The 144,179-nt window shown below is 39.3% G+C and overlaps 1 protein-coding gene across 1 annotated transcript; it reads left to right on the forward strand.

Annotated features, from left to right (window-relative positions):
* Nucleotides 1-35,339: 35,339 nt before the first annotated feature.
* On the forward strand, nt 35,340-114,635 carry LOC134474492 (zinc finger protein 709-like). Its single transcript, XM_063242664.1, has 3 exons — nt 35,340-35,346; nt 108,730-109,836; nt 114,619-114,635. The coding sequence occupies exons 1-3, from the start codon at nt 35,340-35,342 to the stop codon at nt 114,633-114,635; spliced, it is 1,131 nt and encodes a 376-aa protein (XP_063098734.1).
* The last annotated feature ends 29,544 nt before the right edge of the window (nt 114,636-144,179 follow it).

Here is a 144,179-nt window from a genome sequence, read left to right on the forward strand (position 1 = left end):
GGTGAGTTAATGTGGCAAACATTTAACTGAACATGTTTCTGTATGTTTGGTAGGAATATTAGCCAACAGAGTGTTTTCATTTATATTATTTTTAACACATTATTATCTGGCTTCATTCTCAGAATTATTTTGTCACATAAAAGAAGTTGGTGGTGGTTTATCCTTCAAATTGATTGAAGAATCGAAAAACAATCAGTATTTATTCTTTATTTTATATTGAATAAAATTCACCAGTGCACTTATTGTATCCCAGCTTTGTTGTTGTTATTAAGCAGCTGTGATTTTTACACATTGCCTGTGCTCCTTATTGCTCTGTTCATCAGACTATTTCCTTCTGATGCATGTGGTTTGGGGACATCAATGGACACCACATATCCATTAAGGGTCACATCTCATTTTACTTACGGATGCTACCATTTACTTTTGTATCTTCAAGCTATCTCTATAATATATAATTTTGTGAGTAACTCCTTTCAGTTACTCAGATTTAATACACATTCTTGCAGGATGTGGTTACTGCTGGAGGAAACTGGGCCTGGTGAGTGCCTGGTCTCTTATTTAAGACTTCATACCCTGACCTGCCTGCAGTGTCCCCATCTCCTGACCTGCTCCCTGTAAACACCTGTCCTGCTCCATAGCTACGGTGAGTCCACACGTGGCAGTTCAGATCTGCACCTGGGTGGAAAACATTCAGTCAGGTTGGGCTCTGTAACAGACTGACCTTCTCATACAGAGCTCCCCTGAGTGAGATAGGGGGCCTCAGGCATGTAGGAAGGAGCTCTGGAACCATTCCAGCAGTCTGCTGTCCAGCATGCAGTATGTGATGCTTTCCTTAGAACTCACTGATGGATGAGGCAGCCTGGACTCGGCCTTTTTTAGCCATGGTTTGTGCTATGTGCTATAGTATCCTGCACCTCTGACTGGACCATCTCTCTGACTTCAGATCTCCACATAGATCTGAGCAGACTCAGTCTTCCTCTACCAGGCTCTAACTTTATGCTGAGGCTTCAAGTGTAAAATCTGCGATCCTCAAGTTCATCTTATAAACATTTAACCTGGAAATTTCACTTCTAGGGGTCATTATAAAAATCACATTGACAGACACCGTATTCTCTTCTTAATCAGTTAAGGTGTGGACTGTTAGAAACCATGAATGTTCCACAGCACAGCTGCTGAGTTAATTATAAGTTACAGCCAATGAAAATGCTGAAAGAAGGCCATATCCCTGATCTTTCCTAAGATGGAAGAGAGCTTGTGTCCTGGCTCTCTCTCCACCCAGCAGTGAAGAGACACAGGCCTGTACAGCAGGTGAGGACAGGAGAGAGGAGCTGGTCAATGGCAGACCTGTCATCTTGGGAGGGATGCCTTTGTGGTTTTTCCATTTTATTTTCCACTGCATTATTCATAGTGCTCCATTCAGTATTACTGCTGTTCAATTCACTTAAGAATAAATAGTTGGTATTTTCTTGAATAGATGAGTGGAAATGGATGACTTAGTATTCTTTTATATGTAATGTAGGAAACACATATAGAACAACATTCAAGCTTCACTTTATAGTTACATAAAATATGGAGTCTTTTTATTCAGAAAGGCAACACATCATTCATGACTAACTTTTAAACCCCCAACAAATAAAGCCATGGAATCCTGCTGTGGTGGATGTCCTGCCCTCCCTACCTCAGATGTCACTGTGTTTATCTGTGTCTGGTAGAGGACACCCAGAATCTTCTTCAGAGTTTCTTTTTCCAGCAAGGAGGACTTGAATCTTCCTGTGCTCAGGCCAAGCAGGGAGTGTGCAGCATGCAGAGGAGCCAGCACCTCCTGCCTTACACCCATTTCCACCACCCCATCCATGCTGCAGCCCTGCAGGCCCTATAAGGCAGAGCCACCAGGGTGCAGCATAGACTCTGCCACCTCAGCCCCAGGGGCCTCAACTCCTGGGTCCTGGCCTCAGCCTCCATTAGGCTCCAGGCTCTGCCATGGATTGGACATTCTTAGTGGGCCAGACACACCATCAGTGCCTTGGGGCAAAGTCCATTTTCCACAGTGAGCCTTCCATTCTGCAAATTTTGATCCTTTCCTTTCTAAATGAGACTGAGGCATTGGCGACAAAACCCCACACATTGGCATTACTTTTTGTTTTGTTTTCTTTTCTTCTTCTTCTTCTTCTTCTTCTTCTTCTTCTTCTTCTTCTTCTTCCTCTTCCTCTTGCTCTTTGTCTTCATCTTTTTCTTCTTCCTGGTTTCTTTGATGCTTTAAATACATATTTAGTGGTGCATTTTGCCAAAAAAAAACTTTCCTTGTCTTTTCACACCCAAGTTAACTGAAGTTTTTAAAGATTTCTGCTGCAGTTCACACCCTATGTATTTGAACACTCAGAATCCATTCTGCAGCTTAGTAGAATGAGGGAAGCAAAGCAGAAAGTGAACTTGGGGATGTGACTGTGCCTTCTAACACTCCTACTCATCTCTTTTTTTCCTCAAAAATATGCGCTTCACAAGGAGCTGAGTCTGGCACAGACAAAATGAGTTTCCTGCATTTATATCAGACAATCTCATTTCCTCTCAAGCACATTGTATCAGGTTTCTTATGGCCAAATTTGAAGAACTATTTCCAGTACATGAGAGACTGCCACTGGTCCTGATATCATGATGGAACTTTTTGTAAACACATAGTCTGATCTATACACTGGGACAGAAGCTAAAAGAGGCAGAGATGGTTGGCACAGATAGAAACACCTCAAATTTGTCAACGAACAGCAGCAACAAGCAGGAACCAATTTGCTGAGCTTTCACAATTGGGTGATGGAATCACGTGGTGGATTTTGCCCTGGGTTTACTGAGGCAGTTCAGTAAATCTAGGTTGCTGCCTCGATCCCCCTTCCTTCAGTGCAATACAAACAGAAAGTCATGTGCATGCATCATTTATTTGCAATTTTTCTATTGCAGTTACAAAACCTGTATTCGTGAGAGTCCACATCTCTGCCATAGCAGACCCACCCATGGGCATTACCACCATGTCTTGTAAAGGATCAGTTCATTTATACAAAATGCAGAGCAATTCTCCCAACCTTGATTTTTCCAGACTTGTGCATTTTCAGTCATTTCTTGAAGGGAAGCTAAACGATTTAGCTTGAGTAAACTTCAAGTGTGTTGCTGTGCTTCTGTGTGACATCCTTGCTGCCAGACCTGATGAAGGCAATGAGTGGGATCTGCTGGAGGTTTAGCTCCAGAGGGACACACTTTGCACAGCTGTGTCAGGCGGAGCTGCCCCTCATCTGACCTGCCTCCCAGGTATCCAAATGCCCTTTCCCAGTGCTGTCACTGGCTTTGGGAGTCACTGGATTGCAGTGGAGATGCCCAGTGTACTGGTTGGCCCAGGGAAAACCTTGTCATGGCATGGGTTTGTCATCATTAGCCCTGCAGATCTGTGGCCCTGGGGACAGGGCAAGGTTCCCCTAGCTGCAGTGAACAGCATCGTCCAGATGACTCTCCTGTGCACACTGTACGCAGAGGCTAGGGAGGGTCTCAGTTTCTTCCTGCTTCAAAGAGTACTGTGAATCAAACTCTTGAAAATTTGTGCAGCATTCTGTGTGGGAGAAAACTCTATTCTTAATCCTACGAGTTCTAGGGACGGCTGTTTAGAGCTCTAATGGGAGCTGCGAGATAGGGCTGTACTCTGCCCCCCATGTCCTTCCCATTGTTGTTCAGCACCTGCCTTAAAATGTGTCACTGGATGGGGAAACAGCACATTTCAAGGATGTGTGACTGCATGAATCAGGATTAGGAGGCTCAGTGTTTTGTGTGCTTGTTGGCCATGTCTGGTAATTTACTTTGAGTTAGAAGAATTTGTCATTTCCCTCACAAAATGGACTCATGAGACCTCTTTAATACTTGCAATAAAAACCATCTATCTGACTATAGATTGTAAAGAAATGTTTCCTGTTGTGATTTTTGCATTATTGTTGTTTTTCAAATGCAATGAATCAGCCCTTTGTAGCTCCCTTTGTATCACTGAAATCATGGAAAACATTTTGCAACATGAAAAGATCAGTACATACACAATGTTCTCTACATTTTCCCTGTAGATTTTGTCTATTTGTGGTTTTCTCTTCTATCAAACAGCAATAGCATCCAGTCTCCTCCAGGATTGTTTGGCCAAACAGAATCTGATGCACTGATATGGAAAACCCAGGGTAGTAAATCACAGTGAGAGAAAGGTCAGCGGTGGGTGGGGACTAGCAGGAGAGAACAGGGGTATGGATCGGTCCAACATTGAGCAGAAAGCTGAAACTAGACAGATGTGAAGATTGTACCAATTGACAGTGTGCTTACCTGTGACTCAACAGAACATGTGAAACTAATAAAATCTTAACTTAAAATTATATTATCTTAGAATTTAATGCTTCAAAGAACTATAGATTTTAAGAGTACAAATGAAAACTGAGAGAAATAGAAGAGGTAAAGGGAAGGGGAAATGAAGGGCCAGTACTTTGCAAGACTTGAGCCCTAAGTGGAGCTGAGGACACCTGCCATGGAGCCAGTGACAGACCTGCCTTGGAATTCCACCAGACCAGGTATCTGACCTTGATTTTTAGGTTGATCCGAGAGCTGGTGAGGTCATTGGAGGTGAGGCTCGCACAAGATCTGTAAGTAGACCTTGAGCTCAATCCGGTACCAGCCTTGCCTTAGAAAAATCCCCAACTGTCCTTGCTCCTTGCAAGCCCCAAAGCCTCCCAGGGCCTGTCAGGGACAGCTTTGTGTACAATGCTCCCCAGGAAAGCTTCCTATTTTGCCTCACCCCACTCACTTCTGCATGCCTCTGTGTTGCCGGAGGTCCCAAGTCTGTCTTTCTCCCTGTAAAGTGCCCCATGTCCTCCTCAGAAACCAACAGACCCAGGCAAATTCCTTCTCACTGTAGTTCTCATTTTCAGTGAGCTAGGCTTGCGCCAACTCAGATTAGGTTGGCTGGCTGTCCCACCTTCCTCAGCAGCACCTGCCAGGTGCCAAGAAGGGATACTCTGATCCCGAGGAGGACAGGTGTAAGCAGCACTACAGGTCTGGCCTACCTCCCCAACGGCCTTCTCAGGGTATCCTGTGTGCTAAACATAATCAGCCCTCACTTGCTCACAAAGTTCCCTGGACAGTGCTGTGACCACCTGTCCTCCACTCTGCAGGAAGCCTGAAATGCAACTCCCTTTTCCACCCTTGTGGCATATTGCCTCTGTGAGAAAGAGAGTGGAGTCTGCAGTGTTACTCTTATCATGGGTGCTCAACAGGGTGCTGCTCTATAACTATCTGAAAACTGAGTGGATAGTGGGAGTGCTTCCTGCCTGCCTTCCCTCCACCTTCAGTTCATATACTGATACATCACCCCATTCTGTGTACCTTTGTGAGTCTCCCATTCCCCTATTTTATGTCCATGTGTACAGAGGCCAAGAATTAGGGACTCTCACCGTAATGTGGGTAGTACCTGGTCAGCTCTGCAGGGTGAATTTGTGGCCTTCATAATATGGAAGCAAAAGAGACCAGTGTTTGCTTCTGCTCTGGTCATTGCATCATGGTCAATGCCTGGTACATTGATGATTTAAGGCACCCAGCAGCTCCCTCCATGATGTCTGTGTGGAACTGGGTCATCTGGCATCCCCCAGAGATTCTTGTTCTGGATACCATGGAAACACATGGAATGACTGCCCAGTGTCCTTCAGAGTGAAGACAACGCTCAAACCAAGTGATGGATCCTTGGCAAGAGGCAAAGCTTTCCCACAGGAAAGGAAAAACCACAATAAATCCAGGGTCCCTGGTCTGAGCAGACCTAGTTTTAGACCCAATTCCTATTTCCCACTTCCCTTGTCAACTTAGACAAGACACAATGCCTTTCAGTTCCTTTCCAGTGTGTCCCCCTGAACTATGGCATCTGCATCCTAGGGACATCATCTGAAGTGAGAGGTGACACTTTTAAACCTTATGGGCTGGTGTCATGTGTACACAGTATATAGAATTAGAGGTGAATTCCATAAAGGGGTGGAAGGGAGGTGAACACAGTGCACACAGGCCTGGTTCCTGCTGTATGGTGGTGAAAATTACACTCTCCTCCTGAGCATGTTTCCCTGGTGGCATAATGAGGGGGCAGAAGTTCTTCAGATCAGCCATCATTATGTTCCCTAAGCATCTCAATTTCTTCTATGTATTGGTGTCGTGGCCTCACATCAGGACTTCACACAGGCTAAGCAAGCACTATGGATGTAGATGCACCCCCAAATCTACCAGCACTATGCCTACATTCACACCTGTGTGAGTCACCACACCCATGGTAAGGGTGCTCAACTGCTGACACCTCACCTTCTGATGGCCACCTCCTGAGTAGCTCATTCTTTGAGTGTGGGTCACACGTAGTGCATTTTGTACTGGTTTGCATTAGCCAGGCTGAAATTGAGCCCAGGTCCTCACACATGGTGGGCAAGTGCTGTATCTTGAGCTCTCTCCCCAGTTCCTTACTTGTTCTTAATAACACAACATGGCAGATGTAATGGGATGTGACTATCAAGGTTCACACATAAAAATGACTGTGACCAACCTCCTGCTCTCTCTCTCCTCTGTTCTTCCTTCCTTCCTCTGTTTCATTCTGTCTTCCTCTCTAAATCTCTGACTATCTCTGCATGTTCCCTGAGGAGAAGCTGACTCTTTGCAGAGAAAAAGGTTAACAGAAAGACAAGACATCAGACCTCCATCCTAACTGAGTTCCTGCCTGTTAGCAAGAGAGAGAGCCTGAGAACAGATTCTGCCACAGCAGTGTTTCCACTGAGCCTGCAGCCTGGTCAGGAGAAACTATGGTGGATCCCCCAGCAGCACCTCCTGAATGCCTGACCCATAGAACCTGAGAGAACTGAAGTTTACCTGTTGTATCTAAGTTTGCAGCCATGCAATCATCAGTGGTCACTGATGCACTATAGCAGATGTGAGGTTCTGCCCCCACCCCTGTCCCTCACCAGGCCTTCTGTTCTCGCTTCTCAACTCTTTCTTGACTAAAAAAAATTTGACTTTGAATCTCTAAATGGTTGGTACTCTATCTTTTGCCACACAGACTCAACTCTGTACAGCATTAAGGCCTGCATGTCTCAGGTTCAGGCATCAGTTCCATCTCAGTGAGGCTGTTCAGATGCCCCCATGTAGTGACCTTGACCTCTGTGTGCCCTTGCATTATTGGGATACAGCCCTGGGTCTTCTCTTCCACTACAATCTGCAGTGATTTATCCCTCTCCTCCAGCCTTCCAGCTTCTGGGTGGCCAGTGACATATTGTCCTGTTCTGTGTTGGTGCCAGCCTAGTTCAGCCCAGGAATAAGGTGAGAATTTGAGGCATGTAGATTGAATGAATCAGATCACTTTTCCTCTGAGCTACCCAGTGGGTGCCCATGGCATCACTGTGTGTTCATGTGTGTGTGTGTGTGTGTGTGTGTGTGTGTGAGTGTGCGTGCATGTATGTGTGCATGTGTGTGTATCCCTTGGGATGCCGCTTGAAATCAGTCCCATATGTTTAGGCTCAGGTCCCAGTAGCTTGAGGGCTGCTTTTCTGATGCATTTGGGAGTGGGATGGGTCCTGTGCTAGGAGGTTTTTCTCTTTTGGACTTCTCTCCCATCCTCTTCACTCTGCCCATGTCCTGTGCCTTGGGCCTGGCATTGTCCCTCTCTGGGCACTGGTTCTGAAATGTCCATTGGGAATGGAATAACACACATAGACCTTTACTGTGGAGATTCTAGCATGCTTGGGGGTGAGGCACTAGAGGGTCACATGGGGTTCTCTTCACCTGCCCACTGTCCCCATCCACACCTGCCTGTAATTTGATATCATCCCTACTAAGACCATCATCTTCGGGTTACCTCACATTGCCATTGTCACATGCAGTCCGTTGGGTAGGGCAAGGCCTGGACTTCGAACTCACCACTCACTGTCACTGATGCCTTGCCCCAAGCCTAAGACACATTATTGGCCTACTTGTTTCAATGACCATGGGAAAACTTTCTATCATCCAATGAATTCAGGACCTACACCTTAGCTCATACTGGGGCACCCACGTGCTCAGCTATTTCTTTGTGGGAATCCTAGTGGCTGCTGAATCAGTGACCTAACCTCTCCTGCTGCCCAACCCCCAGTGGCAGCACAGTGCAGCCAGGACTTGGGGGAATAACTTCAGCCTGGAGCATTTATGGCTTGGAGCATCCAATCAGCTGGCCTCTGTGAAGGCTGCAGGGTTTTAAACCATGACACAGCAGATCTGTGATTGAAGAGCACACCCCAGCCCTGAGGAGTCATGGAGAACTCTTGGGTCCCCACCATCCACCCCAGCCTGGCCATGAGCCTGGTGGATTCGAGTTTTGCTCTGGTTTTTTCTACCTGGGACTTGATTCCTGTGCTGTTTCCCAGTGCTCATTTCTCCAGCTTGTTTGCCTCCTTGACCATTATGTTTCTTTTCTTATGAACACAGCCCATTCTTAATTGGGCTGTGTTCATGTGTCTTGTTCATTGACTGAACTACTGGTTAAGAACTAAAACTTATAGGTGGTGACATGCTGAGCCAGATTTTATGTAAATTTAATCTGTCTAGAGAAGGGGACATAGGCAGCCATATTCATGACACTGCATGTAGATAAACCACAGGGGAATTCAATGGACATGCTGCTGTGACACTGCACTTTCTATACTGGGTTATAGACTTGCCTTGGAACACACAGTGCCTCACATTTTAATGGTTGTATTATAACTACAAAACTTTACTTTTGTGATTTTTTCAAGTTAAGCACTCATAAATTAAAATTAATAATATATCATTGGAAATATCTAAAGAATATACATGGGTGTGACACTCCCATGGTGTTGCTCTGTAACAAAAGGAAGTGTGTTAGCCTCTTTCATATGAAATGGATATGAAACGACCTACATGTAATTAAACATGGAGCAGTTTTGATGTGTATATATCTATAAAACCAGGAACATAATTAACAAAACAAAGAATCCTAAGAATTACAAAAAAAATCCTGTATTCTTTTTCTATGCCCTTCCAAGTGTCCATGAATACATGCATGAAAAATTGATGCAATCTGTCTGGATTTTCCCTTCTCAGACAAGGTGAGATTAAACAGTTACTTACAGCACGGTAAGGCAGAGGAGAAACATAACTGCAGTGATGCAGAAAAGGTAGGAAACGTAAATTACAAGGACATGGGATGAGTGTGGGCCAGGATCTAGTAGGAAGGAAAATAAAAGAAAATATATTTGTGTAGTGAGTTGATGAAAATATTCTGGAAGAGGACACTGGTGAAGGTTTCACAATATGGAGAATGCACTAAATCGTACCAAACTCATCAACTGAAACAAGAATAAACCCTTAAATTTCATTTACAATAATTCTATCACTCACATCCCAGAATAGAATAATAATAAATAGAATGATATGTAAATCTGGAAGAGAGGGGAATGGCAGGTGTTGGTCAAGAGCTGCCTGCAGGTAGAGGTCAAGAGATGACTCCTGCTGGGGAGCCACCAGGAGATTCAGCTCTGCAGCTGGTGGAGAAAGGAAACATGTGCCTGCTCTTGCTGTGGAGTCAGAGCTGGTGAGGGAGCTGCAGGTGGACCTGGCATGAGCTCTGCGTGTACAAATTCAGCATGCACTGGAATTGCCTCTTCAGTTGCAGGAGAAGAAAACATCACTGACTTTCCAGGGACTTCTCAGGACCAAACCTCCCACTGCCTGACAGAGGCAGCTGTGTGCATGAACACAGCCCCATTAAAGCCTCCCAGACTGCATCCCCACACTGACTGCTGAGGTGATCATCTTCCTGTGTCTCCCATCATCTGGGCACATTGCTGATTTCCTTAGCACATTCCTCCTCTCAAAGCCACAACCCACATTCCAGGGCTCCTTACCCTGTGACTTAGGCACCAGGGACTTAGGAGGCTCAAGCTGGTCCATGAGAAGCTTGGCCTGGGAAGCCACCTTGGAGCTCAGCTCCAGTGAGGAGTCAAGGACAGGAGATGCGGACCTGGAGCAAACAGGGTGATAGCAAAGGGAGAGTTCTGGCCTGTCTTCTAAACACTACCTACACAGGTTACCTTAGCAAGGGGCACATGGGTCTCTAGCCTAGCAAGTTCAGTGTCCACTCCCACCCTCTTCCAACTACAGTGTGGCAGTGTGGGCCTTGGGATCCCTGAGAGGCTGACAGAATGCGCCCTTTGAGGCAGTCTTTGCTTAGTGGTGTGACACCACTCCCTTTTTTAGGGAAGCATGACACAGATTCTCCCTGCCCTTCCCCACTGCAGGTCAGCTCAACAAAGGCAAAGACTGATATGTGCCATATCCTTCTACTCAAGGGCTCAGGGCTGGTGCTCCATGAATATCTGAGAAGTGAGGAATCATCAATGTCTTTCCTGCCTTTTGCAGTGTTTAGGTCAGGCAAAGATCTGCTGCCCAGTTCTCTTGGTCTCTGTAGAACTCCTCCTACATGGTCTGTAACTACTTCTAAGTTTGGCCTTGGACATAGAAAGACTTCCTTGAGGTGAACAATATCTGTTCTGCTGCCAATTCTGACTCTGTGGCCTTCAAAGAATGTCAAAACTCAAAAGGGCAGTGGTTGCACCTGTTCTACTTACAAGACCATGGACAATACTCAGAAAAGTGTCTTCACACAGGGTGTCTTCATGTGTATTTTGGCTTGATGACAATCACCCACTTCCAAGTGATGCCTGTGGCCCATGGACACTTTTCCATTCCTAAGAATTCCTGCCCTGAGCATACCTTGAAACCTCTAGAGTGACTCTCCAATCTCCTTTCCAAAGAACAGAACATTTTTCCCATGTGTGTAAGTCAGTGAGGTGGGTGGAAGGTCATCCTTGGGAATCAGGACAGCCTCCTTAGCAGGTCTTCATGGGGCCAAGGCCACAGCTAATCCCTTGCCATGGAGTCCCCATTTCATCCTCAGTGACCCTGCACTCTGGATCCACTCAGCACCCCACAGTTCAGTGTTGTAAACTGAGAAGGAGGTGCTTGCACAGGTGGCCAGGTCTCACGGGGCTGCTCAGGTGAGAACTTAACTTGCCTGTATCTGAACTACTCCTGGACTCAGTGTCTCTGAATGGCTGGTGGTTGAGCCTAGGGATATGTGTTCTGGGCTTCTGCTTGTCTCTGGGTGCCTCTGGGCACCTCTGTGTGCCAAGAGTCCTGGCCTGGGTTGCTGACAGCTGGGTGTTTCCAATTGAGCTTCCTGAAGCATCTGGACCAAGTGAACCATCCTCTCCATGTGTTCCCACGTGGTTCCCTGACATGGGGTCCGTATGCTTGGGCCACTAGCCCTGGGAAAGCAGCATAGCATGTTCCTTGTTCACTCGCTTGAGCCAGCCATCTATGAAGGCCAACTATCACCAGACCACAGTGCCTGGTGACCAGAGTCTTCAGAGTTCTGTTTGGACATATCACGAAGGAAGTGAGGTCATATGCTCGGGTCCACAGTTGACGCTCCCCCATTGATGCCTCCTTTCTTTTTATTGTGAGCTAATCTGTGTCCTCCTTAGAAACAGCAAGTTAAAAAGCTAGCGAAATGTGTGTATTTTTAGACTTTTCCATTCAAAAGATCCTTTCCCTTGAGGATGAGGTTCACAGTTTCTACATTTAGAGAGTTCTCAAATTTAATTTTGACTGTCTTTTCTGGACTTATGTTAGTTTCATTTCATTATCATTAAGGAGCATGGAGATGTTCCCATAATGCCCATAAAAATTTTCCTTAAAGGATATGAAATGTTTCATGTTATAACACCCGTGTGTCTAGGAAAGGAGGATTCATAGCAAGTTTTACTCATGTTTACCTCAGCCACACAATGTAGTGCTCCATACTCTGACCTCCTTTGAGGAGGGACAGCAGGTGGTGAGGGCAAGGGGAGACTTTGCAAGGCCATGGACATCTTCACCCCGTGCTGATGAGGACACGTGGGATTCCCTCCTGGGGAATTTGTGTCCTAGTCACTGTTTTCACTTCCTGTTCTCCCATCCCAAAGAGACCATGGGCTTTGTGTCCCTGCTGGGTAGTTTGCCTTTCCTAGAGGTGATGGTGCTGAGCCTGTTCACTTTCAATGCTCTTGGTTGGTCTCCTTCAAGCAGCGTCTCTGTGCTGGGCTCTCCACATACTGCTGCTTATTGGTAATGGAGCCACCACACACTCTCATGGGGCTGAACCTGCCAACTGAAACTTGTTCATGCATCTGTCACCCGTCTACTGATCCCATTTGTTCTGTTTCTTGGTTGGCCCTGGAAAGCCAGCTGCCACAGCCATTCTTATACACGGTCTTGAGTGGACATAGACTTTTATTTCAAAGAAAAAGTACTTAGATGTGAAATTGTCAGATTATATGTCTTGTGTATGATTAGCTTACAAGCTGTTAAGGTACACTTGCAAGGATTTTTTAAAATCAGAGTTAGGTGGTTGTTTTCTTTTTGGTACTGAGGATTGAACTTATGACCTCAAGTTTGCCAAGAGGGCAATTATACTACTGAACTAAATCTCCAACCCTGTTTTCTTATTTTGTTTTGCTTTGTTTTATTGCGTTTTTTTATGCTATAATATGCTATGTTATGTTACACTATGTTTAGTGTTTTTGAGGATTTTGAGTCTCCTTCAGTGCATTTTCAGTGCTTTCTGATTTCATTTTGTATAACTCACCTGATAAACTACGACATATCACATAATCTTGGGTAATTTAATTTTGGAAAAAATTTAAAAAGTAAATGAGAACCAGGTTTGGTAGTAAACACCTCTAATGCCAGAAGTTACAAGGCTGAGGCAGTAAGATTGCTGTGAGTTGACGTCAGCCTGTGCTACAATGTGATTTCAATGAAAGCCTAAACTTCATAGAAAAATCCTGTCTCAAAAATAAATAAATAAATTGAAATAAATAATACATTAAAATAGGTTTAAAAAGACACAAAAATCACCTATAAATTGACAAATCAAATCTTGATGAATTTTGCTTATATATGTACTTTAGTCAGCACACTGAGCATTAGGTTTACCATGAGGTAGACATTGATCTACTGCCAAGAATTTGAACTGTTTCAACTTTTTTTGACCTTTTAACTGAGATGAATGTAGATATGCTACTGAATATACACAGGTATGATTTGGAGAGCCTATTATAAAGAGAATTTGGTGGTTATTTTTTATATTAGTAGTAACTTTATATATGGAAGTAGGATTTGAGCAAAGGATTACTGTTTTTTGGAAAGACTTTCTTGTCTTATTTTAATGTAACTCAAGTACATATTAATAAGGTCCACATAAAAGATGGTATTGTTAAGTCTGTAAAAGAATAAAATGCAGAAGAATAATGAGAGAATAACATTGGCTACTGTATTGTGCACAAAGATTTCTTAATGATCCATATTTTCATGCGTTTGTAAAATTTGTTAATCTTTTTACAAATTTTAAGGCATGATCCCACTAAGATTGTGAGTTTCCCAGGTGAGGCTTAAACCTTTTCTTATTCAATCTCCCTCCCTCTTCCAGAGTGCTAGGATTGCAAATGTACATTATCTTGAGTTGGTAATCAGCAGTAATTTTGTGCATTCATAGAATGAAATATTTGGCTTTGATCTTTAGACATTTTGCAGAAAGAGTGGATCTAGTTAAGCTATATATCAACCTCCTAAATGGCAGTTTTTTCAAAGTAAGTAAGATTGAAAATCCCATTAACATTGTTTGTAGATTCTCTGTTTTGTAACTGTGGTCATCATGTGCTTCAGAATATCACTGCAAATGCCTTCAGCACTGGGACTGAGACTTGATGTCCTTGAAGCAGTTTCTGTTTATTTTTTTATCTCTCATGGATTTTGATGATTTTTTGAAGTCAAACCACACAAAAAGTGTGAAAGCTAATGCCACTTGGGGCACACTGCCCTCCAGAGAGCCAGGATAGTGTACAATACTGTTTTTTCTAATGTTGGACTTCCCAAGTTTTTTTGTTTTGCATTCAGTTTCTATGGATTGAATACAGAGATTTGCACTTAGCTCCTTGGCCTTCCACATTTAAAATTCTTTTAATTTTCTTCCAGGTTCTGGAGAAGTGGCTATACTGCTAAGGCTCTCCTTAAATTTGTGATATTGCTGCCTCAGCCTTCCAGACTGCTGGCATTACCAGACACTCCACCAGACCTGGTTTCATCATAGTGTTGTTAAACACTCATTGGCTGAGTATGGAATGTTGAAAATGCCTGCAATGCCTGCAGTCAGGAGGCTGAGGCAGCAGGATTCCTGGGAGATCCAGACAAGCCTGCAACACACTCTGAGTTCAGCTTAGGCCAGAGGAAAAACTTGACCAAAAACTGAAAAAGAAAAAGAAAGAAAACTAAAGGAAAGGGAAATGAATGAAAGTGGAAGGGGAGGGGGAGGGGAGGAAAGGAAAGGAAAAAGGAGAAACAAAACAAAATTCCTGGTGACTGTATGAGTTTTTCTCTACTGGGCTGGCCTTTTAAATCTGTGTCCAGTTCTTGCAATATAGGACCCTTTTGACTGTTGTCACTTTATTATATACCAGAAAACTATGTTTTTATTGCCTCTAACTTTAATGATTTTTCCATGGCTATAGGATGACTCTTTGTCCTTCCCTGTGCATTTTCACTTTGTTTTTCTATTTCTAAGAAAATGGCACTGATATTTTGACAGGAATGGCATTTAAACACCTGGTTGCTCTGGGTAGCATGTACATTATAACAACATGAATTCTTCCCATCCACCATCACAACCTGTCTTTTCTTCTCTTAGTGCCACTTCACTCATTGCTTCAATTTCTACAATTTTCCAAGAACAGGTGAGTTTGGTTTCAATTTTGCATAAGTATTAATTCTTTTGGATGAATTATGAAATGAATTGTGTTCCTTGTATTTGGGGCTGCAGTTTGTTTGAAGCACATAGATATGAATTGATTATGACATATGGATATTGTACCTTGAAACTGAAGTTATTTTTCCATTTGTTCTAAAAGTTTTTCAGTGTAGTTTTAAGTTTCTTATATGAAACGTTGTGTCCTCAGAAAACAGAGACACCTCTTAATTCTTCCTTTCTGATTTGGTAAACTTTTGGGTTCTTATTGTTGACTAAATTCTAGGACTAGGACTTCAAGTAGTGTGTTGAAAAGAGTCCAAAGCCTGGTCTTGTTCCTGACCTGAGAAGCCAATCTTGCAGCTTGTCAGCCTCTGAGCATGATGTCAGTGATGGGCTTGTCATGTCTGTTCTTTGCTGTGCTGAGATTCATTCCTCCTACACATAGTGTGTGAATGGTTCTTATCATGAAAGGATGGTGAACTTTTGAATTTCTCAATGTGATTTTTCCAAATCTCTTGAGGGTTAGCTGTGCCTCATATTGTGAATGTGGCAAGTGACACTGAATGATTTGTGCAAGTGGAACCATTCTAGCACCACTGAGGGTGAACCCAGTGTTTATTTTGGTATTTAAATTTTGCATGTGCTGGTGAATTTAGCAAATGAGCATTTAGTTGAATATTTTTGTGTATGTTCATTAAGAATATTGGCCATTAGAGTATTACCATTTTTTTTTGAGCATTATGGTCTGGCTTCATTTTCAGGGTGACTTCGTTATCTGAAAGGAACTGGTGGTGGTTCCCTTCCCTTGAAAGACATGAAAAATGATTAGTATTTATTCTTTTTCAAAATTTTATTTTGAAGATAGTAAAATACAACAGAGCAAACAGAACAAAGCACATCAAGACAATGCAGTGAAACTGGTACAGAATTTCACAGCAGGGTCCATGATAACAGTAATAAGTACCATAGTATATCTCATCTTCACAATTGGTTTCCATTCAGTTAGTTATAGTGAAATCCAAACAAACACAGAACATTTTAAAACCAGTAAAAAGATAATATTGAATAGAGCAAAACAATTAATCAGAACACAGCAAAAAATTAAAGACAACATTTGTTTTCAAACACAAGATAGAAAAAAATCCCCCATATTTTTTGTATTGCACACAGTCACCTTCCCAAGAGATGCTCAGAATTCTGCCTCTCCTTGCTAACCAAGGGTGTTCAAGTGAGATGTATGGCTCTCAGTCCATGCACCAGTAGGCTCACCAGAGATGCTGACTGGTTCTCCTCCTGGCTTGCATCAGGGGTGCCTTCCAGGAAGGCAGGAGAATTGTTTTCTTGTTCAGCTGCCTAAGTCCCAACATGGCCAGATCCAGTATTTATTCTTTACTATACACTTCATACAAGTAGGCAGGGCATTTATCATATTCTGGCATTTGTCGTTGTTATTAAGCAGTTATGATTGTTGACTCATTGCCTGTGTTTGTTAATGCTATGTGAAATGGTGTGTTTTTTTCTGAGGGTGTGGGTCAGGGATACCATGGGAGATCATGTACTGATTAATGATCATGTCACATTTTACTTAGGGATGTAGCAATTTACTTTTGTATCTTCAAACTTGCCCTACAGTATATATTTTTGTGAGTATTCTGTTAAGTTATTTAGTCTTTTAAAGCACATTGTTGCAGGTGCAGTTACTCCTGGAGGACACTGGGGAAGGGTAGGGCCAGGTCTCTTATTTCTGGCTATGTACCCTTACCTGCCTGCAGTCCCCACCTCCTGACCTGCTGCCTGTAAACACCTGTATTGCTCCATAGCTGTGGTGAATTCACATGTTGGAGTTGAGATCTCACCTGGCTGGAAGACATTCAGTCAAGGTAGGCTCTGAAACATGCTGATCTTCTTGTACAGATTTTCTGTGAGTGAGACATGGGGACTCATGACTGCAGGGATGAACTTGGACAGCTGGGCCACAACAGCCCTCTCTTTTCCTGCATGCAGTGTAGGATGTTTTCTGAGAAACTGACTGATGGATGAGGAGTCCTGGACCTGAGACTTTCTTCCCCATGGTACCATACTAGGTGCTGTGGTGTCCTCCACATCTGCATTGTCCATCTTCCTCCTACTTCGAATTTCCACAGAGATCTGAGGAGCCCTGGGCTTCCCCTTCAAGGCTCCAACTCTATGGTGAGTTTTAGTGTGAATTTTATGATCAGGAAATTCAATTTATATACATTTAACCTGGAAATTCCACTTCTATGGCCTCATTACAAAAAATGAGATTGAGAGATACCCGTGATCTCTTCTTATTCAGTTAGGAGTGTGGATAGTTAGAAACCATGAATGTACCACAGCAGAGCTTCTCAGTCAATAATACAATTATACTCAAAGAAAATGCTGAAAGAAAGCCATGTCCTAGGCCATGTCCTGGATCTTACCTGAGATGATAGAAAAGCTCATAGCCTGGCCCTCTCTCCACCGAGCAATGAAAAGACCCAGGCCTGAATAGCAGGTGAGGACAGAAGAGAGGAGCTCCTGGAGAGCAGAGCACTGAACCTGGGGGGAAGCCTTTTTGGTGTTTTTTCAATTTTTCCATTCCAATGCATTATTTATGGTGTTCTATTAAATATTCCTTTTATTCAAATAAGTTAATGTTTGAATAGGCTAATTTCTTGAATAGGTATGTGAACATTGATTTAATTTCATTATATATACTGAAAGTTATGCACAATACAGACACTTCAAATATCACTGTAAATATAAAATAAGGAGGCTTGGTATTCAGCAAGCCAACACATTGTTCACAACTAACTTCTAAAAATTACAACACATAAAGCCATGAGGATCCTGCTGTGGTGGGTGTCCCTGCCCTTCCTAACATAAAAGCCACCGTGCTGACCTGTGTCTGCTACTGCCATAGGACAACAAGAGATTTGCTTCAGTGTCTATTTTTCCAGCAAGGAAGTCTTGAATCTTGCTGCTTTCAGGCAGCACAGGGAATGTGCAGCTTGCACAGGAGCCTAGCACTGCCTGCCTTTCACACTTTTCCCCCACCTCATCCATGCTGCAGCCCTGTAGGCAAGGGAAGGCAGAGCAGACAGGATGCAGCAAAACCTCTGATTCCTCAACCCTGGGGGCCTCAGTTCCTGGGTCCTGGTCTCAGCCTCCACCAGGATTCAGGTGCTATCCTGAATTCATCAGGCTTAGTGGGCAGGGCACCAAATCTGCACCTCTGGGAATCAAGACCATGAAGACCACTTTCTTCAGTGACCCTTCTACTCTGCAAATTTTGCTCCTATCTTTGAGACTGAGGCAGTGTCACTGGAACAAAACACAATATTTTCATTACATTTCTCTTTGTTGTTATTTTTCTGGCTTCTTTGTTTATTTAAGCATATATTTAGAACTGTGTCTTGCCAAAAAACATTACTTTGTCTTTTCACTCCCCAGTTAACAGGAGTTTTTACAGATTTCTACTGTAGTTCAAACCCTCTGTGCTTGAATGCTGAGAATCCACTCTCAAGCTTGGTAGAATGAGGGAAGCAAAGCAGAAACTGAACTTGGGGACACTGCTGTGCCTTCCAGCACTTTGTACAGCAAACCCTGACTCATGCCTGTTTACCCATAACATATGGGCTTCAATACCAAGTGAATCTGCCACTGACAAATGAGTTTCCTACATTTACTTCAAACAATCTCATTTCCCCTCAACTTGCTAAGCACATGGTCTAAGGATGCTTACACCCAAACTTCAAAAATAATTTCCAGGAAACAAGAGTCTGCTATCCATCCTTTAATCATGGTGGGGTTTTAAGTAAAGACATAGTCTGATCCATATCCAGGCAAACATGACCTGAGAGGGGTGGAGATGATTTGTGCAGATAGAAACACCTTGAAATTGTCAACCAGCAGCAGCATCAAGCAGGAAGCAGAGCTCCTGACCCCTCATATTTGGGTGATGGTATTATCTGGTGTGTTTTGCCTTGGTTTCACTGAGGTTGCTCAGTAAATCTAGGTTGCTGTAGTGCAGTGCCAAAGGGAAGTCATGTCCATGTAGCATTTATTTGGAGTTATTATTTTGCAATTGTGAAACCTGCATGCATGACTTTGCACACCTCTGCCATTGCAGACTCACCCACAGGCATTATTTCCATGACTTGTAAGGGGTCAGTTTATTTACACAACATGCAGAATGCTGTTCTCAGCCTTGTATTTCTCAGACTTATGCATTTTCAAACATTTCTTCAAAAGGAAGCTAAATAATTTAGTTTGAGTAAACTTCAATTGTGTTGCCATGCTCCTGTGTGATGTCATTGCTGATAGACCTGAAAAGGAAGTGAGGTGGAACTGCTGGGGGTTCAGCTCCAGAGGGATACTCTTCTCAGGTGTGTCAGTTAGGGCTGCCCCTCATCTGACTGGCCCCTCTGGCATCCAAATGCCCTTGCTCATTGTTGTCCCTGCTGTTGGGAAGCACTGGTTTGTAGTGTAGACTCCCAGCACACTGGTTAGCCCATGAAAAAGCTTGCTGTGCTATGAGTTTTTCACCCCTAGACCTGCACCTCTATGGTCCTGGCCAGAGTTCCCTCCAACAATCATGCATGACATTCTTCAAACAGCTCTCCTGTGCATGCTCTAAGTGAAGGCTAGGGAGGGTCCCAGTTCCTTCCTGCTTCAAACAGTACTGTTAATCAAACTCTTGAAAAGAAATCTTGAAAATTTGTGTAGTATTCTCTGTTGGAGAAACCTCTCTTCTTAGTCCTGTGAGGCCAAAGATGGCTCTGATGTAGCTGTGAAGGGAGCTATGGGACAGGACTCTGCTCTATCCCCCATGTTCTCTCCAGTGCTGTTCAGCTCCTGCCTTAAAAGGTGCCATTGGATGGGGACACAACACATCTCAATAATTTGTGCCTGTGCTTATCGACTTTGGGAGGCTGAATGTTTTCTGCACCTGTTGGCCACAGGTTGTGATTTCCTTTTGAATTACAAGACTTTCTCACTTCTCTCACAAAATGAACTGGTGAGACCTCTTTTACACTGATAATTTAAACCCTGGGAAGGTGAAGCACTTTCATCACCAATCACAGCACTAAACAGTGAACCAATCACAGTTGCTAGGTTTAGGTGCCTCTGTGACTTCATGAGGCTTTGTGGGGACACCCAGATACAAACAATATCACCTTTGAAAGTAAATCCTCTGAAGATGCCCATGCTTTGGACTAGAAGATAATTCCTTGCCTTAGTCCAGGGTTTATCTTATTTTATTTTATTAATTTATTTTTTAAGACTCTCACCGTGTAGTTCAGGCTGGCCTTCAATTTCACTATGTAAATTAGTCTTACCGAGAACTTGCAACAATCCTCCTGCCTCAGCTTCCTAAGTGCCAGGAATACATGCATGTACCATCACACCCAGCTATTGTTTGTTAAGCTGTATTTATTGATTTACTTGAGACTACTCAATTTAGTTACCTTTGTTATACTTCAGTACAAAAAATGCTAATAAGTGTAATAAAATTCCAGCCCAATGTAAACAACTTAGCAATTTAGCAAGGCCCTGTCTGGGAATAAATTATGATAAAAGGACCAAGGCACTGGACTCAATCTTCAGCACAGCAAAATTAAATAAATCTATAAATAAACAGACTTTGTATAAAATAATCTATAAATAAACAATGCTGCTTAGAAATAAATCTATAAAAAACAAAATTGCTTGTCAGTCAATCTATAAGTAAATAAAGCTTTTGTGGATAGCTCAGATCAGAAGTGTTTTAAAAGCAATTTTATTTCATTATAATTTACATACAATGAACTAACAGGTTTAAATACAAAATTGGATGAAACTTGACATGGGCCCGGGATATATCTCAGTGGCAAAGTGCTCCCTGGCAAGCACAGGGTCCTGAATTTGGTTCCTGGTACCAAAAATAAACAAAACTGAAACTAACAACAAACAAAAAATCCTCTAGGAATCTTGTCATACATGAGCCCCTTGAAAATCATAACCGAAGTGGTGATGTATACGTGACCTTCATATTTTACTTATGGCTCCTTAAAATTGCTTCCCTCCATCCTAAGCAATGTGTCTGCTTTTTGTCTCTGTGAAACACTTTGTATTTTCTAGAGGTGACGGGTCTGTAACCACACAGGATGCAGAAGGTTTTTGTTTTTATTTTGGGGGGAGCTGGTAGGGTTTATTCAATCCTCATAGCCATGTTAGGTTTTCCAAGTGCTGCTCCTTGTCAGTGGCTGAGCCATCACATCCCATTGTGTGGATGAACCACAGATCCTCATGTGTCCATCAGCTGAGGCCCTTTTTGGTGTTTCCAGTTTTGAGCTCAAAAATAAATTTGCTGTAGTCATTCTTGTGTTTGTACAGCCGTAGCACTGATTTCCAAGGGGAAGATAGTCAGTGTGCAGTTGAATATTTCAGGTCTTGCTTGTTTAACACAGAAATTGTTTAACTGTATTTCAAGTAGTTGTTTCTTTTTAAACTCTTGTTCATTTATTTTTCAGTCTTTTTCAGTTAATTTTGTAAAATTTACCTAATGAAAGTTTATTTCTATTATATAAAATTCAGCATTTTTTTACTTTGGATAGAATTTTAAAGGTGGAAAAAACCCAAAATACTATATATATATATATATATATGCACATATGTAAATCACCTATAATTTTAACCTGACAAAACTTCTGCTATGTGATGATTGATTTCACTGTCAATTGATGGGCTTGAGATCTGTCCAAGGGATTAGTAAAGTATAATTCTGGGCTCATCTGTAGGGGTCATGGAGGAATGACGCTAGGTGCTCTATCTGGTCTCTGGCTTCTTCTTCCCTGGTGCTGTCCCTCTACTCTGCTTCCTGGCCACCATGGACTGCTTAGAGCACTATATAAGAATGTAAATATGAGATAGAAAACTGTAAGAATTATACAACAAAAACAGTGGTTCTCTGCTCTGCTCCACACTGACTACCACTGTTGCTGATGTCTTGAACATATACATTCTCTGACCTTGGGAGCTCACCCCAGAAAATCTTTCTTGAGTTCCCAAAGCAGGCCAACAAATGTTCACACAGTGCTCACGAACAGTCCATGTTACCTTCAGCCAATTCTTCTGCATCTTCAAGGAGATCAAGGCCCTTTTGTGTTCTCCCCATGAGTCTGCAGAAGGCATTCTAATCCTACTTTATAAATCCATTATGTGTCACACACACACACACACACACACTCTCTCTCTCTCTCTCTCTCTCTCTCTCTCACAAATTAAATCTGATCCTCTAGTGAACCCTGACACAACCTGCCTCTTAATACCTGTGCAACCTCCCATGAACAATTTCACGCCTCACTCATGTGAAAAATCCAAAGAAGAACTGTAACATTGCTGTGCAAAGTATGGGTTAGTTAACGGAGGTCTTGGTATGAGGCCCACTGGGTTAAAATTCTGTCCACACGTTTGTCATTGGAAAAGGTATTAAATGTTGGTGTCTCGGCTCACTCAGCTATGAAAATAAAAATAATTCCTAACCCCTACTCTTGTAAGAATTAACATATGTAAAGCACCTCAGGGAGGCCCTCACCTTACACCTGTAAGTGTTACATATGCTTGTTAGTGTGCTATATTAACATGTAAACATATTTTTAAGTTATGAAGACATCAGATGACGGATACCGAAAGCACTCATTTATCTTTAATAAAAGAAGGGCAACAACGCAAATAACAATGGCATCTGAGCACTTGTTATCTGGTAGGAACCATGGGAAGAGCTCTGCAGGGTTTTTGTTGGATCTTCACAACACTGCCAAGAGATGAGTATTGCCATTCAAAACAGTTTGTTTTTTTAATAGAAAAAAACCACACAATATTTCAAAGCAAAATAATACGAGAATAAGAATAGTTTAAATTGAGGCTCTCAGAAGAGCAATGTACCTAAGGTGTCAGGCCCAGGAAGATTAGAGTCCAGACATCTATAAATTCCAAGCCTCAGACTCAGTCCACTCCTCTGCTTCCTCTCACAGCAGGCCTGGGGCTCAGTCTCCCAGAAGCTCAACCTGCAGCCACACCCAGCATCAGAGAAACCCTAACCCCCACTGCCACGCCCATTGCCTCATTCTTGCCTCTTTCTTGCCTCCTGGAGGGCTCTGCACCTCCTGGGTCCCAGCTTCTGGCCCCGCCACTCACTTCTCTTGGCCCCATCCCCTGGCCGCGAGCTAAGATTACACTCCACCCAGCCCAACCTGGGCGGTCCCTAGCCACTGGCCTCTGCATCCCACTCAGTCCCGCCCCGCCCCGGCCTCCCTTCACACTGGATGCAACAGAGTGGCCATTTTGCCGCTAGCGACCCCTTCTGGAGACCTGAGCACTCTTCCTTCCTCGGCCTAGGCTGTGGCTGGCCTGGGACTGTGGTCTGGGCCAGGTAGGCGGGCAGCAGCCCGTGTTGAGTGGCGGCTCAAGCCGGTGGCCCCGATGTTAGCAGCGCAGGTGCCCTTGGTCGGGGGTCGGGGAGGCGGCGGGTGAGGCACTGGGGCGACCTAGCCTCAGGTCTTCAGGGCCCTCCTTTCCTCCCTCCTTTCTGTCGGGGTCCACCTGGCACAAGGCCCGGGATCCTTGCCCCCCCCAGGTGCTGTTGGGAGCCCAGCCCTGGTGTGGGACCTGTGGCAGGGCGGCTGGGGGGGTCTCACATGGCCTCTACTCTCAGTGAGCCTGGCCCTCCTGAGCTGCGGACATTTACCCCAATAGGATGATTTTATTCCACTTGGAGCTTCTCCCTGCAGACTGAGACAGGACCTAGATGTTATACTAAGACAGCAGTTATTATTCTACCTGCACATGCTTTGTCTCCAGTCCATTCCATTGATAAGGGCTTTCTGCTTGTTTTAATATTGGTGTCTCTTGGGTGTTTAAGCTTTGTGAGGAGTCTGAATGTGGCATGGGGCTTTGAGGGATGAGAAAGTGTGATCAGCAGTTTAAAAATTTAAATCCACAAAAAAACCAGTTCACCCACATTGTTGAACCTGCTGCAGAATACCCATCTTGTCCTTATTCCGCTGTCTCTAACCATACTCCCCAGTTCTGCTCACATCATTTATGTATTTTCATAGTGTTGAATATTTATATTATATGCATAAGTAGAGTTTTACTTAGTTATCCTGTTATTGACCATGTACACAAGTCTAGTTCCTCTTAGAAAAACTGCATTGAGCATATATCTTTTTTTCTTGGGAAAAATTCCAGACATTGGAAATAGTAAATCAAAGTTCTGTGTTCTTTCCCTGGTACTTGATATGAATTTCTTCTTAGACAAGACATGTTAACAATAGACACCTTGCAAAATTTAGGTATTTGCCCAATTATCTGGAGAAATTTGGAGTTCAGCAAGGTGTTGACTCATTTTCTGTGCCAGCTGAGAGGCCACACAGATTTTATTTTTAACTGATGTACCATGATCATCCTTTTGTTTTGATTCACTCTATTCTGTTTTATTTCATTTGGTTTTATCCTCTTGACAATTAAAAAAAAACACTTTCTTGCAAGGCATGGTGGTGCATGCCTGTAATCCCAGCACATGTGAGGGTTAGACTTGAGGATCACAGAGAGTTCAAGGCCAGCCTGAAATACTTGTTTAGTCAAGGTCAGCCTGCAGTACATAGGAATACCTTGTCTCAAAGGAAAATAAAACAAACAAACAAACATTTTTTTCTTCTTTTTTGTTTTAATGTAGCACAGGTCGATATTAATAAAGTATGAAAACACTTTTATAAATAGATTAATTTTTTTCATAACAGAATAGTGGTTAATACACTGTGTTCAATGATCACACGGATTTCTTTATGAGCTATATGCCCATGCACTTTAAAACTTTTTTTTTTAATTTTTGAGATAATCTCTAAATAATTTACTCAGCTCTCCAAGTTGGGTTTAAACTTGTGGTCCTCCTTCCTTACTCTCCCTGAGTGCTGGGAGTACAGGTATAGGATATCTTCCTTTGGTAATTCACAATAATTATGAATGTTTGTGGGGTAACATGTGCTTTTGATCTATGTCTCCTTTGTAGAAAGAATCAATCCAGGTAATGTGTCTGCCACGTGTCTACCACCTTACTAACCTACAAATACTTTGACAGTGACTACAACTGCAAATCCCATTGTTTAGCAGTTTTGAAAGCTATCCTTCTTATTAACTGTGGTCACCATGCAGTTTAGTTATCATTGAAAATTTCTTCTCCATTGTTAGTGAGACTTTGTATTCATGGATGAAAATCCTGTTTTCCCCATCCCTCATGGAACTGATCATTCTTGAAAATCAAAGTGCCCAAGAAAGTTGTGGAGGCTCAAGCTGCTTGGGGCACACTACTCTCCAGAAAGACCAGGTGATGGTGTTCTGCAGCCCTTCATCTTGCTCCCAATTTTTTTCCTTAACTCAATTCTGGGAATTGAATGCAAGCCCATGAACTGAACTACAGTAAATTCTGTTTTCAAATTTCTTTTTTATTTTGAGTCAGGGTTTGCATAAGTAAGTACACTGCTGAGACACCAATGTTGGCCATAGATTCTTACATGGCTATGTGTGAACACACATTGATGTCAGAGACATTTCATTTTCAAAACCAAGATCTTCCATGCACACAACCTTATCTCATCAGTGTATTACTTCGTGATCAGATTCCTTTTCCTCTTCCCTTGTGGGCAGAGAGAGACTGAGCTCAGCATCCCTGCAGCTTTCCCTGGTTCTTGTGATGCACTTTGATGCCTTGAACTCTCCGTGTGGAGAGTAGCAAGGCTCCCAGTTTCCTCCTGCTTCAATCAGTGCTGTGAACCACAATCTTAAACAGAAAGCTTGAAAAGTTATGTGGATCTCTGTGTGGGATAAATCTCTATTGTGAGCATTGCAAGGTCTGGGGACACCTGTGTAGAGCTGTGATGGGAGCTACTGGACAGGGCTCTTCTCTGCACACCATGTTCTCCCTAGTGATGTTCAGCATTTGCCTTAAAACCTGCCAATCAGATGGGGACACAGCACATGTCAGGGATGTGTGCTTGCATGAATCAGCTTTGGGAAGCTCAGCATTTTCTACATTTGTTTACATGTGGTGATTCTCTTTTGAATTACAAGAATTTTTCATCTCTCACAGAATGGACTCATTACACCTCTTTGTCACTTCTAATACAAACTATTTATCTGCCTGCTGCTTGTAAGCAAAGCTTTCTTATTGTGGATTCTACATTATTCTTGGTTCTGTTTTTCAAATGTAAAGAATCAGATCTTTCTCTCTCTTTTGTACCACTGAGATCATGGGAAAACTTTTCCAACATGAAAAAATTAGTAGATAAACAATAGTCTTCACATTTTATCTGTACACTTTGGTCTATCTGGGATTTTCTCTTCTATTGAAGAGCAATAGCAGCCAGTCCCCTCTAGGAATATTTGACCAAACATAATCTGATGTATGAATATTAAAGACCCACAGTACTAAATTAGAGGGCAAAAATGTCAGAGTGGGTGGGGAGTAGCAAGAGAGAACAAGGATATGGAAGTTCCCAAACTGAGCAGAGTGCTGGAACTCAATGGATGTGGAAATTGTACAAATTAGTGATGTGATGATGTGCTACTGAATTGAATATGTTGAAATGAATGATATTTTAACTTTTAATTAAAATTACCTTGGAATTTGATGTTGAGAATAATTATAGACATAGGAGTAAACATCAAAACTGAAAGAAATACAACGGAAGGGGTTTCAAGAGGATGGGAAGGGAAAAGCAGGTGCTTTGCAGGACTTGCCCCTAAGTAGAGTTCAAGATACCTGTCATGGTGCGGTAAAAGTGCCAGTTATGGAATTCCTTAACAGGGTGCCTGACCTTAGTTTTCACTTTGATCCCAGAGCTAGTGAAGTCACTGGAGGTGCAGATGACCAAAGCTTTGCAATTTGGACTTGAAGTTAGTCAGGTACCAGCCCTCCATCAGCAGAAGGACAACAATCACCAACTGTTCTTGCTCCTTGCAGGCCCCAGAACTTCGCAATGCCTGTCACAGACAACTCTGTGCACAAATCCACCCCAGTAAAGTTTCTCATTCAGCTTTGACCAACTCATTTCTGCATGCCTCAGGGTTACAGGATGTCCCACTACTGACAGTCTTTTTCCTTGTCAAGTGTTCCATGCACTCCCCAAAGGCTCACAGGCCAAAGCCAAAGTCTTCTGAAGACAGTGCTTATTTTCAGTGAGCTCAGGATTGTCCAATTCAGCTGGGACATCTTGTAGAATTTGAAACCAGCCTCATGCTCCAATTGCAGAGAGTTCAGCCCAGCCTTCACTCTGCCTTGAATGGGACAGTGCTGGTCCAAGAAGACTTCCCCTCCTGATCGTAGTCCCTAAAAGTGCTGCAACCACCTGTCCTCCATTCTTTAGGAAAGCATGAAATCCATCTTCCTTTCCCACCCTCGTGGTGTTGTCTCTGTGAGAAAGAGAATGGTGTCTGCAGTGTTACTCTACTTGTGCTTACTCTACAGGGTTGGTGCACTGTAAATATCTGTGAAGTGAGTGATCAGAGGGAGTGTGTTCTGCCTGCTATTCCTTCCTCTTCACTTCGTATCAGGATGCATCCTTCCATTCTGTGTGCCTTCTGGGGACACCCCTCCCCCCCTATTATGTGTTCACATATACAGAGGCCAGGAAGTTAGGCAAATTCACAGTAATGTGGGTAGAACCTGATCTGTTCTTTAGAGGGACTTGTCTCCTGGATAACATGGAATCACAAGAGAACAGTGGCTACATTTGGACTGGTCATTGCATCATGGTCACAGTCTAGTAAATTGCTGATTAAAGGCACACACCAGCTCCTTTTATGATGTCTGTGTGAACCTGTGTCCTATGTTATCACCCAGAGATTCCTGCTGTGGATACCTTGGAAGCCCATGGAACGACTCTACGCTGTCCTTCACAATGAAGAGAACAGCTTCATCCAAGTGACAGATCCATGGTAGAAGGCAAGGCTTCACCAAGCCTAAGAAAAACCAGCAGTGCTGAGAGGGTCACAGCTCTGAGGAGAAAGATCTGAGTTTAGACCCAAATCCTCCTCCTGTCTTCCTACATAAACCTAGACAAGACACCCTCCCTCAGGTCTTTCACAGAGTGTCCCCATGCACTATAGAGGTCATCCTGGCGTCTACTTCCTAGGGACATTATCACCATTCTTAGATGACAATTGTAATGCCTGTTAGCTGGTGTCTTGTGTACATAGTATACAGAATTAGAGGTTAAATCCAGGAGTGGGTGCAATGAACGTGGAATACAGTGCTGCCTGGTGGTAGAAATGACACTGACCTCCTGGACATATTCCCTGGTGGCATTGTGAGGGGGCAGACGTTCTTCAATTCAATCATCTTTATGTTCCCTAAGCTTCACAATCTCTGCTATGTACTGGTGCTATGGCCTTTGAGTCAGGAACTCACACAGGCTATGCATACACTATGGATGGAGTTGCACCCCAAATATTCTGGCATTGCTTCTACTCTCACACCTTTGTAAATTAGCACTCCCTTGACCTGACTCCTACTCAATAGGTGACAGCTGACCTTCTGGTGCAAAAAGTTGAGTAGCCCATTCTCTACATTATGGGCCTCACTTAGTGGATTATTTTTATTATTACTATTATTAGTGTTGTTATTTTGCATTAACAGTGCTGAAATTGAGCCCAGGGCCTCATGCATGGTAAGCAAGTACACTATGCTGAGCTCTCTCCCCAGCTCCTGACTCACTGTTAAATAACTGACAATGGCAGACATCATGTGATGCAAATACTAAGGTTCACGCATTAAAATAACTGTTATACATCTTCTGTTATTTCCCTCTTATGTTCTCTCTTATATTTTAGTATTTATTTTTCTCCCTCTCTGGATCTCTGGCTGTGGGGAAGTCACTGCTGTCTCTGAAGCTTGCAAGAGGAGAGGCTGATGAGCTTTGAGTGAGAAAAGGGAAAACAGTCCAAAAGGAATCAGGCTTTTGCCTTGGGTCCTGCCTGTAACAAGGGACAGAGCCTGAGAGCAAATTTTGCCCTAGTGCCATCTCTCCTGAGCCTTTCTTCACAGAGATATGATGGTAGCAGACCCAGTGAAACCTCCTGGATTCCTGATACACAGAAACTCTGAGAGAACAGAGTATATCTCTTATATGATCTGACCTGCCTTCTATCACATGTGTCTTGTCATATTTTGAAAATGTATGTAATGAGTGGACAGAATTTGACCTCTCGGCCTTCTTTCACCAATCATAATCATTAATGATTATGTACAGTGAGATTACTGTACAGTGTTTTGCTATGGATTTTCTTTAGTAGGTTCTCACTTCATGGTTTTCTGTGGTTTGTTTATTCATTCAAATGTTATTGGATATTCACATTGCAATTTTCAGTTGTTGGAAACAAAGTTGAAGTGAATATCTTATAAAATTCTCTTCCTGACGTAGAGGATTGTACGCACAGAATCCTAAGATAGTCAGATGAGTTAACCTGAAATTAACTGCCAAAATGGTATCTGAAGTGAATGTACCACAAGCAAGACAGAAGAAATTTCTTTTGTGCACTTCCTCACCAATACCAGTGTGTTTTGAACAAAAATGAAAGTCTCCTTTGTGCTCTTCAAAACATCAACAGGGTTTCTCTTGTGGGATGAATATTCACTTACCTGATAATTGACAATGATAGGAGGCATGTAGAAACTGGAAAGTGTTCATGTGATGGCCAAGGGCATGTTGAAGGCCTTAGAAGTGATAGAATTGTGAGTCTGCTGGGAGACTTGGTATCACAGCTGGATCCTGTGGAAGTCACACTGCATGACCCAGGGAGTATTGACTTCTCCTGAAGTTAAGACCCCATGACTAGGACAGTTCTTGTCAGAGTTGACTGGTATTGTGTGATAGGCCTATGACTTGACAGAAGATGGCGGTAGAGGAGCCCCTAGCCCAAGCAGAAGGACTCAGGGGACTGTTCCTCTCTACTCATAATACATGTGTACAATCTAGGCAGCTTTGGAATATGGGAGCGGCCGAAAGAGCTAAAGCAAAATGTCAGTGAAACAGTCCCACCATGGATGTTATACCTATTGGAAAATGACAATAAGAAAAGGCAAAATGCAATCTCAAACATCTACTCCATCAGGAGCAAGACCAACAGACATTGAAATAGAGGACTTTAAAAGGCATAAATCAGAAACTTCAAAAGATAGCAAATGAAGTAAAGAAACAGATCCATGAAGCTATCGAGGACATCAAACTAGAAATAATGTCTCATGTAAAGAAATAACAGATGTAACAACTGTAGGAAACATGTTTCTCAACATAGCTAGAGAAGAAACAGATAAAACAAAAAATACAGGAGCATGGTAAATTGAAACTATGAGTGAACAACTTAGAAAACAAGCAGAATCTATGAAACATATGCAAAGAGATATTCAAGCAATAAAAATATTGAAAGCTGGCAAAACCATTTAAATGATGCGGAGGATAGAATTTCATAATTTGAGGACAGTATTGCAGGGAGTGGTCATGAAAGTGTAGAACATATAAAAATAGCAAAGCATCATGAAATGACAATCCAACAGCTTCAACATGATGCCAAGAGAAGCAATGTAAGACTAATAGACATCAGTGAAGATGCAGGAGTCAATGCAAATGACATAACTAGGCTATTCACATAAAAAATAACAGAAAAATTTCCAAACATGAAGAAAATTCTGATATACAAAAAAGTGAGACACACAAAGTGCAAAACAGTCACAACAAACATAAGTCTATGGTCAAACATATAATAAATAAGATCCCAGACATACAGCTTAAAAAGAGAATACTAAAACTGTTAAAGAAAAGACACAACTCAACTGTCCAGGAAAGACTATGATTACTATTAAGGCAATCTTTCAGCACAAACCTTCAGGTTAAGATGAGCTTGGAGTGAACAATTTCAAGCCCTAACAGAAAACAACTTTTAACCTAGACTGATGTACCAAGAAAAAGTGTCTTTCAAATTTAATGGAGAAACAAGATACTTCAATAACAAAGAACAACTGAAGAAATTCATGTCCACCAAACCAACCCTAGAAGGCTTACTGAAAGACATGCTAGATAGAGATAAAAAGGACCACAATCTCCAGAACAACAGAAAGAAATGACCAGGCTGGGCAAGAAATTGAACAAGGGAGAAAAGCAGGAAATCAACAACAGGAATACAACCTGGCAATGTCAAGCCAGTACATATCAGTGATATCCATAAAGGTAGATGAGCATAACTCACCTATAAAAAGAAACAGGTTGACAGAATGGATCAAGAAACAGGACCCCACAATATGCTGTATACAACAAACACATCCTACTCAAAATTCATAGATTAAAAGACAAAGGATGGAAAACAATTTTCCATGAAACAGGAACCCAGAAAAAACAGGGTAGCTATTGTGTTTGTGGAACATGTGAACTTTAAACCTAAAATGTTTAAAGGAGATAAAGAAGGCAACTACATATGTGTAAGTGAGATACTGCAAAAGGAAGAATTACAAATATATATGCACCAAATACAGGAGCACCCAACTATATAAGGCAAATACTAATGCACATGAAAAACCAAACACAAGTACATAATTGCAATAGGAGACTTTAACACCCCACTGTTACAGATAGACCAACAAGACAAAAAGTCAGCAAAGAAATAACAGCACTGAATAATACCTGTGAGTAAATGCACTTGAAGGATGTTTACAGAGTGTTCCACCAAACCACATCATAAGTTATATTGGAATACACATTCTTCTTAGCTCTACATCGGACCTTCTCCAAAATAGATCATATATTAACCAATACGACATGCTTAACTAAATGCAAAAGGAACACAATTATCCCATGCATAATATCAGACCATATCTCAATAAAATTGGAAATCAATGGCAAAAAAGTGCAAAGCCTTCAAATACATGAAAATTAAGTAACAACTTTCTGAATAACCAGTGTGTTACAGATGAAATTAAAGGGCAAACAAAACAATACTTAAAATACAATGAAAACACAAATACAACATACTGTAACCTATGGAATGCAACAAAAACAGTCCTCAGCTTTTTAGCCTCCATTGGGCAGGCAGGGCAGGAAAGTAGAAGAAGACAAGGGGCTTTCTCTGCCAAGACAGAAAATATAGAAGGACAAGGGGCCCGTCCAGCTGTAAGTGTTACACCCACTTCTGTGCCTGTATCCTGAGGCCAGAGAGGAGACAGCTATTTTGATCTCTTTGCTAGAAATCAGGAGTCAAAACAGAGCTACAAAGGCTGGACTTGGGAGCCCAACTGAGGGATCCTCCAGAAGATTTGCCTGCATTTTGTTTTCACTTTCTGTTCCATGACTTAGTCATCACCAGCTGTGGCAGTGTGAGTTCACGTGTCTTCCCAAGTGAGCTGCTTCTGGGGATCTTGGGTAGGCAGTACACAGTGAGATCTCTATGTGTCTCTGTTAGGTTTTGCACAGAGCAAAGTATAAAAGTGCATTTCCCATGATAGTAAGGTTGGCCCAAAAATTCCATTAGTGAGGTCTTAGTTTGAGGACAGCTGATGCTTTGATTGTCAGGTTGCATGTGCATGAAGGACTCAGTGCTGGCCAGGTAGAGTGTGTCCTTCCTGTACGAGGTTTTTCATCAGTTGTGCTTTTATACCCACATATCAGAAGTGGATTTCTTGCTTTGTGTTTTACTTAATAAATTATCATATTTTTATTACTACTTACTTACAGTGTGTACTGATTATGTTTTTCATTAGGTCCATGGCACATGTGATGCATAGAATGGAATTTCCGCCCTACCTTGTGCACAATGGTGCAGTCCATCAACTCGTGACTGTTCTCAATGTTGTGGGCATTGAGAATCTAGTCCAGGGTCAGTCCATTGCCAGCACAAAGCACTGCTTTGTATGGATTGTTCTTTCTTTATGATCATTGCAGTGGGTATGATGCAATATTTGGAAGGTAAGTCCAGCCCTAAACCTAAATCTAACCTGAACCCCAAATCTAACTAACCCTAAAAAGTCACTACCAGCATTCTCTGGGGAAAGAGAACTTGATGGCATTGATGTGGGAAATGTAACATAAGTTAATTATAAGGACATAAGATCACTAGTGGCTGGGGTGGAGCAGCAAAGGAAAGTTAAAAAAAAGCATTGTGTAAAAATTTGAAGAGCGTTCTGGAATTGGACAGTGGGGAAATCCTCACAACATTGAGAATACACTGAATGCCAGCAAGCTGATTACTTTAAACTTCATTAAAATGTTAAATTTTATTTATTTTGTTCTGTCACTAACAAATCTGAGAAATAAGAGTAGTGATGAATACAATGATAAATACAACTGGAAGAGAGGGGAATGGCAGGTGTGGGTCAAGAGCTGCCCACAGGTAGAACTCAAGAGATGACTCCTGCTGTGGAGCACCCAGGAGGTCCAGCTCTGCAGCTGATGGACAAGGGGATACAGGTACTGGCTCTTGCTGTGGGGCCAGAGCTGGTGAGGGAGCTGCAGGTGGAGCTGGCACAAGGTCAGGAAGTGCAACTTATGCATGGACTGAAACTGGCCCTGTAATTTCAGGAAGAGAAAATATCACCAACTGTCCATGGATTTCTTGTGGCAAACCATTCCCACTGCCTGTCAGAGGCAGCTGTGTGCACCAGCTCAGCCCTAGCAAAGCCTCCCAGACTACATCCCCACATTGACTGCTGAGGATCTCATGCTGGGTCACACAGCATTTAGGCACTTTGCTGAGTTCCAATGCATATCCCCTGTCCACAAGCCCATAAATTCTGGAGCTCAGGCCTGGGAGGTTCAGGGTGCTCTAGCTGTTCCTGAAGAAGCTTAGCCTTGGGATCTACATGGAAGTACAGTTCAAATGAAGACTCAAGCATAGAAGATGTGGATCTGGGGCAGAAGGGAGCCAGCTGAGTGAGAGGCCTGATATACCCTGGGAACTCATCTGTGGGAGGGGTGTAAGCTTTTTGCCCAGTCTGTAACAGCATCCAGCCACAGCCTCTCCAACCCACAGTGGGGCACTTTGGGTCCAAGGAGCCATTAGAGGCTGAAGAAGTCTCTGTGAGAGGGAGACCTTGCATAGTTGTATCACACTTGTACTTTCTGACACCTCTGCTTGCCCCTCCCCATTGCAGTAAGCTTGGTGAAGGCAGTGACTGCTATATTCCATTTCATTGCACTCAATGGATCAGGGCGGCTACTCCATGAATATTTGAGAAGTGAGAGGTCAGTTGGTATCTGTCTTGCCTCTCTGCAGTCTCTAGCTTAGGCAGTGATCCATTGCTTACCCACCTATGCATTGTCTGTACCCACACTGAGCGAGGCCTGGGGTCTAGAAAAATGGCTTTTAGGTGAGCAATATTTTTTCTGCTGCAAGTGGTGACTCTGTGGCCTCCAAAGAACACTGTAACTCAAAAGGGCAGGAGTTGCATCTGCTCTGCTTACAAGGTCACGGCCAAAACCCAGAAATGTGTCTGCACACAGTGTGTCTTTATGTGTATTTGTAGCATAATTAAACCTATTTGCTCTTCCATGATATCTGACAGTCATGGATTCTTTGCTGTACTCAGGGTTTCCTGTGTTGAATAAACCCTTAGGCCCATATAGTGACACTCCAATCTCCTTTCCAAAGAATAGAAAGCTTCTCCCAAGTATTGGTCAGTAAAGGGAATGGAAGATCATTCACGGGAATCAGCACAGCCTCTACTGTAGGTCTTCATGGGGCCATGCCACAGCTAACCACTTTGCATGGAGCCCCCATTTCATCCCCAGTGACCCTGAGTTCTCAATGCACTCAGCACCTCATTGTTCAGCATTGTAAACTGGGGTTGAGTGATCAACTTGCACATGACCAGGACCTGAATCTGCAGGTGGCCAAGTCTCCCTGGGCTGCTAAGGTAAGAACTCACATTCTCAGCTTTGGTGCCTACAGGTCTGAGATGTCAGCCATGGAGGAAGCCAGAGAGGAATGGCCGGACCTGGGGCAGCTGTCCAGGAAGGCTAAGTCTAGAGTCTCCTTCAGGCTGTGAGGTCCATCTGCTTGCACCTGGCTTGCTGTACAGACATCTGCCAGTGCTCTCTGCTGGTTGACTTCCAATCTGTGATGAGACAGTGGGGAGACATGGAATTGGTGTCGTGCACATGACTTCTCAGAAGGGTTGGAGCTGAAGCAAAGCCCACACTCTAAATTGTCCACAGAGGCTTGTGCTACAGGGCTCACTAAGGAATACTACCATCACCTTGATAGAGGAGAGGCAGAAAAGAAGTCTATGCATTAACAAAACATATGAGTTTTAAGACGGCCTCCAATTTTAGAGATGAGAAAATGGAGGATCATTCTAGATGTCCAGATCCATTAATGAGGCCCCACAGAATGTTCCCCAATTTCCTAATAGAATGTCCACAGGAAGGAACTAAGCTACTCTTCTATAGCCATGGAAGGTGAGCAGATGTGTTAACTGTTCTTTTCTTGTGCTCATTTAGCCCTGAGGCTTCTATGAAAGGAAATGCGGTGCCTGAAAAATTCCTGTAAGACAAGCACCAGAGAAATGCACAGAGTGGCCTGACATTTGAGGTGAGCACATCTCTAGTGAGTTGATGATGTGTAAGAGCTGGGGATAGGATGGAGAGGCAGCCAGCTAATGGTCCATGGACACCAGGCCTAGGGCTGAAAATGAGATACAAGGGCAGAATTCAATCATGCCAAAAAATGAAGTGACTTTGTGTTTGTGTCCCATTTCCCCTTCTCCACCAATGTGTGTACAATGACCTTACCTGTGACAAGGTAGACACTGAGTAGAGAGCATATGGTATTTGAACACTTGGAGTCTAGATTCCTTGAGAGCAGGACCACAGGCGCAGTGTTTGACAAGTCCTGGATGGATGTGCTTAAAGCGTTAATCGGACCCTAAATTCCCCTCAGTACTCTATGGGCTGCTATACAGTCCCTTCTGCTGACACACCCTGCACCAGAGCATATATCTGTTGTTATTCTGGGTACCATGTCTTTAGCAGGGACATGTCACACAGGGCCCAGGGGCCAGCTCCATGCCCATGTCCTGTGTACAGCTCTGTTGGGCCAAGCCCTGAAGCCTGGAGAAAGCCTGAGGCTCTGAGAAACCACAGGATTTACTTGGTTAAACAACATACACTTATGTTCCTCAAAGACAAAAAGCACTATCCCAGACTTCTACCCAGGAGGACAGGAGATGACTCTGGAGGCTGTGGATAAACATGGCCACTGCCCTTCTCCTCCTGCCAGCCCTGTCCTAGATGGGAATGTGAACATGACAGTGGCCCAGGCTCAGTTTCCCTGTCCCTGCCCAGGAGCATCTGCCTTCAGTGCCTGCCCTCAGACGCCCTCACACTGATGACCTAGGGAGGGAATTGTTTATGCAGACTTACAGTGTTGGCCAGGCCTAAATATCCTTGTCCTTGAGTCTGTGTCTCTGAGTGGCTGGTGGCAGAGGCTAGGGACATCTGGCCTATGCTCCCTCTTCTGTCTGGGTGCCTGGGCACTGGGCCTGGTGAATCCTGTCCTGTGCTGCCTTTGATGGTTGGGCAGTTCCCGGTGAGCATCCTGAAGTATCTTGGCTGAATGAACCATCCTCTCACTTGTTCCCAGGTATTTTTCCCATGGCGAGTCCTGAGGCTGGGGTTTTGAGGCCTGGGAAAGCAGCATAACATATTGACTGATCACTCTCTCTAGCCAAGTGCCTGTGAAGGCAAACTGTCACCAGACCAAGGTGCTTGGTGACCAAATCCTTCAGAGTTCTGTTTAGATCTGTTGCCAAGCAAATGAGGTCATACGCTAGGGTCCATAGCTGGGCTGTCACCTCTAATGCCCAATTTATTTTTATAAATCTGTTCTCCATAGAAAGAGCAGGTGAAAAACTGGAAAACTGAGTGTGGTTTTACACTTTGCTACACTTTGAAAATTTAAATGCAGCAAACATGTAGATGCTTCAGATGTGGCAGGCATTGTGCCAATCACACAATTCCATCCAAAGGGTCCCTTGTCTCTGAAGATGAGGTGTTTAGTGTCTTCACTTAGAGATATGTCACATTTTCAAGTGACCTCCTTTCCTGGGCATATGGTTTCATTTCAATTCCATTAGGGAGCATGGAGATGTTCCCAGACTGCCCATAATATTTTTCCTTGAAGGACGTGAATGTTTCATGTTAAAACTTCCGCATGTCCGGGGGAGGAGGATTCCTAGCAAGTTTTCCTCTCACATGCCTATGAATGATTACTTATGAGTCCTTGGATGTTTACCTCAGCCACACACTGTAGTTCTCCATACTCTGACAGCCTGTGAGGGGGGACAGCAGGTGGTGAGAGCAAGGGAAGGCTTTGCAAGGCCATGAACATCATTGCCCCATGTGGATGAAGGACACATGTGTGTCACTCATGGGGAACTTGTCTCCTAGCAGCTGCTATCACTCCTGTCCTCCCATCCAAACAGTCCATGAGCTTTGTGTCCCTCCTGGGTAGTTTGCCTTTCCTGTAGGTGATGGTGCTGAGCCTGTTTAGTGGCAATGCTCTTTGCTTGGTATACTTCAAGCAGTGTCTCCATGCTGGGCTCCTCCTATGCTGTCACTACCTGCTATTATGGGGATGAACCAAACAACTGCAACTTGTTCATGCATGTGTCATCTATGTGCTGATGGGCATTTGTTCTGTTTATGGCTTGATTCTTGAAAGCAGGGTACCACAGCCATTTTTATTCATGTTCTTGTGTGTATATACACTTTTATTTCAAAGAAAAGTGCTTGAATGTGAAATTACTGGATCATATTTCTGTTGTATGGCTACCTTAGATATTCTTAAAGTATCTTTGGAAGCAGTTGATTCAAGCAGAGTTAAATGGTTGGTTTTTGTTTTGTTTTGTTTTATTATGCTATACTATGCCATGCTATGTTATGTTCCACTATGTTATGTGTTGGTTAGGATTTTGAAACTCCTTCAGCATGTTTTCAGTGCTTTCTGATTTGACTTTGAATAACCAACCTGAGAAAATATAAGAATATAACATAATCTGACTAATTTTGCTTTGGAGAAAATTTAAAAAGGAAAACCCAGTCAGGGATGTTGGTGCACACCTGTCATTCCAGTACTCAGAAGGTTGAGGCAGGGGGATTGTAGTGAGGTTGAGGTCAGTCTGGGCTACAAAGTAAGATGAAGACCAGCCTGAACTGCATAGTGAAACCCTTTCTAAAAATAGAATGAAAAAAGAATGAATGAATGAATGAATGAAAGACAAAAATAATATTAAAATGAAAAGTCAAGTCACCTGTCAATTGAGAAAGCAAATCTTTGTGAGGTTTTCTTGAATATGTACTTTAGTCAACACAACTAGCATAAGATTTACCATCATGCAGGCATTGATGTTCTGCCTGGTATTTGCATTTATTTAATTTTTTAAAGTTTTTACTGAAATCATTGCAGATATGCTACTGAATATACCCTGTTAAGATATGAGTAGCTCAGTATAAAGAGAATTTGATCATTCCTATTTTCTCTGTCCTAAATTTTTATTTTGAATGAGAATTGGATCAAGGGATTATATCTTGTTTGAAATAATAATAAGAATCATGTAAAGATACACTTTCTGTGTCTATAAAATGGTAAAAATAATTATAGATTAATAGTGGTTAATGTACCTTGCACTGGGATTTCTAAATGATTGATATTTTCATACATTTGTAAAATTATTTACAAATTTTAACATATGGTCTCACTAATTTTCCAAGTTTCCCAGGCTAGGCTTAAATCTTTCCTCATTCTTCCTCACCCTCCCAGAGAGCTGGGATTACAGGTGTACATTATCCTGCATTGGCAATTGATAGCAATGTTGTGTATTCATGGAATAAAATTTTCAGCTTCAGTTTTTAGACACTTTGCAGAAAGAGTCAATCTATTTAAGCTATCTGCTACCTTCCTAGCCTGCAGTTTCTTTCACAGAGAGTAAGACTGAAAATCCCATTAACACTGTTTTAGATTCTGTGATTTTTAACTGGGGTCAGCATGCACTTCAGAGCATCACTCCAATTGCCTTCTGCACTGGGACTGAGGTTTTGTGTCCTTGAATCACATTCTCTTTTTATTTAACCCCTCCCAGAATTTGATGATTGTTTGAATTCAGACCCCCAGAAAGGTGTGAAAGTTAAAGCTACTTGGGGCATACTGCCCTCCAGAAGGCCAGGTCAGGGTAAAACATTATTTTCCCTGAAGTTTTACTTTCCAAGGGTTTGTTTTGATTTTTGGATATTGATTTTTGTTTCTGTTTTTTGCTCTGTTCATCAGTGTGTCTGTCTCTGATGTCTGTGGGTCAGTTATACCAAAGGAAACCACACACCCATTAAGGGTCATATTTCATACTCAGGGATGCAGCCATTCTCTTTGGTATCCTCAAACTACACCTACAGCGTATATTCTTGTGAGTAACTACTTTGTTATTTAGTTTTTTAAGCAAAGTATACTCATCATGCTGCTTCTACTGAAGGAAACTGTAGCAGTCCTGAGCCCATGTCTTATTTCAGGCTCCATACCTTGACCAGCCTGCAGTGTCCCCACTTTCTGAACTGCTCCCTGTGAGTAACTGTCCTGCTCCACAGCTGTGGTGAGTCCACATGCAGCAGTTGAGATCTGCACCGGAGTGGAAGACATTCAGTCAAAGTGGGCTCTGTAACAGGATGACCTTCTTGAACAGAGGTCCCCTGAGTGAGATAGGGGCCACAGGCCTGCAGGGAGGAGCTCTGGCAGCAGGACCATTCCAGCCATCTCCTGTCCAGCCTGCAAGCTGTGCTGATTTGCTGAGAAGCTGACTCATGGATCAGCAGGCCTGAATCTGGGACTTTCTTGCCATGGTTCTTGCTAGGTGTCATGGTGTCCAGCACCTTTGCCTGGTCCATCTTCCCCACCTTCAGATCTCAACAGAGATCTGCACAGCTTTGGGCTTCCCTTTCCAGGCTGCAACTCTATGCATAAACTTCAGGTGTGAAATTTGTGAGTACGAAACTCAACATTTATACACTTAACCTGTAAATTCAACATCTAAGGCTTCACTATGAAGAATGAGGTCGATGACACCCACATTCTCATCTTATTCAGCTTGGCTGTGAATAGTTAGAAACCACTGAATGTACCACAGCAGAGCTACTACATCAATTATAAAATTACAGTCACTGAAATTGTGGCAAGGAGGCCATGTCTCATGCCATGTCCCCAGTGTTACCTGAGATGACAGAGAGTTTATGGTCTGGCCCTCTCTCTACCCAGCAGTGAAGACACAGAGGCCCACACAACAGGTGAGGACAGGAGAGAGGGGCTCATCGATGGCAGACCATGATCCTGGGGGGATGCCTATTTCTTTTTTGTCCATTTTTTATTCCATTGAATTAATCATAGTGCTCTATTCAATATTACTTCTATTCAGTTTAGTTAACAATAAATAGTGGCTAATTTCTTGAATAGGTAAGTGAAATGGATGATTTAATTACATTATATATAATGAAATGCACAGTACATACTTTGAATATCTATCTATCTATATGTGTGTGTGTGTGTGTGTGTGTGTGTGTGTGTGTGTGTGTGTGTGTTGGTGTGTGTGTAAAGGAGTCTTGATATTCAGCAACATTCTGTTTATCACTATCTCTAACACATCAGGTTATGCAGAGCCCTTCCATGGTGCAGTGGTGCTAGAAGCCACCATAGAAGCCACCGTGCGCATCTGTGCCTGCTAATGCCAGAAGACAGCAAGAGATTTGGTTCAGTGTTTATTTTTCCAGCAAAGAAGCCCTGAATCTTCCTGCTGCCAGGCAGCCCAGGGAGTGAGCAGCATGCAGAGGAGCCCAGCACTGCCTGCCTCACACCCCTTTACCCCACTGTATCGATGATGCAGCCCTGCCAGGGTGCAGTCAAGGCTCTGCCTCCTCAGCCCCAGGGTCCTCAGTTCCTGAGTCCTGGCCTCAGCCTCCACCAGGCTTCAGGTGCTTCCATGCATTCAGCTGGCAGAGTGGTTGGGGTACACTCTCAGCCCCACATGCACCAAGATCACTGACCACATTCACCTTTCCAGTCTGCAAATTTTGCTCCTCTCCTTTCTGACTGAGGCTATGGCATTCGAACAAAAGACAAAATGTCATTACTTTTTCTTTTTGTTCTTTTTTTCTGGTTTCTTTATTTATTAAAACATATATTTAGAATTGTATTTTGCAAAAAATCTTTCTTTGTCTTTTCATGCCCCACTTACGTGAAGTTCTTACAAATTTCTACTGCAGTTCAAACCCATGTGCTTGAATGCTCAGAATCCACTCTGCAGCTTCGTAGCATGGGGGAACCAAAGCAGAAACTGTATGTGGGGATATTTCTTTGCCGTGTAGCATCTTGACAAGAAAACCCTGACTCCTGTGTTTTTACTTCCAAAATATGGGCTTCTATACCAACTGAATCTGCCACTGACAAAATGAGTTACTTGCGTTTATTTCAAGCAATCTCATTTCCCCTCAATTGGATAAGCACATTGTCTAAGATTTCTTATGCCCAAACTTGAAAAATAATTTCCACTAGACAAGATACTGCCACCCATCCTGAAATAATGATAGGATTTTATGTAAACACATAGTCCAACCCACACCATGGCAGCCATAAGCTGAGAGAGGGGCAGATGGCTTGTGCAGATAGAAACACCAGAAATAGTCCACTAGCAGCAGCAACAAGCATGGAGCAGAGCAGCTAAGCTTTCACAGTTGGGTGATGGAATGGTGTGGTAGGTTTTGCCCTGGGTATACTTATGTGACTGGGTAAATCCAGGTTGCTACAGGGATTTCCCTCCCTGCAATGCAATGTCAAAGGAAAATCATGTACATATAGCATTTATTTTACATTTTTCTTTTGCAGTTATGGAATCTGCATGCACAAGATTTTATGCCTCTGCAGTGCAGACCCATTCATGGGCATTATTCCCATGTCTTGTCAAGGGCCAGTTTATTTACACAACATGCAGAGCACTTTTCTCAGCCGTGTTTCTCCAGACTTGTGCATTTTCAATCATTTCTTCAAAGGAAACTAAACAATTTAGTTTGAGCAAACTTCGAGCTGCCGTGCTTTCGTTTGACATCCGTGCTGCCAGATCTGAAAAAGGCAGTGAGTTGGACCTGCTCAAGTGTCCCCAGAGGGGACACTCTTTGCACAGCTGTATCAGGCAGGGCTGCTCATTAACTAACTGGCCACACTGAAATCAAAATGTCCTTGCCCCATGCTGGTCCTGGTTTTGGGAAGCATTGGATTGCAGTAGAAACTCCCTATGCACTGGCTGGCCCTTGGAAAGCCTTGTGTTGCCATGAGATTGTCACCCCTAGATCTGCACCTCTGTGGCCCTGGGGTCAGGGCAGAGTTCCTTCCAGCATCCATGCACAGCACCCTCCAGGCAGCTCTCCTGTGCACCCTCTACATGGAGGCTAAGGAGGGTCCCAGTTCCTTCCTGCTTCAAACAGTACTGTGACTCAAACTCTTGAACAGAAATCTTGAAAAGTTGTGCAAGTATCTCTCTGGGAGAAATCTCTGTTCTTAGCCCTGCATGGTCCAGGGACTCCTGTGAATAGCTCTGTTGGGAGCTGCGGGTCAAGGCTCTGTGTTCCTATTTCAGGAAGCTCTATAACTCAAGCAATTCTCCTGCACCAGCCTCCCAAGGTATATTTCTTGTATCTGAATGGAAAGTGATCACTTGGTTACACTGAGCTATAATTTGAAGCTTGCACCTGGTTTCATTTTTTATACATTTTTTACATACAGCAGTTTTTGGTGAACATTTGAGTTATTATTTATGTACCATATTTGATGTTATTTATGTTTTGTTCTATGAAACCACATTGAAATATCAAAATGCTGCTTAAGTATATTAAGAACAAAGGACTCAGTAACCTAAATGAGATTTGAAGAGATATCATTTGTAGTACTCAAAGTGATTCATGAGATATTTGTCTGCCTCTGTGCTTTATGGATGCTGGGCCTGCAGTCTCTCACTATAAGCTCTGCTTTAGAGACAGTGCACAGGGACACTTGCAGTGACTCAGCACAAAAATCAGTGCACCTATTTGGCTGTTACATTAGCTGTGAGTTGCAATATAGCATCAAATTTGCTGTCTCAAAAATGTGTATATACAAAAAAATAATCCCCAAGATATGAAATTAAGATTTGAAGAAATCAGTCTCCATTCAGCTTTTTGTTTGGTTTTATTTGTTTAGTTTAGTTTTGTTTTATCGAGACAGGTTTTCTCTATGTATATCAGCTAGATTTGAACCCCTTATAGAACGCAGAATTGCCCTAATCTCAAAACAGCACTCCTGCCTCAGCCTTTTGAATGCTGGGGTTATAGATATGTGTGTTTTTACCCTAGAAAATATTGAGCCTTGTAACTTAGCTGTGTTGTAGCTTGGCATAATAGATGCCATCTTGAGCTTTGCATTTAACTGGTGCCCTGTATTTCACCCAGAAAAATGGAAAATCACTCAGAGTAGAAGTCCCAGGATAAAAGCAAAATGAGCTGTACCCAAAGAAAAAAATTAACCTGCTCAACTAAAGAAGCAGAATACAGTTGTTATCCAAAAATTATTAAAAGATTCTAGCTAAATGATTTCCAAAAGTATATTTTTGTGATTCTATCTTTTAAAACATCTGTAACTTTCCAGTTCAGAGCCTCTTGTTTAGATCCTGAAATGGTGGTGGGGGTTCTGTATACAAGTGGTCCTGAGCCCACCTAACGTAATTCCACATTTCTCAGTTGGGTTGCTTGGCTCCCTATATTGTTGTTCAGAAACTCAACTCAAGCTGCATAAGCCTTTACTGACACAAGCAAACACTAGGATTAAATGCCAGTGCCACCGAAATGAAAAAATAATAGTGAAAAGGAGAGGAGGAAAAAGACAAATGCCATGTGTTGTAATGCCCACCACTTTTCCCCAGCAAAAAAAGAGGCTGAAACAGGAGAATGACCATATACTCAAGGACAGCCTAACCTACATAGTGAGTGTAAGGCTGGGCAGAACGCCAAAGTGAGACTATGTCTTTAAATCAAAAAACTAAAATGAAAAAAATAAACAATGAATGAGACAGAAAAACTATTAAAAAATAAAAAAAAACAACAATAGAGCTGAGTAAAATTTGACTTAAGTAAAATGGGAATTATTGAATGATTCTGTAGAGAAACGAAGGCCATGTAGAGGCATACAGGAGGCAGTGACAAACAGGCTTAGGAATGGCACCTATTGTGCTACAGCACAGCAGTGACCTCTTTCCTCCAATACATTTGCAGTTCACTAGACTGAGGACTTCTAAAAGCTCATGGAAATTTGAAACTCATGGCAAACAAGCAGCTTGAAATGCAGACTTTGGAACATGGCCTTTAGCAGACATTTCATATTTAAATTGAAATAAGAGAAATATAGTACTGCCCTGATTGATGTCAAATGCACCAAGTTTAATGGCTCACAACATTGAGAAATGAAGTCACAAACAAAAGAAGATCAAAAATTTTCTTTGAAAAACAGAATAGCCCTGAATTTTCAGGAGTGGTCTTCTGAGTTTTGGCCACAGACCTATTGTCAGGTGTCATTTATACAGGATAGTCACAATGTGGGTACAGTTTGGGTCTCAAACTATAATCAACCTATAAGCTTATAGCTGCTTACAAATATTATTCATCAGGGGACAAGTCATCCAGAAAAGGTATGTGGAAAGAGCCAAGGCATTTTGTGGGAACAATAGCCCAGTTGATCTGGTCATTGAATATGGTAATTTAGGCTTATCTGAACTTTCTGGGGGAGGTGGTGGTAACTTTAGTACATTTCAAGCTGTTGTTTATCTCTTCAGGAGCACGTAGACATGGTCACTGTATATTCACCTTCAAGTCTGGCTTTCTTCAGCTGTGCCTGTAGCAATGATTGTTGTATTTAGTTTTTTGCATTGACTTTTTGAAGTTCCAGTTCTTCTCTGATTGTATATCAATTTCTGTGTACATTGACATCCTTTGCTAAAATCACAATACTATTTGAATGGATAAGGTGACGTTTAAACATTTAAAAATATTCATTAATGCAGGCCAGGAATTTAGGTCAGCAGGCAGAAACACATGCCTGGAAAGTGCTAGGTTGTAACTTTGATCCCTGGTACCTAAAAAAAAAAAAAGTAATTTAAATGGCAAGGAAAGAAAATAATTTCATTTGTGAAAATGTAGGTTTACAAAATTTATCACTAAATATGTCAATGGCAAATTAAACATTGCTAATAGTCATATTTAGTGTCTAAATTTGTTGGGGCTGGGGATTGAGCACAATGATGCAAGGAGCTGCCTGGAGAGTACAAGGTCATGAGTTCAATCCCTCATACAGAAAAAAAAATCACAGTTGTCAACGATGCAGCGCTATGAGCACATTTATTGAAACTGATACTTGGTATTTAATAGGCTCAATATTTCTTTTGTGATCTATGAAATACCTGCAGATAACATAGCAATTACAGTGAATGATATACTGTCCCCTTTAGGATTGCTATTTTCTGAGTTGTTTTTATTTTTTGTTTTCCCACATACTTGAAAGTTGAAAATGTTGTCTGATGCTAGCTAGAAACACTGTGATAATCATTTTTTCAATTTAATGATATATTTCTCTATATCCACTAAGAAAATTTTATTTGCTACAATTACTCCAAGTCAAATTGATAAACAATTCTTAAAGTTACAGACAGCTGAGTTAGTTAGAAATACAGGCAGCCACACCATGATATAGTGGAATGAAACTCCTGACCTTATATGTCTGGTATGAGTTTGTGTTCTCTAAAGTGCAAGAATGAATTTTAGGAACAACAGAGTTGAAGAGCAGAATATATTTATGGAGAGAAAAAAGTGAAAGTATTTTGCTCTAAATAGGACATTTTGGAAATATGAGGTGGAAATAGGTGACTTTTACCTTGAAGTCACTTTCCCCTCCCCTATTCAACCTACCTTTGGCCAGAAAAGAATCTCAATCAGCTACTTGCATATCAGCAATGCCACCTTTAAGCACCACCCAAGTCAAAACCTATATGTATGCCTCCCACACATTTCCAGAAGAAAAAGCCAGACCCCAGTCTTCATGGGGTTCTCTCCATCATCTTAGAATAAAGGCCATTTTGATTTTATATTCTCTTCTTTACTAAACCAAAAATCCTATCAGAAAGCTTCTGTCTGGGAGAAACAGGAGGGGTTCAGAGCTGGTAGCAAAGGACTGTCTTTTTTAGGGATTTTATAGAATAAAATCATGTCATGAGATAGGTTTAAAGTGGGTTAGATTATTGAAGTTACTGAGGAGATAAATTAGCACAGTAGAGAAGCAGAATATAAGCAATGTAAAAGTGGCCTTTAACTTAAAGAGCGTGGAGAGGAGCCCACAGCCCCCAAGGGTTTGGCTTTTTTTTTTTTCCGACTGACTATGGAGATATGGGGAATATGTGACTTTTGACTGGATGTGGTGCTTGGAGGGGACGTTGATGTCATGCCAGGAGCTGATGGGAATTTTCTTTAGGCCCTTGGGAAAGAAAGATGAAGTTGTAATTAAGGAGAAAGGAGGAAGTGGCCATATGTGTAAGCATCCCTGATTTCCCCTTCTTCCACTTTGAACTACCACCATGAGGTCCTGTAATTGTTTCTAGGGTAAAACACTTTGAAGTACATCCTTCGATTTGAATGAGGAAATCAAAACAAAGAATTTTTGCTATCTGTCTTCCTCCACGGCTGTTGGTAAACCATTCATAAGAAATATTTTCAGTCATTTCCTTAATGCATTGTCCATACCAAAACCAAAATTATAGATCAGTTCACGTTCAGAAAAAGAAGCAGCACTTAAAGGCAGGGATAAAGGCCTTCAATGCAAGTATCCCTGGCAAGGTGAGATCAACATTGGGTGATACAAACTACTACTGATTTATCTGACTTCAAGAAAGAGAAATGTTTATTCTGATATTGCTATAGTGGAATAAATCTCCTGGTCTACTATGTCTAATATGAGTTTTTTGTTGTCTAAAGTCAAAGAATGAATTTTAGGAACAACAGATATTAAGAGAAGAATACACTTACTGAGAGAAAGAAAGCTACCTGAGAGAGAGAAGGGGTCCTGATCAGGTTGCCAAACACTGTCCTTTCTAGGGACGTTTATAGAGTAAAATAATGTGGTGAAATGAGTTTAAGGTGAGGAAAACTAGGAATTCACAATGCAGACGGGCATAAGATGAAACAGAGCTATGGTAGCCAATAAGATTAATAGTCAGTTAATGTTGATTAAATTGGGAACAAAGGAGGAAGGGAGTCACATAGAAAGCAAGCATTCTTAGGCAGCTGTGACTCTTCCCTTAGGGGTTTGGGAGGGTGACTCCTGAGTTCATCAGGATGATACGAACTATTTAGAATGTTAGTCTTTAGGATAAGGATACATTTCTTTGAATGGTGACACCTGACTTCCTCAGAGTGCTAGGAAATTATGTAGAACATCAGTCCTTAGGATATGGATGAGTTTGCTTATCATTTGTGTTGAACCTTGGCCCATAGTATGAGGTGTCAGTCTTCCCCATATTTGCAAGGTATCTGGTCTCTGGCATGGGCTCCTTGGAGGATCTAGCCCTGTCTCATGCCAATAGTATTTCAATAACTCAGGTGGCTGTAATAGTACTGTTTGGAAAATTGATTACAGATGTCTTGTGCTCTTGGGTAAATGATCTGGGGATGACAATGTGCAATGTATATACCAGTGCTGCCACTTGATTGACATGTTTTGAAATTTTAATTTTAGCTGATTTGTTCTTTTTTCCTTGAAATAAAATGGATTTAAAATTAAAAGCCTGTGGTAAAGCTCTTCAGTACAAACACTCCTGTGTCAAGCTGAGTTCACCACTGTTGAAGAAAGCAGCTCCACAAGTCTCTGCACTATGTCTATCATTTGGGATCCTCCCTTGCAGGGAGGGATTCCTTTTCCTGTTTATTCTTGACTCAGAAGGAGGGCAGTAGAGCAGGAGTCAATCAGTGATGAAGGGGTAGGCTATATGAACTGTCCGATCAGGCGGGACATTGCTGGCTGTGACTTCTGTCTCTTCCAGTGTCTCAGCATGATTTACCTGTTCTGAGTACAATACTGGTAGCAAAACGCTTGCTGGATCTCATTTAGTACTTTCGATGTCCTGTGACCTGATTAACAAAGAATCTGAGAGATCCTGGAGCCATGGAATGGTGAGGTTGTGGATGGGAGCCCAGAAATAGGTTGGATTGTTTGAAACGAGTTATGGGATTTTAGGAGTAGTTCTTGTGTCTAGAGCCTCAGGTTTTTCATTAGCTTCAGTTCTTGAGGTCCTCCAGCATTGGCCATGGCTGACTCACTCTCCCTTTTGCCTTTTGCTGTTGGCAAGGGTGATTTGGGATCCCAAGAACCCTGGCTTCACTATGACAGCAGCAGACTCAAGTATCATCTTTGAAATTCACTGCAGGCCTGGTAACTGCACAATCTTAGGCATTGGAAGGAGCTTGAGAAGACCCTGACTATAATGCTTTTTGTATCTTGTAGAGCAGTAATGAGCTAGGTCTCTGCTCTCTTTCCTCAGCGTAGCAGATCTGTGGTGTCTCATACCCACAATTGCTCAACTTAATCTTGGGCTTTTTAGTGTTTATAGTGATCTCCTATATTTATAGTATATTCTCATATTTCCATCCTCATGACAGGTAGTGGCAAAGGTCCTGAGAATTCAGAGATGTGTACTAATGTGCCTCAGTGGAGAAAGGCTTCCCAAACAGCTCGTGAAATCCTGTGTATTATACAGATCAGTGCAAAATAATTGCTGAACATACTTAATTATTTAGGTGGCACACCTGCTCACCGACTAGGTTTGTGAGAACAGCCATAGAATTTTGAAGTCTGAGAAAAATGAAGCAAATATGAAAGTGTTATCAAGCACAGGGTAAAAATCTGTGAAGGACAAATTCCAGAAAGGGCTACATGTTAAATTCTCATAGAAAAATGCCAAAATTTAGGTATTTGCATGGACACATGATATCCTTCTGAATGGAAAGGAATAGGGGTGTCATCTCTGAATTAAGAGCTGATTTAGTAGCATGGTTGTTCAGTTTATATATGGAAATCCTCTGCAATGGGCTTACTAAGTGGTGTAAAGGAGAAGCCCTACATAGAAATTTTGCAGTGATATCAGTAGTTAGGAATGAAGGGTTTTCTGCTTAGGATGGATCAGCGGAGTGTGGAAAGGATGTGGTAGTGACTGACAGGATGCTGGGAGCCAATAGCAGGACATAAAAGAGAGGGTCTTCACTGAAATTCAGGTAGTTCTTAGAGTAAGTATGAAGTTAAAGCTAGGTTCTGATTGCTTCCTTGATGTGATGAACATCAAGCTCTGGCAATAATCAGTATTCCACATTCCTCTCAACCAATGAATTTTGTGTTTCATGCTTGAGATCTAATATAGATTATCTCTAATTATGCCTGAGTATCATGAAGGTGAAATTTGATTTTTTTTTGTACCAATGATCATACTCATGACCTATGCTTTCCAGGCAGGCATTCATGCCACTAAGCTAAATACCCAATTGTGGGAGTGTTTTCTTTGTTGTATGGAAGATATCCACATTGTTTCTCAGAAAGTGTTGAATATTGTTGGAATTTTTCTGTATTTTATGGCTAGAATTTTTTGAAACAAACCAAAGGTGTCTTATGCAATCCCTTTTGAAGTTTCACTTTGTCTGTGGGGTGTTTTACTCAGGGTTTCTCCATTTTAGACAGCTCTGTAACTTAGGATAGCCCCAAATTCAAGGAAGAACTCTTTCACAAGCCTCCCAAGATATATTTCTTATATCTGAATTGAAAGTGATCACTTGGTGACAGTGAATTATAATTTACAGCTTGGGCCTGGTTTTATTTTATATACATATTTTTAAAATACAGCTGTTTTCCAACTAATCAAATAATTACAGGATGATGAAGGCTTTTTGACCTTCAAGAACTGATTTTGGGGAAGTCCATAATAACTACAATAATGTCTTCCATTCTCTTCATAGTAGCCGTCTTTATCTTTATGTACGCTGAATTTGAACGTAAGAGACTAGACTAATATCACTCTGAAGAGTGAATAATAGTATACGCAGAAGGAGAAAGGGGAGGAATTGCCTTAAAAAAGAAGGCAGAGGACATTGTTAAAAGTGTGTCAGGATTTAAAAGCTATAGTAGCCTTATTGCTCTGTTTAGTTTGATTATATTTTGTTCCGGGTCTGTCCACTCATAATACATTTGAGAGCACAGAGATATAACCCAAAAATATCAGGTTATACCATGGTAACTATCCTTAATTTCCTATTAACTTAAACTGAAGCCCTGTGATACTTATATTGTCTTACTATGACTGATCTTTTTTAAGCTGTTTTGTCTGAATGCTATTTGGCCTTGACTGATTTTATTCACATTTGGTAAGCTTGCTGGTCTCAAGTCTAAGAGTAGAGGCAACTACTCTGAAGATGACAAGATGTAAAAGATAAGTATTGGGGGCCTGGGGATTTAGCTCAGTGGATTAAACACCTGCCTGGCAAGTGTGAGGTCTTGAGTTTGATCCCCAGTACCACAAACATAAATGAATAAAAGATATCCATTCCAGGTTTGATTATTAACTGCTTTCACATCCTACAATATCTTCAAAGTTGTGTTTTTATAAAAATAGCTATGCAATGTTATGCTTAACTATATAATGTCTGATGATGTGGACAATTCTCTTGATAATAACAAGAGAAAGCATAGTAAGTACTTTATACCACCTAATATTGTGGTCTTACATGTCTTTTTCATATCATGATTTTCTAGGAATTTGTTTTGTTATCTTGTTTTGATCTATTTTTCCCCATAATACAGAAAGGATAGATATAAACATAGAAAATAACACATGGGAAGAATTTCTAAACTATTTATGGGAGCAAATTATATAATACATGATGTAATGAACAGATAGTCTGAAGAAGAGACACTAAGAAACCCAATGCAAATTCTGTAGCATTGTGATATAAAATTGAGCAATAATATTAATTAGCCTAGTCTCTTATTTTTTGGTGAATTGTAATTTTAAAACTACATTTGCTTTAATCTTTTAATGCACACACTTCTTTTTCTCTTTCATAAATGATGTTTCTGAAGTTGAGCAATATTTGGCATTAAGATATACATTTATAGACGCTTGGATTGTGTGGTTTTGACAAAGTTGTGTTCTTTTCACATAACTTGTACATTAATGAATGTTATGTTTTCGATGTTGTGCTGAGATAAGATACATGCTGATTTTCTAGCATCACTGGATATCATACCATGTACATTATGGTGCCTGATTTTCTTTCTCAGTGGTGCCAATATTTGTCATTTAAATAAACCATTGCTTTTCTAACCATCAGAATTTTACCTGTTATGTGTTTATTGCATCTTTACTTTGCTAGTAATGTTTCCCCACATGTACCAAAAGTAAACCATACTACTGTGAATTTCTGATTGCCCCATACTGACAGAACCATAACTTGTCTCCAATGGCACATCACAAAATACATTAATATCTCCAGAAATTATAAAATTTGGCATGATTTATGAGTAACCATACTTTGAAATGAATTTTTCTTAAATCTGGAGTTTTTTTGGGGAAAAAGATTGTTGTTGGATGTATCATGCAACTGCCTTTATTTTATTCCTTGATGCTGTGAATGCATTATATATTTTGTAATTATTACTGCTTTTTCCTAAAACACTGAAGTAATGGCATGAAGGGAAACCTAAATTTTGAGCTGTAAACACAGTAAAAATACATTTGCTAAATTAAGATTCAGATTGTGTTCTGTTTTACTGAATTGTGAGTGTATACAATGGTATATCTCTTTATAAGGACCGGTGCCTGACGTTTGTGGTGTGTGCCGAGTATTTTTAAACACATACCCTGGGCCATGAGTCCCAGTTGGTTTCCTGTGGCCTGTGGTTTTCACTTCCATTTTAACATTCAAGTAATTAGGAACGTGTTTAATGCGTGTTGTTGAATACAAAATCTGCTTAAGTTCCAATGTAATTATTTTATTAAAACCTGTTGTGTCATGAAAACACAAGTGAGCATTGCATTAAATACCCCTATCCAGTGAGGATAACTTGCCCATGTCTCAATTATCCTTGGAAGAATACATTGCTCACCTGTTGGGTAATCACCACTAAAACTATATCTATTTTGTACCTGAAGTGCCTGACATACTTCACAAAGTAAAAGACATTTTGAAGTACGTTATTAGCCTCTATGCACTACAGCAGGTAGCCAGATTTCCTGCAGCACATTTCTGCTTACATCAGTGGGAAAATTTGGAGTTTATATTACAGCTAATAATAGAAGACTGAATCTATAATACATATATACTGAGTACATGCACTTTCTCATTTTATCATGAAAGTAAATCTTGCTGGTCCTATTGATGCATGCTTGTAATCCTAGCACCTCAGGGGGCTTAAGTTAGTGGAAGAGGAATTTGAGTCCAACCTACACAATTAGTGTGACCCTGTCTCAAAATATATCTTCAAGTTCTGCAGATGTAGCTAAAAGCTTTAGTACTCCTCCCTTTCCTGCGCAGCATCAACATTTTTTAATACTCACAATTACACATCAATAGTTGTCCTTTTATCACTTGGCCACCTAGCAGTTATCCCCAAGAATCACTTGGGAAGCACATTTGTTTATGCAGTGGCCATCCTGAGCATCATTGGGACAGTTGTGAATTTAACCCATTCTTGTACTGAAAACAGTAGAATTGTCACTTTTATGTTCCTTGTTATTTTATAAAAACTAACAAAATGTACACAGTTTTGGATCATTTTGTATTTAAATAATTGCATTGGTAAGGAGTTACCTATAAAGTTTGGCTAATGGAGACTTCTTTAGTCCCAGCATCAGGAGAGAATGAGATGGGATGATCATGGCTTAGAAGCTGACTTTGGGAGGCAACTGCTAGATGATTTGGCAGAGTGTGAAGCAGTTGTTTTAATCCTTGCATTTGAAGATTAAGGAAACAAGAATTTTGAGGTCAAGAATATAAATGTATGATAGAACAAAAAATCACTACTTCTAATTTTGATTTTACTTTCACTCAGGAAGCATACTTTTTATTGAAATTTGTGTAGCAATTTCAAATATGCCTCTATTAGAGTAAAACATAGTGAAACATGAAATAGCCAGACATTCCATGTTCTGAACATAGAGGTATTAAAAAACATTTTTTAATGCTATTGCTGCTGTTTTGTGTAGAAAATAAGATAGGGTGACAAAGCAAGCAAAAGGACTTTGTAAGGTTTTAATCCTCCTGCATAAACATAGAAGCCACAAAAAGTCAAACAAAATGATTAAATAAACTACAGAATGAAAGAAATTTTACCTGTTACACCCTGATATCTAACATGTAAAACCAATAGGAACCTGAAAGGAACACACATTTATCAGCATATGTATAACTAGCCAAGAAATACCTGACTAACTATTGAGCATTTTTGCCCAATAGAGAAATTCAAATAGGGACATCATCTCATTGCAGAGAAAACAAATCACCACAAGATCTAAGGAACATACATGAGACTGCAAGAGTAAAGCAACTATTTAACTTTGTTGGTGGAAATGTAGGTAAGTAGTTCACCTACTACCGAAGTCAGTTTTTAAAGTATTCAAAAGACTAAAATTAGTAATTCTCATTAGTGCAGTGGTTCCTTTAGTGGGTCTCTTCCCCAAAGAGTTAAGGACATATTGCTGTGATGCATGCAGCTTCCTGTTACTGCAGCAATAGTCATTTTTCTGTGGAGAGCAGCAGCAAGCACTGCTCCATCACCACCAAATATCAATGATGAACAATATATACTCACCAGTGTACTCCATTTGGTAAATGGTGTGATATTTTATTGTGAAATGGGCTGTAAGTTAGGGTTTCCTAGTAGGCAATAGGTCAGTATAAACATGATAGTCATGCTAATGTCACAAGGCAACCACTAGTACACTATTATATTCATTAGATTTGATATATTTATCTTTTTGAGTAAGCATGTTGCTATGAAGTCCAGGCTGGCTTTGAGATCACTTTGTAAACCAGAGTGGTCTCAACAAGTCTCCTCCCTCAGTGTCTCAACTAATGGGCTCCATGCATGAGCCACCAGGCCTAGTTTAGATTTGATATATTCAGTGTATTCAGTATATTTTACTTCAATTGTTTTTGTTGTTAAAGTATTTCCACTATTTTACCTCCAGCATCCGGAGAAACCTCGGCCTTGTTGAGGTGGTGATGTGCATACCACCAGCCTCATGACATTCTCTCCTGGGTTCAGTGCTGTCAGGGTACTGCAGTGAAACATAGGCGTACATAACTGTTTCTTTTTATACATTCCTTAGAAAAGATTTTTAAAATTTCCATGGATAATCAGAGGGTCAATTACCCTGACTATAGTTTCATTCAAATGCCCCAGTTATGTAGTGTGTAGGACACAGAGATAGAAACATATCACATATTTCCAGGGAGAGGTTTGTCAAAGCAGATGTAAAAAATACTTTGTGAAGGTTTGTGTTCCTGATTATTTCATTAGAATGAGCCTCAGGTTTTCTCACTGTTGTTTATGTGAAGCAGACCAGATGATCACTTTAATATATGAAGTGATATAAAGCCTGTTTGGATTTTAAGTATCTAAAGAACTGCTCTGGTGCTGTGGCCTGCTTAGTAATGGTCAAATTGGATTACCCAGTGAATGAAGTCTTCATGGTTTGGGAACAGAATATCCATTGATGGATTGTTTAAAAGAGCATTCAAGGAGAAATAGAGGGAAAGGAGGTGGGATGTTGATTCTCATGGAGAAGCAGGTAGCACTGGTTTTCCAGATATGATCTTAGCCATCATCATCATCATCATCAAAGAAGCTCAGGTCCTCATTATTGCTGTGCATGGCTACTATCCTCTTTTGCAGATCTCTGGTTTTTACCTTGAGCTTCATGCCTTGGCTCCAGGAATGATCACTCAACTTTGTGGCATAGATTCTATGACCAAAGGAACAGAGTTTCTAGCTACCAACACTGAACTTTGAGCCTTCCTAGTGCACTACCTTAACAGAGACTTTCATGACACATTGTAAGTGCCGCTAAGTCTCCAGGTAAATATTTGATTGTCCTTGCCATGGGATCAATTTTTTCAGCTGTACTTGTGCTGGATATTGTCATAGCCTTCAAGTACTCAGTTTGATTTTTTGGTCTCTAGAATCTGAAAAGCTCTACATCTCTCTAAATCTGACATTCTGGGATAAATATTTTTAAATTATCTTATTAATTATAAATTCCATGTTAAGTTTCTTTCCTCGCAAACCCTGAATATAACAGATGGGAAAGGATAAGATGTGACATTTTTGAGACAGGAGAAATTTCTTTAGTTACCTAATGTTATATGCCATTTTTCTCTTGAAGAGAAACCCAGCTATATCAATAGCTTGATTTTCAGGACTGTTGATAGCTTCTCCAGCACTATCAAGCCATTACATTGTGTGTTGCATGGGCAAGAAATAGGTGTGTTAGGAACCTGCATGGTGCTGCCAGTCACCTGAACATGAGCCTTTGCAACCTATGCTGTCTGGCCTCTGTGTACCTCAATTGTCACTAAAGGATGCACTCACAGAGGCAGTAATTTTTCATTGGAAAATAATTTGAAAGTCTCTCAAGTCTTTTACTGATGTTCTGATGTCAGGAAAAATGTAGAATGCACAACCAAAGTTCCCAAAAATAATTATGATAACAGTATATACCTATCTGAACTCAATTAACATACAAAAATGCAAACCCAGACTACAAAAATGCTTTGAAAGACGTTTCTATGAAACCTGACACTACTTTGGAAATCCCTGGTAAGTTTTATAAGGTCCCTACTACTTTTCATGATTCCCTACCTCCTGCGACAGCTGGCCTGGTTGTTTCCTGTTCACATGCATCAAAATCAGCAACTCTTGTGATTCCTGATGTCATTGATGGTGCTTATACAGGCATATTGTTGATTCAATTGTGATCTCTCTTACCCATTCAGCTAAATGTTTCTGAATCTGTAGCTCAACTGTCTTGTCGTATGTCTCCTCTAGAGCTTGTCATGTTATTTGTGGAAATCAAGGCTTTGACTGCAATTTGGTGTCTTATGCTATTCCCATAGGAGATGCATGCCGAAGCCTCTCTTTAACTATTGACCACCTTTCCTTTTCAAGTTTGCTACTGGAGCTGATGTTTCTCTTTTCTTCACTAACTTGGTGATATTTTATTTCCATTGTCAATGCTATTCCCTCTCATCTCTTGAGATGTACTGGAACACCTATAGACCTTAGAATTGATTTAATCACTACTATCTTGCCACTTACTAAGGCTTACTTTTCCTTTTGGCTGTCCTCTGCTGTTCCCTCTGCAAACACAGGGCTGTAGAATTAGCTCAGTGGCATGAATGCCTGCCTTGCAAGTGCACAGTCATGATTTTAATCCATTGCTCTTTGAATCCCCACTTTTTAAAAAATTTTATTTAAAAGGAAAAAGAGAAAAAACAAAACAAAGTGTTGTAAGTGTACAAGTAATACAGACTAAAAAAAAACTTTAAGAAATCACCAGTTAATAGATTATATATTATCATCTTAGAGATACTTGCACATGTCACAGTATCAAAGCATACAAAGTGGACATTCAAACAATGAGACTGTAAACAGTTGTCTTCAATGATCCAACCAAAAATATTAATACGGTCATCTATTTAACATCCCTGAACACACTTGCAGTTGTATCCTTTAGACCACTTTTTTCCCTCTCTTTTTACAACACAATTTACACAATTTGGGTTTTATTACTCCTTAGTTCTTATTACTTTTTTTTGGAAGAGAATAAAGTCAAATATAGCAAAACAAAGCTGTCAGTCAAAACCAAGGATAGACATAGCACATGATGTAAAAACAGAGTAAAAGCTTATCAAAAATTGTTACCATAATGCCTCTTGCTTCCTTAAAAAGAATTGTCTATCTCATTAGGTATTACAGGTTGAACTAAACAGTAGAGAATAAGACCAATAAAACCTAAACATTGTAAACATTACACAACTTCCAAAGGAGATAATAGTCAAATCAGAATGGGCATCTTAATGAATCTTATTGCCTTCTAAGTAGTTGCCTATACTCTTAAACTTGATACGATCATACAGAACGGAACAGAGTCTAATCAGTCAAAACAAGATAGTGGGAATATTACAGGACTTCAAGTCAAGTTAATAGGAAATCAAAAAATTACTATAATACATCCTGCTAATTTCTTTTAATTTTTCTCCTGAATTGAAAATCTTAAAAAATAACTAAATAATATTTTTAATGAATAAGGGAGAGATTGACATAAAAGAGAACATAACAACATAACAATACAGGTCAAAGCATGACAATTTCAGCAACCTACTGCTTCACACAAATAACCTGACTTAATAGTAGTTACCATAGTGTCTGTCTTTTTCCTTGAAATATTTGAATATAATTTAATATACTATAGCTTCAAATATTTCCATATCAAGCATCCCAGAATAAAGCCATTCCAATTAATAAGTGAAAATTTTGTAAGGCTTCAAGGCCACATAATGGGGAATCATGTGAATCCCCATTTTATATAATCCACTCTTGTAGCTTGAACACTTATTTGTAAGAGGACAATATGTAAACATCAACCAGTGATTTTTTATAGTTTAGTTTGTCTTTGAAAGCATATATCTTTTCTACCTGTTTTCTGTTTTGTTTAGTCTATTTTAAATAGAAAATAAGAAAAGAATATCTCCTCTCTTTAAACAATTAAAAAAGAAAAATGCACTTCCTGCACAGGTTTTACTATTCTCTTCATGGCGCTATTTACTTTAGGTCAGTTGTCTGTCTCAATGAGGCTGTTTTCTTCCCTGATTCAAATACATTCTTGCCAGTATATACCTCTGACAAACGCTTTTGTATGATACAAAACTCCCCAAGACCCATGTGGGCTAGAGCTGATGCCTCTGTTGATCTGGGGAAGGGACATCCTCTGTGTTTTTGCTAAGGTCTTGTGTGGATTTCTGCTAATTGTGTTTGCCCTGTATGGAATGAGTTGGCATCACAGGCTACAAAATGCAATTCCACCATTTCAAATCTCCCTGAATCAGGCCTTTGATCATTTTCATAAGATCTCTACTAGTTGGTCTAAAGCAAATCCATTTGGTTGATTCATAGTTGTAGATTTGAAATTTGTAAGAAGGTATTGTAATTTGGCTTGATTAAGGATATGCTTGAGTGCACTCCGATTTCATAAGATGTTTATCAATCTGTCCATATATCAGTTGCCTGTTTGTCCAGTCCATTTTTAAGCAGTTGCTGGGAATTGCTGAGCTAGTCATTGTTCATACCTGTAAAGCAGAAAGCAAAAATACCCATACAGGCACAGAACATCTGGGAAACATGCTGAGGGCATGGAATGCTTGAGGTGAACAGGTGTTCCAGCACTGGGAGCATGGGGTTTAAGAGGGCAGCTAGTTTAACAAAGAGGCATGGTACAAGTACATAAATGGCCTTTGGGGAACTTAAATATTCTCACAGACGCCGACAAGTTGTGTGCTGATTTCTGTGCTTGTTTGAATCCACACTGATCATCTGTCTGTTTGTCCCTTTGTCCACTCTGCAAACAGCTGTTCCTTTCATTTTAAGCTCAGTAACTGTTCTTTTTTTCCAAGTTTGCATTGTTTGATCAAAGACATGTTTGGGTTGTGAATTTATGAGGCATGGATTCACATTGGTTGCCAGCTGCTCGAAATGTCACAAAGACTGGGTATATGAATGCAATATGTTGTTATTCAACACTGATTTATAGTCTCATTATTTAGAAATTATATTATTACGATGAATAAACAAAGTCCTGGTGGAGAAAAGATGGTGGATAGGTAACAGCAGGCTACAGAGACTCTCTGAGATGTTAACTTAGATTCTAAAAATAATACAGCATAGTGAGACCCAGGCAGAGGGAGATAGACCCTCCCAAGCCTGGAATAAATTAAGCTGAGAGAAACCATTTAAAAATACAGTCCCAGTGCTTCTCCTGAAACAGCTACAGTCTCGGTGCTGCCACTTGAAGTTGCTGCCACTCCTACACTTGATCTCATGCAGCCAAGATTTATGGAACTACACAAAAGCTCATCATTTTAATCTTACTGGAGATGCATTTGCACTGAGGATGGGAGCCGGTGATCTTAACTGACAAGCTGAGCTGGCAGGGAACCCTGCATGTGAATGAAGAAGCAGGAGTACAAACAAAGGAACTACAAAGGCTATTCACAAAAATAAGGAAAACATCCCAAGCATTGGAAAAGGAAAAGATACTCTGGTGTATCAGGTGTACAGAACTCCAGCCACCTAAACCAAAACTGAACTACACATAGGCATATAATAATCAAGATCCCAGAAATCCAATAAAAGAACAGAATATTAAAATCTGTCAGAGACAAGAAACAGATCATTTATAAGGGAAAGTCCATCAGAATTACATCAGACTTCTCGGCACAAACTGTCAAATCAAGAAGAAAATGGAGTGAATCATTCCAAGTTGTGAAAGAAAATAACCTATGGCCCAGATTGATGTATCCTGATAAATTTTCCTAAAAATTAATGGAGAAACAAGATGCTTCCAAGATAAAGAGGAACTGGGAGAATTCACAACCATCAATCCAACCCTACAGAGAATACTATAGGACATTCTAAAGAGAAAGAAAATCACCAGTATTTCAGGAACAGTGGTAGAGAGGCCACAATGAATGGAGCAAAAAGCAAAGTGAAGAAGACAAATAGACAACTGATGACAGAAAAAGAGAACAACAGAAATGAGACAGGGAAGGTTGGATATAATTTCTAATGCAGATGTTCTATATACACTAAATTAAGGAAAAAAAGAGAAAATCACAGGCAGAGTGGATCAAAAAATAGGGCCAACTGAGATGCTCTTTATAAGAATGATAATTGACCTGAAGAAGGGTATTTGGACCAAAATTGAATATAAGAAAATAGAACTCAATGTGATAGGGAACGAGAGAGTAATAGGGGCAACTGGACCAGTATTTATTGGTAGGTTGGAAAGACAGGCTTTAGTAAGTAAAGAAATACAACTAGAGATCAAGGCCAGGAGTGAGAAAGTTCAGAAACATTTAGATAAATAGCAGAACAAGGGTGTTGGGGAGGCCCAAAAATACACAGTACACCCTGGGGAGTGAAAGAGGAAGAATAGTCTTTAAAAAGACAGAAGGAGATATTGTTATAAGTGTATCAGGAATTAAAACCCATATTACTTGTACCACTCTGCTTAGATAGAACTTATTCCCTCCCAGTTTTTATATAAGCACTAGATCTTAGGGCACAGACAGCTATCCCAAAAATATCAGGATATACCACAGTAATCAACTTTAATTTCCTGTTAACTTAAACCAGATCCCTCTATAACTTATACTGTTATATCATTACTGCTTTTAGTTAAATCTAATTTGTTTGACTGCTTCTTGTTATTGACTATTTTATTCAAAACCGTTAGGTTGATAGTATCATCAGAGTGTAGACAACTATATTGAAAATAGCAATGATTCACTATAGTACCCATTCTGATTTGATTAATATCTGTTTTTGTAGCTCTACACTGTCTACAAAGTTCTATTTCTGTTAATACTGTTATGCACTGATATATTCAATTATACTTTATCTGATGATATAGCCATTTTTATTGATGGTAACAAGAGACAACACAATAACCATGGTAGAACTCCTTGTACAGCAGTTTTATATGTCTTTTTAGTTTTATGTGTCTCTAGGATTATGTTTCACTCTGTCCTGCTTTGTTCTGTTTCTCCCTCTAATATAGAAAGAATAGTAACACATGGTAAGATGCATGCTTCCATAAAACCTATCAACAATTTACAAGAACTGATCTTATGACACATGATGAAATGAACAAATACTTTGAAGGAGAACAAAGGGGACTACAGTACCCAGTGCTGATTCCATAGTGTCATGATGTGAAATCAAGCAATATGATTAATCTTCAATTAGAGTGATTTTAATCTGCTTTGGTTTGTTTAAACTCAACATAAATGAATATATGGATAAATACATACATGTTTAAATGTATAGGATTGATTGCCATATTACTTAGTTTTTATTAGATAGTTGAACAGAACTATTTGCAGTCTCCCTGTTTGAATTCCCATTTATATGTTGCACTTTTGTATCTTGAACAATTATTTGTAAGAGGACAATATGTAAACATAAACTAGTGATTTATTACTGTTTATTCTTTTCTTTAAATGTATGTGCTATTTATGCCTTCTTTCTGTTTTGTTTTGTCTTTCTTTAAATAATAATAAATTTTAAATGATAAATAAATAAACAAAGTCCTTTAGCAGCGAGATTAGTGGACCAAGCTCCGATTGATAAATAAGAAAGCAGCTGTCTGGTAACATTTTTAACCAGTTTTTGTCCATTGATTAGAGACCTCAATGATCTCCAGAGCATTATAGGAGACACCTCACATAAATTTATGAAATGTATTCCTAAATGTTCACATTGGTCATTATCAAATGAAGTAATACATATTTTTGGTTTGATGATGCTTGTATAAATGTTTCACATGGTTATGACAGTTGATTGTAATCAACTATATGATGTATTGCATATATTCATAATTCTGGATGCATAAGACTCCATGATTGTAAAATGGGGATTACTTATTGTAACAGATTTTTGTCTCATGTGCACACCTTTGCTGATCACAAAGACTTGTGAGATTCACATTCAACTAAAGATCAACAAGTTGTTCAATAATACATAAAAAAACTCGTTGTGTATTAGATGAGGGTGATTGACTAAAAGGGATATTTTATGTCAAAACAGAAATTTAGATTATTACAAGAATTTTATGATTGTCATGATGCAATACTATGTATGGTTCTGATTCCTGATATATTATGTAAAATATGCAACTGTTAATACTGTAGGTATTCAAATACTAAAATGTCCTTGGAGAAAAGAAAATAGGATTCATTTAATGTTCTAAGTTGTTTCATGTTTAGATAAAATAGTAATGTTAAACTTACTGCCTCTAATATACTCTATTGTTACCAAAATCTTCTTTTGGATGTTTGACAGGTAAGGATTGGAAGCCAAAACTTAGAGAAACAGATGGGCTAAATATATAGCCAATATATTGGCCCCAGGCCTTCAAGGGTGGTGGAGACCCAGGATATAAAATAACCTCTGATTCCATCATCCTAAGATATTCAGTGAATCCCTGGTTGTCTCATCAAGAAGATGATGAGACCACAAAAGAAAGTCACCTTCAATGCAAGGTGTGCCTAAGAAGAGTCACCAGGAGAAAAATCTCCCAAGTTTTCACAGAGAGCAATGTGGTCAAACAATGGCTGTGACTCTAAGTGGCTGACACTGACAGAAGAGCCATGAGGTGTTATGCATGGTTCTAAGATAACTCCTGAGAAGACCTAAGTGACCTTGGTAGGAAGTAAGTAACTGACTGTAGTTGTCATGGTTTATGCATGTGTCCCGCAGGCCTCATAAGTTTGCATTGTGCATTTGTGATGATTCATTGTCTAGTGCTTGGACTGATGGTGTCAGTGCTAAACCCACATTAGGGTGGAGCCAGGATGTAATTCAATGGCAGGAAGAAGGTGTGTCTTGCTTTTTGCTGGTTCCTGCTTGCTGTTTGCAGCCTCCATTAACTGTGGTCCAGACATAACTGCCTGTCTTGGAGCCAACTGAGTGTGAACTGAAACCTGCAAAAACTGTAAGAAATAAACCTTTCCTTTCTCAAATTGGGCATCAGGTATTTTGTCTCAACAACAAGTAAAAAGTAATGAAGACAGAATTTGGTACCTAGGAGTGGGGTCATTTGCTGTGACTATACTTGACCATGTTTTTCGAGAGGCTTTGGAAATGGCTTGTGGGCAGAGTTTGGAAAGGTTTGGACATGTCGCCTGAATGTGTAGAGCTGGAACAGATTAGGCTGTTCTGTAGAGGGGATTCTGGTCAGAGCTCAGGAGACCAGAAGGCTGATAGAGGGCCTGATGGTAAAGACCAGGCTTGGGAGGTTTCTGTTGGGAAGAAGGACTGCATTGGTTGTTGGACTCCACATGATATGTGTTATGGCTTGGCAGAAGGTTTGTCTGCATTTTGCTCCTTCCCAGAGATTTCCTGAGACTGAGACAAAGGGCAATGGACTGATTAATCTTGAAAAAGAAATTAAAAAGCAATCAAACCTTGAGGCTGTGGCATGGCTATTGTTGGGGGCTTTTAGCCAGATTTATGTTGCATATCAAAAGCAAAGAGATCAGCAGGATAGTGTACAATGCTGTGAGTTTGGCCAGAAGGAAAATTCCAGGAAGACTGTGGATTGCAAAGACAGAGTTGAGATTTTGATTCCTGAGGAGAAACAGAGAGATAAGAAAGATGGCCCCGGGGCATCATAGAAAGGCTGTCCCCACCCTGTGCAGCCTCACAGCAAAAGTGAAAGAATTTGCTCAGAGGGAAAAGCTGCAGAGTTCCATGTTCCAGAATGATGACAGAGGCCACTTGAGGTTCCAGAAGGGTGGCAACTTAGATAAGCTTTTCCTCACAATCAGGTAAACAGAGCCCTGCAATCCAGGCAACTGAGCCCTATAGCCAAAAGACAGAAAATCCTAGGTACTGCTCCAGTCAGCAGCAAACCTTGGTGGCATCCACAAGGTGCTGATTTTAGATGCAAGGAAAATGCACAAATTCTGAGTCAAGATGGCATCCACCTCAATTGCAAAGTGCCTGGGAGGCCAAAAAGTGTGCCCCTGAGGGGGCAATTTGTGAAGACGTAAGGGTGAAGCCAAAGGTGTGGTGGAGACTGCAGAAGTTTGGAAAAAGCAGGAATGTGGATGCTCCAAGGGAAGGTGAAAAAAGTGTGATAGAAGATTTAAGAGAAAAGCTGTGGGAGTTAATATCACTGGAAGTGTCTTGGGGGTGGACCTCCCCAAGCCTTTTGGAGTTTGTAACCAGATTGCTTCTGATGTTGAACATGGAATTCGAGGACTTAATGTTCACCTTGCTGGACTTTTGTTTCCAATGCTTTATATTCCCCTTCTTGTAACTTTTGAAATGGTAATGTTTACCTTGTGCCTTTGCATTTGAGAAATGTTTAACCTTGTTTCATTTGTACAGGGGTTACAGTTAAGAGTTTGCCTTAGATCTTGGAGGAGACTTGGGAATTAGACTGTTCACCAATGCTGAAATCTAGGACGTTGGCAACTATTGGAAGTGGAATAAATGTCTTTTGTATAATGGATGTACATGAGTCTTGGGGGCCAAGGGTGGAATGTCATGGTTTATGCCTGTGTCCCCCAGGCTTCATGAGTTTGCATTGTGCATTTGTGATGGTTCATTGTGTAGTACGTGGATTGATGGTGTTAGTGCTACACCCACATAGGGGTGGAGCCAGGATGTAATATAATGGCAGGAAGAAAGTTTGTCTTGCTTTTTGCTGGTTCCTGCTTGCTGTTTGCACCTGCCATGAACTGAGGCCCAGCCATGCCCACCTGCCTTGGAGCCAACTGAGTGTGGACTGAAACCTCCACAAACTGAAGAAATGCACCTTTTCTTTCTCGATTTGGGCTTCAGGTATTTTGTCTCAGAAACAAGTAAAAAATAACTAAGACAGTAGTTAATGCAGGTCTCATGTTAGCTTGGCTTAGGACGTCCTGTAGGAAATTCAGGCCTCTGGAAGATATAGTGCAATATAAATGCTTGGCTGTGGGGGAAGCTAGGATCACTAACATCCTCTGACAATTGCTGGCTATACTGTTAAATGACTACTGTTATGAACTGATGGACTATGATGAGTTTAAATTGGAGTTCTCCTCAATGCTTCCCCACCTTAAGCTGGCTACCCATCCTGGGAGTCAACAAAACAAAACAAGAGAGAGTTGTTGGAAAGGGTTGAAGATGAATACATGTGCAGGGCTGTGGTGTGGCCTGGGAATGATTGAATTGAGAATGAGGAGACACTGCAAGGAACAAGATAGGCCCCAGCCAAGGCCACCTGGAGACTTCTTGGATAGTTTTTCTTAATTAGAATCTTTTGTTGCTCTGTGGGTTCCTTGAACCTCTCCCAGGGGCCTGCTCAGGTTTTTACCATTATCCATTCACTTCCTTGCTTGTTCTGATTAAATATGGGCTGCCTAGTGACAGGTGGCTGGCTAGTTAGCAGAGTTATGAGTTCTGAAGATTTCACTCTTCCTGTTGCCCTCAAGACAATGCCACTTTTCTCACTGTTTTGGTCCTTTGCTATGCACTTTTTGGGGGGCTAGATATTTAGGCATAGGCCCCAACAGAAAATTAACTTCCAGATAGGATAACTGTAAGTTTCCTGAAAATTTTGTTTCATGTAAATTTTCTTTACTTGTAGATGGAAGGGTTATTATCAACAAATATATTGCTAACTTAACATATGCTCCCTTATTAACATATTGAGGAGTATTATAGTGATTTCTCAGAAACCATGATTATACACCTCTATACATCATTGTGAGTATTCTGCATAACTTTTCTAAGTCAGTACTTATAAGTGAAATTGGTAGATAATAAAGGAGGCCTCCATCCACTTGCTAAGTTCTATGTAACATGAGTCTCGGTGTTTCTAGCAGTTCATTTGTTTTAACCATGAATTCCTCACCAGATGACACTTATGCTTGCTTGGCAGAGAATGGATTGTACAGGAAATTAAGTGGTTTTGATCTCCAAAGAATTGCTGGAGTCAAACTGAAACAGGTAAATGCTAAAAAATTGTCAGGGTTTTCATAGATTAAAAACTCATTTACATAATTAGTTGAAGAATGAGTTGATGCATTTGGAAGATTATTCAGAACATACAGCTAACTGAATTATATTAGATATTTATGTCTTTACTGTTATACAGGTACAAAATACCTGACTTACAGAATTTAATATAAATATATTCTTAATCTCATTGTTTCCATGAGGGAAGTTGTGTTTTGACTATTTCTAAAGCATAAATATCTTGCAAAAAAGTGAAAAGGGAAAGGTAACTTTTTTATGAGGTCAAGGAGCCAGAGAGCATTTTCAGAACCTGAGAGAAAGGATCCAGGAACCAGATTTGGTTCATGGGTTCCAACACACATGGATGCAGTGTATACATATAGAAGTGATCGTAGTAATATCCTACACATTTCTGCACCCAAAAAGGTGTTAACAAATGGATCACCAGGCTTTAGGAAATATATGACTTCTAGGAATATTAAAATCCTGAAGAGCTAAGTGCCAATTAGTGACACAGGAACTATTCGGCAAGGAGAACTTAGAGTGTGAAGTCCTCTGTGTCCCTGCCTCATCAGAATGAAATGATTAACTGGATTAGGAATTTGGTTCCATTTCAGCAATAATTGTCACCCCCATGCTGGGCAATATGATCACTTTCAGAATTCAGCATTTTTATGAGTCTGAATGAGTAGCAAGCTTGTCTTGGAGAATTGATGCTTGCTTTTATTTCATCTTTACTCTGTTGCAGACAATTACTATCATTTAAATGTAATGTCTTCGCTTTACAAAGTAACTGTGCTCCTCTTGTGTTCACATACTGGGTTTCTAGGTGGAAAATTAATAGAAATGAGTGAAAATCATGAAAATGAAGTCTGCTGCCTCTAACACAGACTTCCGACGCTCTGTTCTGTTGTGTCCTGTCCTGGCCTGTTCTCAGAATATTTTCTGACATCAGTGGATTTTTTATTCCTGGAGGATTGAACCTGAATCCTGAAAACATTTGCAGCCCATTATGGAATGAGTCCACTGATCCTTGAAATAAAGTAGGGGTAGCCATGAAATGGCAGGCATAAATAAGAAATTTAGAGAAGAGCTAACACCACCACTTTTCAAAATTTAATGAAATCGAATGGGAAATGGTACTTCTCAATTCATTCCTGGAAGCAAGCATTACCCTGATACCAAAACCAGAGAACAATCCAAATAGGAAAGAGAATTACAGACCATTCTGCCTAGTGAACACTGAAGCAAAAATCCTCAATAAGATACTGGCAAACAGACTGCAGAATATCATTAAGAAGGTTTTATACCACGATCAAGTGGAATTATTCCCTGGGATGCAGGGGTGGTTTAACATACATAAAACCATACATATAATACATGGTATTGACAAATCCAAAAGCAAAAATCATTTGATCATTTCAATACATGCAGAGATTTTGCCAAAGTCCCTCACCTATTCATAATAAAAAACCTACAAAAATTGGGAGAGATGATCTTTATCTCAATCTGATAAAGCCTTTTATTACAAACCAACAGTCAACCTCATACTAAGTGGACAAAAACTGAAAGCTTTCACTCTAAAATCAGGAACAAAACAAGGATGTCTACTATCTCCACTCTTATTCAATATAGTCCTGGAAACTAGCTGGAGCAATTAGACAAGAGAAAGAAATAAAAGGAATAAAGATAGGAAAGGAAATATTAAACTATCATTATTTGCAGAAGACATGATACTCTACTTAGAAGACCCTAAAAATTCCACCAAAAGACTTCTAATTTGAGAAGCAAATTCACTAATATAGCTGGTTACAAAGGCAACACTCAACAATCAATCGACTTCATAAACAAGCATAAAAATCTCATGGAAAGAGAAATCAAGGAAACAATAAGTTTTACAATAGCATCCAACAAAATGAAATACTTAGGAATCAGTCTAACAAAGCATGTAAATGACCTCTACACTATAAACTACAGTTGTTTCAACAAGGAGACTGAAGAAAATATTCTAAAATGAAGAGCTATCCCATAGTCTTGGATAGAGAAATTCAATATAATGAAAATGACCATACTTCCAAAGCTATTGTACAGATTCAGTGCAATCTCAATCAAAACCCCATAGCATACCTCAAAGAATTACACAAAATAAATCCTAAAATTCATCTGGAACCAGAAGGGACATAGAGTAGCAAAGGTGATCCTGGCCAACAAAGAAAAGAGAGGGTTCATCAAAATCCCTGACTTGAAATTGTACTATAAAGGTATTGTGATTTTTAAAAAAAGGTGTGGTACTGACAAAAAACCAAACAAACCCAGACCCAAAGATCAAAGGAACAAATTAGAAGATGGAGAAACAACCCCAGACCACTAAATCATCTTATCTTTGACAAAGGTGCCAAACAGAGTCATTGGGAAAAAAGCAGCCTCTTTACTGAATGGTGCTGCAAAAACTGGCTGTATACATTCTGAATATTATGTTTCAATGTGTATTAATCTAAGACCAGAATAGATGAAAGATCTTATATTAAAACAGAAACATTAAATCTGCTGCAAGATAGAGTAAGTAAAACTCTTGAAGACATTGATGTAAGCAAAGAGTTTATGAAGAAAACATGGAGTGAACAGCAAAAATCAAAGAGAATTAATTGAGAATCTCACCCTACTGAAAAACATTTTAACAGCAAGAGAAATCACTAACAGAGTGAAGAGACAACCCACAATGTGGGAGAAAATGTTTGCCAACTGTTTCTCAGACTAAGTATTACTATTGAGAACACGGAAAACTAAAAATTTTCAGTCTTCCCAGATTTAAAGACCCAATCCAAAAATGTGCATCTGAGGTGAAATACACAGTTCTCAGATGAAGAAATAGAAACAGCAAATAAGTATGTGACAAAGTGTTCTGCATCACTCGTCATTTAACAATTGCAAATTAAATAACACTGATATGTCACCTTGCCCCAGAAAAAATGCCTACTGTCAAGAAATCAAGCAATAACGAATGCTGGAGGGGTTGTGGGGGGGGAAGCAACCCTTCTCCATTGTTGGTGGTATTTTTTAACTTTTAACTTTTTAACTTTCAAATAAAATGGGTTTGGGAGAAAAAACAAGGACTGAGGTTAAGACTTCCAGCGCAAATACTCATCAGACGAGCTGAGGTCAACATTCCAGAAAACAGCCAGGTCCAGAAGCCTCCACCATGTTTCATTGGGGACCCACAGTTACAGGGTGGGTATATTTTCTGTAATTATTCTTGGTGGGGAAGACAGGCGGGGGGGGGGCGGCAGGAGCCAATCAGTGATGAAGAGACTGGGGCTGTAAGAACTGTCCAATCAGGCGGGCCAAGGTAGGCGGTCTCTTCCAGTGTCATGGTGTCAATTGCAAGACCAGGGCAAAAATGAAAGCGCTAGATGTTTGCTAGACCACTATTTTTTGCTTCTATTCTCTGTGGACTGCTTAGAAAGAACCTGGGAGACCTCCAAACTACGCAATGGTGATGTTATGGGATGGGAGCAGTGAAATGGGGTGGAATCTGGTTGAGACTAGTTAGAAGTGGTGAGAAGGGGCCAGGGGGTTTACCTCAGCGGCATGAGCGCCTGCCTTAAAAGCAGGCAGTTATGAGTTCGATCCCCGGTACCGATACAAAGGAAAAAGACAAAAAAAAAAAAGAAGTGGTGAGAAGCAGTTGTGCTGTCTAGAGCCTGTGTGCTTAGCCTCAGATCCTGAAATCCTCTAGTGCTAGCAGTGAGTCATCCTCTGTCCCTTTTACCTCTCGCTGGTGCCAGGACAGTTCTGGGTCCCTAGAACACTGTCGCCACTGTGATACCACCAGGCCACAATGCCATTTTTGAAATCGCCTGCTGCCCTTGCTCCTCCAACAGTCTGGGCCCAGAAAGGGGCATGAGGAGACCCTGATTCCAATGTGGTTTCAAGCTGGGTGCAGGTGTAATAAGCTGGGTCTCTGCCCTCATTCTTGTCAGCAACAAATCTGGAAGCCAGAAGTTTATAAATGTCTGTGCTGCAGGACCTGACAGCCACAACTGCTCTCCTTAAACTTACGCAGTTATGTATTTTGTGATCGCCTAAATTTATATTATGTTCTCGTATTTCCATGCACATGAAAGGTGGAGGCAAAGGTTCTGAGAATTCAAAGATGTGTAGTGATGTGCCTCAGTGGAGGAAGGCTTCCCAAACACTGGATGAACTGCTGTTTATATATATTATAAAGAACAATGCAAAGAATTTCTGAACATACATTATGTGACACATGTGCTCATAGATGACATTTGGGAGAACAGCCATAGAGGTTTAAATTTTGAGAAGAATGAAGCAGATATAAATGTGTCATCAAAGGCAGAGTAAAGTGTGTTTGCTAAGGACAAATTCCAGAAAGGGCTGCCTGTTAAATTCTCTTTGAAAAATGCCTAAATTTAGTCGTTTGCATGAACATATATGCGTGATATCCTTCTGAATGGAAAGGAATATGGGTGTCATCTCTGAATGAAGAGGTGATTTAATAGCTTGGTTGATCATATACATTGTTTAAACATGGAAATGCACTGCAGTGGACTTTACTAAGTGGTGTAAAGGAGATGCCATAAATGGAAATTGTGCAGGGATATCAATAGCTTAGTCGTGAAGCGTTTTCTGCTTAGGGTGGATCAGAGGAGCATGGAAAGGATGTGGAAGTGACTGGCAGGACACAGTGTGCCAATAGCAGGACATACAACAGAGAGGGTCTTCTCTGTAAGTCAGGTAGTTCTTAGGGTAAGCATGAAGTTAAAGTTGTCTTCTGATTTCTTCCTTGAGGTGAAAAACACCATCTCTGGTAAGAATCAGTATTCCACATCCTTGTCAACCCATGAATTCTGTGTTCTTCACTTGAGATCTAATTTTGATTATCTCTAATTATGATCCAGTGTCATGAAGGTGAAATTTGAATTTTTTTGTAACAGAGATCGAACTCATGATCTCAAGCTTGCTAGGTAGGTGTTCATGCTGCTGAGCTAAACACCCAGCTTTGAAATTGTATTCTGTGTACTGTGTATGATATCAACATTGTTCCTCAGAAAATGTTGAATATTGTGGAATTTTTCTATATTATATGGATATAATTTTTAAAGCAAACCAAAGGTGTCCTATGCAGTCACTTTTCAAGTTTCACATTGTCTGTGGGGTGTCTCAGTCAGGGTTTCTCTATTTCAGACAGCTCTGTAACTTAGGCCATCCCCAAAACAAAGGAAGTTCTCCTGCATCAGCCACCGAATATATATTTCTTATATCTGAATGGAGAGTGATCACTTGGTGGCACTGAGCTCTAATTTGAAACTTGTACCTGGTTTCATTGTTTATACATTTTTTACATACAGCAGTTTTCCATGAACATTTGAGTTATTATTTATGTATCATATTTGATGTTATGTTTTGTTCTATGAAACCAAATTTTAATATCAAAATGCTGCTTAAGTATATTAAGAACAAAGGACTCAGTGGCCTAAATGAGATTTGAAGAGATATCATTGTTAGTACATCAAAGTGATTCATGAGATATTTGTCTGCCTCTGTGCTTATGGATGCTGGTCCTGCAGGCTCTCACTATGAGCTCTGCTTTAGAGACAGTGTACAGGGACTCTTGCAGTGACAGCATAAGAATCAGTGCTCCTATTTGGCTGTTACATTAGCTGTGAGTTGCAATAGAGCATTAAATTTGCTGTCTCAAAAAATGTGTATATACCAAAAATTAATCCCCAAGATGTGGAATTAAGATTGCAAGAAATCAGTGTCCATTCAGCTGTTTTGTTTGGTTTTATTTGTTTAGTTTAGTTTTGTTTTATTGAGACAAGTTTTCTCTATGTATATCAGCTAGATTTGAACCCTATTTGGAGAACAGAATTGCCCTAACCTCAAAGCAGCACTCCTGCCTCAGCCTCTTGAGTGTTCAGATTATAGATATGTGTGTTTTTACCCTAGAAAATATTGAGGCTTGTAACTTAGCTGTATTGTAGCTTGCATAATAGATGCCATTTTGAGCTTTGAATTTAACTAGTGCCCTGTATTTCACCTAGAAAAATGGAAAATTACTCAGTGTTGAAGTTCCAGGAGAAAAGCACAATGAGCTGTACCCAAAGAAAAAAATTAACCTGCTCAACAAAAGAAGCAGAATACAGTTGTCATCCAACCATTATTATAAGATTCTAGCTAAATGATTTCCAACAGGATCTTTTTGTGATTCTATCTTTTAAAACATCTGTAACTTTCCAGTTCAGAGCCTCTTGTTTAGATCCTGATATGGGGGTGGGGGTTCTGTATACAGGTGGTCCTGAGATCAGCTATGAAATTCCACATTTCTCAATTGGGTTCGTATATTGGCCTCCTATATTATTGTTCACAAACTCAACTCAAGCTGCAGAAACCTTTACTGACACAAGCACACCTCAGGATTAAATGACAGTGCCACTGAAATGAAAGAATAATTGTGAAAAAGAAAGGAGAAAAAAGACAAACACTATGTGCTATAATGCCCACCTATTTTCCTAAACATTGAGAAGCTGAAACAGGAGAATGGGCTTGTGTTCAATGACAGCCTAACCTGCATAGTGAGTGCAAGGCTGCCCAGAACTCCAAAGTGAGACTGTGTCTTTAAATCAAAAAACTAAAATGAAAAAAACAACAACAAAGTAGACAGAAAGACTATTGAAAACAAACAAAAATAGAGCTGAGTGAAATTTGACTTATGTAAAATGGGAATTATTGAATGATGCTTGCAGACTAAAGAAGGCCAGGTAGTGGCATGCAGTGGCATTCAGGAGGCAGTGACAAACACAGGCTTAGGAATGGCACCTACTGTGCAACAGCACAGCAGTGACCTCCTTCCTCCAATACATTTGCAATTCACTAGAATGAGGACTTCTAAAAGCTCATGGAAATGTTAAACTCAGGGCAAACAAAGAGCTTGAAATTCAGGCTTTGGAACAATGCCTTTAGCAGACATTTCATATTTAAATTGAGATAAGAGAAATATAATCCTGCCCTGCTTGATATCAAATGCACCATTTAATGCCTGACAACATTGAGAAATGAAGTCACAAACCAAAAGAAGTTCAAAAATTGTCTTAGAAAAAAAGAGAGAATAGCTCTGAATTTTCAGGAGTGATCTTCAGTGTTTTGGCCAGAGTCATATTGTCAGGGGTCATTTATACAGGATAGTCACAATGTGGGCAAACTGTGGGGGTCAAACTACAATCAATCTATAAGCTTGTAGGTACTTAACTAATATTATTCATCAGGGGAACAAGTCAGCCAGAAAAGGTATGTGAAAAAAGCCAAGGCATTTGTGGGAACAATAGTCCAGTTGTTCTGGTCTTTGATTATGGTAATTGATGCCTATCTGAACTTCCTGGAGGAGATGGTGGTAACTTTAGTACATTTCAAGCTGTTGTTTTTCTTTTCAGGGGCATGTAGACATGGTCACTTCATCTTCACTTTCAGGTCTGGCTTTCTTCACCTGTGCCTGTAGCAGTGATGTTGTGTTTAGTTTTTTGCATTGACTCTTTGAGGTTCCAGTTCCTCTCTGATTGTATATCAATTTCTGTCTAAATTGAAAACCTTTGCTAAAATCACAGTACTATTTGAATGAATAAAGTGAAATACTCATTAATACACGCCAGGGATTTAGCTCAGCAGGCAGAAACGCCTGCCTGGATAGTGGTAGATTGTAACTTTGATCCCTAGTACCTAAAAAAAAGTAATTTAAACTGCAAGGAAAGAAAATAATTGCATTTGTGAAAATGTAGGTTTACAAAATTTATACTAAATATGTCAATGGCAAATTAAACATTGTTAATAGTCATATTTAGTATCTAAAATTGTTGAGGCTGGGGATTGAGCTCAGGGATACAAGGAGCTGCCTGAAGAGCACAAGGTCATGAGTTCTATCCCTCATACAGAAAAAAAAAATCACAGTTGTCAATGATGCAATGCTATAAGCACATTTATTGAAACTAATACTTGGTATTTAATTTGCTCAATGTTTCTTTTGTGATCTATGAAATACCTGCAGATAACATGGCAACTACAGTGAATGATATACTGTCCCCTATAGGATTGCTATTTTCTGAGTTGTTTTTATTTTTTTTCCCCACAAACTTGAAAGTTGAAAATGTTGGCTGATGCTAGCTAGAAACACTGTGATAATCATTTTTTCAATTTAATGATATATTTCCCTATATCCATTAAGAACATTTTATTTGCTACAATTGCTCCAAGTCAAATTGATAAACAATTCTTAAAGTTACAGGCAGCTGAGTTAGTTAGAAATACAGGCAGCCATACCATGATAAAGTGGAATGAAGTTCCTGACCTTCTATGTCTGGTATGAGCGTGTGTTCTGTAAAACACAAGAATGAATTTTAGGAACAACAGAGTTGAAGAGCAGAATATATTTATTGAGAGAAAGAAAGTGATAATATTTTGCTCTAAATAGGATATTTTGGAAGTCGAGGTGGAACCAGGGGACTTTTACCTTGAAGTGACTTTCCTTATCCCTATTCAAGGTACATGTGGCAAGGAAGGAATCTCAATCAGCTACTTGCATATCAGCAATGACAACTTTAACCACCAACCAAGTCAAAAACTACTTGTATGCCACCCACAGTTTTCCAGAAGAAAAAGCAGACGCCCAGTGGTCACGGGGTTCTCTCCATATTCTTAGATTAAAAGCCATTTTGACTTTATATTCTCTTCTTTACTACACCAAAAATCCTATCAGAAAGCTTCTGTCTGGGAGAAACAGGAGGGGTTCTCAGCTAGTAGCAAAGGACTCTGTCTTTTCTAGGAATTTTATAGAATAAAATCATGTGGTGAGACAGGTTAAAAATGGATTAGATTACTGAAGTTACTGAGGAGATAAATTAGTACAGTAGAGAAGCAGAATATAAGAAATGTAAAAGTGGCCTTTTACTTAAAGAATGAGGAGAGGAGCCCACAGCCCCTAAGGGTTTGGCTTTTTTTTTTTTTCCAACTGACTATGGGGTTATGGGGTATATGTGACTTTTGACTGGATGTGGTGCTTGAGGGGAGATTGATGTCATGTGAGAGCTGATCCTCAGAGTAGCACATCTAGAATGTCCGGAGTTTATTAATGTCTGTAATGCAGGGCCTCATAGCCACAATGGCTCAACTTAAACTTGGGCTTTTTTATATTTATAGTGATCTCCTCAATTTATACTATGTTCTCATATTTCCATCCTCATGACAGGTAGTCGCAAAGTTCTCGAGAATGGAGAGATGTGTGGTAGTGTGCCTCAGTGGAAAAAGGCTTCCCAAACAACTCGTGAACTCCTGTGTATTATACAGATCAGTGCAAAATAATTTCTGAGCATACTTAATTATTTAGGTGGCACCCTTGCTCACAGACTAGGTTTGTAGGAACAGCCATAGAGTTTTGAAGTCTGAGAAAAATGAAGCAAATATGAAAGTGTTATCAAGGACAGGGTAAAATTTTGTGAAGGACAAATTCCAGAAAGGGCTACCTGTTAAATTCTCATCAAAAAATGCTGAAATTTAGGCATTTGCATGGACATATACACGTGATATCCTACTGAATGGAAAGGAAAAGGTATGTCATCTCTGAATTAAGAGCTGATTTATTGGCTTGGTTGTTCATAGTTTCAATATGGCAATGCTCTGCAATTGAATTTACTAAGTGATGTAAAGGAGAAGCTCTATACAGAAATTTTGCAGTGATATCAATAGTTAGGCATGAAGGGTTTCCTCCTGAGGATCGATCAGAAGAGCGTGGAAAGTATGTGCAAGTGACTGACAGAATGCAGGAAGTCAATAGCAGGACATACAACAGAGATGATCTTCACTGAAATTCAGGTAGTTCTTAGAGTAAGTGTGAAGTTAAAGTTGGGTTCTGATTGCTTCCTTGAGGTGATCAACACCAGCTCTGGTAACAATCAGTATTTTACATCCTTGCCAACCCATGAATTTTCTGTTCCATACTTGAGATCTAATTTGGATTATCTCTAATTATGCCCCACTGTCATGAAGGTAAAATGTGGATTTTTTTTGTAGCAAGGATCGAACTCATGACCTATGCTTTCCAGGCAGGCGTTCGTGCCACTGAGCTAAATACACAACTCTGAAAGTGTTTTCTTTGTTGTATGGAAGATATCCACATTGTTTCCCAGAAAGTGTTGAATATTGTTGGAATTTTTCCGTATTATATGGCTATAATTTTTAAAAACAAACCAAAGGTGTCTTGTGCAGTCTCTTTTCAAGTTTCGCTTTGTCTGTGGGGTGTCACAGTCAGGGTTTCTCTATTTTAGACAGCTCTGTAACTTAGGATAGCCCCAAATTCAAGGAACAAGTCCTTCACCAGCCTCACAAGATATATTCCTTATATCTGAATTCAAAGTGAATGCTTGGTGACAGTGAGCTATAAATTACAACTTGGGCCTGGTTCCATTTTATATACTTATTTTTTAAAAACAGCATTTTCCACTAACATTTGAGGTATTATTTGTGTACCATATTGGATGGTATTTATGTTTTGTTCTATGAAACCAAATTCATGTTTCAAAATTTTGCTGAAGTATATTAAGAACAAAGTACTCACTGGCCTAAATGAGATTTGAAGAGACATTATCTGCAGCCTATCAAAGTGATTGATGAGTATTTTTTCTTTTTTTAAATTTTGAAAGTGGTAAAATACAACAGAACAAGGCAGAATAAGACCAACTAAGATCATACAGTGAAATTGGTACACAACTTCACAACTGGTTACTGCGTTAACAGTAATAGGTATCACAGTATATTTTATTATCTTTATAATAGTTGCTCTTTTTTTTTTGTCTTTTTCCTTTTATCAGTACTGGGGATTGAGCCCACGACTGTCTCCTTGCAAGGCAGATGCTTATGACACTGAGCTAAATCCCCAGCCCCAATAGTTGTTCTTTCAAACACGTATATCAAAATGAGATGAAATACAGAACATTATAGTACTTATCAAAACAGAATATTGAATAGAGCAATACCATTAATCAGAAAAGAGCAAAACATTACTAAAAATATTTGCCTTCAAGGAGACAGTAGAAGGAAGTCCCCCTTATTTGTTATGGTCTGCTTCCCAGGAGTCACTCAGATTTCTGTTTCCCATTTGCTAATGGGGGGTGACAGGAGAACAGGGGTAGGGAAGTGGGATGTTTGATTCTAGGCCGTGCATCAGTAGGTTCACTATTGCTTAGTAGGGAGACAGGCCAGTTGTTTTGTTTCACAGCGTCCTAAGTTCCCACATGGCGGGTATCTCAGGAGCTGCTGCTAGATCTCCCCCTGGAATCGCCGCATTCTGCCAGACTTCCACCACTTACCAGGGAGAAGTGGTGCTTGCTTGCCTTCCAAGTGTCCTAAATTCCAGCATGGCATGGATCTAAGGAGCTGCTGCTGGTTTGCCCCCTGGATGGGCCACAGTCCACCACACCACCACCACTTACCAGGGAAGGGAGGTGCTTGCTTGGCTTCCCAGTTGATTGATGGGATATTTATCTGCCTCTGTGCTTTGTGGATGCTGGTCCTGCAGGCTTCTCATTGTGAGCTCTGCGTTAAAGACAGTACACAGGGACTATTGCAGTGACTCAGCACAAGAATCAGTGCTCCTATTTCACTGTTACATTAGCGGTGAGTTGAAATCTAGCATCAAATTTGCTGTCTTCAAAAATGTGTATATACACAAAATTAATGACCAAGACATGGATTTAAATTTGAAGAAATCAGTCTTCATTCAGCTGTTTTGTTTGGTTGTATTTGTTTAGTTTTGTTTTGTTTTATTGAGACAAGCTTTCTGTATGTATATCAGCTAGCTTTGAACACCCTAGAATTGCCCTGAATTCACTGAAACCATCCTGCCTCAGCCTTTTGAGTTCAGGACTTAGAATTGCCCTGAACTCACTGAAACCATTCTGCCTCAGCCTTGTGAGTGCTGGCATTATAGATATGTACCACCACACTTTGCTTTTGATTCAGATTTGTAGGAGAGAATTTAAGATATCCCAAACCTGGTGTCTCAACCTTCATGTGAGAAATATATGTATGATCCTTTAGGAGGTGGTGAGCTTTGAGGATGTGGTCGTGAACTTCAGCAATGAGGAGTGGACTTTGCTGAGTCCATCCCAAAAGAATCTCTACAGAGATGTGATGGGCGAAACCTTTAGGAACATGACTGCAATAGGTAATGACAAAATACTCTTGTCACTCATGCTGTCAGAATGTTGTATGTCGCTGTTTCATTAAAAACAATGTGAAAATATTTTTTAAAATAGCTCAGACCTGGACACATTGTATCATAACTCTAAACAAAATGTATTAATTTGTATGTATTATTCTAATGAGCACTGGTATTTCTATGTCTACAATTCAGGAGGACTTGGGGATATCCAGGAAGCTGAAAAAGAATGCAAAATTTACTGGAGATACTTAAGGTAATTCGCACTCATAAGGAGAAGGAATGTTCCTGAGTAATTAGTGAGTCAGCAGAAAAACACCACCAAAGAAATGAGGCACCATTCAATTTATTGTCAGTAATATTCTCTGAAGACGTATAAGCTAGGCTATGTATAATGAGTGGATTAAATCAAGAAAATGTATGACATTGCGTATAGACGTGTATGAAAGGCATACACTTTGAGTTATGACATTCTCTCTTCAGTTTTTCTACCCATATATACATGTGAATACAACACACCCATCATCTAAAAATTGCTAAGATTGCAATAGAATTTGAAATAAAATGGAGTTCTTGTGTTTGCAAGCCATGCTCTGAAGAATCAGCCATTCTGAGTAAAATTCTTAGAAGGCTGGTAGAATGTTAATTGCACTCATTCTGAATATCAGTGTGCAGTTTCTCTAGAAATTGATCCCCTCATACTTGTCCTGGATGTATTTTTAAAAATTCAAAATGCACATAAAATACTGATACATGCTTACTCATATATAAAGCAGATCAAGTTATAATAGAACAGGCCTTGAAGAAGCTTATCTACCTATCACTGGATTTGTGGAGAAGGAAAATATTAATAGACTCTTTGTGATTGTGCATGCTTGTAAATCCAGCACACTAGGAATCAGAATTTGCAGAATTGCAAATTCAAGTTCAAACATCACAGCTTAATGATCAGCGAAATCTCTTAAAACATATTAAAAAGCTATAGATTTTATACTAATAGCTGTTGTTCATTCCCAGCATGGAAAAGAAAAAAATGTGTTATATAAGGTCAAAAAATAAAACATATAATGTCATTTGCCATAAGAAATAGGTGGTTCTTTCTCCCATCAATTCGGTGAAATAGCTCAGCTATGAAACCTAAAAGTTCACAGGGTTTCTCTTAGATGAGAAATCAAAACATAAATTGTGGAATGAAATGAAAGAGTTAATAGAGAAAAGTAAGACTGACCATATGGAAAAGGAAACTATAGGTTAAGGACAGAAGGGAGATTGTGATGGGGAAACATATCATAATGATCTGTGTGTGATACACATATGTACCCATGCACAAAGTGAAGCTAAAGATTCTGCATTTCAAAGGGTACCAACTTTTAAGATTTCCAAATGTGTACCAGTCTTTTGGGAATGGTTGTTTTCATCATGTCTTACAAGGCCATTCTGTTACTTCATGGTCAGAGTTTCTTAGCAGGCATTAAAAACAGAACTTGACATTAATGCAGTCATTAAACTGAGACCCATTTCACTGTGAATGTTTCTTTTTTTATTTAATGTAAGGAAAGACTAAAAAAAAATAAGTAGGAATGATACCACTTTCAAAGTGAAAATAAACAGTAAGAAATCTAAAGACAGTGATTACATATGCTGCTCATAGAAATAGTTAATGAAATACAAAAGTGAAACATATGATGTGGGGATTCAAACAGCTAGAGTGCAAACAATTTTGTTCAAATCTCCAATAAAAACTTAGTAATATGATTATCAATCCGATGTGTGATTTTTTTTTTTTTTAAAGAAATGACAAGGTAGGGAAATCCTATGGACATACATCTTGGAATCAGTGTAAAGAATTATTCCTTCATACTGCAGAAGGTAATGTGAATGTGAAAGAAGCAGAAACACACCACAATGTTCAGATCCATGAAAAATATGGCAGTGAGGAGAAATCCTATGTATGTCAGCCATGTGGAAAAGGGTTCACCAAATCTCGACATTGTAAGCAACATGAAATAATTCACACTGGAGTGAAACCATATGTATGTAAGAAATGTGGGAAAGCTTTTGCCAGACCTGGATATTGTAAGGAACATGAAAGAATTCACACTGGAGTGAAACCATATGTATGTGAGCAATGTGGGAAAGCTTTTAACACACAGACAAACTGTAAAATACATGAAAGAATTCACACTGGAGAGAAACCCTATGTATGTAAGCAATGTGGGAAAGGTTTTACACAACATGGAGCTTGTAAGCAACATGAAAGAATTCACACTGGAGAGAAACTATATGTATGTGAGCAATGTGGGAAAGCTTTTAACACACGTGCACACTGTAAGGTTCATGAAAGAATTCACACTGGAGTGAAACCATATGTATGTAAGCAATGTGGGAAAGCTTTTAACACACGGGGAATTTTTAAGAAACATGAAGGAATTCACACCGGAGAGAAACCCTATGTATGTAAGGAATGTGGGAAAGGTTTTATCCGACATGCAAATTGTAAGCAACATGAAAGAATTCACACTGGAGAGAAACCATATGTATGTGAGCAATGTGGGAAAGCTTTTAACACACGTGCATATTGTAAGGTTCATGAAAGAATTCACACTGGTGTGAAACCATATGTATGTAAGCAATGTGGGAAAGCTTTTAACAAATGGGGAAATTGTAAAATACATGAAAGAATTCACACTGGAGAGAAACCCTATGTATGTAAGCAATGTGAGAAAGCTTTTAACACAGGGGGAGATTTTAAGAAACATGAAAGAATTCACACTGGATAGAAACCATATGTATGTAAGCAATATGGGAAAGCTTTTAACACACGGGTAAACTGTAAAATACATGAAAGAATTCACACTGGGCAGAAACCCTATGTATGTAAGCAATGGTAGAACCAGTGTATATAAGCATCATGAGAATTTTTTGAGCTCAAGTACATATTGCATAATGAATGAAAAACTTCACACTGGGCAGAAAACTTATATATGTAAGGAATGTGGGAAATGTTTCAGCAGACATGTTCATTGTCCAATACATGAAAACATTTGCAATGTTGAGAAACCCTGTTTATGTGAAGAATGTGGGAAAGCTTTCACCACACATGGATTTTGTAAAATACATCAATGGCTCCACTCTGGTGAGAAAACCTATGTATATAACAATGTGGCAAAGCTTTTACCACATACAGTCATTGCAAAACACATGAAAGAATTCACATTGGGAAGAACCACTGGCTACGTAAGCAAGTGGAGACACTTTCAGCAGCCAGATTGTAAGTGAAATACGTGAACAAGCTCACACAAGAGATAAATCCTATGTGTTATGGGAATACTCTCAGCACACATGATCATTGTTACATATCTGAAATAGTTCACTTTATCCTATGTGCATTAACAATGTGAGAAATATGGCAATCCATGTTCGTTGTTAAACGCATAGAAAAATCAGCATACTTCAGACAGTTTAGATCTAAGTTTACTTTAAAAATTCCAAGTAGACCTGAAGAAATAATCAATATAGAAGTTTCATGTCAAAATTTCTTCACAACTTTTCCAGAAATGACAAATCTGAAATGGAGCTCTACTCAAGTACATATTTTGTATGGTTTTCAGTTAATCACTTATACCTCTTTAGATTTTTTAAAGTGTCTTTGTGCTTCAACATGGCATCTTGTAATTAAACATGGTAAAGTGAAATGGGCTTTTCACTTTCAAGTATGGATAGTGTCTATGTACTTAATATTTTGTCTTTAAACCTTAATTTTTATATTTTTGTGAATTATTTTTATTTAAAGAAAAAAACCAAAAAGTGTAGAAATAATACAGAAGTTCTGAAAAATAAACAATAAGAAATCACTAGTTGATTAGTTACATATTGTCATCTTAGAAGTAATTGTTAAAGTTACAAAATTAAAGCATACAAAGTGATATTCAAATAATGACATTGCAAACAGTTTCACCACCGTGATCCAACAAAAACTTATTAATATTCTTATCTGTTCTACAAACTTGTTTTTTATCTAAAAGATGGTAAGATTAAACATGAAAAAACAGAACAGTTCATATGGAAACAAGTTAAGGAAACACAGGTTTCAAAGCAAGTCCACTGAGATCTTCATTTTCTATCTTACTGTCTCTAGTTTTCTTCAAAATAGTTGTTCCCATCTTCACAAGCATTGAATATATACTGAACATTATAGAACTAATCAAATAATTACAGGATGATACAGACTTTTTTGATCTTCAAGACTGATTTTGGGGAAGTTGATAATGATTACCATAATGTGTCTCATTCTTTTCGTAGTAGACGTCTTTATTTTTATGTATGTTGAAATTGAACATAAGAGACTAAACTAATATCACTCTGAACAGTGAATAACAGTATCCTGAGAAGGAGAAAGGTGAGGAATTGCCTAAAAAAAGAAGGCAGAGCACATTGTGAAAAGTGTATTAGGATTTAAAAGCTACAGTAGTTCTGTTGCTCTGTTTAGTTTGATTATATTTTGTTCTGGTCTGTCTACTCATTTTAGATTTGAGGGCACAGAGAGATAACCCAAAAATGGCAGGTTATACCATGATGGTAATTGTCCTTAATTTCCTATTAACTAAAACTGAAACCCTGTATTACTAACATTGTCTTAGTATGACTGATCTTATTTTAAGCTGGTTTCTTTGAATGTTATTTGGCCTTGACTGATTTTATTCATATTTGGTATGATTGCTGATATCAAGTCCAAGAGTAGAGGCAACTACTCTGAAGGTGATAAGATGTGAAAGATATATATTGGGGGGCTGGGGATTTAGCTCAGTTGCTTAAGCCCCTGCCTGGCAAGTGTGAGGTCATCAGTTTGATCCACAGTAACAAAAAATAAATAAATAAAAGATATAAATTCCAGGTTTAATTTTTTTTTATTTAAGGAGAAAAATAAAGAACATAAAAAAGCAAAGCAGTAAAAGGGTACAAATAATACAGAATTTGAAGAAAAAATACAGTAAAAAATCACTAATTTATAGGTTACATATTGCCTTCTGAGAAACAGTTGTCCAAATTATAAAATTAAAGCATATAAAGTGAACATTCCTACAGCGAGACTGCAGACAGTTCTGTTCAATGATCCAACAAAAGCTCGGTAATATGGTTTTCCTTCCTACACACTCAAACAGGCACTTACTTCCCTTAGACCACCTTCCTTTCCTCTCTTCTTCACAATAACAATTACACTTTTGGGTATTTTTTACTCCCATAGTTCTTATTACTTTTTTTTGAAGAGAACAAAACCTCAAGTGAGTTAACAAAACGGAGTTGGTTAGAACATAAGGATGGGCATAGTACTTGACGCAATCAGGTGATCAAAAATGGTTACCACTGTGCCTCTTGCTATTTTTAAAAAGAGTTCCCTATATCATCAGGTATAATAGAATTGATCAAAACAGTACAGAACAATACCAATAAAATCTACACTGGAGACCTTACAGAATTTCAAAAGAAGATAATAGTCAAACAATAATGGGTATCATAGTATATCTTATTGCCTACAAAGTGGTTGCCTATACTCTCAAACTTGATACTATCAAACAAAATAGAATATAGTAAAGTCAGGCAGAACAGGATGGGGAGAGCAATACTGGGGTTAAAAATCAGGTTAATAGGAAAACAAAATAGTTACTATAATATATCGCACTATTTTTTAATTTAGTTTTCCTTTAACTGAAAAAAAAATAAAATAATTTTTTTAAAAAGGGTGGATATCAAGATAAAAGAGACATCGTGATAGAACAACACAGGTCTGAACTGAACAATTAAAGCGTCATTTGGTTTCACCACCAGGTAATCTAACATAATAGTAGTCACCACAGTGCCTCTTTCCTTGAATTATTTGAGTATAACTTCGTATACTATGGAATCAATCACACTCAAGACAATGAAAGAATTACAGGGTATTTAGAGCCAATTAACAGAAAATGAACAACGATTTCTATATTATCTCTTTGCCTGTAAAAAATTGTTTTATACTATCACAGTAAAATATATTAAGATACAACATGTTAAATCCAGTGGAAACATATAGAACAACTTGAGGGGAGTTCTAAAGGATATGATATTAAATCAGCACTAGCTTTTATGATGTGTTATTTTCCTTAGAACAGCTATTTTCGGTACTAAAATTGAAAAACCCAGGGTAAAACCATTGCACTTAATGAGTGAAAACATTATATGGATTCAAACAATATGATTGGGTATCATGATTACCACATACTTCTATTTATTATCATTTCTTATACTAGGGAATATATTTGGTATTTATACATGGGAATTTGATTTATTTCACTTATGAGTATGGTCTCAGTCTGTGTACATTTATTTATGTGTCAATGTGATCATTCTTTATAGCTGAGTAGTTCTCCATTGTATAAAAACACCATAACTTTTTTTTATCAATTCCTCAGTTGATGGACACTTAGGTTGTTTCCAAGATCTGGCTATTACAAACTGTGCTGCTATAAAAATGGGTGCACATATATCACTGTGCAATGATGCTTTCAGTTCTTCTGTGAATATGCCTAGCAGTAGAATAGCTGGGTCAAAAGGTGCTTCCAGTCCCAACTTTCTGAGAAATCTCCAGACTGAGCTCCACAATGGTTGTACCAGTCTACACTCCCACCAAAAGTGCAAGAGAGTTCCTTTGTCCCAACAGCGTCTCCATCATTTGTTATTGGTGGTTTTGTTGATCTTGGCCATTCTTTCAGGAGTGAGATGAAATCTCAGTGTGGTTTTAATTTGCATTTCTCTAATGACCAACCATAATGAACATTTTTTCATGTATTTATTTGCCATTTGTATTTCTTCATCTCAAAATTGTTTATTCATCTCAGATGCTCATTTTTGGATTGGGTCTTTGAATTTTGGTGGTCTCCTTTTCAAAAATGCTTTATATGTTGTAGACAGAAGTCCTTTGTCTGAGGGGTAGTTCACTAAGATTTTTTTCCCAGTTTGTGGGTTTTCTTTTCACTATACTGGAGATTTCATTTGATGTGCAGAAACTTTTGAATAAGAGGTGATCCCAATTATTGATTCTGGGAAGCATTTCCCATGCGGTTTGAGTCCTGTTCATCAATTCTCTACCTACTCCTATGTCTTCAAGGTTTTTACCCAATTTGTCTTCCAATAGATTTAGTGTTTCTGTTTTAATATTCAGATCATTGATCCATTTAGATTTTACTTTAGTACATGGTGATAGGCATGGGTCTAGTTTTAGTTTTAGGCATATGGAGAGCCAGTTTTTCACCACCATTTATTAAAGACAATGTCATTCTTCCAGTGAACATGTTTGGCCCCTTTATCAAAATAAGGTACTTGAGTGTGTTTGTAGTTGTGGTTGTATCTTCTCATCTATTCCACTGATCTTCGGCTCTGTTTTGGTTCCAGTACCATGTTGATTTTACTACAGTTGCTTTGTAGTCAAGTCAGGGGTTGTGGTACCTCCTGCCTTGCTTTTGCTGCCTCTGTCTTTGTTATTCTAGGTTTTTTCTCATTCCAGATGAATTTTATGGGTGATTTCTCAAGTTCTATGACGTATGTTGATGGTATTTTTATTGGGATTGCATTGCATCTGTATAAAAGTTTTGGGAGAATGGCCATTTTCACAATATTTATTCTTCCTATCCATGAGCAAGGGATGTCTTTCCATTTTCTGAGGTCATCTTCAATTTCATTTTTCAGTGTGTTATAATTTTCCCTGTATAGGCCTTTCATTTCTTTCGTGAGAGTAATTCCTAAATATTTCATTTTCTTGGTTGCTAGTGTGAAGGGTGTGGCCTCTCTTATTTCTGTCTCTGTGACTTTGTTGTTAGTGTATAGGAATGCTATTGATTTTTGAGTATTGATTCTGTATCCAGCTACATTACTGAATTCATTTATTATATCTAGGAGTCTTTCAATGGAACTTCAGCGATCTTCTATATAAAGTACCATGTCATCTGCAAATAATCATAATTTAACTTCTTGTTTTCCTATCCTTACGCCTTTTATTTATCTGTCTTTTCTAATTGCTCTGCCCAGTATTTCCAGTACTATATTAAATAGGAGCTGTGATAAGGGACATCCTTGTCTTGTGCCTGATTTTAAAGTAAAGGCCTTCAGATTTTGACCATTTAGTATGGTACTGGCTGCTGTTTTGTCATTGCTGGCCTTAATTATATTGAGGTAAGAACCATCTATTCCAATTTTCTGCATGGTTCTTATCATAAATGAATGTTGGACCTTATCAAAAGTTTTTCTGCATCTATAGTAATGATCATGTGATTATAACTTTTGGCTCTATTGATATGGTGTATTACATTTACTGATTTACATATATTAAACAATCTCTGCATGCCTGGGATGAATCCCCCTTGGTCATGGTATATGATCTTCTTGTTGATTTGGTGCATCCTATTTGCTAATATTTTATTGAGGATTTTTGCATCTTTGTTCATTAGGGAGATTGGTCTGTAGTTCTCTTTTTCAGTTGGTTCCTCCTCTGGTTTTGGTACTAGAGTAATATTTGCTTCTAGGAACAATTTATGAAGGATTGCTTGCCTTTCCATTTCAATGAAGAATTTGAGGAGAGTTGGCATTAGGTCTTCTTTGTATTTCTTGTAGAATTCTTAAGTGAATCCGTCTGGGCCTAGGCTCTTCTTTGTAGGTAACAATTTTATTATGTTTTCAATTTCATTAATAGAATTTGGGTTATTCAGTAGTTTTACATCTTTGTGACCTAGCTTTGGTACTTCATATGCTTTAGGAATCTGTCTATTTCTTCTGTGTTATAAAACCTTTGAGAGTAGAGTTTTTCGAAATAGGTGTTGATGATCTTCTGTATTTCAATAGGGTCTGTAGTAATTTCACATCTGTTATTCCTTATTGCATGGGTTTGAACTTTTCTTCCATTCTTTAAATAAGGTTGGCTAGGGGCTTTTCAAATTTATTTATTCTTTCAAAGAACCAGGTCTTTGATTCATTGATCTTTTGGATTTTTTTTTAGTCTTTATTGCATTGATTTCTGCTCAGATTTTTATAATTTCTTCTCTTCTTTTGGCTTTGGGCTTGACTTGCTCTTCTTTTTCTAGATGTTTGAGGTATAACATCAGGTTATTTATTTGTATTCGTTCTGTTTTCCTAATGTGGGAACTCGTGCAATAAATTTTCCTCAGAGGACAGCTTTCATTGCATCACACAGATTCTGGTACATTGTATTTGTGCTTCCATTTGTTTGTAGGTATTGTTTAATTACTTCTTTAATTTCCTCTGTGACTCACTGATTACTCAAGAGTGTTATTCAGTTTCCATGTGTTTGTAGGATTTTTGCAGTATCTTATTAATTTCTAATTCCATAGTGGGTATGGTCTGATAGCATGTAAGGGATAATTTCAACCCATTTGCATTTATTTAAATATGCTCTGTGAATTAATATATTGTCTATTTTAGAGAATGACCCATGTAATACTGAGAAGAATGTGTATGCTGCTGTTGTTGGGTGGAATACTCTGTATATGTGTTAAGTCCATTTGTTCACAGGTGTGATTCAGTTCTTTTATTTCTTTGTCATTTTCTGTCTGGTTGATCTGTCCATTGGTGTCAATGGTGTGTTAAGATCTCCTGTTAGAATTGTGTTAATGCTAATTTGATTTTTTCATTTTTGTTAGTACTTGTTTTATATAACTGGGTGCTCTGGAGTTTGGTGCATATAAATTTAAGATAGTTTTCTCTTCCTCTTGGAGTTTTCCCCTAACCAGTATGTAGTGACCTTCTTTATCCCTTCTGATCACTATTGGCTTGAAGTTCACATTGTCTGCAAACAGAATAGCTACCCCCTCCTTTTTTTTTTTTTTTTTTTGGTTCCTGTTGCATGAAGTATTGTTTTCTATCCTTTGACTTTCAGTCTGTGAATATCCTTTTGGATTTAGATGGGTTTCTTGTAGACAGCATATGGTTGGATGTTGTTTCTTAATCCATTCTTCCAGTTGGTTTCCTCTAATGGTCCATTGAAACCATTTACATTAATGGTTCGAACTGTTATATATTGGTTTATTGTTGACATGTTATCTTTCTGCTGTTGCATCTTTATCTTTCTGCTCTTTTTAACTCACTGTTTTGTTTAGTGCTTTTTCCCTAAATGTACCTAGGCTGTCTTTCAGTATTCTTTGCAGAGTTGGCTTGGTGATCATGAAGTTTTTCAGCTTTTCTTTGTCATATAAGTATCTTATTTCTCCATCGAATTTGAAGGACAGTTTTTCAGGGTACATCAGTCTAGGTTGGAAATCATTTTCCGTTAGGATCTGAAATACTTTGTTGCACGCTCTTCTTGACTTCATTGTTTGTGCTGAGAAGTCTGCTGTGCTTCTGATACGTTTTTCTTTATAGGTGATCTGTCTCTTCTCTCTGACAGCTTTTAATATTCTATTCATTTGCTCAATTTCTGGGATGGTCATTATTATATGTCTGGGTGTAGATTTATTCTGGTTATGGCTATTTGGATTTCTATATACTTCATTGATCTTGATATCAGTTTCCAATCTCGTGTTTGGGAAATTTTCAGCTATTACTTCTCTAAATATCCTCTTGACATCCTTTACGTTGTCCCCTTCTTTTTCATTTATCCCTATCAACCTTATGTTGTTCCACTTTGCATCATTTTGCAGGTGTTCAATAGTTATTTCCTGGTTTCTTGTCATTTTTAAAAGATCTTTCCTTTCTTGTTCACTGGCTACAATCTTGTCTTCAAGGTCTGATATTCTATCTTCATATTCATTGAGGCAGTTTTTACAACTTTCAGTGGAGTTTTTGATTTCCTGTATATCACTTTGCATCTGCTTTATGTATTCTGTTTGTTTCTTATAGAGTTCATCCAGGGATTCTATCTTTTTGTTTAGTTCCTCCAATTTTTTAACTGTGTCTTCCTTAGATGTGTTCAGAATCTCCTTCATTTCTTTTAACATTTGTTTTTTTTACCTACGAGATTATTTCTAGTTTTAATTTCTTTAATGCTTCCCAAAGTTGCTTCTTTATTTCAGTTACTATTATTTCAGGTATTTCAGTTATGTGGAATGTGTTTTCTTCTATGCACATGGCTTCTAGGCTTTTTTGGGATGGGATGGATGTTTGAAATTGCATTTTGGTCTTTCATTTTGTCATTTTGCTGTATTTTCAAGCTTCAAGTATTGTTCCAAATGAGGGAGCGAGTTCACCCAGATTTGGATGGGATTCCATGCCTCGGCTGAACTTGTTGGCAAGGTAGGGAGTTCCCCCAGACTGGAATTGGAATCTGTTCCTCGGCCCCACTCGTTGGTCCTGGCAGGAATCTGCGGGCTTATCCCCAGGTGAGGAAGAGAGTTTCCCCAGACTGAAAAAGGATTCTGTGCCTTGGCCCGACTCCCTGGTTCTGACTCGCTGGTCCGAACTCACTGGTCACAGTCGGCAACCATCTGGTCCCCAGGTGAGGAAGGGAGTTCCTCCAGACTTGGATGATATTCTGTGCCTTGGCCTGACTTGCTGGTCCTGGCAGAAACCACGGGTTCTACATCAGGTTTGATTATTAACTGCTGTCACATCCTACAACGTCTTCAAAGTTGTGTTTTTATAAAAATAGCTATATAATGTTATGATTAATTATATAGTCCCTGATGATGTGGAGAATTCTATTGAAAATAACAAGAGAAAGCTTAGTAAGTACTGTATATCACCTAATATTGTGGTCTTATATGTCTCTTTCATATCATGATTTTCTAGGAATTTGTTTTATTGTCTTATTTTGATCTGTTTTCCCCCATAATACAGAAAGGATAGATATACACATAGAGATTAACACATGGGAAGAATTTATAACCTATTTATTGGAACAAATAATATAATGCATAATGTAATGGACAGATACTCTGAAGAAGTGACACTAAGAAACCCAATGCTAATTCTGTAGCATTATGATATAAAATTGAGCAATACTATTATTCACTGTTCAGAGTGATATTAGTCTAGTCTCTTATTTTTTGGGGGGGAATTGTAATTTTAACATGGCTTTGTTTTAATCTTTTGATGCACATGCTTCATTTTCTCTTTCATAAATGATGTTTCTGAAGTTGATGCCATATTTGGCATTAAGATATACATTTGTAGAAGCTTGGAGCATGTGTTTTTGAAAAAGTTGTGTTCTTTTCACATAACTTGTACATTAATGAATGTTATGTTTTCCAAGTTGTGACAAGACATCTGCTGATTTCCTAGCATCGCTGGATATCATACCATGTAAATTATGTTGCCTGATTTTGTTTCTCAGTGGAGCCAATATTTGTCATTTAAGTAAACCTTTGTTTTCTAACCATCAGAATTTTAATTGTTATGTTTATATTACATCTTTATTTGCTAGTAAGGTTTCCCCACATTTACCAAATGTAAACCATACTACTGTGAGTTTCTGATTGTGCCATACTGACAGAATTGTAACTTGTCTCCAAAAGCACATCACAATATATATATCAATATCTCCAGAAATTATAAAATTTGGCATGATTTATGAGTAACCATACTTTGAAATCAATTTTTCTTAAATATGGAGTTGTTTTGGCAGAAAACGTTGCTATTGGATGTATCATGCAAATGCCTTTATTTTAGTCCTTGATGCTGTGAATGCATTGTATATTTTGTAATTATTACTGTTTTTTCCTAAAATACTGAAGTAATGGCATGAAGGGAAACCTAAATTTTGAGCTGTCACCAAAGTAAAAAGTAAATTTGCTAAATTAAGATTCAGATTGTGTTCTATTTTACTGAATTGTGAATTTATACAATGGCATATCACTTTGTTTATAAGGACCAGTGTATGACGTTTGTGGTGTGTACTGATTATCTTTAAACACATACACTGGGCCATGAGTCCCAGTTGGTTTCCTGTGGCCTGTGGTTTTCACTTCCGTTTTAATATTCATGTAATTCGTAACGTGTTTAATGCAGTGTTGTTGAATACAAAATCTGCTTAGGAATTATATTGTTAAAAACTGTGGTGTCATGAAAACACAAGTGAACATTGCATAAATACCCCTAATCCAGTGAAGATAGCTTGCCCAAGTCTCAATTATTCTTGGGAAAATAAATTACTCACCTCTTATGTAATCACCACTAAAACTATATCTATTTTGTACCTGAAGAACCTGATATATTTCACAAAGTAAAAGACACTGTGAAGTACATTGTTAGCCTCCATGCACTACAGCATGTGGCCAGATCCCCTGCAGCATATTTCTGCTTACCATCAATGGGAATATTTGGAGTTTGTATTACAGCTAATAATAGAATACTGAATCTATAAGAATATATCCCGAGTACATGCACTTTCTCATTTTACCATGACAGTAAATCTTGCTGGCCCTATTGATGCATGCTTGTAATGCTAGCACCTCAGCAGGCTTAAATTAGTGGAAGAGGAAGTTGAGTCTAAACTACACGTGACCTTGTCTCAAATATATCTTCAAGTTCTGCAGATGTTGCTTAATGCTTTAAATCTCTTCCCTTTCTTCCCCAGCATTAACGTTTTTTAATACTCACAATTGCACATCAGTAGTTGTCTTTTTATCAGTTGGCCATATGCAGTTATTCCGGGGAATCACTTGTGAAACACATTTGTTTTCGCAGTGACTATCCTGAGCATCATTTGGGCAGTTGTCAGTTTAACACCTTCATTCTTGTATTGAATACAGTAGAATTGTAACTTTTATATTCCTTGTTATTTTATAAGAACTAACAAAAAGTATGCACTTTTTGGTCATTTTGTATTTAAATAATTGCATTGGTAAGGAGTTACCTATAAAGATTAGGCTAAAGATGATTTCTTTAGTTCAAGCATCAGGAGAGAATGAGATGGGATGATAATGGCTTTGAAGCTGACTTTGGGAGGCAATTGCTATATGGTTTAGCAGAGTGTGAAACAGTTCTTTTGATGCCTGCATTTGAAGTTTAAGAAACAAGTACGTTGAGGTCAAGAATATAAATGTACGATAGGGTAAAATAATCACTACTGCAAATTGTGATTTTTCTTTTACTCGGGAAGTGTACTTTTTTGGTAATTTGTGCAGCAGTCTCAAATATGCCTCTATTGGAGTAAAACATAGTGAAACATGAAAGAGCCAGACATTCCATGTTTTGAATATAGAGGTATTAAAATACATTTTTAAAATACTATTCCTGCTGTTTTGTGTAGAAAATAAGATAGGGTGACAAAAGAAGCAAAAAGGACCTTGTAAGATTTTAATCCTCTTGCATAAGCATACAAGCCACAAAAAAGTCAAACCAAAAGGATGAAGAAATAAACTACAGAATGAGAGAAATTTTGCCTATTACTCCCTGACAGCTGACATGTAAAACCAATAGGAACATGAAAGGAATGCACATTTTTCAGAATATGTACAAAGTGCGAAGAAATACTTGAAGAACTATTGAGCATTTTTGCACAATAGAGAAATGCAAATAGGGACATCATTTCATTGCAGAGAGAACCCCTCACCATAAGATCTAAAGAACATTCAGGAGACTCCAGGAGAAAAGGAATTATTTAATCTTTTTGATGGAAATGTAGGTAAGTAGTTCAACTACTACTGAATTCAGCTTTAAAGTATTCAAAACACTAAAATTAGTAATTCTCATTAGTGCAGTGCTTCCTTTAGTGGGTCTCCTCCCCAAAGAGTTAAGGACATATTGCAGTGATTCATGCAGATTCCTGTTACTGCAGCAATAGTCACTTTTCTGTGGAGAGCAGCAGCAAGCTTTGCTCCATCACCACCAAATACCAATGACGAACAACAAATACTCAATAGTGTACTCCATTTGATATATGATGTGAAATTTTATTGTGAAGTCAGCTGTGACTTAGGTTTTCCAGTAGACTACAGGTCAGTGCAAATATGATAGTCATGCTAATGTCACAAGGCCATCACTAGTACACTATTACGTTCATTAGATTTGATGTTTTATCTTTTTGAGGAAGCATGTTGTTATGAAGTTCAGGCTGGCTTTTAGGTCACATTATAACCCAGAGTGGTCTCAAACAATTCTCCTTTCTTAGTGTCTCAAGTACTGGGCTCCACCCAAGAGCCACCACGCCTAGTTTATATTTGCTATATTAAGTGCATATTCAGGATATTTTATTTCAACTGTTTATGTTGTTAAAGTATTTCCATATTTTACCTCCAGCATTTGTAGAAACTTTGGCATTATTGAGGTGGTGATGTGCATATCCCCAGCCCCATGACATTGTCTGCTGGGTTCAGAGCTGTCAGTGTACTGCAGTGAAACATAGCTGTACATAACTGTTTCCTCTTCTACTTTCCTTAGAAAACATTTTTAAAATTTCCATGGATAATCAGAGAGTCAATAACCCTGGCTAGAGTTTCATGCAAATGCTGACAGTTAAGTACAGTGTAGCACTGACCCAAAGATAACTTTCTGTCATCTGAGAGTCTCTATAGTCCTTTCTGTACACACACTTTGTGCCTGGGCCAGCACCTGTTGTGGGTCCCAGAGTCTGCTGCAAAGCCATGGAACACATAGCTTTGTGACCGCCTCTAGACTGTTCTCCTCTATGCCACTCTGATGAGGCAGAGTACAGCTTCTGGCAGGAAGCCAGAGACTCTGAGGCTCTGAGACAACACTGGTTTTTCTTTGTGAACATAGATAATATTATATTTCTGCAAGACAGACAGCTCTGTCCCATATTTCTACCCAGGAAGACAGAAGATGAATCTGAAGACTGTGGATTAGACATGGGTGCTGCTCTTCTGCTTGGCCAGCCCGGTATTGGGTGGGAACCTGACAGTGGCCCAGGCTTGCATCCTCCCAGGACCTGCACCAGCCCACAAGGATCTGCCCTCAGGGCTTGTCAGACCCAGTCACACTTGACTTAGGGTTAGGGTTAGGGTTAGGGTTAGGGTTAGGGTTAGAATCCTGAAAATATTTGCAGCCCATTATGGAATGAGTCCACTGATCCTTGAAATAAAGCAGGGGTAGCCATGAAATGGCAGACATAAATAAGAAATTTAGAGAAGAGCTAACACCACCACTTCTCAAAATTTAATGAAATCGAATGGGAAATGGTACTTCTCAATTCATTCCTGGAAGCAAGCATTACCCTGATACCAAAACCAGAGAACAATCCAAATAAGAAAGAGAATTACAGACCATTCTGCCTAGTGAACATTGAAGCAAAAATCCTCAATAAGATACTGGCAAACAGACTGCAGAATATCATTAAGAAGATTTTACACCACGATCAAGTGGAATTATTCCCTGGGATGCAGGGGTGGTTTAACATACATAAAACCATAAATATAATACATGGTATTGACAAATCCAAAAGCAAAAATCATTTGATCATTTCAATACATGCAGAGATTTTGCCAAAGTCCCTCACCTATTCATAATAAAAAACCTACAAAAATTGGGAGAGATGATCTTTATCTCAATCTGATAAAAGCCTTTTATTACAAACCAACAGTCAACCTCATACTAAGTGGACAAAAACTGAAAGCTTTCACTCTAAAATCAGGAACAAAACAAGGATGTCTACTATCTCCACTCTTATTCAATATAGTCCTGGAAACTAGCTGGAGCAATTAGGCAAGAGAAAGAAATAAAAGGAATAAAGATATGAAAGGAAATATTAAACTATCATTATTTGCAGAAGACATGATACTCTACTTAGAAGACCCTAAAAATTCCACCAAAAGACTTCTAGTTTGAGAAGCAAATTCACTAATATGGCTGGTTACAAAGGCAACACTCAACAATCAATAGACTTCATAAACAAGCATAAAAAACTCATGGAAAGAGAAATCAAGGAAACAATAACTTTTACAATAGCATCCAACAAAATGAAATACTTAGGAATCAGTCTAACAAAGGATGTAAATGACCTCTACACTATAAACTACAGTTCTTTCAACAAGGAGACTGAAGAAAATATTCTAAAATGAAGAGCTATCCCACAGTCTTGGATAGGGAAATTCAATATAATGAAAATGACCATACTTCCAAAGCTATTGTACAGATTCAGTGCAATCCCAATCAAAACCCCATAGCATACCTCAAAGAATTACACAAAATAAATCCTAAAATTCATCTGGAACCAGAAGGGACATAGAGTAGCAAAGGTGATCCTGGCCAACAGAGAAAAGACAGGGTTCATCAAAATCCCTGAGTTGAAATTGTACTATAAAGGTATTGTGATTTTAAAAAAAAAGGTGTGGTACTGACAAAAAACCAAACAAAACCAGACCCAAAGATCAAAGGAACAAATTAGAAGATGGAGAAATAATCCCAGACCACTAAATCATCTTATCTTTGACAAAGGTGCCAAACAGAGTCATTGGAAAAAAAGCAGCCTCTTTACTAAATGGTGCTGCAAAAACTGGCTGTATACATTCTGAATATTATCTTTCAACATGTAGTAAGCTAAGATCAGAATAGATGAAAGATCTTATATTAAAGCAGAAACATTAAATCTGCTGCAAGATAGAGTAAGTAAAACTCTTAAAGACATTGATGTAAGCAAAGACTTTATGAAGAAAACATGGAATGAACAGCAAAAATCAAAGAGAATTAAGTGAGAATCTCACCCTACTGAAAAACTTTTTAACAGCAAGAGAAATCACTAACAGAGTGAAGAGACAACCCACAACTTGGGAGAAAATGTTTGCCAACTGTTTCTCAGACTAAGTATTACTATTGAGAGCACGAAAAACTAAAAATTTTCAGTCTTCCCAGATTTAAAGACCCAATCCAAAAATGTGCATCTGAGGTGAAATACACAGTTCTCAGATGAAGAAATAAAAACAGCAAATAAATATGTGACAAAATGTTCTGCATCACTCGTCATTTAACAATTGCAAATTAAATAACACTGATAAGTCACCTTGCCCCAGAAAAAATGCCTACTGTCAAGAAATCAAGCAATAACGAATGCTGGAGGGGTTGTGGGGGGAAAAGCAACCCTTCTCCATTGTTGGTGGTATTTTTTAACTTTTAACTTTTTAACTTTCAAATAAAATGGGTTTGGGAGAAAAAACCAGGACTGAGGTCAAGACTTCCAGTGCAAATACTCATCAGACGAGCTGAGGTCAACATTCCAGAAAATAGCCAGCTCCGGAAGCCTCCACCATGTTTCATTGGGGACCCACACTTACAGGTGGGTTTATTTTCTGTAATTATTCTTGGTGGGAAAGACAGGCAGGGGGGCAGGAGCCAATCAGTGATGAAGAGACTGGCTGTAAGAATTGTCCAATCAGGCGGGCCAAGGTAGGCGGTCTCTTCCAGTGTCATGGCGTCAATTGCAAGGCCAGGGCAAAAAAGAGAGCACTAGATGTTTGCTAGACCACTATTTTTTGCTTCTATTCTCTGTGGACTGCTTAGAAAGAACCTGGGAGACCTCCAAACTATGCAATGGTGATGTTATGTGATGGGAGCAGTGAAATGGGGTGGAATCCGGTTGAGACTAGTTAGAAGTGGTGAAAATGGGCCGGGGGTTTACCTCAGTGGCATGAGCACCTGCCTTAAAAGCAGGCAGTCATGAGTTCGATCCCCAGTACCGATAAAAAGGAAAAAGACAAAAAAAAAAAAATAAGTGGTGAGAAGCAGTTGTGCTGTCTAGAGCCTGTGTGCTTAACCTCAGATCCTGAAGTCCTCTAGTGCGAGCAGTGAGTGAGTCATCCTCTGTCCCTTTTACCTCTTGCTGGTGCCAGGACAGTTCTGGGTCCCTAGAACACTGTCGCTACTGTGATACCACCAGGCCACTATGCCATTTTTGAAACCGCCTGCTGCCCTTGCTCCTCCAACTGTCTGGGCCCAGGAAGGGGCATGAGGAGACCCTGATTCCAATGTGCTTTCAAGCAGGGTGCAGGTGTAATAAGCTGGGTCTCTGCCCTCATTCCTGTCAGCAACAAATCTGGAAGCCAGAAGTTTATAAATGTCTGTGCTGCAGGACCTCATAGCCACAACTGCTCTCCTTAAACTTATGCATTTATGTATTTTGTGATCGCCTAAATTTATATTATGTTCTCGTATTTCCATGAAAATGAAAGGTGGAGGCAAAGGTTCTGAGAATTCAAAGATGTGTAGTGATGTGCCTCAGTGGAGGAAGGCTTCCCAAACACTGGATGAACTGCTGTGTATTATAAAGAACAATGCAAAGAATTTCTGAACATACATTATGTGACACATGTGCTCATAGACGATGTTTGGGAGAACAGCCATAGAGGTTTAAATTTTGAGAAGAATGAAGCAGATATAAATGTGTCATCAAGGGCAGAGTAAAGTGTGTTTGCTAAGGACAAATTCCAGAAAGAGCTGCCTGTTAAATTCTCTTTGAAAAATGCCTAAATTTAGTCATTTGCATGAACATATATGCGTGATATCCTTCTGAATGGAAAGGAATATGGGTGTCATCTCTGAATGAAGAGGTGATTTAATAGCTTGGTTGATCATATACATTGTTTAAACATGGAAATGCTCTGCAGTGGACTTTACTAAGTGGTGTAAAGGAGATGCCATAAATTGAAATTGTGCAGGGATATCAATAGCTTAGTCGTGAAATGTTTTCTGCTTAGGGTGGATCAGAGGAGCATGGAAAGGATGTGGAAGTGACTGGCAGGACACAGTGTGCCAATAGCAGGACATACAACAGAGAGGGTCTTCCCTGAAAGTCAGGTAGTTCTTAGGGTAAGCATGAAGTTAAAGTTGTCTTCTGATTTCTTCCTTGAGGTAAAAAACACCTGCTCTGGTATGAATCAGTATTCCACATCCTTGTCAACCCATGAATTCTGTGTTCTTCACTTGAGATCTAATTTTGATTATCTCTAATTATGATCCAGTGTCATGAAGGTGAAATTTGAATTTTTTTGTAACAGCGATTGAACTCATGATCTCAAGCTTGCTAGGTACCTACCTAGGTGTTCATGCTGCTGAGCTAAATACCCAGCTTTGAAATTGTATTCTGTGTACTGTGTATGATATCAACATTGTTCCTCAGAAAATGTTGAATATTGTGGAATTTTTCTATATTATATGGATATAATTTTTAAAGCAAACCAAAGGTGTCCTATGCAGTCACTTTTCAAGTTTCACATTGTCTGTGGGGTGTCTCAGTCAGAGTTTCTCTATTTCAGACAGCTCTGTAACTTAGGCTATCCCCAAACTCAAGGAAGTTCTCCTGCATCAGCCTCCCAACATATATTACTTATATCTGAATGGAGAGTGATCACTTGGTGGCACTGAGCTCTAATTTGAAACTTGTACCTGGTTTCATTGTTTATACATTTTTTACATACAGCAGTTTTCCATGAACATTTGAGTTATTATTTATGTATCATATTTGATGTTATGTTTTGTTCTATGAAACCAAATTTTAATATCAAAATGCTGCTTTAGTATATTAAGAACAAAGGACTCAGTGGCCTAAATGAGATCTGAAGAGATATCATTGTTAGTACATTAAAGTGATTCATGAGATATTTGTCTGGCTCTGTGCTTTATGGATGCTGGCATGCTCTCACTATGAGCTCTGCTTTAGAGACAGTGCACAGGGACTCTTGCAGTGACTCAGCATAAGAATCAGTGCTCCTATTTGGCTGTTACATTAGCTGTGAGTTGCAACAGAGCATTAAATTTGCTGTCTCAAAAAATGTGTATATACCAAAAATTAATCCCCGAGATGTGGAATTAAGATTGGAAGAAATCAGTGTCCATTCAGCTGTTTTGTTTGGTTTTATTTGTTTAGTTTAGTTTTGTTTTATTGAGACAAGTTTTCTCTATGTATATCAGCTAGATTTGAACCCTATATGGAGAACAGAATTGCCCTAACCTCAAAGCAACACTCCTGCCTCAGCCTCTTGAGTGTTCAGATTATAGATATGTGTGTTTTAACCCTAGAAAGTATTGAGGCTTGTAACTTAGCTGTGTTGTAGCTTGGCATAATAGATGCCATCTTGAGCTTTGAATTTAACTAGTGCCCTGTATTTCACCCAGAAAAATGGAAAATTACTCAGTGTTGAAGTTCCAGGAGCAAAGCACAATGAGCTGTACCCAAAGAAAAAAATTAACCTGCTCAACAAAAGAAGCAGAATACAGTTGTCATCCAACCATTATTATAAGATTCTAGCTAAATGATTTCCAACAGGATCTTTTCGTGATTCTATCTTTTAAAACATCTGTAACTTTCCAGTTCAGAGCCTCTTGTTTAGATCCTGATATGGGGGTGGGGGTTCTGTATACAGGTGGTCCTGAGATCAGCTATGAAATTCCACATTTCTCAATTGGGTTCCTATATTGGCTTCCTATATTATTGTTCCCAAACTCAACTCAAGCTGCAGAAACCTTTACTGACACAAGCACACCTCAAGATTAAATGACAGTGCCACTGAAATTAAAGAATAATTGTGAAAAAGAAAGGAGAAAAAAGACAAACACTATGTGCTATAATGCCCACCTATTTTCCCAAATATGAAGAAGCTGAAACAGGAGAATGGGCTTGTGTTCAATGACAGCCTAACCTGCATAGTGAGTGCAAGGCTGCCCAGAACTCCAAAGTGAGAACATGTCTCTAAATCAAAAAACTAAAATGAAAAAAACAACAACAAAGTAGACAGAGAGACTATTGAAAACAAACAAAAATAGAGCTGAGTGAAATTTGACTTATGTAAAATGGGAATTATTGAATGATGCTGGCAGAGGAAAGAAGGCCAGGTAGTGGCATGCAGTGGCATTCAGGAGGCAGTGACAAACACAGGCTTAGGAATGGCATCTATTGTGCTACAGCACAGCAGTGACCTCCTTCCTCCAATACATTTGCAGTTCACTGGAATGAGGACTTCTAAAAGCTCATGGAAATGTTAAACTCAGGGCAAACAAAGAGCTTGAAATTCAGGCTTTGGAACAATGCCTTTAGCAGACATTTCATATTTAAATTGAGATAAGAGAAATATAATCCTGCCCTGCTTGATATCAAATGCACCATTTAATGGCTGACAACATTGAGAAATGAAGACACAAACCAAAAGAAGTTCAAAAATTGTCTTAGAAAAAAAGAGAGAATAGCTCTGAATTTTCAGGAGTGATCTTCAGTGCTTTGGCCACAGTCATATTGTCAGGGCTCATTTATACAGGATAGTCACAATGTGGGCAAACTGTGGGTCTCAAACTACAATCAATCTATAAGCTTGTAGGTGCTTAACTAATATTATTCATCAGGGGAACAAGTCAGCCAGAAAAGGTATGTGTAAAGAGCCAAGGCATTTGTGGGAACAATAGTCCAGTTGTTCTGCTCATTGATTATGGTAATTGATGCCTATCTGAACTTCCTGGAGGAGATGGTAACTTTAGTACATTTCAAGCTGTTGTTTTTCTTTTCAGGAGCATGTAGACATGGTCACTGCATCTTCACTTTCAGGTCTGGGTTTCTTCACCTGTGCCTGTAGCAGTGATTGTTGTGTTTAGTTTTTTGCATTGACTCTTTGAGGTTCCAGTTCCTCTCTGATTGTATATCAATTTCTGTCTAAATTGAAAACCTTTGCTAAAATCACAGTACTATTTGAATGAATAAAGTGAAATATTCATTAATACACACTAGGGATTTAGCTCAGCAGGCAGAAACGACTGCCTGGATAGTGGTAGATTGTAACTTTGATCCCTAGTACCTAAAAAAAAAAGTAATTTAAACTGCAAGGAAAGAAAATAATTGCATTTGTGAAAATGTAGGTTTACAAAATTTATACTACATATGTCAATGGCAAATTAAACATTGTTAATAGTCATATTTAGTATCTAAAGTTGTTGAGGCTGGGGATTGAGCTCAGTGATACAAGGAGCTGCCTAGAGAGCACAAGGTCATGAGTTCAGTCCCTCATACAGAAAAAAAAATCACAGTTGTCAATGATGCAGTGCTATGAGCACATTTATTGAAACTAATACTTGGTATTTGATTGGCTCAATGTTTCTTTTGTGATCTATGAAATACCTGCAGATAACATGGCAACTACAGTGAATGATACACTGTCCCCTATAGGATTGCTATTTTCTGGGTTATTTTTATTTTTTGTTTTCCCACAAACATGAAAGTTGAAAATGTTGGCTGATTCTAACTAGAAACACTGTGATAATCATTTTTTCAATTTAATGATATATTTCCCTATATTCATTAAGAACATGTTATTTGCTACAATTGCTCCAAGTCAAATTGATAAACAATTCTTAAAGTTACAGGCAGCTGAGTTAGTTAGAAATACAGGCAGCCATACTGTGATAAGATGGAATGAACTTCCTGACCTTCTATGTCTGGTATGAGCTTGTGTTCTGTAAAACACAAGAATGAATTTTAGGAACAACAGAGTTGAAGAGCAGAATATATTTATTGAGAGAAAGAAAGTGATAATATTTTGCTCTAAATAGTATATTTTGGAAGTCGAGGTGGAACCAGGGGACTTTTACCTTGAAGTGACTTTCCTTTTCCCTATTCAAGGTACCTGTGGCAAGGAAGGAATCTCAATCAGCTACTTGCATATTAGCAATGACAACTTTAACCACCAACCAAGTCAAAAACTTCTTGTATGCCACCCACACTTTTCCAGAAGAAAAAGCCAGACGCCCAGTAGTCATGGGGTTCTCTCCATATTCTTACAATAAAGGCCATTTTGACTTAATATTCTCTTCTTTACTACACCAAAAATGCTATCATAAAGCTTCTGTCTGGGAGAAACAAGAGGGGTTCTGAGCTGGTAGCAAAGGACTCTGTCTTTTCTAGGAATTTTATAGAATAAAATCGTGTGGTGAGATAGGTTTAAAATGGATTAGATTACTGAAGTTACTGAGGAGATAAATTAGCACAGTAGAGAAGCAGAATATAAGAAATGTAAAATTGGCCTTTTACTTAAACAATGTGGCGAGGAGCCCACAGCCCCCAGGGGTTTGGCTTTTTTTTTTCCAACTGACTATGGGGTTATGGGGTATATGGGACTTTTGACTGGATGTGGTGCTTGAGGGGAGATTGATGTCATGCGAGAGCTGATTGGAATTTTCATTAGAACCCTGGGAAAGAAAGAGGAAGTTGTAATTAAGGAGAATAGAGGAAGTGGCCATATGAATAAGCATCCCTGATTTCACCATCTTGCACTTTGAACTACCACCATGAGGTCCTGTAATTGTTTCTAGGGTAAAACACTTTGAAGTACATCCTTTGATTGGAATGAAGAAATCAAAATAAAGAATGTACTTATTGAGAGAAAAAAAGCTGCCTGAGAGAGATAAGGGGTCCTGAGCAGGTTGCTAAGCACTGTCGTTTCTAGGGACCTTTATGGAGTAAAATCATGTGGTGAAATGAGTTTAAGGTGGGGAAAACTAGGAACTCACAATGTAGATGGGCATAAGATGGGTCAGAGCTATGGTACCCAATAGGGTTATTAAGTTCGGGAAAAGCTGATTAAATTGGGAGCAAAGGGGGAAGCGAGTCACATAGAAAGCAGGCATTCTTAGGCAGCTGTGACTCTTCCCTTAGGGGTTTAGGAGGGTGATATCTGAGTTCCTCAGTATAACAGGAACTATTTAGAATGTCAGTCTTTAGGATAAGGATACATTTCTTTGAATGGTGACTCCTAACTTCCTCAGAGTGCTAGGGAACTATTTAGAATATCTATCCCTAGAATATGGATGAATTTGTTTATCATTTGTCTTGAGCCTTGGCCCATAGCATGAGGTATCAGTCTTCCCCATAGTTGCAAGGTATCTGGTCTCCTGCATTAGCTCCTTGGAGGACCTAGCCTTGGTTCATGTCAAGAGTATTTAAGTAACTCAGGTGCCTGTAACAGTACTTTTTTGAAAATTGATTAGAGATGTCTTGTGCTCTGGGTGAGTGATCTGGGGATGACAATGTGCAATGTATATACCAGTGTTGCCCTCTGATTGACATGTTTTGAAATTCAATTTTAGTTGATGTGCTCTTTTATCCTTGAAATAAAATGGATTTGAAAATTAAAAGCCTGAGGTAATGCTCTTCAGTACAAACACTCCTCTGTGGAGCTGAGTTCACCACTGTAGAAGAATGGCAGCTCCAGAAGTCTCTGCACTACAGTCTACCATTTGGGATCCTCTCTTGCAGGGAGGGGTTCCTTTCCCTGTTTATTGTTGACTCAGAAGGAGGGCAGTAGAGTAGGAGTCAATCAGTGATGAAGGGGCAGGCTATATGAACTGTCCAATCAGGTGGGCCATTGCTGACTGTGAATTCTGTCTCTTCCAGTTTCTCAGCATGATTTATCTGTTCTGAGTATAATACTGGTAGCAAAATGCTTGCTGGATCTCATTTAGTACTTTTGATGTCCTGTGGCCTGATTAGCAAAGATCCTGAGAGATCCTGGAACCATGGAATAGTGAGTTTGTGGATGGGAGCCCAGAAGTAGGGTGGATTGGGTAAAACCAGTTACAAGTATTTAGGAGTAGTTCCGGTGTCTGGAGTCCCAGGTATTTAGTTAGCTTCAGCTCCTGAGGTCCTCCAGCATTGACCATGGGTCATTCACAGTCCCTTTTGTCTCTTGCTGTTGGCAAGGGTGACTTGGGGTCCCCAGTACCCTGGCTTCACTATGACAGCAGTAGACTCAAGTATCATCTTTGAAATTCATTGCTAGCCTGGTAACTCCACAATCTTAGGCACTACAGGAAGTTGGGAAGACCCTGACTATGGTGCTTTTTGTAGCTTGTAGAGCAATAATGAGCTAGGTCTCTGCCCCCTTTCCTCAGAGTAGCAGATCTAGAATGTCCAGAGTTTATTAATGTTTGTAATGCAGGGCCTCATAGCCACAATGGCTCAACTTAAACTTGGGCTTTGTTGTATTTATAGTGATCTCCTCAATTTATACTATGTTCTCATATTTCCATCCTCATGACAGGTAGTGGCAAAGTTCCTGAGAATGCAGAGATGTGTAGTAGTGTGCCTCAGTGGAAAAAGTCTTCCCAAACAACTGGTGAACTCCTGTGTATTATACAGATCAGTGCAAAATAATTTCTGAACATACTTAATTATTTAGGTGGCACCCTTGCTCACAGACTAGGTTTGTGAGAACAGCCATAGAGTTTTGAAGTCTGAGAAAAATGAAGCAAATATGAAAGTGTTATCAAGGACGGGATAAAAATTTGTGAAGGACAAATTCCAGAAAGAGCTACCTGTTAAATTCTCATCGAAAAATTTTGAAATTTAAGCATTTGCATGGACATATACACGTAATATCCTTCTGAATCGAAAGGAATAGGTGTGTCATCTCTGAATTAAGACCTGGTTTAGTGACTTGGTTTTTCATAGACAGTTTAAATATGGAAATGCTCTGCAGTGGAATTTACTAAGTGGTGTAAAGGAGAAGCTCTAAACAGAAATTTTGCAGTGATATCAATAGTTAGGCATGAAGGGTTTCATGCTGAGGATGGATCAGAGGAGTGTGGAAAGGATGTGCAAGTGACTGACAGAATGCAGGAAGCCAATAGCAGGACATACAACAGAGAGGGTCTTCACTGAAATTCAGGTAGTTCTTAGAGTAAGTGTGAAGTTAAAGTTGGGTTCTGATTGCTTCCTTGAGGTGATGAACACCAGCTCTGGCAAAAATCAGTATTTCACATCCTTGTCAACCCATGAATTTTGTGTTCCATACTTGAGATTTAATTTTGATTATCTCTAATTATGCCCCAGTGTCATGAAGGTAAAGTGTGGACTTTTTTTGTACCAAGGATCAAACTCATGACCTATGCTTTCCAGGCAGGTGTTCATGCTACTGAGCTAAATACCCAACTATGAAAGTGTTTTCTTTCTTGTATGGAAGATATCCACATTGTTTCTCAGAAAGTGTTGAATATTGTTGGAATTTTTCCATATTGTATGGCTATAATTTTTAAAACCAAACCAAAGGTGTCTTATGCAGTCTCTTTTCAAGTTTCAGTTTGTCTGTGGGGTGTCACAGTCAGGGTTTCTCTATGTTAGACAGCTCTGTAACTTAGGATAGCCCCAAATTCACGGAAGAAGTCCTTCACGAGCCTCGCAAGATATATTCCTTATATCTGAATTGAAAGTGAATGCTTGGTGACAGTGAGCTATAAATCACAGGTTGGGCCTGGTTCCATTTTACATAGTTATTTTTTAAAAACAGCATTTTCTACTAACATTTGAGTTATTATTTGTGTACCATATTGGATGTTATTTATGTTTTGTTCTATGAAACCAAATTCATGTTTCAAAATGCTGCTGAAGTATATTAAGAACAAAGTACTCACTGGCCTAAATGAGATTTGAAGAGACATTATCTTCAGCCTATCAAAGTGATTGATGAGTTTTTTTTTTCTTTTTTTAAATTTTGAAAGTGGTAAAATACAACAGAACAAGGCAGAATAAGGCCAACTAAGATCATACAGTGAAATTGGTACACAACTTCACAACTGGTCACTGCGATAACAGTAATAGTTATCACAGTATATTTTATTATCTTTATAATAGTTGTTCTTTTTTTTTGTCTTTCTTCCTTTTTATTAGTACCAGGGATCGAGCCCATGACTGTCTGCTTCCAAGGCAGTTGCTTATGCCGCTGAGCTAAATCCCCAGCCCCAATAGTTTTTCTTTCAAACACGTATATCAAAATGAGATGAAATACCGAACATTATAGTACTTATCAAAACAGAATATTGAATAGAGCAATACCATTAATCAGAAAAGAGCAAAACAGAAATAAAAACATTCACCTTCAAAGAGATAGTAGAAGGAAGTCCCCCTTATTTGTTATGGTCTGCTTCCCAGGAGACACTCAGATTTCTGGTTCCCATTTGCTAATGGGGGTTGACAGGAGAAGAGGGGTAGGGAAGTGGGATGTTTGATTCTAGGCTGTGCATCAGTAGGTTCACTATTGCTTAGTAGGGAGACAGGCCAGTTGTTTGGTTTCACAGCGTCCTAAGTTCCCACATGGTGTGGATCTCAGGAGGTGCTGCTTGTTCTCCCCCTGGAAGGGCAGCATTCTGCCAGAGCTCCACCACTTACCAGGGAGAAGTGGTGCTTGCTTGCCTTCCAAGTGTCCTAAATTCCAGCATGACATGGATCTCAGGAGCTGCTGCTGGTTTGCCCCCTGGATGGGCCACAGTCTGCCACACCTCCACCACTTACCAGGGAAGGAAGGTGCTTGCTTGGCTTCCCAGTTGATTGAGGGGATATTTTTCTGCCTCTGTGGTTTGTGGATGCTGGTCCTGCAGGCTTCTCACTGTGAGCTCTGCATTAGAGACAGTACACAGGGAATATTGCAGTGACTCAGCACAAGAATCAGTGCTCCTATTTCACTGTTACATTAGCAGTGAGTTGCAATCTATCATCAAATTTGCTGTCTTCAATAATGTGTATATACACAAAATTAATGACCAAGACTTGGATTTAAATTTGAAGAAATCAGTCTTCATTCAGCTGTTTAGTTTGGTTGTATTTGTTTAGTTTTGTTTTGTTTTATTGAGACAAGCTTTCTATATGTATATCAGCTAGATTTGAACACCCTATGGAGTCTGGAATTGCCCTGAACTCACTGAAACCATCCTGCCTCAGCCTTTTGAGTGCTGGCATTATAGATATATACCACCACACTTTGCTTTTGATTCAGATTTGTAAGAGAGAATTTAAGATATCCCAAACCTGGTGTCTCAACCTTCATGTGAGAAATATATGTATGATCTTTTAGGAGGTGGTGAACTTTGAGGATGTGGTCGTGAACTTCAGCAATGAGGAGTGGACTTTGCTGAGTCCATCCCAAAAGAACCTCTACAGAGATGTGATGGGCGAAACCTTTAGGAACATGACTGCAATAGGTAATGACAAAATACTTTTGTCACTCATGCTGTCAGAATGTTGTATGTCGCTGTTTCATTAAAAACAATGTGAAAATATTTTTAAAAATAGTTCAGACCTGGACACATTATATCATAACTCTAAACAAAATCTATTAATTTGTATGTATTATTCTAATGAGCACTGGTATTTGTATGTCTACAATTCAGGAGGACTTGGGGATATCCAGGAAGCTGAAAAAGAATGCAAAATTTACTGGAGATACTTAAGGTAATTCCCACTCATAAGGAGAAGGAATGTTCCTGAGTAATTAGTGAGTCAGCAGAAAAATACCGCCAAAGAAATGAGGCACCATTCAATTTATTGTCAGTAATATTCTCTGAAGACGTATAAGCTAGGGTATGTATAATGAGTGGATTAAATCAAGAAAATGTATGACATTGCATATAGATGTGTATGAAAGGCATACACTTTGAGTTATGACATTCTCTCTTCAGTTTTTCTACCCATATATATATATATGTGAATACAACACATTCATCATCTAAAAATTGCTAAGATTGCAATAGAATTTGCAATAAAATGGAGTTCTTGTGTTTCCAAGCCATGCTCTGAAGAATCAGCCATTCTGACTAAAATTCTTAGAAGGCTGCTAGAATGTTAAGTGCACTCATTCTGAATATCAGTGTGCAGTTGTCTCTAGAAATTGATCCCATCATACTTGTCTTGGATATATTTTTAAAAATTCAAAATGCACATAAAATACTGATACATGCTTACTCATATACAAAGCAGATCAAGTTATAATAGATCAGGCCTTGATGAAGCTTAGCTACCTATCACTGGATTTGTGGAGAAGGAAAGTGTTAATAGACTCTTTGTGATTGTGCATTCTTGTAAATCCAGCACACTAGGAGTCACATTTTGCAGAATTGCACATTTAAGTTCAAACGTCACAGCTTAATGATCAGCGAAATTCTCTTAAAACATATTTAAAAAGCTATAGATTTTATGATAATAGCTGTTGTTCATGCCCAGCACGGAAAAGAAAAAATGTGTTACATAATGTCAAAAAAAACAAATAATATAATGTCATTTGCCATAAGAAATAGGTGGTTCTTTCTCCCATCAATTTGATGAAATAGCTCAGCTATGAAACCTAAAAGTTCACAGGGTTTCTCTTACATGAGAAACCAAAATATAAATTGTGGAATGAAATGAAAGAGTTAATAGAGAAAAATAAGACTGACCATATGGAAAAGGGAACTACAGGTTAAGGACAGAAGGGAGATTGTGATGGTGAAACATATCATAATGATTTGTATGTGATACACATATGTATCCATGCCCAAAGTGAAGATAAAGATTCTGCATTTCAAAAGGTACCAAATTTTAAGATTTCCAAATGTGTACCAGTCTTTTGGGAATGGTTGTTTTCAACATATCTTACAAGGCCATTCTGTTGCTTCATGGTCAGAATTTCTTAGCAGGCATTAAAAACAGAACTTCACATTAATGCAGTCATGAAACTGAGACCCATTTCACTGTGAATGTTTCTTTTTTATTTAATGTAAGGAAAGACTAAAAAAACCAAAATAAGTAGAAATGATACCACTTTCAAAGTGAAAATAAGCAGTAAGAAATCTAAAGACAGTGATTACATATGCTGCTCATAGAAATAGTTAATGAAATACAAAAGTGAAACATACGATGTGGGGATTCAAACAGCGAGACTATAAACAATTTTGTTCAAATCTCCAATAAAAACTTAGTAATATGGTTATCAATCCTATATGTGATTTTTTTTTTTTTACAGAAATGACAAGCTAGGGAAATCCTATGGACGTACATCTTGGAATCAGTGTAGAGAAGTATTCCTTTGTACTGCAGAAGGTAATGTGAATGTGAAAGAAGCAGAAACACACCACAATGTTCAGATCCATGAAAAATATGGCACTAGGGAGAAATCCTATGTATGTCAGCAATGTGGAAAAGGGTTCACCAAATCTCGACATTGTAAGCAACATGAAAGAATTCACACTGGAGTGAAACCATATGTATGTAAGAAATGTGGGAAAGCTTTTAACACATGGACAAATTGTAAAATACATGAAAGAATTCACACTGGAGAGAAACCCTATGTATGTAAGCAGTGTGGGAAAGCTTTTGAGAAACGGGCAAACTGTAAAATACATGAAAGAATTCACACTGGAGAGAAACCCTATGTGTGTAAGCAATGTGGGAAAGGTTTCACACAACATGGAACTTGTAAGCAACATGAAAGAATTCACACTGGTGAGAAACCATATGTATGTAAGCAATGTGGGGAAACTTTTACCCGACATGGACTTTGTAAGCAACATGAAAGAATTCACACTGGAGAGAAACCATATGTATGTAAGCAATGTGGAAAAGCTTTTAATGCATGGGGAATTTTTAAGAATCATGAAAGAATTCACACTGGAGAGAAACCCTATGTATGTAAGCAATGTGGGAAAGGTTTTACCCGACATGGAAATTGTAAGAAACATGAAAGTATTCACACTGAAGAGAAACCATATTTATGTGAGCAATGTGGAAAAGCTTTTAACACACGTGCGCATTGTAAGGTTCATGAAAGAATTCACACTGGAGTGAAACCATATGTATGTAAGCAATGTGGGAAAGCTTTTAACACATGGACAAATTGTAAAACACATGAACGAATTCACACTGGAGAGAAACCCTATGTATGTAAGCAATGTGGGAAAGCTTTTAACACATGGGGAGATTTTAAGAAACATGAAAGAATTCACACTGGAGAGAAACCCTATGTATGTAAGGAATGTGGGAAAGCTTTTAGCACACGGGCAAATTGTAAAATACATGAAAGAATTCACACTGGAGAGAAACCCTACGTATGTAAGCAATGTGGGAAAGCTTTTAACACACGGGCAAACTGTAAAATACATGAAAGAATTCACACTGGAGAGAAACCCTATGTATGTAAGCAATGTGGGAAAGCTTTTACCCAACATGGACATTGTAAGCAACATGAAAGATCACATTCAAGGTAGAACCAGTGTATATAAGCATCATGAGAATTTTTTGAGCACAAGTACATATTGCATAATGAATGAAAAACTTCACACTGGGCAGAAAACTTATATATGTAAGGAATGTGGGAAAGGTTTCAGCAGAAATGCTCATTGTCCAATACATGAAAAAATTTACAATGTTGAGAAACCCTGTTTATGTGAAGAATGTGGGAAAGCTTTCACCACACATGGATTTTGTAAAATACATCAATGACTCCACTCTGGTGAGAAAACCTATGTATATAACAATGTGGCAAAACTTTTACCACATACAGTCATTGCAAAACACATGAAAGAATTCACACTGGGAAGAACCACTGGCTATGTAAGCATGTGGAGACACTTTCAGCAGCCAGATTGTAAGTGAAATGCATGAAGAAGCTCACACAAGAGATAAATCCTATGTGTTATGGGAATACTCTCAACACACATGATCATTTTTACATATCTGAAAGAGTTCACTTTATCCTATGTGCATTAACAATGTGAGAAATATGGCAATCCATGTTTGTTGTTAAATACATAGAAAAAGCGGCACTCTTCAGACAGTTTAAATCTAAGTTTACTTTAAAAATTCCAAGTAGACCTGAAGAAATAATCAATACAGAAGTTTGATATCAATATTTCTTCAGAAATGACAAATCTGAAGTGGAGCTCTACTCTAGTACATATTTTTTATAGTTTTCAGTTAATCACTTATACCTCTTTAGATTTTTTAAAGTGTCTTTGTGCTTCAACATGGCATCTTGTAATTAAACATGGTAAACTGAAATGGGCTTTTCACTTTCAAGTATAAATAGTGTCTATGTACTTAATATTTTGTCTTTAAACCTTAATTTTTATATTTTTGGTGAATTATTTTTATTTAAAGAAAAAAACCAAAAAGTGTAGAAATAATACAGAAGTTCTGAAAAATAAACAGTAAGAAATCACTAGTTGATTAGTTAAATATTATCATCTTTGAAGTAATTGTTCAAGTTGCAAAATTAAAGCATACAAAGTGATATTCAAATAATGACACTGCAAACAGTTCACGTCAGTGATGCAACAAAAACTTATTAATATGTTTATCTGTTCTACAAACTTGTTTTTTTATCTTAAAGATGGTAAGATTAAATATGACAAAACAGAACAGTTCATAAGGAAACAAGTTAAGGAAATACAGGTTTCAAAGCAAGTCCACTGAGATGTTCATTTTCTATCTTACTGTCTTTAGTTTTCTTCAAAATAGTTGTTCCCATCTTTAAAAGCATTGAATATATACCTAACATTATAGAACTAATCAAATAATTACAGGATGATAAAGGCTTCTTTGATCTTCAAGACTGATTTTGGGGAAGTTGATAATGATTACCATAATGTGTCTCATTCTCTTCATAGTAGATGTCTTTATTTTTATGCATGCTGAAATTGAACATAAGAGACTAAACTAATATCACTCTGAACAGTGAATAATAGTATCCTGAGAAGGAGAAAGGTGAGGAATTGCCTAAATAAAGAAGGCAGAGCACATTGTTAAAAGTGTATCAGGATTTAAAAGCTACAGTAGTTCTGTTGCTCTGTTTAGTTTGATTATATTTTGTTCTGGTCTATCTACTCATACTAGATTTGAGGGTACAGAGACATAACCCAAAAATGGCAGGTTATACCATGATGGTAATTGTCCTTAATTTCCTATTAACTAAAACTGAAATCGTGTATTACTTACATTGTCTTACTATGAATGATCTTATTTTAAGCTGGTTTGTTTGAATGTTATTTGGCCTTGACTGATTTTATTCACATTTGGTATGATTGCTGGTATCAAGTCCAAGAGTAGAGGCAACTACTCTGAAGATGATAAGATGTGAAAGATATATATTGGGGGGGCTGGGGATTTAGCTCAGTGGCTTAAGCCCCTGCCTGGCAAGTGTGAGGTTGTCAGTTTGATCCCCAGTACCAAAAAATAAATAAATAAAAGATATAAATTCCAGGTTTAATTTTTTTATTTAAGGAGAAAAAAAGAACATGAAAAAGCAAAGCAGTAAAGGGATACAAATAATACAGAATTTCAATTATAAAATACAGTAAGAAATCACTAGTTAATAGGTTACATATTGTCTTCTTAGAAACAGTTGTCCAAATTATAAAAATTAAAGCATATAAACTGAACATTCCTACAGGGAGACTGCAGACAATTCTGTTCAATGATCCAACAAAAGCTCAGTAATATGGTTTTCCTTCCTACACACTCAAACAGGCACTTACTTCCCTTAGACCACCTTCCTTTCCTCTCTTCTTCACAATAACAATTACACTTTTAGGTTTTTTTTACTCCCATAGTCCTTATTACTTTTTTTGAAGACAATAAGATCTCAAGTGAGTTAACAAAACAGAGTTGGTTAAAACATAAGGATGGGCATAGTACTTGATGCAAAAATAGAATATCAGGTGATCAAAAATGGTTACCACTGTGCCTCTTGCTATTTTTAAAAAGTTTCCTATATCATCAGGTATAATAGAATTGATCAAAACGTTACAGAACAAGACCAATAAAATCTACACTGGAAACCTTACAGAATTTCAAAAGAAGATAATAGTCAAACCATAATGGGCATCATAGTAAATCTTATTGCCTACAAAGTGGTTGCCTATACTCTTAAACTTGATACTATCAAACAAAATAGAATATAGTAAAATCAGGCAGAACAAGATGGGGAGAGCAATACTGGGGTTTAAATCAGGTTAATAGGAAAACAAAAAAAGTTACTATAATACATCCCACTATTTTTTAATTTAGTTTTCCTTTAATTGAAGAAAAATAGAATAATTTTTTTTAAAAGGGTGGAGATCGAGATAAAAGAGACATTGTAGTAGAACAACACAGGTCAGAACTAAACAATTAAAGCATCATTTGGTTTCACCACCAGGTAATCTAACATAATAGTAGTCACCATAGTGCCTCTTTCCTTGAATTGTTTGAGTATAACTTCGTATACTATAGAATCAATCAAATCAAGACAGTGTGAAGCCATTCAATACAATGAAAGAATTACAGGATATTTAGAGCCAGTTAACAGAAAATGAACAACGATTTCTATATTATCTCTTTGGCTGTAAAAAATTGTTTTATATTATCACAGTAAAATATATTAAGATACAACATGTTAAATCCAGTGGAAACATGTACAACAACTTGATCGGAGTTCCAAAGGAGATGATATTAAATCAGCACTAGCTTTTATGATGTGTTATTTTCTTCAGAACAGCTATTTTCGGTACTAAAATCGAAAAACCCAGGGCAAAACCATTGCACTTAATGAGTGAAAACATTATATGGATTCAAACCAATATGATTGGGTATCATGATTACCACATACTTCTATGTATTATCATTTCTTATACTAGGGAATATATTTGGTATTTATACATGTGAGTTTGATTTATTTCACTTATGAGTATGGTCTCAGTCTGTGTCCATTTATTTATATGTCAATGTGATCATTCTTTATAGCTGAGTAGTTCTCCATTGTATAAAAACACCATAATTTTTTATCCATTCCTCAGTTGATAGACACTTAGGTTGTTTCCAAGATCTGGCTATTACAAACTGTGCTGGAATAAAAATGGGGGCACATATATCACTGTGGAATGATACTTTCAGTTCTTCTGTGAATATGCCTAGAAGTAGAATAGCTGGGTCAAAAGGTGCTTCCAGTTCCAGCTTTCTGAGAAATCTCCAGACTGAGCTCCACAATGGTTGTACCAGTCTACACTCCCACCAAAAGTGCAGGAGAGTTCCTTTGTCCCAACAGCGTCTCCAACATTTGTTGTTGGTGGTTTTCTTGATCTTGGCCATTCTTTCAGGAGTGAGATGAAATCTCAGTGTGGTTTTAATTTGCATTTCTCTAATGACCAACCATAATGAACATTTTTTCATGTATTTATTTGCCATTTGTATTTCTTCATCTCAAAATTGTTTATTCATCTCAGATGCTCATTTTTGGATTGGGTCTTTGAATTTTGGTGGTCTCCTTTTCAAAAATGCTTTATATGTTGTAGACAGAAGTCCTTTGTCTGAGGGGTAGTTCACTAAGATTTTTTTCCCAGTTTGTGGGTTTTCTTTTCACTATACTGGAGATTTCATTTGATGTGCAGAAACTTTTGAATAAGAGGTGATCCCAATTATTGATTCTGGGAAGCATTTCCCATGCGGTTTGAGTCCTGTTCATCAATTCTCTACCTACTCCTATGTCTTCAAGGTTTTTACCCAATTTGTCTTCCAATAGATTTAGTGTTTCTGTTTTAATATTCAGATCATTGATCCATTTAGATTTTACTTTAGTACATGGTGATAGGCATGGGTCTAGTTTTAGTTTTAGGCATATGGAGAGCCAGTTTTTCACCACCATTTATTAAAGACAATGTCATTCTTCCAGTGAACATGTTTGGCCCCTTTATCAAAATAAGGTACTTGAGTGTGTTTGTAGTTGTGGTTGTATCTTCTCATCTATTCCACTGATCTTCGGCTCTGTTTTGGTTCCAGTACCATGTTGATTTTACTACAGTTGCTTTGTAGTATAACTTCAAATCAGGGATTGTTGTACCTCCTGCCTTGCTTTTGTTGCCTCTAACTCTGCTTGCTATTCTTGGTTTCTTCTCATTCCAGATGAATTTTATGGGTGATTTCTCAAGCTCTATGAAGTATGTTGATGGTATTTTTATCGGGATTGCATTGCATCTGTATAAAAGTTTTGGGAGAATGGCCATTTTCACATTATTTATTCTTCCTATCCATGAGCAAGGGATGTCTTTCCATTTTCTGAGATCATCTTCAATTTCATTTTTCAGTGTGTTATAATTTTCCCTGTATAGACCTTTCACTTCTTTCGTGAGAGTATTTCCTAAATATTTCATTTTCTTGGTTGCTAGTGTGAAGGGTGTGGCCTCTCTTATTTCTGTCTCTGTGACTTTGTTGTTAGTGTATAGGAATGCTATTGATTTTTGAGTATTGATTCTGTATCTAGCTACATTACTGAATTTATTTATTATATCTAGGAGTCTTTCAGTGGAACTTCGGGGATCTTCTATATAAAGTATCATGTCATCTGCAAATAATCATAATTTAACTTCTTCTTTTCCTATCTTTATGCCTTTTATTTCTCTCTTTTTTCTAATTGTTCTGGCCAGTATTTCCAGTACTATATTAAATAGGAGCTGTGATAAAGGACATCCTTGTCTTGTGCCTGATTTTAAAGTAAAGGCCTTCAGATTTTGACCATTTAGTATGGTACTGGCTGTTGTTTTGTCATTGTCGGCCTTAATTATATTGAGGTAAGGACCATCTATTCCAATTTTCTGCATGGTTCTTATCATAAATGAATGTTGAACCTTATCAAAAGCTGTTTCTGCATCTATAGTAATGATCACGTGATTATAACTTTTGGCTCTATTGATATGGTGTATTACATTTATTGATTTACATATATTAAACAATCTCTGCATGCCTGGTATGAATTCCACTTGGTCATGGTATATGATCTTCTTGTTGATGTGGTGCATCCTATTTGGCAATATTTTATTGAGGATTTTTGCATCTTTGTTCATTAGGGAGATTGGTCTTTTTCAGTTGGGTCCTCCTCCGGTTTTGGTACTAGAGTAATATTTGCTTCTAGGAACAATTTATGTAGGATTGCTTGCCTTTCCATTTCAATGAAGAGTTTGAGGAGTGTTGGCATTAGGTCTTCTTTGTATTTCTTGTAGAATTCTTCAGTGAATCTGTCTGGGCCTGGGCGCTTCTTTGTAGTTAATGATTTTCATTATGTTTTCAATTTCATTAATAGAATTTGGGTTATTCAGTAGCTTTACATCTTCATGACCGAGCTTTGGTACTTCATATGCTTTAGGAATCTGTCTATTTCTTCTGTGTTATAAAACCTTTGAGAGTAGAGGTTTTCGAAATAGGTGTTGATGATCTTCTGTATTTCAATAGGGTCTGCAGTAATTTCACATCTTTTATTCCTTATTGCATGGATTTGAAATTTTTCTTCCATTTTTTAAATAAGGTTGGCTAGGGGCTTTTCGATTTTATTTATTCTTTCAAAGAACCAGGTCTTTGATTCATTGATTTTTTGGATTTTTTTTAGTCTTTATTGCATTGATTTCTGCTCAGAATTTTATAATTTCTTCTTTTCTTTTGGCTTTGGGCTTGACTTGATCTTCTTTTTCTAGATGTTTGAGGTATATCATCAGGTTATTTATTTGTATTCGTTCTGTTTTCCTAATGTGGGAACTCGAGCAATAAATTTTCCTCAGAGGACAGCTTTCATTTCATCACACAGATTCTGGTACATTGTATTTGTGTTTCCATTTGTTTGTAGGTATTGTTTAATTTCTTCTTTAATTTCCTCTGTGGCTCACTGATTACTCAAGAGTGTTATTCAGTTTCCATGTGTTTGTGGGATTTTTGCAGTATCGTATCATTAATTTCTAATTTCATAGTGGTATGGTCTGATAGCATGCAAGGGATAATTTCAACCCTTTTGCATTTATTTAAATATGCTCTGTGAATTAATATATTGTCTATTTTAGAGAATGACCCATGTAATACTGAGAATAATGTGTATGCTGTTGTTGTTGGGTGGAATACTCTATATATGTGTTAAGTCTATTTGTTCACAGGTTCAATTCAGTTCTTTTATTTCTTTGTCATTTTCTGTCTGGTTGATCTGCCAATTGGTGTCAATGGTGTGTTAAGATCTCCTGTTATAATTGTGTTAATGCTAATTTGATTTTTCATTTTTGTTAGTACTTGTTTTATATAACTGGGTGCTCTGGAGTTTGGTGCAATAAATTTAAGGTAGTTTTGTCTTCCTCTTGGAGTTTTCCCCTAACCAGTATGTAGTGACCTTCTTTATCCCTTCTGATCACTATTGGCTTGAAGTTCACATTGTCTGCAAACAGAATAGCTACCCCCCCCTTTTTTTTTGGTTCCTGTTGCATGAAGTACTGTGTTAAATCCTTTGACTTTCAGTCTGTGAATATCCTTTTGGGTTTAGATGGGTTTCTTGTAGAAAGCATATGTTTGGATTTTGTTTCTTAATCCATTCTGCCAGTCGGTTTCTTCTAATTGGTCCATTGAGTCCATTTACATTAATGGTTAGAACTGTTATATATTGATTTATTGTTGACATGTTATCATTCTGCTATTGCATCTTTATCTTTCTGCTCTTTTTAACTGTCTGTTTTGTTTAGTGATTTTTCCCTAAATGTATCTAGGCTGTCTTTCAGTATTCTTTGCAGAGTTGGCTTGGTGATCATGAAGTTTTTCAGCTTTTCTTTGTCATATAAGTATCTTATTTCTCCATCGAATTTGAAGGACAGTTTTTCAGGGTACAGTCTAAGTTGGAAATCATTTTCCTTTAGGATCTGAAATACTTTGCTGCATGCTCTTCTTGACTTCATTGTTTGTGCTGAGAAGTCTGCTGTGCTTCTGATATGTTTTTCTTTATAGGTGATCTGTCTCTTCTCTCTGACAGCTTTTAATATTCTATTCATTTGCTCAATTTCTGGGATGGTCATTATTATATGTCTGGGTGTAGATTTATTCCGGTTATGGCTATTTGGACTTCTATATGCTTCATTGATCTTGATATCAGTTTCCAATCTCGTGTTTGGGAAATTTTCAGCTACTACTTCTCTAAATATCCTCTTGACATCCTTTACATTGTCCCCTTCTTTTTCATTTATCCCTATCAACCTTATGTTGTCCCACTTTGCATCATCTTGCAGGTGTTCAATAGTTATTTCCTGATTTCTCGTTATTTTTAAAAGATCTTTCCTTTTCTGTTCACTGGCTACAATCTTGTCTCCGAGGTCTGAGATTCTATCTTCATATTCATTGAGGCAGTTTTTACAACTTTCAGTGGAGTTTTTGATTTCCTGTATATCATTTTGCATCTGCTTTATGTATTCTGTTTGTTTCTTATAGAGTTCATCCAGGGATTCTATCTTTTTGTTTAGTTCCTCCAATTTTTTAACTGTATCTCCTTTAGATATGTTTAGAATCTCCTTCATTTCTTTTAACATTTCTTTTTTTGCCTACGAGATCATTTCTAGTTTAAATTTCTTTAATGCTTCTCAAAGTTGCTTCTTTATTTCAGTTACTATTATTTCAGGTATTTCAGTTATGTGGAATGTGTTTTCTTCTATGCACATGGCTCCTAGGCTTTTTTGGGATGGGATGGATGTTTGAAATTGCATTTTGGTCTTTCATTTTGTCATTTTGCTGTATTTTCAAGCTTCAAGTATTGTTCCAAGTGAGGGAGTTAGTTCATCCAGATTGGGATGGGATTCCATGACTCGGCTGAACTTGCTGGCAAGGTAGGGAGTTCCCCCAGACTGGAATTGGAATCTGTTCCTCGGCCCCACTCGCTGGTCCCGGCAGGAATCTGCGGGCTCATCCCCAGGTGAGGAAGAGAGTTTCCCCAGACTCAAAAAGGATTCTGTGCCTTGGCCCGACTCCCTGGTTCTGACTTGCTGGTCCCAACTCACTGGTCACAGTGGGCAACCACCTGGTCCCCAGGTGAGGAAGGGAGTTCCTCCAGACTGGATGGGATTCCATGCCTTGGCCTGACTTGCTGGTACTGGAAGGAAACCATGGGTTCTACATCAGGTTTGATTATTAACTGCTTTCACATCCTACGACGTCTTCAAAGTTGTGTTTTTATAAAAATAGCTATATAATGTTATGCTTAATTATATAGTCCCTGATGATGTGGACAATTCTATTGAAAATAACAAGAGAAAGCATAGTAAGTACTGTATATCACGTAATATTGTAGACTTATATGTCTCTTTCATATCATGATTTTCTAGGAATTTGTTTTGTTGTCTTATTTTGATTTGTTTTCCCCCATAACACAGAAAGGATAGATATACATATAGAGATTCACACATGGGAATTATTTATAACCTATTTATTGGAACAAATAATATAATGCATAATGTAATGCACAGATACTCTGAAGAAGAGGTGACACTAAGAAACCCAATGCTGATTCTGTAGCATTATGATATAAAATTGAGCAATACTATTATTCACTTTTCACAGTGATATTAGTCTAGTCTCTTATTTTTTGGGGGGAATTGTAATTTTAACATGGCTTTGTTTTAATCTTTTGATGCACATGCTTCATTTTGTATTTCATAAATGATGTTTCTGAAGTTGATGCAATATTTGGCATTAAGATATACATTTGTAGAAGCTTGGAGCATGTGTTTTTGAAAAAGTTGTGTTCTTTTCACATAACTTGTACATTAATGAATGTTATGTTTTCCAAGTTGTGACAAGACATCTGCTGATTTCCTAGCATCACTGGATATCATACCATGTAAATTATGTTGCCTGATTTTGTTTCTCAGTGGAGCCAATATTTGTCATTTAAGTAAACCTTTGTTTTTCTAACCATCAGAATTTTACTTGTTATGTTTATATTACATCTTTATTTGCTAGTAAGGTTTCCCCACATGTACCAAATGTAAACCATACTACTGTGAATTTCTGATTGTGCCATACTGACAGAATCATAACTTGTCTCCAAAAGCACATCACAATATATATATCTCCAGAAATTATAAAATTTGGCATGATTTATGAGTAACCATAATTTGAAATCAGTTTTTCTTAAATATGGAGTTGTTTTGGGGGAAAAGGTTGTTATTGGTTGTATCATGCAAATGCCTTTATTTCATTCCTTGATGCTGTGAATGCATTATATGTTTTGTAATTATTACTGTTTTTGCCTAAAATTTTGAAATAATGGCATGAAGGGAAACCTAAATTTTGAGCTGTCAACACAATAAAAAGTAAATTTGCTAAATTAAGATTCAGATTGTGTTCTGGTTTACTGAATTGTGGATTTATACAATGGCATATCACTTTATTTATAAGGACCAGTGTATGACGTTTGTCGTGTGTAGTGATTATCTTTAAACACATACACTGGGCAATGATTCCCAGTTGGTTTCCTGTGGCCTGTGGTTTTCACTTCCGTTTTAACATTCATGTAATTTCTAATGTGTTTAATGCAGTGTTGTTGAATACAAAATCTGCTTAGGAATTATGTTGTTCAAAACTGGTGTCATGAAAACACAAGTGAACATTGCAGTAAATACCCATAATCCAGTGAAGATAGCTTGCCCAAGTCTCAATTATTCTTGGGAAATAAATTACTCACCTCTTATGTAATTACCATTAAAACTATATTTATTTTGTACCTAAAGACCCTTATATACTTCACAAAGTAAAAGACAATGTGCACTACAGTCAGCCTCTATGCACTACAGCATGTGGCCAGATCCCCTGCAGCATATTTCTGCTTACCATCAATGGGAATATTTGGAGTTTGTATTACAGCTATTAATAGAATACTGGATCTATAAGAATATATCCTGAATACATGCACTTTCTCATTTTACCATGAAAGTAAATCTTGCTGGTCCTGTTGATGCATGCTTGTAATGCTAGCACCTCAGCAGGCTTAAATTAGTGGAAGAGGAAGTTGAGTCTAACCTACACAATTAGAGTGACCTTGTCTCAAAAGTATATCTTCAAGTTCTGCAGATGTTGCTTAATGCTTTAGATCTCCTCCGTTTCTTTCCCAGCATCAACATTTTTTAATACTCACAATTGCACATCAGTAGTTGTCTTTTTATCAGTTGGCCATGTAGTAGTTATTCCAGAGAATCACTTGTGAAGCACATTTGTTTTCGCAGTGACCATCCTGAGCATCATTTGGGCAGTTGTCAGTTTAACCCATTCATTCTTGTATTGAATACAGTAGAATTGTCACTTTGATATTCCTTGTTATTTTATAAAAACTATCAAAAATTATGCAATTTTTGATCATTTTGTATTTAAATAATTGCATTGGTAAGGAGTTACCTATAAAGATTAGGCTAAAGATGATTTCTTTAGTTCAAGCATCAGGAGAGAATGAGATGGGATGATGATGGCTTTGAAGCTGACTTTGGGAGGCAATTGCTGTATGGGTTAGCAGAGTGTGAAACAATTGTTTTTATGTCTGCATTCGAAGTTTAAGGAAACAAGTACGTTGAGGTCAAGAATATAAATGTACGATAGGATAAAAGAATCACTACTGCAAATTGTGATTTTTCTTTTACTCAGGAAGTGTACTTTTTTGGTAGTTTGTGCAGCCTTTTCAAATATGCCTCTATTGTAGTAAAACATAGTGAAACATGAAAGAGCTGAACATTCCATGTTCTGAAACTATTCCTGCTGTTTTGTGTAGAAAATAAGATAGGGTAACAAAAGAAGCAAAAAGGACTTTGTAAGATTTTAATCCTCTTGCATAAGCATACAAGCCACAAAAAAGTCAAACCAAAAGGATGAAGAAATAAACTACAGAATGAGAGAAATTTTGCCTATTACTCCCTTACAGCTGACATGTAAAACCAATAGGAACGTGAAAGGAATGCACATTTTTCAGAATATGTACAAATTGCCAAGAAATACTTGAAGAACGATTGAGCATTTTTGCACAATAGAGAAATGCAAATAGGGACATCATTTCATTGCAGAGAGAACCAATCACCATAAGATCTAAAGAACATTCAGGAGACTACAGGAGAAAAGGAATTATTTAATCTTTTTGGTGGAAATGTAGGTAAGTAGTTCAACTACTACTGAATTCAGTTTTTAAAGTATTCAAAAGACTAAAATTAGTAATTCTCATTAGTGCAGTGCTTCCTTTAGTGGGTCTCTTCCCCAAAGGCTTAAGGACATATTGCAGTGATTCATGCAGATTCCTGTTCCTGCAGCAATAGTCATTTTTCTGTGGAGAGCAGCAGCAAGCTCTGCTCCATCACCACCAAACACCAATGACGAACAACAAATACTCACTAGTGTACTCCATTTGATAAATGATGTGATATTTTATTGTGAAGTCGGCTGTGACTTAGGTTTTCCAGTAGACTACAGGTCAGTGTAAATATGATAGTCATGCTAATGTCACAAGGCCATCACGAGTACACTATTACGTTCATTAGATTTGATGTATTTATCTTTTTGAGGAAGCATGTTGCTATGAAGTTCAGGCTGGCTTTGAGGTCACTTATAACCCAGAGTGGTCTCAAACAATTCTCCTTCCTTAGTGTCTCAGGTACTGGGCTCCACACAAGAGCCACCACGCCTAGTTTATATTTGGTATATTAAGTGCATATTCAGGATATTTTATTTCAACTGTTTATGTTGTTAAAGTATTGCCATATTTTACCTCTAGCATTTGTAGAAACTTTGGCGTTATTGAGGTGGTGATGTGCATATCCCCAGCCTCATGACCTTGTCTGCTGGGTTCAGAGCTGTCAGTGTACTGCAGTGAAACATAGCTGTACATAACTGTTTCTTTTTCTACTTTCCTTAGAAAACATTTTTAAAATTTCCATGGATAGTCAGAGTGTCAATAACCCTGGCTAGAGTTTCATGCAAATGCTGACAGTTAAGTACAGTGTAGCACTGACCCAAAGATAACTTTCTGTCATCTGAGAGTCTCTATAGTCCTTTCTGTACACAGACTTTGTTCCTGGGCCAGCACCTGTTGTGGGTCCCAGAGTCTGCTGCAAGGCCATGGAACACATAGCTTTGTGACCGCCTCTAGACTGTTGTCCTATATGCCACTCTGCTGAGGCAGAGTACAGCTTCTGGCAGGAAGCCAGAGGCTTTGAGGCTCTGAGACAACACTGGTTTTTCTTTGTGAACATAGATAATATTATATTTCTGTAAGACAGACAGCTCTGTCCCATATTTCTAGCCAGGAAGACCGAAGATGAATCTGGAGACTGTGGATTAGACAGGGGTGCAGCTCTTCTGCTCTGCCAGCCCAGTCTTGGGTGGGAACCTGACAGTGGCCCATGCTTTCATCCTCCCAGGACCTGCACCAGCCCACGAGGATCTGCCCTCAGGGCTTGTCAGACCCAGTCACACTTGACTTAGGGCAGGAATTGTGTAGGGGGATTCACAGTGGTGGTCAGGCCTTAATGTTACTCTGCTGGACTCAGTGAGTCTGAGTGGCTTGTGGCTGAGTGTTGTGACACCTGTCCTGGTCTCTCTCCTGCCTCTGGGTGCCAGAAGAGTGCGGACAGTGAGACCTGTCCTTTAATGCCCTTGTCATTTGGCATTTGCCTGCAATCATCCTGAAGGCTCTGGGATGAGTGAACCATTTTTTCAGCCATTCCCACATGGTCTACCTATGTGGGATCCTGAGGCTGGGGTCCCGTGTCCTGGGCAAGCAGCATAACCTGCTCCCTGTTCACTGTCTTGAGCCAACTGTCTGTAAAGAGCAACTGTCACCAGACCAAGGTGCCTGGTGACCTGAGCATTCAGAGTTCTGTTTGGACCTGTCACCAAGGAAGTGAGGTCATGCACTGGGGTCCACAATTTGGCCTTCCTCTGTGATATCACCTTTATTTTTGTTGTGGAACAAATCTATGTCCTCCTTAGAAACAACAAGTTAAAATGCTAGAAAACTGTGTATACATTTAGACTTTGATGCACTTTGAAAATTTTAATGCAGCAAACATGTAGATGCTTCAGATGTGCCAGGCTGGGTGCCAAACACAAATGTCCATCCAAAGAATCCATTGTCTCAGAGGATGAAAGACACATTTTCTTCTGTTAAAGATTCGTCAAATGTTAGGATGACTTCCTTTCTTGGGCTTATATTAGTTTAATTTCAGTTCCATTAGGAAGCAGAATACCCATAATAATTTTACCAAACAATGTGAAGGTCTCATGTTATAAACCCCATATATCCAGGGGATGAGGATTCATAGCCAGTTTTACTCTCACGTGCTTAGGAATGATTATTTAGTCATCCTTAGATGTTCAACTCAGCTATACACTGTAGTGCTCCAAACTCTGACCTCCAGGGAGGTGGGACAGCAGGTGGTGAGTAGAAGGGGAGATGACATCATCACCCCATACTGATGAAGGACACATGTGCATCACTCCTGGGGAACTTGTCTCCTAGCTGCTGCTGTCACTTCCTTTCCTCCCATGCCAATCAGCCATGGGCTTTGTGTCCCTGATGGGTAGTTTCCCTTTCCTAGAGGTGATGGTGCTGAGCCTTTTCAGTTGTAATACTCTTTGTTTGGTCTTCTTGAAGCAGTGTTTCCATGCTGGGCTCTCTCTGTGCTGCCACCACCCACTATTATGTGGTTGAACCAAGCTCATGCACCTGTCACCCATCTTGTGATGGCCATTTTTTATGTTTTTGGGTCGGACTTCAAAAGGAAGCTGCCACACTCATTCTTACACAAGCATTTGAGTGGATACTGACATTTATTTCAAAGAAAATGCATCATATTGCTGGTGTATGGATAACTTAGAAATTCTTGCTGTATCTTTGGAAGCAGATGTTTAAAGCAGAGTTATGTGGTTCCTTTTTTATTTTGTTTTGTGTTATTTTGCTATACTGTATTATGCTCTGTTATGTTATATTATGTTATAGGTTGGTGAGGATTTTGAAAGTCCTTCAGGGTGTTTTCAGTACTTTCTGCTTTGGTTTTGTATAACCAACCTGATGAACTTTGAGAATATCAAAAACTTTGAGGAGTTTTGTTTTGGAGAAAATTTAAAGAGGAAAACACAATCAGGGATGTTGTTGTACACCTGTCATTCCAGGCCTCTGAGGCAGAATGTTTGTGGTGAGTTTTAGGTCATCCTGGGCTACAAGGGAAGATCAAGGCCAGACTGAACTGCATAGCAAACCCTGTCTGAAGAAAAAAGGAAGAAGAAAGAGAGCAAAAAAAGATAAAAATGAAAAGTCAAAAATAGACTTTATATTGAGAAATCTTCGTGAGGTTCTCTTGCATGTGTAGTTTAGACAGCACACCTAGCATAAAGTTTAGCATCATGGAGACATTGATGTTCTTCCAGGTGTTTGTACTCTTTGAATTTTTTAAAGGCTTTTTACATAGATGCCTGTAGATATGCTGCTGAATATATCCTCTTAGGATTTGGGTAGTTCAGTATGAAGAGATTTTGATCATTCTGTTTTTTTTTTTTTTTTTTCTGTCCTAAATTTGTATTTAGTACCAGAATTTGAGCAAGGGATTACTATTTTTGTTTTGAAATAGTAATAAGAATTATATAAAGATATACATTTTAAGTCTATAAAAAGATAAAATAAGTATAGATTAATAGTGATTAATGTACCTTGTTCAGTGACTTCTGAGATTTCTTAAAGATCAATATTTTCATACATTTGTAAAAGCTTTGGTTTGGTACAAATTTTAAGACATGGTCTCACTAATTTTCTAAATGTCCCAGGCTAGGCTTAAACCTTTCCTCATCATTCCTCCCTTTCCCAGAGTGCTGGGATTACAGGTGTATATTATCCTGAGTTGGCAATTGGTAGCAGTGTTGTGTATTCATGCAATAAAATGTTTGGCTTTGGTCTTCAGACACTTTGTAGATGGAGTCACTCTAGTTAAGCTGTCCACCACTTTCCAGGCTTGCAGCTTCTTTCACAGTGAGTAGGACTGAAAATCCCAGTAACACTGTTAATAGATTCTCTGGTTTTCTAACTGTGGTCAGCAGGCTCTTCAGAAGATCACTCCAAATGCCTTCTGCACTAGGATTGAGGCTTGGTGTCTTTGAAGCACATTCTCTTTCTTTTTTTTTTTTTGATTCCTCATGGAATTTGATGATTGTTTGAAGTCAAATCACAAGAAAGGTGGGAAGGTTAAAGCTACTTGGGGCACACTCCTCTCCAGAAGGCCAGGCCAGTGTAAAAATTTATTTTCCATCCTGGTGTCAGTTGCAAGTTGTTTTTTGTTGTTGTTGTTGTTGTTGTTGTTCAATTTCTAGGATTTGAATACAGAGCTTTGCATTGGCTTCTTTGTCTTCACCTTTTAACACTTTTCTTGTTTTGAGCCAGGTCCTTAATAAATGGCTAAATTGCTGAGGCTCACCTTGAATTTGTGATGCTCCTGACTCAGCCTTCCAGACTGCTAGGATTACAAACCACACCACCAGACCAGGTCTCATCATCGTGTTGTTAAAAACTTATTGGCTGAGCAAGGAATGGTGAAAATGCCTGTAATGCCTGTACTCAATTGGCTGAGGCAGCAGGATTCCTGGGAGTTCCAGACAAGCCTGCAACATATTCTGAGTTCAGCTCAGGCTACAATGACACAAGGAGACCCTGACAATAAAAAGAAAATGAAAAAATAGGGAAGAAAAGGAAAGGAAAGGAAAGGAAGGGAAAGAAAAGGAAAGGAAAGAAGAAATAAATAAAATTCCTAGTGATTTTGTCACTTGGTGTGCATCTGGTCAAGCTGTTTTAGTCTGTGGTCCTTTTCTTCCAGTGTAAAACCCTTTTAACTACTGTTACTTTATAATACCTGGAAACTAGTATTTTGATCCCTCTACTTTTAATGTTCTTTCTACGGTTATAGGATGACTCTTTGTACTTCCTTGTGAATTTTCATATTTTTTTATATTTCTAGGAAAATGGCACTGATACTTTGACAGGAATGGCACTGAAACACCTGGTTGCTCTGGGTAGAATGTACATTATAACATGAATTCTTCCCATCCCTCATCAAAGTATAGCTTTTCTTCTGTTAGTGCTTTTCTACTTATTGCATTCCAAGATGTGAGTTTGCTTCAGTTTAAGCTAATTATTAGTTATTTTTGATTATTTGTGAAATGAATTGTGTTCTTTGTATTTGAGGCTACAATTTGTTTGTAGTACGTAGTAATGAATTGATTAGGGCATGTTGCTCATGTATCCTGCAATTTAAGTGATTTGTGAATTTGTTGTATAAGGTTGTCAATGGAGTTTAAATTTCTTATATACAATGCTGCAACCTCAGAAGAACTGCAATGACAATTAATTCTTCCTTTCTGATTTGGAAGGCTTTGCTTTCTCTTTCTGGATTAAATTCTATGGCCAGGACTTCGAGTACTGTATGTTGAAAAGAGTTGCAAGCCTTGTCTCCTTCCTGACCCTAGAAGCTAGGCTTGCAGCTTGTCAGCTCCTGAGCACCATGTCAAGGATGGAGCTTGTCATGCTGTGCTGAGGTCCATTCCTCCTACTTATAGTTTATGAATGATTTTTATCATGAAAAAATGGTACCTTTTCAGCTTCTCAAAGCTGTTTTTCCAAATCTCTTCAGGGGTTAGCTGTGCCTTATGCTGTGAATGTGGTAAGCGACACTTAATAGTTTGTGAGAGAGGGAACATTCTTGCACCACTGAGATTGAGCCCAGTGTTGATTGTGTTGGTTAATTTTGAACATGCTGGTGAGTTAATGTGGCAAACATTTAGCTGAATACTTTTGTGTATGTTCGTTAGGAATATTAGCTAACAGAGTGTTTTCATTTATTTTATTTTTAACACATTATTGTCTGGCTTCATTCTCAGGATGACTTGTCACTTAAAAGAAATTGGTGGTGGTTTTTTCTTCAACTTGATGAAAGAATTGAAAAACAATCAGTATTCATTCTTTATCACCTACTGGATAAAATTCACCAGTGCACGTATTTTATCCTAGCTTTGTCGTTATTATTAAGAAGCTGTGATGTTTACCCATTGCCTGTCCTCCTTATTTCTCTGTTCATTAGACTGTTTCCTTCTGATGCGTGTGTTTTGGGGACATCAATGGACACCACATATCCTTTAAGGGTCACATCTCATTTTATTTATGGATGCTACCATTTACTTTTGTATCTTCAAACTATCTCCATAATATATAATTTTGTGAGTAACTCCTTTCAGTTACTCAGTTTTTAATGCACACTCTTACAGGGTTTGGTTAATGCTGGAGGAAACTGGGGCTGATGAGGGCCTGGTCTCTTATTTAAGGTTTTGTACCCTGACCTGCCTGCAGTGCCTCCATCTCCTGGCCTGCACCCTGTAAACACCTATCCTGTTCCACAGCTATGGTGAGTTGAAATGTGGCAGTTCAGAACTGCACCTGGGTGGAAAACATTCAGTCAATTTGAGCTCTGTAACAGACTGACCTTCTCATACAGAGCTCCCCTGAGTGAGATAGGGGGCCTCAGGCATGTAGAGAGGAGCTCTGGAACCATTCCAGCTCTCTCCTGTCCAGTGTGGAGTGTGTGATGCTTTCCTTAGAACTCACTAATGGATGAGGCAGCCTGGACTGGGCCCTTTTTAGCCATGGTTCCTGCTAGGTGCCATGGTGTCCTGCACCTCTGCCTGGACCATCTCTCTGACTTCAGATATCCACAGAGTTATGAGCAGACTCAGTCTTCCTCTATCAGGCTCTAACTCTATGCTGAAGCTTCAGTGAAATATCTGTGTCCCTAAAATTCATCTTATATATATTTAACCTGGAAATTCCACTTCTAAGGGTCATTATAAAAAATGAGATTGAGAGACACCATATTCTCTTCTTAGTCAGTTAAGGTGTGGACAGTTAGAAACCATGAATGTTCCACAGCACAGCTGCTGAGTTAATTATAAATGACATTCACTCAAAATACTGAAAGAAGGCCATGTCCCTGATCTTTCCTGAGATGGAAGAGAGCTTGTGTCCTGGCCTCTCTACACCAGCAGTGAAGAGACACAGGCCTGCACAGCAGGTGAGGACAGGAGAGAGGAGCTGGTCAATGGCAGACCTCTCATCCTGGGAGGGATGCCTTTGGGGTTTTTCCATTGCATTATTTATAGTGCTCCACTCAATATTACTTCTCTCCTGTTCTATTCACTTAAGAATAAATAGTTGGTATTTTCTTGAATAGGTGAGTGGAAATGGATGACTTAATTTTCTTTTATCTGTAATGTAGGATAAGCATATAGAAGAACATTCAAGCGTCACTTTATAGATATATAAAATAAGGAGTCTTTTTATTCAGAAAGGCAACATATCATTCATGACTAACTTAAAAACCCCCACCACATAAAGCCATGCGGATCCCGCTGTGGTGGGTGTCCTGCCCTCCCTACCTGAAAAGTCACTGTGCTCATCTGTGTCTGGTAGAGGACACCCAGAATCTTCTTCAGAGTCTCTTTTTCCAGCAAGGATGTCTTGAATCTTTCTGTGTTCAGGCCAAGCAGGGAGTGTGCAGCATGCAGAGGATCCCAGCACCTCCTGCCTTACACCTCCTGCCTTTTCCACCACCGCATCCATGCTGCAGCCCTGCAGGCCCAATAAGGCGGAGACATGAGGGTGCAGCAAAGACTCTGCTATCTCAGCCCCAGGGGCCTCAACTCCTGGGTCCGGGGCCTCAGCCTCCACCAGGCTCCAGGCTCTGCGCTGGGATGGACTTAATAAGTAAATCTGGAAGAGAGGGGAATGGCAGGTGTGGGTCAAGAGCTGCCTGCAGGTAGAGGTCAAGAGATGCCTCCTGCTAGGGAGCCAACAGGAGATCCAGCTCTGCAGCTGGTTGAGAAAGGAAAACATGTGCCTGCTCTTGCTGTGGTGACAGAGCTGGTGAGGGAGCTGCAGGTGGACCTGGCACGAGCTCTGCGGGTGCAAATTCAGCATGCACTGGAATTGCCTCTGCAGGTGCAGGAGAAGGAAACATCACTGACTTTCCAGGGACTTCTCAGGGCCAGAACTTCCCACTGCCTGTCAAAGCAGCTGTGTGCATGAACACAGCCCCAGTAAAGCCTTCCAGTTTGCATCCCCACACTGACTGCTGAGGGGATCATGTTCCTGTGTCTCCCATCATCTGGGCACATTGCTGAGTTCAATAGCACATTCCATCCTCTCAAGGCTACAACCCACATCCCAGGGCTCCTTACCTTGTGACTCAGACACCAGGGACTTAGGAGGCTCCAGATGGCCCATGAGAAGCTTGGCCTGGGTATCCACCTTGGAGTTCAGCTCCAATGAGGAGTTAAGCACCAGAGATGCAGATCTGGAGCTAAAAGTGAGGTAGCAAAGCAAGAGGTCTGGCCTCTCTTGTAACACTACCTACACAGGTTACATTAGGGAGAGGCACATGGGTCTCTAGCCCAGCAAGTTCAGTGTCCACTCTCACCCTCTACCAACTACAGTGTGGTAGTGTGGGCTTTGGGATCCCTGAGAGGCTGACAGAATGCTCCGTGGGAGGCAGTCCTTGCTTACTGGTATGACACCACTCCCTTCTTTAGGGAAGCGTGACAGTTTCTCTCTACTCTTACCCACTGCAGGTCAGCTCAACAAAGGCAAAGGCTGATATCTGCCATGTCTTTGCACTCAAGGGCTCAGGGCTGGTGCTCCATGAATATCTGAGAAGTGAGGAGTCATCAATGCCTATCCCGACTTTCTGCAGTGTCTAGGTCAGGCAAAGATCTGCTGCCCAGTTCTCTTGGTCTCTGTAGAACTCTTCCTACATGGTCTGTAACCACTTCTAAGGTAGGCCTTGGACATAGAAAGACTTCCTTGAGGTGAACAATATCTGTTCTGCTGCCAATGCTGACTCGGTGGCCTCCAAAGAACATCAAAACTCAAAAGGGCAGTGGTTGCACCTGTTCTGCTTATAAGATCATGGACAATACTCAGAAAAGTGTCTTCACACAGGGTGTCTTCATGTGTATTTTGGCTTGATGACACCCACCCACTTTGCAATGATACATGTAGGCCATGGACACTTTGCCATCCCTAAGAATTCCTGCCCTGAGCATACCCTGAATCACCTTGAGTGACTCTCCTATCTCCTTTCCAAAGAATAGAACAGTTTTCCCCATGTGTGTGTGTCAGTGAGGTGGGTGGAAGGTCATCCCTGGGAATCAGGACAGCCTCTGTAGCAAGTCTTCATGGGGCCAAGGCCACAGCTAATCCCTTACCATGGAACCCCTATTTCATCCTCAGTGAGCCTGCACTCTGGATCCACTCAGCACTCCACAGTTCAGTGTGGTAAACCAAGACTCAGGTGCTTGCACATGGCTAGGACTTGAATACACAGGTGGCCATATCCCATGGGGCTGCTCAGATGAGAACTTAACTTCACTGTATCTGAACTAGTCCTGGACTCAGTGTTTATGAGTGACTGGTAGTTGAGCCTAGGGATATGTGTTCTGGGCTTCCTCTTGTCTCTGGGTGCCTCTGGGAACCTCTGTGTGCCAATGAGTCCTGGCCTGAGTTGCTGACAGCTGGGTGTTTCCAGTTGGGCTTCCTGAAGCATCTGCACCAAGTGAACCATCCTCTCCATATGTTTCCTCGTGGTTCCCTGACACAGGGTCCTGATGCTGGGCCACTAGCCCTGGGAAAGCAGCGTAGCATGTTCCTTGTTCACTCTCTCAAGGAAGCCATCTATGAAGGCCAACTATCACCAGACCACAGTGCCTGTGACCAGAGCCTCCAGAGTTCTGTTTGGACTTGTCACCAAGGAAGTGAGGTCATGTGCTGGAGTCCACAGTTGAGGCTCCCCTTCTGATGCCTCCTTTGTTTTTATTGTGAGCTAATCTGTGTCTTCCTTAGAAACAGCAAGTTAAAAAACTAGCAAAATGTGTGTGTTTTGAGACTTTTCCATCAAAATGATCCTTTCCCTTGAGGATGAGGTGCACAGTTTCTTCATTTAGAGATGCCTCAAATTTTATTTTGACTGTCTTTTCTGGACTTATGTTAGTTTCATTTCATTATCACCAAGGAGCATGGAGATGTTCCCAGAATGTCCATAATAATTTTCCTTGAAGGATGTGAAATGTTTCATGTTATAACACCCATCTGTACAGGAAAGGAGGATTCATAGCAAGTTTTACTCTCACATGCCTATGAATGATCATTTCATCCTGAGATGTTTACCTCAGCCACACACTGTAGTGCTCCATATTCTGACCTCCTTTGCATGAGACAGCAGGTGGTGAGGGCAAGGGGAGGCTTTGCAAGGCCATGGACATTATCACCCCTTGCTGATGAAGGACACATGGGCACCCCTCATCGAGAATTTGTCTCCTAGTCACTGTTTTCACTTCCTGTTCTCTCATCGCAAACAGACCATGGGCTTTGTGTCCCTGCTGGGTAGTTTGCCTTTCCTAGAGGTGATGGTGCTGAGCCTGTTCAGTCTCCATGCTCTTGGTTGGTCTCCTTCTTGCAGTGTCTTTGTGCTGGGCTCTCCACATACTGCTAATTAATGGTGGTGGAGGCACCACACACTCTCATGGGGCTGAACCTGCCAACTGCAACTTGTTCATGCATCTGTCACCCATGTTCTGATCCCATTTGTTCTGTTTCCGGGTTGGCCCTGGAAAGCCAGCTGCCACAGCCATTCTTATACACAGTCTCGAGTGGACATAGACTTTTATTTAAAAGAAAAAGTACTTAGATGTGAAATTTCGAGATTATATGTCTTGTGTATGGTTAACTTACAAACTGTTAAGGTATCCTTGGAAGCATTATTTAAAATCAGAGTTAGGTGGTTGTTTTCTTTTTGGTACTGGAGATTGAGCTTATGACTTCAAGTTTGCCAAGCGGGCACTTATAGTGCTGAAGTAAACCTCTATGACTGTTTTCTTATTTTGTTTTGCTTTGTTTTGTTATGCTTTTTATGCTATGTTATGTTGTTATGTTTGTTGTTATGTTATGTTATGTTATGTTATGTTATGTTATGTTATGTTATGTAATGTTATGTTATGTTACAGTATGTTTACTTTTGGTGAGGATTTGAGTCTCCTTCAGTGCATTTTCAGTGCTTTCTGATTTCATTTTGTAAAACTCACCTGATAAACTATGACATATCACATAATCCTGGGTAATTTAATTTTGGAAAAAATTTAGAAAGTAAATGAAAGGCAGTTTGGTAGTAAACACCTCTAATGTGAGAAGTTACAAGGCAGAGGCAGCAAGATTGCTGTGAGTTGAGGTCAGCCTGGGTGACAATGTGAGTTCAATAAAAGCCTAAACTTCATAGCAAAATCCTGTCTCAAAAATAAATAAATAAATCCAACAAAAGATACATTTAAAAAGGTTTTAAAAGACACAAAAATCACCTATAAATCAACAAATCAAATCTTGGTGAATTTTTCTTACACATGTACTTTAGTCAGCACACTGAGCATTAGGTTTACCATGAGGTAGACATTGATCTTCTGCCAAGAAGTTGAACAGTTTCAACTTTTTTGACCTTTTAACTGAGATGAATGTAGATATGCTACTGAATATACACTCTTAGGATTTGGAGAGCTTAGTATAAAGAGAATTTGATGGTTCTTTTTATTTTTGTACTAACTTTTTATATGGAAGTAGGATTTGAGCAAAGGATTACTGTTTTTTGGAAAGACTTTCTTGTGTTATTTTAATGTAACTCAAGTACATATTAATAAGGTCCACATAAAAGATGCTATTGTTAAGTTTATAAAAAGATAAAATACAGAAGAATAATGAGAGAATAACATTGGCTACTGTATTGTGCACAATGACTTCTTAATGATCTTTATTTTCATACATTTGTAAAATATGTTAATCTCTTTACAAATTTTAAAGCATGATCTCACTAAGATTGTGATTTTTCCCAGGCCAGACTTAAACCTTTCCTTATTCAATCTCCCTCCCTCTCCCAGAGTGCTAGAATTGCAGGTATTATCTTGAGTTGATAATCAGCAGTAATTTTGTGCATTGATACAAAGAAATATTTGGCTTTGATCTTTAGACACTTTACAGAAAGAGTGGATCTAGTTAAGCTATCTCCCAACTTCCTAACTGGCAGTTTTTTCAAAGTAAGTAGGATTGAAAATCCCATTAGCACTGTTTGTAGATTCTCTATTTTGTAACTGTGGTCCTCATGCACTTCAGAATATCACTGCCAATGCCTTCTGCACTGGGACTGAGGCTTGGTGTCCTTGAAGCACATTCTGGGTTTTTTTTTCCCCTCATGGATTTTGATGATTGTTTGAAATCAAACCACAAGAAAAGTGTGAAACCTAATGCACTTGGGGCACACTGCCCTCCAGAAGGCCAGGACAGTGTAAAATATTATTTTTTCTACCGTTGGACTTTCCAAGTTGTTTTGTTTTGCATTCAGTTTCTATGGAGTGAATAATGAGATTTGCACTTAGCTCCATGGCCTTCCACATTTAAAATTGTTTTTATTTTCATCCAGGTTCTGGATACGTGGCTATATTGCTGAGGCTGTCCTTAAATTTGTGATGTTGCTGCCTCAGCCTTCCAGACTGCTGAAATTACAAGCACACCACCAGACCTGGTTTCATCACAGTGTTGTTAAAAACTCATTGGCTGAGCATGGAATGTTGAAAATGCCTGCAATGCCTGCACTCAGGAGACTGAAGCAGCAGGATTCCTGGGAGTTCCAGACAAGCCTGCAACACACTCTGAGTTCAGCTTAGGTGAGAGCTACACAGGAAGAACTTGACCAAAACTGAAAAAGAAAAAGAAAGAAAGCTAAAGGAAAGGGAAATAAAGGAAAGTGAAGGGGGAGGGGAAGGGGAGGGAAGGAAAAAGGAGAAACAAAACAAAATTCCTGGTGATTGTCTGAGTTTTTCTCTACTTGGCTGGCCTTTTTAATCTGTGGTCCAGTTCTTGCAGTATAGGACCCTTTTGACTGTTGTCACTTTATTATATACCAGGAAATTATGTATTTTGTTGCTTCTACTTTAATGTTTTTTCCATGGCTATAGGATGACTCTTTGTCCTTCCCTGTGCATTTTCACTTTGTTTTTCTATCTCTAAGAAAATGGTACTGATATTTTGACAGGAATGGCATTTAAACACCTGGTTGCTCTGGGTAGCATGTACATTATAACAACATGAATTCTTCCCATCCACCATCACAATCTGTCTTTTCTTCTCTTAGTGCCACTTCACTCATTGCTTCAATTTCTACAATTTTCCAAGAACAGGTGAGTTTGTTTTAAATTTTACATAAGTATTAATTCTTTTGGAAGAATTATGAAATGAATTGTGTTCCTTGTATTTGACTCTGCAGTTTGTTTTTAAGCACATAGATATGAATTATGACATATGGATATTGTACCTTGAAATGGAAGTTATTTTTCCATTTGTTCTAAAAGTTTTTCAGTATAGTTTTAAGTTTCTTATATGAAACGTTGTGTCCTCAGGAAACAGAGACACCTTTAATTTTTCCTTTCTGATTTGGTAAACTTTTGGGTTCTTATTGTTGACTCAATTATAGGACTAGGACTTCAAGTAGTGTGTTGAAAAGAGTCCAAAGCCTTGTCTTGTTTCTGACCTGAGAAGCAAATCTTGCATCTTGTCAGTCTCTGAGCATGATGTCAGGGATGGGCTTGTCATGTCTGTTCTTTGCTGTGCTGAGATTCATTCCTCCTACACATGGTGTATGAATGGTTCTTATCATGAAAGGATGGTGAACTTTTGAATTTTTCAAAGTGATTTTTCCAAATCTCTTGAGAGGTTAGCTGTGCCTCGTGCTGTGAATGTGGCAAGTAACACTGAATGATTTGTGCAAGTGGAACCATTCTAGCACCACTGAGGGTGAATCCAGTGTTTATTGTGGTGTTTAAATTTTGCATGTGCTGGTGAATTTAGCTGATGAGCATTTAGTTGAATATGTTTGTGTATGTTCATTAAGAATATTGGCCATTAGAGCATTACCATTTTTTTGAGCATTATGGTCGGGCTTCATTTTCAGGGTGACTTCGTCATCTGAAAGGAATTGGTGGTGGTTCCCTTCCCTTGAAAGACATGAAAAATGATTAGTATTTATTCTTTTTCCAAAATTTTATTTTGAAGATAGTAAAATACAACAGAGCAAACAGAACAAAGCACATCGAGACAATGCAGTGAAATTGGTACAGAACTTCACAGCAGGGCCCATGATAACAGTAATACGTACCATAGTATATCTCATTATCTTCACAATTGGTTTCCATTCAATTAGTTATATTGAAATCCAAACAAACACAGAACAGTTTAAAACCAGTCAAAAGATAATATTGAATAGAACAAAACAATTAATCACAACACAGCAAAAAATTAAAGACAACATTTGTTTTCAAACACAAGATAGAAAGAAATCCCCCATATTTTCTATACTGCACACAGTCATCTTCCCAAGAGATGCTCAGAATTCGGCCTCTCCTTGCTAACCAAGGGTGGTCAAGTGAGATGTATGGCTCTCAGTCCATGCACCAGTAGACTCACCGGAGATGCTGACTGGTTCTCCTCCTGGCTTGCATCAGGGGTGCTTTCCAGGAAGGCAGGAGAATTGTTTTCTTGTTCAGCTGCCTAAATCCCAATATGGCCAGATCCAGTATTTATTCTTAACTATACACTACATACAAGTCAGCAGGGCATTTATCATATTCTGGCATTTGTTGTTGTTATTAAGTAGTTATGATTGTTGACTCATTGCCCGTGTTTGTTAATGCTATGTCAAATGGTGTGCTTTCTTCTGAGGGTGTGGGTCAGGGACAACATGGGAGATCATGTACCAAATAAGGATCACATCACATTTTACTTAGGGACGTAGCAACTTACTTTTGTATCTTCAAACTTCCCCTACAGTATATATTTTTGTCAGTAATCTGTTAAGTTATTTAGTCTTTTAAAGCACATTGTTGCAGGGTGCAGTTACTCCTGGAGGACACTGGGGAAGACTAGGGCCAGGTCTCTTATTTCAGGCTTTGTACCCTTACCTGCCTGCAGTGTTCCCACCTCCTTACCTGCTGCCTGTAAACAAACTGTCTTGCTCCATCGCTGTGGTAAATTCACATGTGACAGTTGAGATCTCACCTGGGTGGAAGACATTCAATCAAGGTAGGCTCTGAAACATGCTGATTTTCTTGTACAGAGTTCCCGTGAGTGAGAAATGGGAACTCAGGACTGCAGGGACGAACTTGGACAGCAGAGCCACAACAGCCCTCTCTTTTCCAGCATGCATTGTTGGCTGTTTGCTGAGAAGCTGACTGATGGGTGAGGAGTCCTGGACCTGAGACTTTCTTCCACATGGTACACTACTAGATGCTGTGGTGTCCTCCACAACTGCATAGTCCATCTTCCTCCTACTTAGAATTTCTACAGAGATCTGAGGAGCCCTGGGCTTCCCTTCAATGCTCCAACTCTATGGTGTGTTTTAGTGTGAATTTTATGATCAGGAAATTCAATTTATATACATTTAACTTGGAAATTCCACTTATATGGCCTCATTATAAAAAATGAGATTGAGAGATATCCATGATCTCTTCTTATTCAGTTAGGAGTGTGGATAGTTAGAAACTATGAATGTACCACAGCAGAGCTGCTGAGTCAATTACACAATTATAGTCACAGAAAATGCTGAAAGAAGGCCATGTCCTAGGCCATGTCCTGGATGCTACCTGAGTTGATAGAAGAGCTCATAGCCTGGCCCTCTCTCCACCCAGCACTGAAAAGACCCGGGCCTGAATAGCAGGTGAGGACAGAAGAGAGGAGCTCCTGGAGAGCAGAGCACTGAACCTGGGGGGAAGCCTCTTTGGTGTTTTTTCCATTTTTCCATTCCAATGTATAATTTATGGTGTTCTATTCAATATTCTTTTATTCAAATAAGTTAATAGTTAATTGTGGCTGATTTCTTGAATAGGTATGTGAACATGGATGATTTAATTTCATTATATATATTGAAAGTTATGCACAATACAAACACTTCAAATATCACTGTAAATATAAAATAAGGAGGCTTGGTATTCAGCAAGCCAACACATCCCTCACAACTAACTTCTAAAAATTCCAACACATAAAGCCATGAGGATCCTGCTGTGGTGGGTGTCCCTGGCTTCCTACCTTAAAAGCCACCATGCTGACCTGTGTCTGCTACTGCCATAGGACAACAAGAGATTTGTTTCAGTGTCTATTTTTCCAGCAAGGAAGACCTGAATCTTCCTGCCTTCAGGCAGCACAGGGAGTGTGCAGCTTGCACAGGAGCCTAGCACTGCCTGCCTTACACCCTTTTCCCCCACCTCATCCATGCTGCACCCCTGCAGGCAAGGGAAGACAGAGCAGCCAGGATGCAGCAAAAACTCTGATTCCTTAGCCCCAGGGGCCTCAGTTCCTGCGTGCTGGTCTCAGCCTCCTGAATCTCAGGATTCAGGTGCTATCCTGAATTCATCTGGCTTAGTGGGCAGGGCACCCAATCTGCACCTCTGGGGATGAAGACCAGGAAGACCACTGTCTTCAGTGACACTTCTACTCTGCAAATTTAGCTCCTATCTTTGAGACTGAGGCAGTGCCATTGGAACAAAACACAATATGGTCATTACATTTCTCTTTGTTGTTATTTTTTCTGGCTTTTGTTTATTTAAGCACATATTGAGAACTGCATTTTGCCAAAAAACTTTTGTTTGTCTTTTCACTCCCCAGTTAACAGAAGTTTTTACAGATTTCTACTATAGTTCAAACTCTATGTGCTTGAAAGCTAAGAATAGACTCTAAAGCTTGGTATAATGATGGAAGCAAAGCAGAAACTGAACTTGGGGACACTGCTGTGCCTTCCAGCACTTTGTACAGCAAACCCTGACTCAGGCCTGTTTACCCATAACATATGGGCTTCAATACCAACTGAATCTTCCACTGACAAATGAGTTTCCTACATTTACTTCAAACAATCTCATTTCCCCTCAAATTGCTAAGCACATGGTCTAAGGATTCTTACCCCCAAACTTCAAAAACAATTTCCAGTAAGCAAGAGACTGCTACCCATCCTGAAATCATGGTGGGGTTTTATGTAAAGACATAGTCTTATCCACACCCAGGCAATCTTGAGCTAAGGGGGCAGAGATGGCTTGTGCAGATAGAAACACCTTGAAATTGTCAACCAGCAGCAGCATCAAGCAGGGAGCAGAGCTGCTGAACCCTCCCATTTGTGTGATGGAATCATCTGGTGGGTTTTGCCTTGGGTTTACTGAGGTGGCTCAGTAAATTTATATTGCTGTAGTGCAGTGCGAAAGGTAAGTCATGTCCATGTAGCTTTTATTTTTAGTTATTCTTTTGTAATTGTGAAACCTGCATGCATGATGTTTCACACCTCTGCCATTGCAGACTCACCCACAGGCATTATTTCCATGACTTGTAAAGGATCAGTTTATTTACACAATATGCAGAATCCTGTACTCAGCCTTGTTTTTCTCAGAGTTGTGCATTTTCAATCATTTCTTCAAAATAAAGCTAAACGATTTAGTCTGAGCAAATTTCAATTGTGTTGCCATGCTCCTGTGTGATGTCCTTGCTGACAGACCTGAAAAGGAAGTGAGGTGGACCTGCTGCGGGTTCAGCTCCAGAGGGATACTCTGCTCAGGTGTGTCAGTCAATGCTGCCCTTCACCTGACTGGCCAATCTGGCATCCAAATGCCCTTGCTTGGTGTTGTCCCTGGTTTTGGGAAGCACTGGTTTGCAGTGTATACTCCCAGCGCACTGGTTAGCCCATGAAAAACCTTGCTGTGCTATGAGTTTTTCACCCCTAGACCTTCACCTCAATGGTTCTGGCCAGAGTTCCCTCCAACAATCATGCATGGCATTCTCCAAAGAGCTGTCCTGTGCATGCTCTACATGAAGGCTAGGGCCCAGTTCCTTCCTGTTTCAAACAGTACTGTGAGTCAAATTCTTGAAAAGAAATCTTGAAAATTTGTGTAGCAATCTCTGTTGGAGAAACCTCTCTTCTTATTCCCGTTTTGTCTAAGGACGGCTCTGTATATAGCTGTGATGGGAGCTACAGGACAGGACTCTGCTCTGTCCCCCATGTTCTCTCCAGTGCTCTTCAGCTCCTGCATTAAAATGTGCCATTGGCTGGGGACACAGCACATCTCAGTGATTTGTGCCTGTGCTTATCTACTTTGGGAGGCTGAATGTTTTCTGCACCTGGTGGCCACAGGTGATGATTTCCTTTTGAATTACAAGACTTTCTCACTTCTCTCAGAAAATGAACTGGTGAGACCTGTTTTACTCCAATAATTCAAACACTGGGAAGGTGAAGCACTTTCATCACCAATCACAGCACTAAACAATGAACCAATCACAGATGCTAGATTTAGCTGCCTCTGCGATTTCATGAGGATTTGGTGGGGACATCCAAATACAAACAATATCACCTTTGAATGTAAATCCTCTGAAGATGCCCGTGCTTTGGACTAGAAGATAATTCCTTGCCTTAGTCCAGGGTTTATCTTATTTTATTTTATTAATTTATTTTTTAAGACTCTCACTGTGTAGTTCAGGCTGGCCTTCAATTCACTATGTAAATTAGGCTGACCTAGAACTTGCAACAATCCTCCTGCTTCAGCTTCCTAAGTGCCAGGATTACACACATGTACCATCACACCCAGCTATTGTTTGTTAAGCTGTATTTATTAATTTACTTGAGATTAATCAATTTAATTGCCTTTGTTATACTTAAGTATACAAAAATGCTAATAAATGTAATAAAATTCCAGCCCAATGTAAACAACTTAGCAACTTAGCAAGGCCCTGTGTGGGAATAAATTATGATAAAAGGACCAAGGCACTGGATTCAATCTTCAGCACAGCAAAATTAAATAAATCTATAAATAAACAGACTTTGCATAAAATAAACTATAAATAAACAACACTGCTTAGAAATAAATCTATAAAAAACAAAATTGCTTGCCAGTAAATCTATAAGTAAATAAAGCTTTAGTGGATAGCTCAGATGAGAAGTGTTTTAAAAGCAATTTTATTTCATTATAATTTACATACAATGAACTAACAGGTTTAAATACAAAATTGGATGAATCTTGACATGGGCCCGGGATATATCTCAGTGGCAAAGTGCTCCCTGGCAAGTATAGGGTCCTGAATTTGGTTCCTGGTACCAAAAATAAACAAAACTGAAACTAAAAACAAACAAAAAATCCTCTAGGAATCTTGTCATACATGAGCCCCTGGAAAATCATCACGGAAGTGGTGATGAATATGTGACCTTCATATTTTCCTTATGGCTCCTTAAAATTGTTTCCCTCCATCCTAAGCAATGTGTCTGCTTTTTGTCTTTGGGAAACACTTTGTATTTTCTAGAGGTGACAGGTCTGTAACCACACAGGATGCAGAAGGTTTTTGTTTTTGTTTTGGGGGGAGCTGGTAGGGTTTATTCAATCCTCATAACCATGTTAGGTTTCCCAAGGGCTGCTCCTTGTCAGTGGCTGAGCATCCCATTGTGTGGATGAACCACAGATCGTCATGTGTCCATCAGCTGAGGCCCTTTTTGGTGTTTCCAGTTTTGAGCTCAAAAATAAAATTGCTGTAGTCATTCTTGTGTTTGTATAGCTGTAGCACTAATTTCCAAGGGGAAGATACTCAGTGTGCAGTTGAATATTTCAGGTCTTGCTTGTTTAACTCAGAAATTGTTTAACTGTCTTTCAAGTAGTTGTTCAAAGCAGAGCAAAGATTTCTGGCTCTTTCTGTGAGTATCTTTAAACCCTGTTCTTTTTTAAACTCTTGTTCATTTATTTTTCAGTCTTTTTCAGTTCATTTTATAAAATTTACCTAAGGAAAGTTTATTTCTATTACATAAAATTGAGCATTTTTTTACTTTGGATAGTATTTTAAAGGTGGAAAAAACACAAAATAATTATTTATATATATACGCACATATGTAAATCACCTATAATTTTAACATCATGAAACTTCTCCTATGTGATGATTGATTTCATTGTCAATTGATGGGCTTGAGAGCTGTCCAAGGGATTAGTAAAATGTACTTCTGGGCTCATCTGTATGGGTCATGGAGGAATGACGCTAGGTACTCCATCTGGTCTCTGGCTTCTTCCTCTCTGGTGCTGTCCCTCTACTCTGCTTCCTGGCCACCATGGACTGCTTAGAGCACTATATAAGAATGTAAAAATGTGATAGCAAACTGTAAGAATTATACAGCAAAAACAGTGGTTCTCTGCTCTGCTCCACACTGACTACCACTGTTGCTGAACATCTTGAACATGTACATTCTCTGACCTTGGGACCTCACCGCAGAGAATCTTTCTTGAGTTCCCAAAATAGGCCAACAAATGTTCACACAGTGCCCAAGAACAGTCCATTTTACCTTCAGTCAATTCTTCTGCATCTTCAAGGAGAACATGGCCCTTTTGTGTTCTCCCCATGAGGCTGCAGAAGGCCATTCTAATCCTACTTTATAAACCCATTATGTGTCACACACACACACACACACACACACACACACACACACGCACACTCACAAATTAAATCTGATCCTCTAGTGAACCCTGACACAACCTGCCTCTAGCTACCTGTGCAACCTCCCATGAATAATTTCATGCCTCACTCATGTGAAAAATCCAAAGAAGAACTGTAGCAGTGCTGTGCCAAGTATGGGTTAGTTAATGGAGGTGTTGGTATTAGGCCCACTGGGTTGAAATTCTGTCCACACGTTTGTCATTGGAAAAGGTATTAAATGTTGGTGTCTTGGCTCACACAGCTATGAAAATGAAAATAATTCCTAACCCCTACTCTTGTAAGAATTAACATATGTAAAGCACCTCAGAGAGGCCCTGACCTTACACCTGTAAGTGTTACATATGCTTATTAGTGTGCTATATTAACATGTAAACATATTTTTAAGTTATGAAGACATCAGATGACGGATACTGAAAGCACTCATTTCTCTTTAATAAAAGAAGGGCAACAATGCAAATAACATTGGCATCTGAGCACTTGCTATATGGTAGGAACCATGGCAAGAGCTCTACAGGGTTTTCATTGGATCTTCACAACAGTGCCAAGAGATGAGTATTGCCATTCATCACAGTTTGTTTTTTTAATAGAAAAAAACCACACAATATTTCAAAGCAAAATAATACGAGAATAAGAATAGTTTAAATTGAGGCTCCCAGAAGAGAAGCAATGTACCTAAGGTGTCAGGCCTGGGAAGATTTGAGTCCAGACATCTGTAAATTCCAAGCCTCAGACTCAGTCCACTCCTCTGCTTCCTCTCACAGCAGGCCTGGGGCTCAGGCTCCCAGAAGCTCAACCTGCAGCCACATAGCGTCAGAGAAACCCTAACCCACACTGCCATTCCCGCTGCCTCATTCTTGCCTCATGGAGGGCTCTGCACCTCCTGGGTCCCAGCTTCTGGCCCCGCCACTCACTTCTCTTGGCCCCACCCCCCTGGCCTCGAGCTAAGATTACACTCCACCCGGCCCAACCTGGGTGGCCCGCGCCCAGGGACAGTCCCTAGCCACTGGCCTCCACATCCCACTCAGTCCCGCCCCGCTCCTGGCCTCGCTTCACAGGGGATGCACGGAGTGGCCATTATGCCGCTAGCGACCCCTTCTGGAGACCTGAGCACTCTTCCTTCCTCGGCCTAGGCTGTGGCTGGGTTGGGACTGTGGTCTGGGTCAGGTAGGCGGGCAGAAACCTGTGTTGAGTGGCAGCGCAAGCCAGTGGCCCCGATGTTAGCTGCACAGGTGACCTTGGTCGGGGGTCCGGGGAGGCGGCGGGCGCGGCACTAGGGCGACCTAGCCTCGGGTCTTCAGGGCCCTCCTTTCCTTCCTCCTCTCTGTCGGGGTCCGCATGGCCAGGCCTGGCCTGGTGCCCGGGATCCTTGCCCCTCCCCAGGTGCTGTTGGGAGCCCAGCCCTGTTGTGAGACCTGTGGGCAGGGCGGCTGGGGGTCCCACATGGCCTCTGCTCTCAGTGAGCCTGGCCCTCCTGAGCCGCGGACATTTACCCCAATAGGACGATTTTATTCCACTTGGAGCTCCTCCCTGCAGACTGAGATAGGACCTAGATGTTATAGTAAGATAGCAGTTATTATTCTACCTGCACATGCTTTGTCTCCAGTCCATTCCATTGATAAGGGCTTTCTGCTTGTTTTAATATTGGTGTCTTTTGGGTGTTTAAGCTTTGTGAGGAATCTGAGTGTGGCATGGGGCTTTGAGGGATGAGAAAGTTTGATCAGCAGTTTAAAAATTTAAATCCACACCAAAAAAATTCACCCACATTGTTGAAAGTGCTGCAGAATACCCATCTTGTCCATTTTCGGCTGTCTCTAACCGTACTCCCCAGTTCTGCTCACATCATTTATGCATTTGCGTAGTGTTGAATATTTATATTATATGTATAAGTAGAGTTTTACTTAATTATCCTGTTATTGACCATGTACACAAGTCTAGCTCCTCTTAGAAAAACTGCATTGAGCATATACCTTTTTTCTTGGGATAAATTCCAGACATTGGAAATAGTAAATCAAAGTTCTGTGTTCTTTCCCTGGTACTTGATATGAATTGTTTCTTAGACAAGACATGTTAACAATAGACACCT

Source organism: Cavia porcellus, unplaced genomic scaffold, assembly GCF_034190915.1.
Source record: "Cavia porcellus strain 051 isolate PalLab524CR breed Dunkin Hartley unplaced genomic scaffold, mCavPor4.1 scaffold_32, whole genome shotgun sequence".
NCBI lineage: Eukaryota > Metazoa > Chordata > Mammalia > Rodentia > Caviidae > Cavia > Cavia porcellus.